The sequence below is a fragment of the Cuculus canorus genome, chromosome 12 (assembly GCF_017976375.1).
Source record: "Cuculus canorus isolate bCucCan1 chromosome 12, bCucCan1.pri, whole genome shotgun sequence".
NCBI lineage: Eukaryota > Metazoa > Chordata > Aves > Cuculiformes > Cuculidae > Cuculus > Cuculus canorus.
The window spans coordinates 12004844-12149022 of NC_071412.1; the positions used below are offsets into that span (position 1 = coordinate 12004844).

A 144179-nucleotide genomic window follows, 5' to 3' on the forward strand; every position below is an offset into this window, starting at 1 on the left:
GTATGCTTGAAATGTGGTCACCAACCTCACTCGGCTGGCCCTCTTGCTGATGTCTTTTTTCCTTTTCTCCTCTCTTCTATTTACTCTGTGCCTCAAATATTTAAAAAAAAAAAACACCAAAAACCAACAAAAAAAACCCCAAAAAACACAAAATGGAAAAGAGCCAAGAGCCAGCTCTGCAGGGCCTGTAAAACCATGTACACTTGGACAAGTCTGGCAATGGACAGTGCTGGAGTAAGGGACGATGTCAGCTGCCTTTTGGTCTGATCTCGCCATGTGTTTGGCACAGCTGGTAATATCCTGTGCTCCTTTCATGCTTTGCAGTCTTCCAGCATGGCGCAGAATGGAGCCCTGCCTTGAGCAAGTCCTGTTTCAAAGGGAAACTCAAATAATAAATATGTGAACGTCAGCGGGAGTGACAGTGTTATGGACTCCTAAATGGCTTGATGAAGCATGTCAACATAGGTACTTTGCATTTTTAGAGTATAAACTGAGTGTAAAAAAAGATGGAGTGAGGGAAAGAAGTGACAAGGAATACAGATGCAAAAGGCAGAAAGTTTTCAAGTCCTAGTCTTGTGCTGCTCACAGATGAGCCATGAGTGGTGGAATGAACTGCATCAGTTTTTCATATTCAGGTTTTCTCCCAAGACCAGCACAGTCTAGAATCAACAAAATTTATAGGAACTCAGAATATTGCAGGGGTATTTCCTTGATAATAAGGTTTGGTTTTCTCTTACTCTCTATAGGAAAGTAAAGACTGCAAACAGAATGGTAGCGGATGAATAGCCAAAGGATCCATTGAAGGATTGATTCCAACATAAGTTACCTCAATGCTCTCTTGTTTAGTAAATATTCTCTTTATACAGTCTTTCTGATGTCCAATCTTTTGTTTGAGTTTATGCAGCTTTAATTTTTACTGAGTTTTTAATGCAAGTCCCTGGAAATTGCTGAGCTGACTTCTTTAATTTTGATAAATTGAAGTACAGGTTCAGGTACTAGATCCCTACTGTACCAGCTGTTTCTGCTCCAGGAGCTTCTTCCTCTCTCGGAAGACACAGCCCTCATTCTTCACTTAGACAAGCTTTGTGGCTTTGCAAAAGTCCAATTTCACTGAGTCTTGTGTGGTTTGACTATATCAAACCAAGAAAAATATACAGTGATGGGTTGTTTTCCTACAAGTCTCCAAAATAATTTGGGGAGTGAGAGCCTTTCTGTTCCTTCTCATTCCGAACATCCTTCTTCCTGCTAGTTCTTTGCAGAAGGAGCTCAGAAATCACTGTGCTTTGCTTGTAAGCCTTCCTTGCAGTGGAGGGAAGAGCTGTTATAAGTCAGTAAGGCAACGAATACATTTCAGTTGCCTGCTCGGTAGGATGGGGGCAAGGAACTGAGGAAACCACCTACAGATGAGGCAGTTGTGTGAGTCATGAGAAGAGAGAAATGTTCAGCACTTCTCAGGAGGTTTTTCCCAGCTGTAGAGAAGAAGTTGAGAGCTTATGTGCAGTTTTAGAGGCTCGTAAGTAAAACTCCAAGAAAATATTAAGCTCAGTTAGTGCACAGACAGCCAGCCATGAGGAAGCCAAGACCCAGTGTTTCCTTCTGAGAGATCCTCATCTTACCCACAGAGCAGGAAAGCTTTCTTGCAATGGATGTTATTGTCCAGAGCTCCTCAGGGCAGGTTTGTTCCCTTACTTTTAATATTCCCGGTTTTCTTTGTGCCAGAAAATGACTCAGGTTTTATTTCATAAAAATAATAAAGCCGGAAAAGGCTAAACTCAGATTTGGCCTTTCTGCTTTCTAAAAGGCAGCAATAGACATTTTCAAAGGACCAATTCCAAGCTTTATTATACTACTACGAGGCCAGCAGGAGGGACTAACGTTATGCCCAACTCGTAATGCAGACAAAGATGGATTTTTAAATTATCTACCTTTGCTTTGCAATGTGAACATTTCAGGGCAATTATCCTGAGATAATGCCTACAAATTGCTGAAGACTTTGGGTTTATAATTGCTCATGTTCATTTAAGGTTCCCAGCAGACTAGACCAGGAAAATCACTGCCAGTCAAGCCAGGGTTGATGGTATACGGTAACTGAGTTTTTCTTAGAAGACAGACAAGCAAATCAGTTTTCTTTAAGAGCAATAATTCTAACTAATTGTTTGGCTTCATTGTGTTTCCATAGCAGGAGCTGTAGTGCTTGGCAAGGCAGAACAGCGACACTTCCCATCCAAGACGCATCCATGTAAATGGGCAAATTGAATTCCCCTGCATGAGGTTATTCTCGTACAGCTGTAAGCAGCGAGCAGCACTCTACAGCATGCCACTACATTTCCTTACTTCCACACCCATAGCCATTCCAGTTACCTTAGAAAGTGAATCAAGAGTTTACAGCGAGATAATGTTATCATGTCAGTGCAGAAATAACTGTATCTGCCTTCCACGTTTGCAATTAAAGAACATTTCTTAATGCAATATTGAGCTGAGGTTTCAAAACAGCAAGAACTTTCCTAATGAAGAAGACCTTTTCAACGCAGGAATGTGTTTGTATATTTAGGTAATTTGACTACATTTATATATACCTATTACCTATTTATATACTTATATGCTTCTTTGTATATACCTATATATTTCGCATGTAGCCTTACTCCCCACCAGCTTCATTTTGAAACTCTGATAACATTCCTATCACAGACATCCTCCACTGGCTCCAAGCATTCATTAGACAACAGAAGATTCATTTCATCATTATTACTTGCTAAGCACAAGCAGCATTGGCCAGTTTAGGTGTCTAAACTCCAGCAGTGTAAAATCTCCCCTTCTGTCCCCCCAACTGTTGCCATTAGAGCAGCTGAATAACTGATTTTTCTCATCTAGGAACTAAGATTAAAGAAAAAAAATCACAGAAAGAGGACTTAGCTGACATTACTGACATTTGGGGGGGGAGAATATATATTTCACAGAAGAATCAATCCTCCTGCACCAAAAGTGCATTGGGTTATCAAAAGTGTTTTGCTTGACCTGTGTCAAAAATCTTGGGTTGTTTTCAAGTTATTTTTTTTAATGCAGTTCAACAATACTTGAACTGAAAATATTTTCTGGAGCGAAATTGTAAAGTATGTGGTTAAAAAATGTTGAAAGTGTGTGCCTAGACTTTTCTGAATATTTTTGCACGGTTTTGGCCTTGTTCATTAGAATTTACGATAGCAGTGGTCAGTTTGAAGGTAGGCTTTTCAGTGAAGAAACTAATTTCCTGAAAAAATGCATCTAGTATTAGGAAGCAAGGAACATGCCCTACCCTAGCACTGAAAATGTCATTAGTACCCTCCTTCTGTACTACAGTAGCAGTTGCTAAATTATTCCATTGTTAGTGGCTTATTGTAACGCTTAGTGGGAAAGTTTTTGGAACTTGTGCCTTTATGAAGTTGACAAGATCATATGCTGTAGTTGGATATCATATTGAAAGCCATCAGGTCAATACTCATCCTCCTAGGCAGGAAAAAAAACTTGTTTTCTTCTGAGTTGCTCCTTCCCAGCTCTTCTTTATTTCTTGCAAAATGTTGTAAAAATTGTTTTCTGGGTAAATACTCACATGGGTGCTTTCTTGTTTGTTTTCTCCTCCAAAACCTCCTGATAGTTTGTTTTTTTCTGTTTAGTTTTGGATATTTATCTGGCCTTTTGCAAATTCTGCTTTTTAAGTTTATTTTGTTATTTAAAGTGTCCTGTTGTATATAAAAAGGGCAGAGCTGAAAAAAAACAGGTCAGGGAGACAACAGCATTTTATGTCACCAAGTTTTTTTTTGTTGTTTGTAAAGCACAGAGATATGAGCCCTCAGAGTTACTGCCAGATTGTTTTACAATTTTATTCATATTTTCTTTCTTATGAAAATAAGTCTGTAAAAAACAGAACTGTTTCCAGTGGTCTATATGGATACCAGTCTATATACTATAGCTGATTTATGTCATAGACAACCAAATCTAGGACTTCTAGTAAATTACTGATGTCAAGATATTGTTCCAGAGAAAGCTAAAGAGCATCTGTTACTGCTGGCAAGCAGTTCTTAGAATGGGGAAAAATCATTTTTTTTTTATCCACAGTTCTCCTCTGCTAAAAAAGTGGTATATTTCCCTAAAATGTATTCAAGACATGACATACACATGACCTAAATTTTTAATTAGCTTTTCAAGATACTAACTTGACTAACTCTTATTTCTGAAAGATTCTTCCGATGTTGTGAAGTCTCCTGTTTATGGGTGTCATCCATTTGTATGGCGAAGTGATGTCTCTTCCCATCTTTCTGGGCCTTAAACAATAATACAAAAGCCTACTTTTAAATCTAAGAACGTGTGCCTGGAATATCAAATCCACTTTGCTGCCCCACAGCCACCATGTTGAGTTATGTTGTAGTATTCATAATCTGATTCAATTATATTTTAAAATTATCTGCATGCATTTCAGTATTTTCGTTTGGGATTTTCCCCTCTGCTACACTCACTGGAAGGTCATTTCAGGAATCTTTACTCCAATCATGAGAAATATCTTGTAAATCCCTAATTATGTGAACTCGAAGCCTGTTTATAGGCATTTTTTCCTGGGTCAGCTCTACGTGTATTTGTCATTATATAGCTGGTATCGACACCCCCTGTTTATGAATTATATCTGTGTCCCTTTAAGACATCATTCAGGTAGACTGAGAATGCAGACTCTGTTTCCTCTCAGAAATTCTCCAGTTCCTTGATCATTGTAATAGTCCTCTTTGCACCCTCTGTTCCAATTTGCATGCATCCTCCTTGGGCATGGGTAACTAGAATTTATGCTGTATTTTAGATAATGTCTCACCAGCACTTTGTGTAGTAGCATTAATATTTTCCTCTCGTTATTAGCACTATTACAGGTGATGAATCCTAGGATTGCATCTGCCTTTTCAGTTGCATTATATTATGGCACATATTTATCCTGTAATCAACTAGCAAACCCAGGTCTTTCTCCCCCTTTGTCATTCCCAACAGCTTCTAGCAGAAATTCTCATTATTAGTCCTTCAGTGCATGACCTTGCATTTTGTACTGTTCAATTTCATCCCATTTCTATTACTTCTGTCCTCAAGGTCATCCAATTCTTCCTGTATGATATTGCGATTTTCGTTTGTGTTGATGGTGCCTCCCAACTTTGTACAATCTGCAAATTTCATTTGAACAATCTTACTTTTTGTGCCAAGTTTATTAACGAACATTAAATGAGATCAGTCCAATGACTGCTCTTGGAGGAGCTCCCCTAATATCTTCCCTCCAGCCCCATATTTCCCCTTGCAGAGTATTACATCTTCACTTCCCCCGTCACCAACCCAGCCCTTGGAATTCTGACTAATTCTCCATTTTCCCCAGTGAACTAAGCAGTTCCCAAGTGGCACCTACAGAAATACTTTAATGGAGACTAGATACATTTTAAGAATTTTAATTTAAAAAAAATATTTTTCATCAAAAAGCCTCTCAGGATAGTTTGGCACAGTCTAGTTTCAGGAAACCCATGGGGTAAATGTCTGCCCTTTATTCCTTTTGATTGTTTCCTCAAATTTGTTCTAAAATCTAGTAAGCTATTAAGGACTGACTGAGTGACAGGTCTTCCCTAAATGCCCTTTATTTTCTCTAAGAAGAAGAAAATTATACTAGAATGTACAAGAAGTACAAAAGGGGTAGGTAGTGTTATTCCTTCCCCATGTTGCAGTCTGTTAGCTACTGACAGTTGCTACTGCATCTACAATTTCATGTGTTCATTCTCAGCCAGAGATCATCCAGTCTCCCAGCCAAAATGCACTGGCATTTTCATTTTGTTTTCTTTGTAGATGTAGGTATACTTATAAATGACGATATCTTTGTCATTTCCTCATGTTTGACATTGTCACTCTTAAGAGAAAATCAAAACGTAGACACGTGAAATTTTCTGCACATTCAACCAGTCCTTTCCTCCATATCTATTTTTATTCCTCCTTTCCTTGTTCTCTTTCCATTCACTTGAATTATGTTGTGACTGGTTAATTTTCTTTCCAAAGTCCAACACATTTTTCTGAAGTCCCCATTTCTCTCGTCTCTCTTTATCAGCATCCTTATGAACTGTGAATCCTCGCTTGAATTCCAGAGTTTTGTGTCACAATCAAAAATCTGGCTCCTCCTGGCCTGTCAGCATAGAAGACATGTACTGCATTAGGCTTTTCAGCAAAAAAAACAACTGCTCAGAGCTCCATAAGGCTTGCCATGGCATTTAATGAAACTCGGTGTGTTCTCAAGTTTCTCTGGCTCTTCCTTTTTTTAACTTTCTCGCTCACAGCTGCTTGAAGAGGTTTTAAGAGCTCTTTAGTTATGTCCACATAGATTTACCTCTCTCTGGAGGAAGGTCAGATCATGGGAGTCAAAACCCTGGTTTTTTCAAAAGCAATGTTGACAAAAGGCGTCCTGTAACGATATTGGAGTAACACTGAAATGTTTTTCACTCATTACAAAAGATGGAGACCGGCAGCATACTGAAAAAAAGAGATCCTTCCATAGGAGACAACATGGTAGGAACTCTTGAACCAAGAAACAACTGTTCCTCCTTCCACCTTGATTTCTAACATTGCCTTTCACCAAGGTGTAGATTTCAAGCTGTGTCAAATTTCCCTCTGTATTTTACCCAGAGCATTTCTAGTATGTGTGGAAGCATGTGGGGTTCAGCAAGCCATGATTTAGATGAAGCAATATACCAAGCAGCATTTACAACACTTGAATATGATAGGCATAAAATGAGCACCTTCCTGACCTGGCTGGATAGTTTAACAGAGTAGGTTGTATCAAAGTTTTATCTCACCTCTTGGGATGTGCATTTGGTTGATGGCAGCAGGCTGTGGTCTTCTGTGGCGTCGTGCACCAAACATCTGAGGTGCACCTTAGAAATCAGTTTCTCATCATTCTCATCTCAAAACCTCCATAATTACGCTGTAAGCAGAGAAGAGAGACCAAGGTTTGCTTTTTATGAGCTAGACTCTCCTGCTGCATATAGTATGTGCTGTTTGTTAATTATCCTTTTTCTCCTGTGCTATCTTTCCTGCTCTTGTTTATCCTCCCCTGTGTTTTTCTTTTCTCATAGTTTGATCTGTTGCACTGCGTCCCCTCGGTCCCCGCATGCTTTTTTGCATATTGGTTTTGATTCTCTTTTGCTTATGGGATTATACACTTATAACAGACCTTTCTGGAGTACGAAAAGAAGGAATGTGTCTTGATAGTCAGAAAACATCCTCTCTAAATAAAGATTCCCTTCTGCTGATTGCTGGGGAAGGAGGAATATTTATAAAGCCTTGCCCTTAAACTCTTCCCTTCCTGTGGCCCGAGTTGCTTCTTTCAATATCAGATTTTCTCCTTTGCTTATGCCACTGCTGCTGGTGTGCTGGGAGCATCGTGTACAGCAGTGTGATACCACAAACTGTGGTGACGTATCAGCCCTGGAATTAATGTTTAGGAAACATTAATTTCCCATCAGGGTACATCTTGAAAGGAGGCCCTGGCCAGGAAATTCCACACACAGGGGCAGTCTTGCTGAAATTACTGGTGCATTTGTGGGCATGGGGTTTGGCCAGCACTCCTCCAAAGAAGCCTCGGGTCCCGTTCCAACACAAAAAAACCAGATCTTGTTTTCTTTAGTAGAGTTCTCTGATGTGCAATGAGTTCTAGGCTTCTCCTGTTTAAACTACCAGAATACCAGACGGGATTGATAGGGTAAAATTAATGAAATGAAGAAGATAGGAAAGTGACTAAGGTACCAGGTGGTGGAGAAAAGGGCTCAATCATCAAAACCTTCCCCGGTGAAAAGACCCAGCAGGATCTAAATGCATTCACCACAGCACTGATAGTTAAAGAAAAGTTATTTTCATTCACCATGGAAAAAGAAATCTAAAAAATTCCTTCTTCTTTTTATTCCCTTAGTTCTTGTCAACAAAGTGAAGTTCTGAATGGCAAGGGGGAATATCGTGTTCCTGCACACCCAACCAGTGCAGATCGCCTGCCATGTTGCTGTACGTGGTGGGGAAATGATCACTCTCCCAAAGAGTGGTTACAACCCAATAAACAAAGTGACACCATCAGCGGAAGGCTGTATTTTGACATTGTGTCTCCTGCATTTCATTTCCTGTGTGAAGCCCGAGGAGAATTTTTTTCTTTTTGTGCATGTGGGGGTTCAAAAGCTAAAATATTCATCAAGGCACTTGAGGAAAGTAGGAAAGGTAAACAAATTGTGATCACTGTCAGAAGATTGTGCTTCTTCCTTAGTGCAGAATCCGGGGTGATTTGTAGGCCTCAGTCCATTCCCTTTTCATGGCAGGCAGTAGGCATCATCGTATTGTTCACTATAAAACTGGGGCAAGGGTCTCTAGTGTGCTCCAAGTTTTGTAAACTCTGGAAACGTTTTTATAGTCACATATCTAAATGGTTATTTGGAGTGATGTAGCAAAATGTCTAATGAAAAGATTCTCTAGAGAACTGCAATAATGTAGCAGCATCCCATCTTCTATAGGTTGCAAGCAGACCCTTATAAATGTTGTACTGGAGGCTCTCGGACCATGACTATCTGACTCTTGGTCCTTGGTTGTGTGAAGATGTCTATTTCTTGCATTACTGTAGGCTATATGAAGGTCCTCATGGCTTGAGAATTTTGCTGTGATCCCCAGGGTGTTTTACCACTGCCAAAACCACCAGACTGTTAGGGTGATTTGTGTTTTATGCACTCTGCTCCCCGAAACATCTCTTTTCGTACGCTTTGCATTGTAATACTTCATGTGACATGCTGCATTGTACTTATCTGTGTCTTATACTAGAGAGCTTCTTCTCATCTTCTTTCATGGATGGGAGCAGAGTGGTTTAAATCAAAGCATTTGACTTTGAACCTCTCTTGAGCTGGCCTTCAGGCAAGTTCTTTCTGATCAAAGACAGAAGCATACCAGGGTCCATGTATTAAGGCTGAATAATTGGTTCAGACTAAAATAAGAATGTCCCAAGCCTCCACAGAAAAAGTTTTTATGAAGTTTAAAAAAAGTGCAGGTAACTTTTTTTTTTTTCCCCTTGATACTGTTTTGCATTTTCTAAGGGAGTTCCACTGCAGACTGCTAATGCGGTAGCTGACCACATTCATACTAGAAATACCAGTCGAATTTACCAGTCAAAGCTTTTCAGATTACTTGAGAAACAACTAGGATTAGGAATCCTGAAGCAGAGTAGTTCTTTGTATGACAAAAGGTGGGATCAAAATCACACTGTATCATTTAAGAGATTTTGAAAGATCCTGATTTCTCCAGCAGTGCAAGATTCCATACTCCTCTGAAGAAATGTGCGTAGCATGTATTTCCACAGCACATATAACTGTGGCTTTTCTGGATATATCACAGACCCTTCAAATTAGGGGGAGAAAAACAAACCAACAACCAGGCAATCACAAGCAATTTACCAGACGGACCAGGATGCCTGTAGCATCCCAAGCAGCCTGAGCCTGTCTGCCTCTGTTTAGGATAAATACTGAAACTGCACCTCTGTGAACTCTTCTGCCTTTGCCCATCAGTAATGTGTGTATAAAAAGTCTATGCCTGGAGATCAGCTAACGGGATTATTCACAGACACAAAATGAAGCTGGCCCGATCCTGACATCTTTTACAGTCCTCACCAGTTTGCTGAGAGGGGCAAAAGCAGGATCAGGCTGCAGGTCTTCATAATTTTGACAGTCTTTGAGGAATGTAGAGGGATTTTGGAAGGGGGGGGGGGGTGAGATTAGCAGTGGAAATAGGCTCACATTTTTGTTGTTGTTGTTGTTTTTCATTTTTAATAGAACAACTTTCAGTCCTAAAGGGAACCCTGGTGAAGTGGTGAGGCTTTTGTCTCTTGCTATAATGCCACTGGGCTTTGGATTGACCTGGGTGATACAGTGACACTGTGTGGTTTGAATTTTTACATACAGCTGCATAAAGCAATTCTCATGTAAATTTTGGAGGTAAATAAGCCTGCTGTTGGTCTGCTGCATGGACACATATGCTCAAACCATTAGGCTTGAAAGGAGATTAGAATTAACTCACCCGTCTCTCACTGGCTCACTCTTCCCCTCCCCACCGTGCAGCTCTTACAAGAAACTAAACTATTTATTTTAACAAATAATTTAACAAATGGCAGCAGAGTTAAGGCTGACAGAAGCGGCAAATTGTTGTCTCCCCTCTGCCTTTCCACACCCACAGAGCCTTTGCTGGAAGTGGTGGGAATTTAGACAAGGCCACGAGGTGATGACTGTGACACAGACAGGTTGGAGCTGATGCACTTTCCTCACTCCCTCAAGCTTTAAATTGCACAGGACTAAGCTGAACCCCTTCAGTTCCCACTGTGGCAATAGGAAGGCTCAGAGCCTGCTGTGTCTGGCCTTGGGTGTGTTTTCTTTCACCCCAGATAGCTCCGTTACCTCCTACTGAGTGAGGAAACCTTTCAGACCCGAAGCAGCTGAAAAGAACTTTCCAGGCACCTAACACTGGGACGTACCCAGGCGCTTCGGCAGGGCTTGAACGGCCAAGGTCTCAGCCAGCAGCCAACAGCGGGCACTGGCCACTGGCTACCATCATACCCAGCCTTGATATCTAAATGGCTTTGCTTTTGAACTGAGGAAGGTTTTTATTGCGTGTTCTTTAAAGGCAAGAGAGAGACAAAGCATGTGCCTGCACACGTGCGCAAAAATGCAGAGCGGGTGAGCGGGCTAAGGGGAACCTGGCATGGGGTTGTTTGTTTATGCGAACTTTAAATAATTCATTTTTGTCCCTATTGAGCTCATCACAGCGTGACAAAAATAAACGTGTCTTCTTAGCCTATTGTTTGGAGCTGAGGATCGTCAAGCGAGAGGAAAATATTACAGTGACTGAGGGAGATACACGCAAGAGTGTGACCTTTAACTGCAGTACCTATAACCAGTCTCATCAAATTAAAGCACTGTATATTTTCCTTAATAATCTCTGATTAGGCTCGGGGTATGAGCGGACACGAACGCCCGCCATTGCTATGCAGCGGGAGGCCTGCTAAGCACCAGCCGAGCGCTTGGGAATAAGTGAGCAAAATGCTTTAATTTGATAGGGTTAGAATCCTGCAGGCTCTGGGGTGAGAAGTCACCAACAGCTCCGCTCGCACTGAATATGCAGAAATAAAAAAGTAAATTGCTTACATCTGCTGCAGGCAGGAGGGAAAATGATCTGATTGGACAGGCCGAGGGCTCTCCATCTCTTTTGGGTTAGAAAGAGGGGTTTGGAGCATCAAAAGCTCGTAATTGGAGTAATTCTGAATTAATGGACATATACACAGGCACACAAGCGCACACACCATTTTGAAGCAGCTGGTCACAGGATGCACATGCTCAGGAATGTTTGGGGATTGCAAAAACGCCGTTAAAAATGTTGTCCCTTATTCCTAATATTATTGACATTCAGATTTCATGACCTGTTAGAAGTGCAGTAAGTACAAAAAGCCCTGCCCATCTGCCAGATAAAATTGCCTGCCTCAGTCTACATCTGTTTATTCACAATACCGTTATTCTATCTCCCTGTCTGTCTCTCTATCTCTATTGTATATCTGTTCTTTCATGTCTGAGGGTCTTCACTGTATGCAGAATCCCAGGCTTTAGCCTTATCATCTGATACTGTATTTAATCTATGTATTTGATCAATAAGAATCAAAGACAAGGCTCAAGGTCTTTTTGGCACAAGGCGTTCAGCTTTGTGTCAGGTGTCAGAGGTTGTCTTCAGTGTCACCTTGATGGTGTCACATTAATTTGTAACCTACTTTGCTTGCCTCTGTGATCACGGTCTGCACCCTTTTTTTTTTTTCTCGCAGTGACTCTTTTTAATGGTTGTTTTTATTAGTTTGGGAGGAAAGAGATGGGGGGAGCTTAGAGGTGGGAGGCTGAAGCCATTAGCTTAGAGATTTAAGGAGCACCGTCTCTGACTCTCCTCCTCCATGTCTCTAGCTTCTCTCTGCGAGTCGCTTATGCCACAGGATAAGGGTGTTACCTTTACCTGACAGGGACCATATCCCAAAGGGGAGGATACTACTGAATAAAAACGACCAAGGGAAAAAATCCTGAAAGGCAAACTTTCAAGAGTGATTTCTCAGCTGCTGACAGGGAAAGGCAGGAGCACCAAACCTAGGACTGAAAGGCCACAGTCCAGGTTTTAGTCCAATTTTGGGTAAATCCGCAGAGTAGGTACATCTCTAAATTTCACTGCTATTTTTCTTGGAGCCAGGGTTCTTTGGATCTTGCGCTGATGCACAAACTTGAACAATTTGTTCTTTTATGGCTGCCTAAGGCTGTACTGCATCATTTCAATGGCCTTTTGTCTTGTGACAAGTATTGCAATGCCTATAATGTACTAAACATTCTAAAAATCCATGTAATTAATTCCCCAAGATATCTAATATAGAACTATTATCTTGAGGACAAATAAAATGCCGTTTATTATCTTTTTTTTTTCTTTGCCTACACCTCTTCGTTTTCTTTTCTGTGCTGTTATTTAACACAGAAAATAATAGCACAGTAAATGTATTATTTAATTCTCTCATTTAGAATTGTGTGCGTGTGAAGGCAGTGCAAAAAATAAGGCTGTGTTTAGACTCAGATCCTTAGATGTAGACTGCACCCTCCACCACAGATTTCTTGAGGTGCTTTGGAAAAATCAATCAAAATTTTCACAAATAAGTGACCAGCATTAAGCATCCATTTTTTAATCTTGTTTTCAAAGGCACCAGCAACCCATAACGGCTGCAAGAATTAATGGAGACTGGAAAGCTTCAGAACTATGCACCTCTAGCCAGTGCACTCAGTTTTTCTGCTTGTAAAAATTCACGTTAGAATATTTAATGAACTGGTGGAAACACTAAGACTTAAGAACAGCAGAAGGTCCACCTACCCTGGGATCCCGTCCCTAATAACTGCTGATGCGCACGCTTAAGAACAAAGTACCTGAGAGAGAGAAAACAACTCCAGGAAAAAAAAAGAAACAGTTTTATTTTTTAAAAACTCAGGCCCTGGGAAAAGGGGAGGACTTAAGCGCATAGGTTTACTCTTTTGATTACGCTGTATGTTACAATTAAGATCTATTTTGAAGTTGCCTAGAAGAAGGGACACACTGAATGGATCCCACAGGCTCTTTGGACAATGATGCTTTTTATGTCTGAGCTAGCTGTCAGCTCCTGGAGGCAGAAAATGGGGTTGATTTTACAGGTTTAACTCCAGAAGCTTCTTTAGGGAAGCCAGCTATTTCCTGGTTAAGGTGCCGTGTCTCTTGAATCCTTTGAGTCTCTGTCATAGAGGAGCCTCTTTTGTCTTCCGGGCCATGCCTGCCACAGTCTATTGGAAGGTATTTGTCAACAATTATATGTCTATTAAGGACAATTCAATCAGGCCATGTGCAAATAGCCAGACCTCCGGGGTCTGCCTATTGATAGGGACCTGTCAATAGCCAATCCAGTCTTTTTTCAACCAGACAAGAAATTAAGCACTCGCCAAAATCATTGCTAGTCTAAGTCCCTATGGCCCATTTTTTATTCTCAGAGTATTGGGCTTTTTTTTTTTTTTTTTTTTTTCTGGGCTAATATTTATTTTGAATAAACAAAAGAGACTAGAAGGCACTTTTTAAAGCACTCTTTTAACTGTAAGAAGAACGTCTCCTCAATGTAATTAAACATATTACCACATGGTTGTGCTTGTAGGTGGCTGCAGTTAATCCCGATGGCAGTGAAACTATAAAAGAATTAATAACAGAAACTTTAAATTAGCCCAACTGTAATTAATATCTACAGTATATAAATATCCACTCTTCTACCAACATAAATTTCAGACATATTTACCTCTATTAGTCTGAGGAAGGTAGTAATATTATGTGATATTTTCATGCATATTCAATTTGTAACCTCAATAGTTGATTTTGTAATTTATATTGCAAATTACTTTGCTATTTCATACACGTGAGCAGGAGAGAGAGTGGGAGAGACAAGACAGTGTGCTGGAAGCATGCTTTAAACAAAAGCCTCTAGTGAAAGCCATGACATGAAAAAGATGCTCCATAGGGCCATCTCCTTTGAACTGGCAGAACTCTGGTATCACAGAATACATTGGTGCTAAACAACAAACGGCTGCATTAAATAACTTTGCACAGAGATCTGAAATGACCACAAATATTGAAAGCAGATGTAATATTTAAAGCAGGAATGATACCTGATCTGCCCTTTTTAGGTACATCACAGCTGGCTTTGTTAGTAATTATCGCAACAAACATTCTCTCCATCAGGGTCTTATTTCTCATCATTTCTACACTTCAGTCAAACTAATACTGAGCTGAGCATTTTTTCCCTAATATTCAAGGACCGCATTAATAACCAGTAAACTGTTTAATATTATAATTCAGCATTTACTCAGTAACATCCTTAACACATCTAGCCTGTGAATTCAGGCAATGCATTTCTACCCTGGAAAATTAGTAGAATGCAAAGATTTATTCTTTGTGGAATACTCTACTGCCATTGGAGGATTGCTAGGTATAGAAAGAGTTTTAATTTGATTACAAACTTCCTTATATTTTTAATTAAACCTTAACCAAAGGAGAGCTTTTAGCTTGATTTTTTTATTGCTGGCTTTTATCTTGGTCTTATTTTAGTTACTTGTTTCATTAAAAAAAATGAGAATTACCTTTTTGGTTTCCCATTTTAAAACCACAAGGTACTTCTTAAAAAGTCTTCCCGGTTGTGGTTGCTTTTTTAATTCCCTACCCTCCAGACATGGACCCTTTAGAAAACAGCTTTGGTTGTTCTTTAATCTGATTTTAGCAGGTGCAGCACGTGGACAAAAGCTTTTCAGCAGATGCTTGGGGAAATGACCATTAAAGGCAGGCGAGTTACTTCACAGTAAATATGAGCTATTTTTGCTAAGGAGGCCTAAAAAAATGCAAGCATGTCGGTACACAGGTTTAGCACATATGCTCCCAGCTTCCCTGAGCATGCTGTGCTGTGACAGTTTTCACATGTAAAATCAGCTCTTGAGATATTATTTATGTAATAAACTAACTTCACAGGAGATGAATTTGTATCATTAAAAAGCCCCATTTAAAACAATCTTTCACGTATATTTGGGCGCAGAACTACTGTGACACTTTCCTCTCAAATAGGTACCAAATAAAAGGTATTTTTCAAGAAGCCTTTAATTTGACTTCAGTTTTACCTCCCTGAACTCAAAGGGACAATGAATTCATAGATTGGAACTGGACCGGCTCCTAATTTCAGAAGTTTGTGATATAGGTTTACAAATTATATTTTTTAAAAATAAGCCTATCCTATCGGCATTGATGTTTCTCTGCCCGTTGAACTTCTTGAAAATAACCAGGGAAGGGTTTGGGGGGGCTTTTCAGTTTTCATTCAAGAGAGAAAGAGCAAATTTTATATTTAAAGGGCTTAAAATGCTGCTGAAGGGTCTGTCTTTAAATTTCCCTAAAGTTTAGGGATTTTAGCAAGGATGGCGTCTCTTCTGCTCTGCATTCATATTTACACAGTAGAACAGCCTTCAAAGAGCATGACTCTCTAAACAGTGTGAAATGGGCTGTAATACCTTACAGTAAAGAGGTGAGGTAAGGACAGAATATTTGCCTTTTAATTTTGAGGGTTCTGTTTTTTTGATACATGTTGGTCAGCTTTAGCTGAGCTACTTGCTGTGAAATATCTTTTCCACTATACCTCCTCAAACCTCATTTCTCTCTCTTACAACTCCCCTAGCCCCATTAACAAGTAATTTTCTTAATCAATATTCATGAAAAAAATATATATATGGAAGAGAAAAGCTCTGTAACTTGGCTAGGACCCTAATTCCGGGCTGCACTGACGGAGCGCATTACTGGTAGAGAGGTAGCCCTGACTCGCCTGTCCCTGTGCTGCTGCTCTGACACAGCTGAAACTGTTTGATACCTGCAAAATTCAAGATTACTTGAGAAAAGAGTTTAAACACTTGATGAGGACTAGCGCATAATAACAAAGACTCAGCTGCTATGTGTATTATTTTCCACTCCTGTTACATTAAAAAGAACGTAATTTTAACAGGCAGGAAGAGGTGATTTGGGGATGATTTTGTGAAAGGAAATGACATATAAAAATAAATTGTGTTCTATGTGAAATACACATAGTATAGGCACTCCAGATTTTACATTGGAGAGTTTAACAGTGTTTTTTCTGTGACGCTGATATTTGTATTCGGTGGTTTCTATTTGAAATACCTGCTTAAAACAGAATGGGGGACAAATCAGCAAACAAAGAACAACCCTGCTCTGAAGCACAGAATTTCATCCCTCCTCAGGGATGGCGAGGCAGTTAAAAGGGAAGGGGTTGTGCGTGTACCTCGAGTGATTCCCTCTTCACCAAATGGAGAAACAGATTCCGTCCAGAGAGGTTGCAAAAGGGTAACAAGTTCTTGCTGTGATTTTAAACTCTGTACGGGCAATGTCTGCCTCTCTTTTGATGAGTTACAGAGATTCGTCTTCATGAAAAGGATTGCTACCCTCTGCCCTAAAGTTGCGGCTTGCTTGGTTCCGTGTCTCGCATGACACAGCTTTCTGCTCAGCGAGGACATGCACCGCATAGATTACTAGCCATGAAGTCTTCTCCTACTCTAAACCCAGGTTCAGTGGATGCAGGTTTGCCACAGATGCAAAATGTTAACATATGTGTGGGAAAGTGGACACAAAGTCACCACTAAAAAACAAATAAAAGCTATGCAACCCCAGCAGTTTGCAACAGATGACATCCTGTTACCATAGTTATAGCTTTCTGTAGGAGACAGGGATGGTGCTTTCCTGTGCCCTTACTGAAACGCATGTACGTACAAAAATACAGAGCGCTATATATTTGCATACGGTGCAGCGCTAGCACACAGAGATACGGCTCCGTGTACTGGAATACAGCTTGGAAACTGCTAAGGAATTTTCCTCATTTTACAATTTGTTAGGCTCGGGGGGTTGCTAAGAATATTCTTTTGAAGCTCGGCTAGTCCTTCGCGAGTGGTCCAATTTATCCTCCTTTTAATGGTATGAGACTGGGTTTCGTTGGGGCTGGGGAGGTGATCTCTTCTGCCCAGTGCGCAAAGGGAGAAGGAAAAAGCCCCTGCTGCAGATGCGTAAGAAGGGAGGAAAGAAGCAGCTTCTGATCCGATGATTTCATGATCAAAATTCCTTGAAATGAACTTTGATCCAGCGGGTATTCAGAGGAAATATAGCAAACAAACAAACCCAATGGAAAAATAACAACAACAAAAAGAGTCCTTAAAGCTTTTATTCCCTCCTTGGTTTCCTTAGGCGTCTTGGCATCAGCTACTGCCCGATTCAGGAAAAACTTCCCAGCGTTCAGACCAGGCCCCTCCGTGGCACCTTCTTAGCAGGAGGGACCGACGGCTCGTGCGAGTGGCTTGTACCGCACGGAGCACCCGGAGCTTAACAACTGCAAATAATTATAATAACTGCCCACTAAACGCATGAATGTTTTAAGTATCTCACCTAAGTGGATAACTTGATTCATAAATAAACTACATTTCAGGAATATTTCATAAACATCCTGCTCTCAGCCGGTGCCTGGGGTAATATAGATTTGCATCCATATTCATTTCTAGGCAGGAATTCCCCGGAGTTGCTGGGGGTTTGCAGCAGCACAATCTTTCATGTTGGTTGCTTTTTTTAATTTTTTTTTTAAATCATGATACAAACCCCGTAAAAAAAAAAAAAAGAAAAAAAAAAAAAGGAAAAAAAACCACCCAAACCCCAAACCTACAGAAATAGGCTTTGATTGCATCACTAAGAAAGTGACCGGGGGAGGCACTCACCCCCCGGATGCTGCAGGTGACCCCGAGCCCTGCGCGCTGGGGCGCGTTGGGAGCGCGCAGCGGGCGCCTCGGCGGTGCGACAGCGCCATCTACCGGCCGCGAGGGGGGCTGCCGCGGGGCGGGGCGGGGGGGGGGGCTCGGCTGGGGGGGGGGGGCTCGGCTGAGGAGGGAGCTCGGCTTGGGCGGGGGGGGGCTCAGCTGGGGGCGCTTCGTTAGGCTTCGCGTCGGAAGAGTGTGTCTGGTCAGCAACTGGTTCTGCATCGCCTGTTTATATCCCTGAGCGCATGGATCAAATGGTTTAAAAATCTCTGGTGTTTTTGGTTGGGTTTTTTTTTTTCTCTAGACTCATAGAATCACCAGGTTGGAAAAGGCCTCTTGGATCATCGAGTCCAACCATTCCTATCTGCCACTAAACCATGTCCCTGAGCACCTCATCCACCTGTCTTTTAAATACCTCCAGCGATGGGGACTCCCCCACCTCCCAGCGCAGCCTCTGCCAGTCCACGATGATCCTTTCTGTGAATTTTTTTTTTCCTGATATCCAGTCTGACCCTCCCCTGGCGCAGCTTCAGGCCATTCCCCCTTGTCCTATCTCCTGCCACTTGGGAGCAGAGCCCAGCACCTCCTCTCTACAACCTCCTTTCAGGTAGTTGTAGAGAGCACTAATGTCTCCCCTCAGCTTCCTCTTCTCCAGGCTAAACAACCCCAGTTCCCTCAGCTGCTCCTCATAAGACTTGTTCTCCAGCCCCTCACCAGCTTCGTTGCTCTTCTCCGGACACGCTCCAGAGCCTCAATCTCATTCTTGTGGTGAGGGGCCCAGAATGGTTTGGGTTGGAGGGGATTTTAAAGCTCATCCAGTTCCAACCCCCCACCATGGGCAGAGACACCTCTCACTGGCTCAGGCTGCTCCGAGCCCCATCCAACCTGGCCTTGAACACCTCCAGAGATGGAGCATCCCAAACTTCCCTGGGCAACCTGTGCCAGAGCCTCACCAACCTCATTGTGAAGAATTTCTTCCTAATGTCTAAATCTTTTCCCCTCTAATTTAAAACTATTCCCCTTTGTCCTATCACTACATGCCTTTGGAAAAAGTCCCTGATATATGTGATCTCCATCCCTTAACGTGAAAAACAAATAGTTTAAAAAACTCACTATTTATGCTACAAAGAATGAGATTCGCTGGAAACAAGAGGATCCATGATCCTGCAGCATTGATGCTGCTCTGGCACCGCCAGAGGATATCCATCCGTGGCCAGAGGAGGCAGAGCCTGGGTGCCCACAGGCACCTGGTCAGCTTCCATGTGTAAGATGATCTGAACAAAGTACTGTACTGATTTCAGTGTAATCATGGCTAACTGATTACACCAACTGATTTGCTACTGGACTAATCCATCAGTGTAGCTGCTATGATATTGGTTTTGCAGTGGACTGGACTGATGGAACAACTAGAAGTCAAGACTATTTTATATATGGTTTTCATTTTGGCTAGCAATGCATTGGGTGTTGGTTTACTCCAGGGCATCCAGTTGCCCAGGATCGAGTTGGACAGTTGATTGAAGTTGTGCTGAGTAGGTGTCCCAGTGTGCCCACCTGTGCACCCTGGGAACAGCAGAAAATCCTCTTGTAGTCCCTCAGACCTGGAGGGTGTCCTCAAACCAATTTGTTCCAGAGCAGCTTCACCAAAACCACTGGAAGCCCCTGTCCTGGTGAGCACATACCACCTGGCTTCTTTACTTCATGCTCTTGCTTAGTAGCTGCAGTGAGAGACATCTGAAGTATCTCCATCTGGAAACTAGTGGTTAAAGCAGCTATCGAGGGCCTTGCTGCTGATTTAATGTGACACCTAGGCTGAGAAACAATATTATTCTAGTGTTTTCCTGCAGCAGTGAAACCCCGATCGGCTGATTGCTATTTAAAATACCACTGCTGAAAGAGTGGTATGTCTTACTCAAAGCTGTACTCTTGCAAGGAATGATGTTAAGGTATTTTCTCTTGAGTATAATCGATCTGTATCTCTGTTTTCAGATGTAACAAAAACTGCACTGAGCTGCTGGAGCTTTGAATGTTGTGATTTGTGCTTTAGGAATTTGCTTTAAGGGAAAGTGTTCCACCAATTTAGTTATTCGATTACCCTGCCTCACCATACTGATACATTTCTTTCTGTATAGGTTGTTTCTGTGCTTCTGCTCTCTGTCCTTAATATACAGAGAGATATCTAAAATATTTTCAGTTTTTAAAGGGAATGTTTGGTACTAAGTGTTTGTAAAATAAAAGCAAAGTATCTTCAGGGAATAGAAAATATGACCAAACTGACACATTTTGGTTTTTTATTTAAAGAGTACCTTTTACTATATTAATTGCATTTCATCATGGATAAGATAACAGCACGGGGTTTTGCGGGGGTAAGGATTGCAGTCTTTGGAGCATTTAAATGAAAGGGTGAGGAACAGAGTCTTGCAGATTCCCACCACTGTTCTACAATTCCATGACTGAAAATTTAAGTTTATAACTAAATCTCTGCCCTGTTTCTAATGTTTTGGAATGAAGCCATTCTGGGGCTGGTACTCCAGTTGCCCTATGGGCATTGGAGACTGGCAGGGAATGCTGCAGAGAAAATTCAACTGTGTATAAGTTTGCTGGTGTTCCTTGCATGGAGACCTGCAGACCCTGGCCTGTGACTGTGTCTTCCTCTCGGAGTAGGAATCATCTGGAATTATTCCTGCTAGAGTAACTTGAGCTGACCAGAGGTGAAGCTTTCTTAAGCCCCAGAGGTTCTCCGGAGAGAACATAAAAGATGTACATTGCCTGAAAGTGGCTGGTGACTCTCAGAAGGCTTTGGCTAGATTTCACATCTGCCTGGCTGTGAACTTGCCTCACCCCACGTAGGTTGAATTTCTTTTATTAAAACTTTGGTTTCCTTTTTTATCCTAAAGGTGAGCTGAATGAGACCTCCTCTTGCAGTGATCCTTTCCATCTTGGCTGAAGGACTAAATCGTGCCCACAGCTCTGCACTATTCAGCACTCAGGCGAGATGCACAGCCCCCTGACTTGAGTGTACAAGAGAAAAGTGAGCACTGAGTGAGGGTTGGAGTCCTCCCAGTCCCATCAGAGTTTTGCCTGGCTAAGGAGGTAGGCATTTGGCTACAAATGAATTCACTTTAATTTTCACCCTGAGAATACTGCAAACTCCCCAGAAAGATAGATTTTTTTTTCCTCACTAACACAATCACAAAATAATACAAACTTCTCCCAACAAAGTGTTGATTGTTCTATAATGAAATCGTAAGTAATTTTGTAGTCGCTTTGGGGGAAAAGCAAAAACTGTTCTTAGCACCTGCTGTACGATATCACAAAGCTACTGCTCATAACGATTCTAATATGTGAAGGCAGTTGCATAATATCATCATATTACAGTTTGGATAAGAAAAAAAAAAATCATGGACAAGAGATTGCCAGTAGAAACTCTTCATGAATGCTATTTTTTTCCTCATTGTTGTTCCTCTGTCTCAAAATATCTTTGCGTTTTCCTTGTCAGAGTCTGTAGGTTCCATTGGTGGAAATGACAGCCAGCAAATAATGAAGAGGGAAGCAAAAAAAAAATCACCATGTTTAAAAAAAAATGCACTTTTCTATAGAAGCTAATGTTCTATAAAGAGATGCAAAAAGAAGAGAAAAAGATACTAGATAGCACAGCTGCATTGAATTGCAAGACAGCTGGAATTTTTCAATGTAACCAGATTTTAGATGAGTTTTCTTTTCATTTCTCTATAATAAGATCTTTGTAAAGCACAGTCCTAAACAAAATCTTCTTGGTGATGATGAAAATAGGCAAGAGCAGTGCTGCTTGTGCTGTGTGTGACAGTCAAAATATGAGCCCAGATCCTTAGCAGCTATAAACCTGTGTCAGCAGAGCCATGCAATTTCCATTGGCTGCAAAGCTGCCTTGTTGCAGGCACTGAGGTATAAGGATTGCAGCATATGAGGGGATATAGTGTAGTGGTCAGGATGCCCTGAGTGCCCTCAGCTGAATGGGTAAGAACGAAGGAAATTTCAGGCAGAGCCTCTAATACGACTTAGAGCTGAATCAGAATTTGCCCTGGAAAATCATGTGCAGCACATACCACAGCAGCTACTCCAGCCTTGGAAGAAATCCAAGATGCTTCTGCCTCACGTCCAGACTCTCAGTCTGACCTCTCAGAGTGATAAATAGTGAGTTCACATTTCACCCTAATCCTTCCTGAACCTGCCCCCTTGCAGAGGGCTCAGTGTAGGAGGGGTCAGGGCCCTTGTGGGCATGCAAAGGTGTGATAAAAGGAGAGAAGTTCTTGTGCACTCTCTCCCTTGCTCCCTTCCTCATTACATTCACACGGGTCAGTGTAGCCTGACTCTTCAGCAGACAGAAGAGCAAGAGGCATTTCCAAGCTATAGTTCCTGTTCTGCCACCTGCCTGCCATGTGGTCTTTAGCAAGTTACCTAATCTCTCTGTCAGTTTACTGATCTATAAAATGCAATATAAATGCCACTTTAAAGAGGAAAAGTAGAAATCCTCTTCCTGTTTAATATCTCCTTGAGAAGCCAGGGTATTCAAATATTTTGGATACCTTAATATGCAGAACTTGCCAAAAATAAATCCTCATAAATATGCTTTTGAGGACGCTTTAAAGCACCTTAGCAGGACAGAAAGAACTACTGGCTGTCTGCAGTTGGAAAAGTAGTCTCTTGACATTTTGTGCTATATCTTAACAACATCTTCCTCTGCGCTAGAAATCACTGCTGTATTCGTTTTTCTGATGTGGTTACTTCAGGTTTTTAGACTAGATCAGAGCCAGTGTTTTTTCTTGTGGTAGCAGGGGGATGATTTAGTTAATGCTGAGATCGGGTGCCAAATCATGAGTTCCAACTTATTCCTATCAGTGGTCATCCATCACCAAAGTTGGGGGAGTGAGGCAGAAATATAAGCACACTGACAATTTGCCAGAATGATTTAAGACCTGGCATTTAAGAGTTCCTGTTGTAGTTGTTCTTTTGACGTGTCTCCTAATTTGCTCCCATCTTGAACACACTCAGTACTTCGAGACTTAAACAATCTTCATCTGGGAATGGAACTCATCAGCAGGAACAGGGGGGCCTTATCCAAGGGTAAGGTTGCACAAAGGGCAGACAAGCCTGCTTACTTTTGGGTCATCAGCAAACATAAATGCGCCTGTAGTAATGCTACGTGCACTGCTCTATTGGCTTTGCCTCTCACATGGGAAGAGAAGCCAAAAAGCAATATGCATTATTGATCAGTATGTACAGGTGAATGAAGATGGACAAGGGTAGGTCACAACTTTATTAACTCCATGTAGCCAGCACTTACACAGATCCAGGGCTCAGTTATCCTGTCTGGATACCCTGAATCACAAAGAATAGCGATCCAGAGATCCACCCATTCCTCCAAATCCTTCACTGCGGGTTGTGGACGTGGTACCAGAGAGTGTGCATACCAAGACATCAAGACTCCCTTGCTGTCATAGGCATAGATGCCAGCAGCTCTGTCCAAGGCTGCCTGTGTTTCGTGAGCTGGTCTCTCTTTCACCAGCTGTAAAGCAAGAGCCACGAGCTGAAGTATTGGGACAAGAGATGTGCAGTTGTCTCTCATGAACATAGTGACAGATTAGCTGCCAGCTCTCACTTACCCTTCTCACACACACAAAAAAGCAGAAGAACCTGCTTGTAACTCACACTGTCCCATTACCATTTTTGGCTGCTGTCTCTTCTTGTGTCCTAAACATCTCTTCTGTACACTCCTGTGACAATCATTCACCATAGTAACAAGAAAGTCAAGAAACACAAAAGCTGCGGAAAAAGCTGAACACATCCAAGATGGAGCAAGTGCTATTTAAGCAGAGTGCACTGTACTACAGTGAAGTCACGTATCTTCTCTCAACATAGTGCTAGATTGGCTGAATAACAGTCTGTGAATCCTCTTGCTGTTATTTAATTGCCTCTGAATAGTTGCAGCTTTCTGAGATTCATTTGCTTTTCACAATGAATCGCTGAAATATTTTCATGGTCACAAATGTTCACAGCAAAACTGTTCAGGGAAGTATTTGATAGTCAGAAACCCAAGCAGTATTTTTTTTCATTCTGACTAGATCCACTGATCATGTTGCAAAAGGTTTTCTCTTCTGTTGCAAAGCACTTCCCTCTCTCACCACAGAAATTACATTAGTCTGTGTTGTTCTTAAACCTTTTGTATTAAGACTGGTATCATTAACAACATCCTTGAAGAGTTATGAAGAAAATCAAGCATGGATACATGGTTAGAGTACAATAGTACTCAAAGGAGATGAGTTTACATCTTGAACTAAAATTTCAACATACTTACATATAATTGATGCATACGCATCTGTGTGCAGGACAGACGCCTTTTAGACTTGAAGTACATGAAGACTGTTTTTTCTGTTTTCCAGTTATTCACCATTTCTCCCACTATATATTTTTTCTTTCATTATTAGGTGAACAAGACAATGAGACTCATTTTTTTAAGTGACAGTACATATGAAATGGCAACTGCTTTACCATCAATACCTTCCTGCATTTTGCTCAGAATAGTGTAGAGCTCTTTTTTCAAGTGTTCCCACTGTTAACTATGTTCAATACGGTAGATATAGGAAGCAAATAAAAAACAGAATGGGAATGCTCTCATGGGAACTGTTGTGCTATATTTTCTTGGCTCTTCTCAGCACTCAGGATTTGAAAATTTCTGCTAAATTTTGAGAAGGATTTGACACAGCATTGTTGCTGCCAAATAAACTGAGAGTAGCGCATCCCACCATGCAAAGATATCAATTGAAGTACTAGATTCAAAGCCTGTGTTCACTCTTTCCAAATAACACATGTACAGCTACATAGAAAAAAAAATGCACTATTTGGATGTGAAGTAAAGGGGAATAGACAGAGAAAGACCACAGCTCAGCTGTGCCTAAGGTGGCCTGGTACCCTGTCTCCAAAGAGCATCGATAATGGCTTAGTAAAAAATAGTGACCCGTGTGTTGGTAAAGCATTCTTCCCGAGCCAGCAGTAACCTTGTCCTAGAAAATGTGAGGATGTGCTACTGTTGTAAAGATCCACTCTTCCTTTGTCATGCATTTTTAAGCGAGGGAAATGCTACTCAAATGCCCTTGAAAATCTTCAAGAAGCACTCTTGGAACATTTTCTTTCTTGGGTTTGATTTTTTTTTTTTTTTAGTTCATTCTTTCTTTCATTCTGTATCTATTCACATAATTCAGTCTGTTAGTCCAAAAGGCTCAATGTGTCAGTAACAGTAGACCACATTTCTTTCAGAATTTCTCCATTAATTTAAGCTATTTTTTCATGGGGAAACAAGAAAGCTATATTCCAATCTCATTTGAAAGGGTAATAAAACTGATAGGGAATTTGTTTGTGTTTATTTTTAAAGCAACCCCTGAATATCACATTTTGTCAAAGCTAAGTGAAACATTGCAAGTGTCAAGTTTCTGTCTGTACAAAGTCATGATGTCTGTGTATGCTTCAAGGTCTCAGTCTGCCAAAGAACTTAACTTTATGCATTCAAATCTTTCATTGACTTTAATGCAGACATCTTCACGGGACCAAGGCCGGTATTTGCACAGATACGCGAGCTGTTTCTTGTGCGTCTCTGTTATGCATAGCCAATTCTGCTCCTGTTGTAGTTGTACTTTAATTGGCTACTAGGGAAGCAGAAGAAGACTCTATTAAGAAAGGATATTGTGTAAAATGTGAGAAGGAGGTGAAGTAAGAGCGAAATAAGAGAAAGGGCACATTTCATCTTGTGGTGGAGACTGAATCCATTGTCAGTGACAGGACGGTTACAGGGGTGGTCTTTCCTCTGAACAAAGTTGACTTACTTCTGACCACATGCCATCAAATTCCTAATAAATATCAATCCTCTTCCTTTACCTGTCTCCTAACTTTTGATAGTCCCATATTATGTCCCATAAAAGTAGACAAAAGCAAACAAACAAAAAACCAAGTCCCAAAGCCAAAGCTGTCTTCGTGCAAGAGGTTCCTCCCTGAACATATCAGTGACAGCTCAGAAGTAGAAGTTTACAGCCGGTTTGAGGTGCTATCAGCATGCCACGGCTAAAAAGGGACCAAATGAGCCACGGTGTGAGGGAGAAGATGTCAGCCCAGACACAGCACACAATATGACTGGGATAAAGAAACAATGCAGAAACCAGCAGTGACTAACAGATGAGGTATTAGGCCTAGTGGGGAGAAGACAAGGGTTTAAATCAAAAAGACATCCTGATGAGACTGAATGTAAGCTGAGCACACAAGCCTCCAATGAGGGATATGTGAGATGCTTAGACGAAAGACTGCAGGAATTCATCCATAGCGAGCAGTGCAGCAGTTGGAGCAACAGTACAGGAGAGGTGGATGCAGAGGGACTTTTCAGCACTGTCAAGAAACTGGGCAAAACACCCCATCCCAGAGGCAGTGTCATCAGGGCAGCATATGGCAAAAGGAAAAAATAAAAGGAAGGAAACTAGCGGAAAAAGGAGACAAGAATATTTAAAAAATCTAGAAGACAGTCCCGTAGCAAGGCAATTACAAAATACACTTACTTAAAAAAAAATCTAGGTATTGGGGGGGAAACTGCTCCTTTTCAACAAGCTTTGTGACAAAGATCTTCCTTTAGTAAAACAAAGATGCAGCAAGGAATAAGCTCAAGTCTTAATGCTTAATTATATCTGTGTAAAGGTACCCATCTGTGCCCAGTGACAGCCACAGCCCAGTGCACCGCTTAAGCTTTGGCCTGGGGTGGGGTTCGTCCAGTGGATGGGATTTTCACATGTGGCCATAGAATGGGTGGGTTAGTGGGAGATGTGCTTCTGGTGATGGGGAGACAGAATCTAAAACAAACACCGCACAAGCAAGGATTTTAAATTTGGTATACATACAGGAACCTCAACAGCAGGTTTAGACATTTAAAAGAAAAGTGGCTGAGGGAAAGTCTTTCAAGAGCAAGTAAATTGCTTATCTCCCTAACTCATTGAAATGCTTTTGGAAGCTTTTGCTAAGTTGCAGAAGGAGTCTGTGGACAATCTGGGATTTCAAGCCTAATCTTCAGAGCTGGTGTAGGCCATAAGCTCATCTCCCACATGCATATTTTTGTAATTTCTTCTGATGGTGTAATATGAAAAGATTTTTTTCATACTTAAAATATTTAAAATATTTATCCTATTAACATGATGCAAAATAGTCAATAATTTACATATATTTACATCTAATGTTCATTTATAGGCAGACAAATATAAATTTATCAGTGTGTGTGCATATGGCTGTAACATATGATTAATACACTGTCAGCATAATCTAACGGCTCAGAACCATCAGTTGTGCAAATAGTCCTTTCTAGCCATGTTTCCTACTGCTATTTAACCTTTCTCCTTCCCTTCCTCCCCCTCTTTCACAGTCTGTCTAACCCACACTCGCTTCAGTAGCCTGCCTTAAAATAGAAGGCAAGGTCTGTGCAATGGCGACTCTTTTTATACATATTTCACAATGCCTAAAAAACTGGGGGATCTGTTCTCTGACACTTTTGGATATAAGAGGAATAGATGTTAACAAAAACGTTCCTTTCTTCCAAATATCTTCATATGCAATTAATATAAAGGAATCCTCCAGAGTAACACTCTTGATTCACTGTCTAGCATTAGTGATTAAATATCTTAACATGCCATTTCCTGGCACGCCAAGAGTCCTTTTCAGTCTAGGACTCTCTCTCATCTTCTTCGTGTCTACCAGAATGAGCAATTGGACTCATCACACAGCATCTATAATGGCCAAAGCATATCACACCATCGCACGTTGATCAAGTGGTGAGACCACATGGGAGCCTGGCCACAGAGAAACAGCAGCTATCCCAAATAACTTTCCAAGTCTCTTAGGTGGAAAGGAGCTGAGCCGTCTAAGTCCAGCCCCAGCTATCTTCCACAGGAGTTCTGTTTTCAATAATCTTTCCCAAGAATGAAAGATTAGGTTTGTTTGTACAGCAGAGATGTCTAGCATATACAAGAGTAATGTCTGTATCATTGCAGTGCTGACTCACGTTTCATGATACAATATATTTTGCATCCTTTATGGCTGAATCCTGAAATTTTTATTTGATGCAAGTGATTCTTCATCCTCAAAATAGTCCTATTGATTTCATGGGACTCTCTGGACTTCCCGTGAAAGAGAAATTTATAGTCTCACTTGTGTTTCCTCTTTATGGCCCAAAGCACCCAGGTGACCTTCAAGGAGGTTCTTTACTGTTGAAGCAAAGCAGTTGCTTTTTCTCTGTTTTTCTCTCATGATACTTGCTTCTTTCCCAGCAGCTCTCTGATGTAGACAAGGCAACATTTATGGTATGCACTAAACACTTACAGACAGCCTTGGTCAGGGACAGACACCTGTCGTAGTTCACTTATTCTGCTTCCTGAAACCCCTGCTTGGATTTACACCTTGGGAAATGGCTTAATTTCCCTTCCATTTTGGAGCCTGTGTTTTGTCCAGTGCATGAGAACTGAAATAATACTGTGGTTTGTTTCTGCCAGCCACTGTTTTGTTGGTGACCGTGTAACAAACCCACCATCAGTGAATGCTTAGACCACGCTTCAGTTCATTCCTGTTAATAAACTACTTGCATATCATCATGGTGGAGGCTTCGTACCTATCTAGATCTGACCCCTCCACCCAAGGATTTAAAATGCTAAACCAAGAATCTGTAATAAGCTTTCTGAGCGATGCCAGATTTCCATCTTCATTTCACTTCCTATCTTTGTTTCTTGGCACTCTCAGTATGGTTTTGTCTTTTCAATCCATAGATAGCTTTGTTCTAGCGACATGTCAAATGATTATCTCCTCAAAAATAAAATCTGTTCTGTCATTAACAAAAGAAACCCCAAACTTAAATGTTTCACATTTTCAGCAGAAAAGTATTTGATGAAAATAAGGTTGTTTTTTTTCTGGAAACAGTTTTTCATCAAGAATGTTTTCATGAGAGTTTTTCTCCCAGCCTTTTATTCGGTATGCAGTCCTGCTAACAGTTACCAAGGTGCAACATCTGTTGACTTCAGTCAAAGTTGCACCTCAGTAATTGAAAGCAGAATTTGGTCTGTTCTTTGTAAGGTGTGTTGAATGGACAAAATCTTGCATTGACTGAAGTGTTAGTCTTAGCTGTGAAGTGATCCTCTAATTTAATCCTCCACTCTATTCATGTCTCAGATCCGAAATGTTTAATAAACTACAACTTAATGGTAAGGGTGAGTTACCCATCAGCGTATTTCTCAGCCAAAATTATTGAGTAAACTACTCTTAATAGTAGGTTTATGTTACCGTTTACATTACTGGGTAAAAACGAAATTGGAGTTATTATGCTTTATGTGTTACTTATATAAGTATATAAGGCTGTATGTCAGTTTATTTTTCTCAGCTTCCTCAATTTTCATATTGGGTATCACTTGATTTTACATATTAGCGGTAGATTGGGAATGTTATTTTTTTTCTTTTATATAGTTCATGTATCCATTCAAATAGATTTTGCACCTGGTGTGTAAGTTTCTGTGATATGAAAAAGAATCCCCCCAAACATGTAATTCAGGGGGGTGGCGGTCTGGTGCGTCTTTGTTTAGGTCCCAGACATACCTGACATTTTATCGTTCCTGGACTCAAATTTGCCTTTCTTATATCTTGTACTACATATAACAGGCTATATACTTCTACATTTTTATGTTGTTTCTTCCCCACCAGTAAGTGGTCTTAAGTGTATATATATTTAACTTATGATTAGTTTCTAAAATGTGAATGTTCTTAATATATATACACAAACTGTTTAATTATACGTTTAAGTTTAAGATACACTTTCATTTGTGCGCTAGTGACTTTATCCTTTCTTGATGTTCTTTTAGTCTTAAATAGTTTTGTGCTTGTTTCAGGAATTCGTAGATCCATACAGTTTCAACTCCTACTCTTATTTTTTGCTCCTAAGAAGCTTCATATTTAAAATATTCATCTATGCTTTAAAGATAAGTTTGTAAGTGCACTTCCTCTGAGAAAAGTGTAATTCTGAAACAAAACTGTTAAGCTCCCTGCTCTGCATTTTAAACCAGCACCTGATACACCAAATGCCTGCAAGTCAAAAAGACCATTGAAATACTTTTTGCAGACTAGTTCATTAAAGTTTGGATAGAGTGGAAAAATGCATTTCCATTTTCCATTTTTATAAAAGTAAATAATTTTAGTTCCTGGTTTTGAATTTTTTTGCATGAATAAAGGAGTTCTCAAGGAGCTGTGATTCTACAGAATATTTGAACAACTTCTGTTTAAGTGAACCTGTTTTATTTTGAAGTGACAAAGATCTTATGTCTTTTAAAAACATTTAAATAGAAGCAAAGTTGAAGTCTCGCTACATGCCTAAAGTATTTATGTCCAATGTATAGGCATACAAGGAGACCTAAATTAGTAGTGTAATTCAGGGGAATTAAGTTTTATAAGTATCTGAAACATGAAGCCTTTGTGTTTTGTACTTAGATTTTTGCCAACAGTGGTTTTGTACTACAGCAGTGAGAGATCTCACCGTTAATGACATATTAAAGGAAGCAAACAAAATATTTATTATCTAATTCATTATAAATTTTAATCACCAGCTGTAATAGCATAGATTTTTCACAGGAGTTTTTAAAAGTCTTGACCTGTTTTAAATCAGTGATGAACACTATTCATGTCATTCTAATGATCTTTGTTTTAAATTCTTCCTTCTAGATAACAAGGTATTCCTGTGAACAGTTGATTTACAAAATCACTATAATACAGTGGTATTGGAACGCAATGTGTTGCCACAGAATTTATTTGGTCTTTTAAAACTTTGCATCAATAGGCAAACACATAAGTCTAATACACAGAATTCATGTTGTGGTGTTAAATACTGGTAGAAGAAAATGTAGGTGGTACAATAGCTTGGAAATGTTCACTAAATTATTTAACGCTGATTAAATTGTGTTGATCAATGATTCTAAATAACAGAGGAGGAACAAACCTGAATATTATGAGGAATGAGGATGGGACATGATTTTTTAGCAAGAAAAAGCTTTCCTGGCTTAACATGAAAATGGAATGTGTTAACAGAGTCTTAAAATCAATATACCATGAATTAGCAGTCAGCAGAGAACAGCCAAATGACAAGAGGAATATGATTCATTTCTTAGACTGACTGAGATCTCAGGCAGCTTGTTGAGCAGAATATTTGGAGACTATGAATAGAGTTAAAAGAAATTCCTTTAATTTGATCTGGAAGTGTGTTTATGACAGACATAAAGCACTTGAATTCTACTGAGGATTTCCTCTTGTGCTGCAGTTTTCCTGACTCTGCTTTTTACAGCTGTTCTTTAAGTACTAGCTACTGAGCCAGACAAGCTAGTCCTCTTACACCTTAATACATGAAAATGAAGTTTCTATCTCTAGCCAAGTAATTAGATAACCCAACACTGACGATATAATGATATTGAAATGAAGAGGAAAGAATCCCTGAATAATCAGATCCTTTTCCAGGCATTTAAGAGAAAATTAATTTTGATATTTTTTCAAAAGATACTCAGCTGCCTTATTCCACCTCTTCCTTTTCTTTCATTTCAGCTTAAAAATTACAGTTTGCTCATCAGAAGAACAACATCCACAGGTGTTCTGCATGCAAACAAATGTGGATTGCCCTAATATGGGAAGTGACAACCCCTGGCATTCATCTGAATATTAATGCTGAATTGGATGGAGAAATCATTATGGCTGATGTTTTTGGTTATTAAGTTTAAAACGTCTGAAGCCTCAGTTTAAGTTTTCATGACAGCAACAAATGTTTTTGTAATTTTTTTGAATGCTTAAGTTTCAATTTAAATTCAAATTTCTACTTCCCCCCACACACACCTCTTTTTGGGGGGCTTCTGGACTGTCCAGGAGCTTTTATTTTTGGTGATCTGGGAGAAATCTGAAACCTACTTCAGAACTGGGGGCAAAATCCTGTTGTCTGTAATTGCAGCTAGCACTTTTTCCTTCTGTGCAATCAGCCTTTCTCATATGGTTATATAGAACAACCTTTTCAGAGGAGCTCATGGCCAGTTCTTTGAGTATTCCCAGTCTGGGCCAGATTTTCAGAGCTGTATCCTGCAGTTCCCTCTGTTGTGTTTACACACAGATGTTCAGCAAAGCCCTCAAGCTGTTGGGCTCTTTTGAAAAACGTAGCTGCATATTTCTGTGCTGTGTCAGCTTCAGAGACAAAAACTGGGCACTAGTGTTTTGTGGTTGAGCTCTTCTGCCATTTCTGACCTAGGAGGATGAGTCTGCAAGCTCCAGTGATGTACATCAGGACTGCAAGACTTTGGAGAGGTCTGGAAGTCTGGACAGTCTCATCTGGCGTGGAACCGGGTCTGGAGGGACGCTAAAGGACTTCAGCATGTGACTGGCCGTAGTCACTGAAAGGTATGCTCTTGTGTCCTATGGTGTTACAACCCCACAGCAGGTCAAATGTAGGGGCGAACACACTCTTTTAAACTCTCGCTCTTCAGTGCCTCTCTCTTCATTTTCCAAGACCTATATTTTCTTTCTTTACTGAAGTGCCACCTGTTAGCTATCTCCTGATCTACCAGTGCAGTGGTGGCCCTAGTTCTTCTATACCTCACTGAGCCCTGCAATGAAAAAGAAGGTCTCAAGGTCAGATTTAGAGGGAAAGTTGGACTTCAGCCCAGAGGGAAGCAGTCCTGATGGAGCAGAGGAGAATGAGCAGCTCCTTGTGCAGATTCTTGAGAGACAAACTTGCTTGGCAGCAGAAGGGAATATAAGGTGAAGCAATCTGCTGAGAACAAGAAGAGAAATTCTTGTACATCACATATTAATAACTCAGTAACCTCGGTGGGAAGCCTGATAAGTGCAACCACGGTAGCAGAAATCTCTCCAGCACACGCACTGTGCTTTTGAGCATTAGACGCTCATTCCTCAGCCTTTCCATGCAGAGCCTTCTGCCTTATGAACTGGACCGGAGTTGCTGTGCTTGGTGTGAGATCCAGTACAGGGAAGTGCTGATTACTTCTGAGGAGCCGCAGACCCTCCTGCATCACCACTTCTTCCTTGGTTGGCTGTGAATAGTAGCAGATCCCCAAAAGGTAAATCCTCTAAGGCAGGGCCCATGCGTGACTGCGCACATGCAAAATGTCACCTACCTACAAAATACCTATGTTTCAGGATAACATATTCAGAAGCACCTAAGTGACTCAGAAGCCCAAGTCCCCAGCAATTTCAGCTTCTGTGCAGTCTCTAAATTGCTTTGACTTTCAGAAAGACCAGGTTTATTCATATGTTTACTCACTTCTGAAAACATTCCCACTGGTGTTTAACAACAGTATATTCCTTTTTCAGGAGACTAGAATGAGTTAACAGCCCACTTCTCTTGAGTAATGTGGTGGAGAACTGAAGTCCTGTCCCCTGTTCATATCATTTATTTTGGTAGAAAACGTGCAAGTTTTTTTCAGGACTTCTGAAGTTCCTTATTCAGGTCCCTGTCCACCCTTTTAATTCTGTTTTTCTCCTCCCCTTTCTAACACTTCAGACTTTTAGTTTGGTTGGAGCGGGGAAGAGGAGTGGCTGTTTCATTCCCATTTATTGTGGGAGAGAATGGGGGATGGAGGCCAGCTTACTTGGACACTTATATTCAAAATATCCATAAATAATTAGTTACAGGAACCTAGCTTCCCCTTCCTTTTAAGGCCTCATTTAAGTTCTTTACCAAAATGATTTAAAATGCCTTTCTCAGTAGGAAACTATATTTCAGAGCTTTATTTATTAGACTTCTCAAAAAGTGTGTTTTTAATGCATATCCTGACTTTCTGCCAAAACTGTCCACTGTAACAGTGGGATTGGAGCAACCCTTTGTATAGGGAGTTATATTTATTGAATTTTTACATATTGACATAGAGCAATTCATCTAAGTAAATCATACACAGAACTGGCACATAAATCTCCCAGTCTTCACTGCTCACTGTACTACATTGCTATCCTGACAACTTTCTCTCAAATATAGAAAAACTTTCCTCTTGGTGTACATTTTTCTAGTCTTCTGAAAGAGTCAATAATTTTCCTGGTGTGCCTGGTTTGTTTGTTGTTGTTGTGAGCTGTAGGAGTTTGGGCTGTGGACTTTGTTTTATTAGTAGGGACAGGAAAACCTAACTGCATTTTTAAGTAAACCGAATAGCCTCAAACTCTGTAAAATGTGTGAGGATCATAAAGCAGTAAAGCAAAGGCAGATTTCATGGTAGATGGTTGAATATCTGAATATTGTAACCTTATGAGCCCGTTATGGAACTGAGAGGAGATTACTTCCTTCTGGTCTAAAAAATACAATATTTATTGTGCTGAATGGCTTGTTTGAGGAGTACAGTTTACTTAACAGTTTCAGGAGTCCTAGACAAAGTGCGCACACGTGCGTGTGTGTGCGTGTGTACAACTGAGGTTATGCACAGGTACGATTCAGCGTAACCCTGTGGCAGTTTGCACCAGCGAAAGCTCTACCTGGCTGTAGTTTGAATACCTCTCATTACAAATCCCAGGGATGTGACAGCCTTCTCTAAAAACTAAAGTTCAGTCTTTCCCAGTGATGGTTTAAGAGCTGTGGCTTTCCAAAGAGATTTTGTAGTACTGGGGACCATCACTCCAGAAAGCTCTGTTGTTTCTGACCAAAGGGCTCTGACATCCAGGCAGTAGTCTTGAAAGTTCAGAGTTTGGAAAGTGGGAGCTCTGTAAGAAATCATTAGAATAAAAGGTAGAACAGATTCTAGCAAGTGTTCAATCACTCAGCATGGTGCCACTTAGAGGCAGAAGACCTTAAAACAACCAGCAAGATGTCTGCAGAATAAACCTCTGCTGCCAGCTCTCTATCCTGTCATTTGACGCCTTTCATCTTGGGTAAGTTCAGCAGATGGCTTGCAGTAAAGGCTGGGTCAGCAATCAGAGCCTGGGCACTGCTGCTGAGGCTCAGTTCAGATGTTGCGTGCGAAAGGGCTTGTGCAGTGCGCTGAATAAAGTCAGGCCTCGGGAAACACTGGGGGCTAATAGCTTGCACTGAACCCTGCTGCACAACCAACTGCTTTGCATGTGGTTTTGGCTCTAAGGAAGATGGGGGTGACTGGTGCAGAAAGGTCCATTCAGCTCTTCTCCTTCAGGGGATCGGGTTTTGGAAGCCAGGATCTGTGGACGTGATTTCCAGTCGTATTGCTCAGGGAGACCGCTATCATAGGGATACTGGGTCCCACCTCCTGCAATACAGCAGCCGTGGAGGGTGGATGGACCAGTCATAAGAGCAGGGATGAAATGACCAGCAGGACATCTCTTTATAGAGCCCCCTGCTGTCTGTGAAGCTCAAAATGCCTCCAAGCTAAACATTTTCTTCCTCTAGTTAAACTATTTGAATTAACAATGCCAACAGCCCTTCCTTTAGAGGATCAGTTCAGAGGTCTTACTGGGCAATGTCTCCCACCCAAATGCTTTCTCTAATATGTGAAATGGAGGTGAGCCTTTCTTTTAACTATGTGAGGCCACAGCCATCCTTTTATTCAGTGGAAGAAGATACTTAGTTAAATACTGACATAATTTTCCTGATTGAAAAAACTGGTATCTTGTATGAGAACGGAAATAGGGAAACTGAGGCACAAAGATGCAGTGACCTGCAGAAGGCCATTGGTTACACTGCTGTCAGCATTCACCACTGACTGGTGTCCAGCTGTTACCACCTCCAAGATTTGTCCCTGGGAGCATGTTTGGGGAAGAAAACAAGGAGACTCTCCTCCTGCAAAAAGCCCTTCCTACAGGGCCCTCCCAGTGCAAACTTTTCCTTTGGGAGACAGGGATACTCCACCCCTCCTTGCTATCAGTGTCTTGTGTTGTATCAGCAGCTCATGGTTTTATGAGTAACTCTGTCAGACTTTCCTCTGGCCAACTCTGTTTGTAAAAGGGTGATGGGAGGGAATTGAAAGTTCAGCTCTAAGTGCACTTGAGCAAGGAGAATTTAAGTCTGTTTATTACTCTTTGTGTTAAGTAGGTTTATTCATAAAGGGAATAAACACGTACAGCTAAAGAGCAATATGCGCTGCCAGTAATTTTAATGAATGATGACTATGACATTTTTCCTATTAAACATTCAGATTATAGTGTTTACATTCTGCCTTAAAAAAAATGTCATAAAATGATAGAATTCTTTAAAATACATGTACTTTGCCTCAGGAGAACAAATTTGTTTTGATGGTAAACAAAATTTCTGGGTTTGTTTTGATTTTTTTTTTTTTTTCTTGAGATACATGTGAATGTCATAAAATATTTCCATACTTTCAAGAATAATTGAAGCATATGTACCCAAAGTGCAATACTTTTCATAATGGTTTCAGACTAAATTATCCATTATATGGGACTAACACATAAAAGCCTTCCTCTACATCAAGTGATAGATCAAAGGGAGGAACGATGGCTTGTCCACATGCATAAACCACACCTCTCAAATTCTGAGAACAAGGATATGCAGTCTGCATTTTAACTACATCTCCATGACATGAAACGGTATTCCTGTGTCTCCTACTGTGGGAGAGTCAGGTAGTCCTGGCTACAAAGATTTCCTTTTACATATCTCCCCTCTTTTTTTTTCATACCATCTTACAGATGACATTTCGTTGTCTAGTGCTGGGTGAGTCTAATTTGAAAACCAGACTTCACTCAGTTGCTCCCAGGGCGGTGGGGTAACCTGTCAGGGAGAAGTGCCATCCTCAGTCATTTTGTGGTAACTCTGTGAACCTAAAGCCAAGTCCTGCAGCCTGGAGGATGGATGCTGGTGGAGATATGCTCCTACGCAAAGCTCCAGCAGCTTCAGCAGGCACATCTCAGGGATTGCCTATCCCATGGTTGCCTGTCCTTCTGTTAGTGGTTAGAGCCCAGGATTGTGAGTCAGGCCATCTCTTCTCTACTGGTTGGTTTGTTGAGCTCAGATGAGTTAAAAAAATTCTGTGCTTCATTTTCCTATCTGCCAAATTAATCTGGTAATATCTCCACCCTTATAGGGATTTTTAAATTACTTTGTCTACTAAAATGCTTTTCTTTGGGTGGATGCTGTGAAGGAGACAAATCTGTGTTACAGCTGGTACACACTAACAGATCACTTTAAGATAGGGAGCCAACAGACTCAGCTTTTGGAGTGAAATGAGTTTTTCTCACCACCTCTTTAATATCAATAAGAAATGCAAACTTACTGGTTTAGTGGCATAATTAAAGATGTTTGTGTTTGAAATTTGACTGCAGTAGGAGACGGAAGTTGTATAGTTTCATTTAAGTGTATGCTTAGATCTAGTCTCCCAGCCAGGAGACTGGATGTTAGCCCAATTATTCCCATTAGCGTCTGGTTTCCGAGTATTGATGTACTACCATGATCAGAGAATAAAGTTACTTAAAATAGCCTATCCTTGCTGAAATGTAAACGTACCTTTTATTATTGTCGTGGCTGCTAAAAAATGTGAAGTGCACCAGGGAAGTGTGGAGTTGAGGCACCAGAAGAAGAGGCTGTGATCATGGAAAGGCTGAAACTTCTCCTCTGATCATTTCTGACAGCTCAGAGTGGTTCTTCCACAATTGGAACCACTTGTGCTGCTTATTAATATAATGAAACTTATCCTCCAGCAAAAACAGAACCAAAGGTTGACACAAGAGCGGAGGGAGAAGCTGAAACCTGATCTGGTTAGGGATCTCTTAAAGATGATGGAAGACTAATAAAATCCAGTCTGCTTCCTACCTTCATTACAACTCCCACTCCCAGTCTGTCTTCACAAGCTAAAGTCAAATAATGGCTCCTTCCAGAGCCAAGCCAAATCCACTGTTCTGCTTCAGTACTGATATAGCCTAAATGCATCTCACGGTCTTTGGCACCACCAGGGCCTGTTCTGGTACCTTCCCTAATCTATGAAATTCTTTATTTTGATTCCAGTGGGTTGCTGGGTGAGGCCTCTGAAATGCTTTTTATTTCTTAAGGAGCAGACACTTTTTTTTTGTTGTTGTTCTTCATTATTTTGGGGGCTTAAAAATGTTTCCACAGCACTTCAGAAAAGGCCAGTGTTTGGTACATCTTCCTCATGGAGATAAACATCAGTTAAAAACAGAAAAAAACATACATTTTTCCTTTAGCCATGGCTTAAAGAGATAGTCTAAACTCTGTATTTAGTAGGATTCCTCAACACCAGGAGGGTGATCATGAGATGTGGAGTGAAATAAATACCCTAATGACTAAAAAACCCACAACCATGAAGTCTTCAAACTCTTAGGTACAAAAGCAGCTAAACAGAGCTGTAAGGGTAAGCAGGGCAAAATGTCAGAATTGATTTAACTCATTACACTTAAGTGGAAAATAAGGGATGAAAGTTCAGTTTAAGAAAATTAAGGAAATACCCAAGAATGAGTTTACAAAGTGCAATATTTTCTCTCAAAGCCATAGGGTTAGCAGGTTGGTATCCAGCATCTGTGGCTGATTAGGGGCATTTGAGATGGCAGGTGGCTTTAGGAAATGGAAACCTTACAGGGCTTTACAAATACTTTCGGTAGTTAGGCAAAGTTATTTGATTTATTCTCAGTGGTTCTCACTCTATAGCCTGGCTTAAAATCTATCAACTTGTCTTAATCCATGTTAATATTTTCTTATAGACACAGTGTTGTGAAAATTCTCCAATCAGGTTCTTTAGAGTTGCCATGGAGAATAATAGAGTTACCGGGTTTACACCACTGAGGGCCATGTTAAGGTGAAGAACGTAAATCATGGCATTTAAAAATGCCAGCCAAATCTTTTAGACAGTAATGAGATCAAGAACCAGAACTGATCGTATTTGCTCCTGACAATTTTAAAGAGATCGGTAATTCTGCGTACTTCCACTATGTGTGGTCATGTTGAAATCACATGCCTGTATGAAGAAGGCAAACCGAAAAACTACTAGGTAGGCTTTAAGGGTGCGGCCGGGTTGGTAGACACCACCACACATAGCAGTGTCACACATTTGGAGAATAAGAAGGGATAGGCAGACCTGCATCTGTTCTTTGCTCTGGCCAGCAGGCCACAAGCTCCTCTGAGGCTGTGCAAGGTGCAGAACTGCAGAAGAGCTTATGATATTCCTCTGTTGGCTTGGATGGGAACCAAAGCTTATCTCTGGGAAGAAATATTTGGAAGAAAGGCTCAAGACAGGAAAGTAAACCCCAAGGGAAATGGCTGAAGCTTCTTTTCAAGTCAAGCCAATATAGAACTGGCTCCTTAAAAAATTATAACAATACATAAAGTAGAATTTGCAGCTGCAAGTACTACAGCTACAAGAGGAGTTAAAAATCTCCATTAACATACATAAATAGCATTCCTGGGGAACAACTCAAGGAGAAAGTACCATGGAAGCCCCAGCATAGGTTTGTTATTACTAGAAAAGAAAAGTCAGCATTCAGCCAAACCTTTCTGTTATCTGATATTGTAAAACCAGTCCTGCAATGCTATCCAAGATGTTCGAACCTCAGCACTTGTCCAGGTCCATTTCCAGCTATGGACTGTATGTATGTCTGTGTGTATCTGTCTGTGTGTGTGTTCTTCTGCAGATTTATTTTAAATTGCCCTTCCTGATGCTGTTCAGCATTTTGATTTATAGGATTTTACTAAGCTTCACATAGCCTTTTCTTTTCTTTACTAAGTACATTTTACTACTTTGTATTTTTTTCCTGAAGAAGTAGATTTTATTGGACAGGGGTTCACACATACCTGCATAATGTTTGTCTTATGGATTTTGTATTAAACCACTTTAACACTTCTGTAGACCCAAGGAACTCAGCAAATACTGAGAGTGAAATGCCCTGAGCTTCATCTTGCATGCTTTGAACTGAGCACGGTGAACTTTGCCTAGTTACTGAGCTGACACGTGAACAATCCATTTGCAATTTGGAGGCGGGGGAGAGGCTGATCCTGCTCTTACCAAAGCCAAAGGAAATCCTGGTGCTGAGTGCAGCAAGACCAGCAGCAAAATCGTAATGAGTATTTAAGATGATATTTCACAAGTACAGTAATGTGACAATCATGATGATGTGGTGGTTTTTCCAGAGGCAGTGTCTGAATTAATAGGGTTTTTCCAACTCGCTTTCCTTGAAATGGGTTGCAAGAGGTAAAATAAATAAATAAAAAGTCCCTAGGCTACTTTCCTGTTGTCAGGATTTTTATTCATTTAATAAATAGCTGTTGTATTTTGAAGCCTTTTTTTTCATCATTGTCATCTTCTCCTTCTTTATTGTAGCATGAGTAATCTAATTTTTCTGCATAGCATGTTGCAGTTTGATAGACAGGTCTCTGAGGGATGCCTTACGTGTCAGCATCAGTGAAAATGACTTCTAAGGTTGGCTTACACCCCCGCGCGAGCGTGGAATCCAAATCACCCCAAGAGTTACGCATCCGCTTGCCCCACGCCTCGCTGCTGGGTAATGTATTCCGTTGCCTCTGGCGAAAAAAAAAGCAAGATCCTCCATTGCATACTGATGTCATGTGGAAGAAGCCATAATTGGGACTGGTCACATGTTAAAGGAACTGTAAGCTGCCTTTTGCTGTCTGTGTAGATAAAGTTCATCTCTCTTGATCTATACCTATAGACATCACGTACTCTGAGTACATGCAGGGTTTGGAGACCCAGCCATTCAAACACATATTTCACAACAAAAGAAGGAAAATGCAAATAGACTGGAGGCTCCCAGGTCTGTCTTTTCCAGAATCCAATTGTAGTGGCAGGAGATTTTTATTTGGGTCCATCACTACTTTGGTTTATCAGTAATAATTAATGACTTGTGTAATTGCATTCCACACTTTAGTCAAGGATAGAGATTTCAAATCCACAGTTCTAGCAAGAAAGCATTCACAAATCATCTGCCCTTTCTTTTCCTTTTTACAGGGAGAGACAGACAGGGAAAGAGATATTTTTTTCTTCAGGTGCACGTAAAGCTTTAAAGCTTGGCTTCCAAGAGGAGTCTTTGGGACTGAGCTTCCCAAGTTTCATGCCTTATTTCCTCCTCCCAGGAATGCACTCTAAATAATTTGAGCCCCAGGTATTTTAGATCCTCATGTGAAGCCCACTGAACAGACAGGAAGATTTCCAACAGCTCATCTGTTTCAACTTATACCCCTAAGAGCACTCCTGCCCTTGCTTCCTGCTTGTAAAAGCTGGAGGAGTTATTAGGACTGCTGGGTGTAGCTAGGGGCTCTGGATGATCTGCCACTGATTTCTGTGGACTCAGATCATTGCTCTTTGACTCAGTTTCCCTGCCTGTAAATGGAACCTCTAATAAGGGTATAGTCTCTCCAAGCGATGGAAGAGATGCTGGGCATCTGAGATGCGTGCTGCTACCTGATAATATTGTAATTGCTGGGAGCAAGACTAGAACTGAATCTGCAGATATGAAATAAGGCTGTAATTTCTGATTTCACTGTTGCTCCACTTCCTGGTAGGGAAATGGATCTGGGTTTGGACCCACCACATTAAGTCTTTTCAACCTTCGGTCTGGGTAGCTGCAAAGATGAACAGAAGATTTTTATGCCTAACCTTTTAAACTCAGGTTGATATACTTCACAGTAATATATAAATAAACTGCCTTCTTCGGAGCTCTCTATTCCTGACATATAAGCCATTTCTCATGTAGCAGATTTAATTTTGCAGGCCATGCACATTTGTTACATGATGATGAAGATGCAAGGAAGCATGTCTTTATCATAGAAAGCCACCAACAACAGAAATTCCTAGAAAAGTCCATCATTGCTGCTGTTTTACAGTAGGAGCCTGAGACAATTCTAGTGTGGACTTAGTCATATATGACATTAGGCATTGCTTTACTAGCAAACATTATAATTCTTAATCAATGCTGTATTTCCTGGCAACTCTTGAGTAATAGTCTTGTGGATATCAAATCTTAAGTACATAAAACTCAATTATGATCTTGCAGAACACAGAGGCTGCTCAAATCCAGTGCACACTGTGAACTCACAATCTCCTATTTACTTAAAGTGCATAGAAAGCACTTGACCTCTTCTCAGTGGAAACACATCCATGTGGAAACACTCAACAATAGAGGCCTTCCTTAGTTTTCTTAGGAATCATGTTTCGACATTTTTATCTCCTCTAATTAAGGTCAGTGGTCATATACTTCCACTTTTTTCTTCACCCCACTCTTCCACCAAAATTGCAGGCACTTATACAGCTCCAGTTACCCTGTATGCAACATACTGGGCCCAGTTTGTGCATATGCCGTTCCAGGGGATGGAACACAGTCATGGAGATCTGGGGCTTCACTCAACCAAATGCTCTGTCTCAGCTTTTGTGTTCATGTGCTCCTGTACCACAATGAGCAGCAGAGTCTAATAGTCAGAAGAAAACAGGAGGCAGGGGTTAGGATTGCTGAAAATGTAATTCTACTAAAAGAATATTTACTGATCCACAGCGCATGTTTCCACCCAGTGGGGAACGTGCAAGGGATTTCAGAGGGAGGATAGCAGAGAGTGAATCTCATCTCCATTTGCAACACTGTAAGTGCTAATTGCAGGCAGGAAGGAAGGGGCTAACTGGTAGATGCCTAAGAGAAAGCCTGCGGAATATGGCACAAGGACTCATTTTATCATTGTTCAAGCAACCCAAGAGCACTTCACAACCCAGCATCCCTGGAAAGATTGACTTCAGTGCTGTTGTGCTTTGACTCAAGCCCTGGCTGCATCTTCATGAAAACCCTCATCACATTCAGTGGGGCACCTCTGAGAAATGCTAATGCCCCAGCCAAGGCTCTTGTGCCAGGATAGCTACAGACACCTTGCAGCCTACCACCCAGGCTGAACACATCCCACTGAGTGAGGGTCATGTGGAGCCTAGAAATATCATTAGAAAGCCCCAACAGCTTTTCAGAGCAGTATGCATCCTGTTTAGTAGTGATCTCCTTTCTACTAAAAAGATTATTTGTTTTTATTATTTTTGAGTAGGCAGTGGCTATGAATGGTAAACAACAAAAAGGAGAGGTTTGTGAAATAAAATTGTCTTGGTAGAAGTCACCTTACATATGTAAAACCAAAATTGGGCCAGGCAGCTGCAGACCTTGGTATTTATTTAGGCTTATAGGTGACGCATTGCACTCTTTCCCTTTCAACTGACCTGTTCTCATTTCTCACACACAGCAGAAAACCATTTCCAGAAAAGAGCCAACACTGTCCTTTTATTTCATTTGGGGAAAAAAAAAATCAAACCAAAAAAACCAAAAACCAAAGCCAGAACAAAACTAACAGAGTTGTGCCCTACATGAGGTTGTCTTGACCCTTTTCAAAGGCAGGTCTCTGAGACGCATCCTCAGCACCTCCATCAGCAACATTCTCCCAGCCTAAGTCCTTGGCTTGCGCTGAGCTCAGCCTTGGGTGCAGGATCAGGCTACCTGTTTTCTGTGGAGAATAATTCCAAAACACGATTCCCCCACCCACACCCCATGCTGGTTTTGCAAGTGTTTGGAAATGTCTGTTTGTTTCTAAGGGCAGAGTGAAGAAGCCTGTGCTTTTGTGGGGCACCATGGGTTCCAGACCCCAGCAGCATGGGGACTGTGTCGGTCCTTTCCTGGGACTAGAGATGCATGTGAGAGTGATCTGACAACCTGGAGAGATGGATTTGTCTCATGTAAAAGTAGAAAGTTATTAGCTCCCAAAGTGTTCTCTTGGTAGTGGCAGGTAATGGGCCAGCCTGGGCCAGCACAAAGTTTTGTGTTATCACTCACGGGGGAATAGTACATTGAAAATCAAGGGTGTTCAGCATGAAAGAGCTCAGTCATTTATGCCACAAGGAAGACTGTTTAATTAAATATTGAACCCTTTCATATATGTGTGCCAGGCTCTGAATCACACTCCCTTTCCTTACAACCAGAGGATATTCCCACATCTTCAAAGATTTTTACAAATTCAGCTAGTTTAGAGTTTTGTTTCCCCTGGAACTGAGACTAAGCTACTTTGGAGCTGGAAATCAGCGACTCTTGAAAATCATTCTGCTGGCAGAATAGACCAGGAAGAGACAAAAATACAGTATCCCAGAAGTGAACTACAGGGTGACATTTTGGTAGCAGACAAATAATATCATTACTTAGCACCTGATATGCAGGAAAGCTGCGTTGCATATCTTCCATTTAGCTCTGTAATTGACCATTGCATTTCAGTTACTCCTTGTCATCTCTGCAGCACTTTCCTGACTCCTTTTTGAGGAAACCTTCATATTCCTGCCAAAATGTAGTCACTGGAGACTGCTTAGACATCTTCAGCGCCCCCCTCTCCCTGCCCCCCCTCGCTTTGGATTTAAACTCGTCTCTTTTGCAATCATGCTGTGAGTTTTCTTCATTGCTGGGATATGTGTTAGCTCATTCAATTGCATTTAATTTTGCATCAATTTGCACATTCTCGTCCTGGGCTGAATCCGTCAAGATTTTCTCATGACACATTTTGCCTCTGCTGTTCCCATGACACATGTTCCTTCTGCTGTGGCAAGATCTACTTTGTGGATTCATCTTTTTGGAGAAAAGTGAGGCTGTTTTTCCCAAGTTCAGGTTCTCGCCGCTTGGATTTTGTGTGCCTTCCCAAATTTGTATTCATGTCAGTTTAGACATGTTTGTCTCCAGTTCCTTAGGGATGAAACTTGAAATCCTTTTTCACTTGAATCTCTTAGTTGGCTTAAGCAAAAGGTTGTGGTTTGTGTCGTGTCATGTGGGTCGCTATTGGGTGTTTTATACTTTCTTTGAGACTGTTTCTACATTCACTAGGCTAAATTTTAAATACCATTCAAAGACAGGTCATGTATGTGCAGCACCCTTTTCAAAGACAACCTTTGGGCGAGTCACTTGACCTCTGTGTGCCTCAATTCCTTGCGTATAATAGAATAAAATAATATTAATGCCAGTCTGACTTTCTTCAGATACTGTGAGGATCAGCGCATGAACAGAGATGATATTCTTTGGTATTACAGTAAGAGAGGTCACAGGAGCTAGAGATAGAAAAATAAAGGAGAAGCTAGTTAATGCTTTCTCAGCTGCTAAGGATTAGTGTTCATTTTAAAATCTCTGGCTCTTGACGAACTGGGAGAGTTACTAACATGTACTTTAAAAAAAAAAACAAACAAACAAACAAAAACCAAACCCAAACCAGCAGCCCAGCTGAAACGAAGGTGTTAGCAAGTCTAACAGCACAGCATAGCATACCTGTCTCTGTCTCGGTGGAAAATCAAAGGCACATTTCCAGCTGTGCTGTGAGCACTATTTGGTCATTGAACAAAGCAACTGGCACCTCGTATCCAACCTACCGAATGATCACAGCCTGATTCAGGTGCACAAACAAGTGCAAAAATGAGCTCCATGCACAGAACTCATTGTTATTCAATCAAGCCTTTAATTGTAAATGTTTTAAGCAAGGAATTGCCCTGTTTTATGAAAGTGCACTCAGCGTTACTCCACCACGGACATCTGTCATTCAGCAGGCGCCACCCAATAAAAGTACTTAAAATGTTCTGTTCCTCAATTAAAATTTAAAACAGAGCTGTTTAGGGGCTTTTACGAGGTGATTGCTATTTACATGACAGATTTCCACACTGGTGGAGCACGAAGCAGGATTTCAGTTTCTGATCAGAAACGACAGCTCCTCAAAATAGTAAAGCTTGAATTGCTTTAATTTCTTTCTTTTTGTTTAAGTTCAGGAATAGTAAAAATCCATAAAGGAGAAAGAAATCCATATGTCAAAGAGAAGCTCAAAACTAGAAAGGGTTGTTGCTGATCATGCACACTTTATGCCATGAAAGGAGCCAGATCTCTTTGGCCCTGGGCTTAGAGGTTGAAGGAACATGAGAACCAGACAAACTTCTGGAGTTTGTGTCAGCACCTGCTAGCCTCTTCTTCCAAACTTCATCTGGCAAAAGCCAGGAAAAAGCCTGCTCTGCTGTGGTCTGAAAGATCCTCTTATAGAAAGGAAAGAAACTATTGCTAGGCAAAATCTCCCATTTTCCCCTGATGAAACACTGCATGAGTGCACACGGATATCTCATCTCCTGCTCTGCCTTACTGTGACAAACAAAGACCTTTCTTTTTAACTCCTGCTACTCAAGCAGGAGTGGACCTTACACTGAAAACAAGTACTTTGGCGAAAAAAAAAAAGCCCTCTACTTCTCTTTGTTCCTGAGCCTCAGAAACTCATCTTCACTGGCAACATCCAACCTTAAATCCACTTTTGCTGATTAACAATGACTTTTGGGACCACATTACATTACCATCAAGCCATTGTGTTACTCTTCATCACTAGTCTCCAGCAGTGTGGGCAAGCAGGAGTTGGATAGAGCCCATGGGGCTGCACCCAGGAAAGCGAGGGTGGGTGGGTTTGCCCCACTCTTCATAGCTACATCCCACCCCGCACATCCCTGCAGCTGCATTCGGGTGCTTGTGGCTCCACGGCAATGCCACATCATGTAATGACCCTCATAGCCATCCAAACTGGGGTCCCACATCACATTGGCTGGCCCTGGAAAATGCAGCCTTCTCTTAGGAGCTTCAAGTATCCTGTGTTCATCTTGCAGGGCCTCACCAAAGAAACGATACTGCCTGCACAGAGGGAAAAATAAGTTCTGGTACTAAGCCCCGAGCTGGTGAGTCTCAGCTGAGCTGCGTTGTTACAGTCTTCCAGGAGAAATGTTAATTTCTTTTTAAAATTAAGGAGAGGAAAAGCAAATGACAACTAAACCCAAGAACAGGTAAAGAACTAGCTGCAGGATTTTGCACAACAGGTACTCAGTGGAGCCTTTCTGCCTTGAACCACACTGCTCAGAAAATGCTAGGAAATCTTATATTAGTCCTCAACTGAGTCTGTTGTGTGGGTTTTTTTTCCTCTGCAGTAGCAGTGTGAGTTAAGGATGAGGGATTAGCCCTATCCACGATATGCCCACTGTCAGTTCAAGTCAGATTCTTCATGTTATTTATATGTACCCTTTTGTAAGCGTATCGATTACACAAGTGAGTTCTCAAGTGCTCAGGCACTCAATACAGCCACACAATGGAGGAAAGTGTTCAGGTTAACATGGATTTACACGTGTGCTGAACATACCAGGGGACAAGAATAAATGGTGACATGCACAATTCAAAGCCATGTCTTAAGAGCTTTCTATTTTCTTGCAAGGCAGTGCGTCATGCTATTAAAAGTAACACCTGCATTTTAATTTCCAACATGTGGCAACCACAGTCTGTCAGAGTTATTCCTACCCATGGCAGAATTGCCATCTTCAGGCCACTTTTGAACACACCAGATTATTCCACAACAATCCAAAATCCAGTGCAAGCTCCTCCCTTCCCTCTGTTCGTTTTACCCTTTGCATTATGAATGCTGTGGGTAAGGAGTGCCTGTTTCACAGGGGGCTCAGTATCACAGAAAGCTGGTTGTTGATCTCTGGATGCCTGCAGGCCAGCAATCTGTGCTACAAGTTACCCCTCTTAAAAAAAAATTAAAAAAAGACAAGTGGATAAAACTGATACAAGCATCTGTAACAAGCTAATTGGACCCTTGTGGGCAACACAGCAGATACAAAATTAAAACAAACAAAACATCTCCTTGTACAACTGCACTTTCAGGACAGTTATCACAAAGGGGTCTGTCTGGATTTTTATTTTAGTTTTGTTTTTTTTTAAAAAAGACCTAATTACGGCCAGAGCTGGAGTATCACAAGTCTGTTTTCATCTATAAAGAAAGGATATTTTGCCTCTGAACCTGAGAAATTGTTAGAAGTTGGTAATTAGTATGACTTGTTAATAGAGTTTGGCTGTGATTAAGCTGTGATTGAGTGTGAGTTTGGTTCTTGTCAATGTGAATGCCTGTAAGGTTGAGAGATGTTTAATGAGACACCTGTTGTCAGCAGCACCCGGTGGGCTTTGTCGCGCCTGATTGGAATTTGTACCACAGTGCAGGAGCGGCAGCACGCCGAAACGCAGCAGCGTGAGTGAAAGGCACAACCCCGGCTGGCAGCAGCAGGAAAGAGTCCGAGTGTCAAGGAGGGCCAGACCTGCTGGGTGCATCTGCTCAGCTTCACAGGCCTCGCCCTGGGTGGGCTTACACCCTTTGGCATGGCCAAGAGCCCACTCTAAAGGCACCAGGACAGGCTGTGTCCAACCGGTTACAGTGTTAAGTATGATGCATCATCCCCATCCACAGCTCTGTAATTATGTCTGACTTGTGGAAGGCAAAAAATGTCATCATCTTAACTTAGTCACTAAGACATTGGTCTGTGGCACAGTGTGATAGTGGGTCTTTGGGAGAAGGTCTGGGAGGTCTAAGCCTCTTCTCCCAAAAGGTCAAGCCCTTGGGTAGCTGGCAATACTGGGGTTCTTTAATATGTGACATTGATGCACAAAAGGTCTGCACGGTCCAGCCCTTGTTCTTCTTCTCCCTTGGGCATCATCCTCAAAGAAAAATATCCCACTGAGTGACCTCAGTATCTCTTGAGCTTGGGACAGAGAGAAAGTTTCATTCAGAAATGGCATAATTTGCCATGTGACTCCATGTAAGCACTCTCCATGCCAAAATTCAGACCTGATGATAATTTGGGCTGCACACGGAAAATACTGTTTTCCCCAAAATGTCTATTAAACATTTTAAAGTAACTGTTACTTAAAATATACCTGGGTTTTACATGCAAAAAGTCAAAGAAGCTGGAAGCAATCATGCTGTTCACTGTCACAGTCTTTTAATATCTGTAAAATTCTTTAGCTGGGAACAAGAGCAGAAACGTTTCTGCTCATCTAATGTCCCTCAGGAAGGAGCCATTGGATTTGTGATGAATCTGAGCAACCACTGGATGGCATTGCTCTACACGAATGTACCTGTAAACACAAGAGGCTGAGTAAGAGCAGTCTGCTGTGCCAAGGAGATTAATTCAGACCCGAGAGGCTCAGGCCACCGTGACCTTAGCAATCCTTTAAATAATATTCAGACTTCTCTTAGCTGTCTGGCTGTGAGCTCCAGGCAGAGAATTTGGTTAGAGTGAACAAAGCTGGCATCCTGAAGCAAACTTATTACTAGGCTGAGTGCATTTTTCTTTCATTTTATGTTAGATCACATATTCAGCCAGTTTTTGATGGTTTTCCTTCTCATGAGATGGGAAAAAGAATTGTGTGTAATTTATGAACACATGAAACTATCACAAGGCAAGCGCGCTCAGCCGGTAAGTGATGTCTTGAGTGAAGCCCTGAGCCTGCAGACGTGCTGGCCAGCCAGCTCAGCTCCCTGGGGCCCATGCGGTGGGAGTCGGCTAAGCCTGTTTAGATGTGCAGGCTATTCATGTGTAGTGTGAAAAGCAAAACTAAAGAAAAAAGAAAAAAAATGGGTGTCAGACATGTTCTGTTTCGATGTGGGCTCCAGAATACAGAGTTATTATCCCAAGTGTGGTGCCTCTCCATGTGACAGTGCCTTCTCAGCATGTGTTAATACAACTTTGCCTCCTGCTACATCACTTATTGATAAGAAATCAGCTGGTGGCCAAATACCTGATGTTCATATTTTCCCCTGGGGTCTGTGTTACTTTCATTAATGACACACCATGTTGCTCTAGTTCTTTTAACCATTACATCTGGCCAAGCCTATCTGAGAAATCATTGGCCCAGTTCATGTCCAAAAGAAACCCACTGATGGCTCTGGAGATACAGCAGGTTATTTAAAATTGCAGCCCCACAGAGGGTGTGTCTGAAGTGGAATACCTTATTCGTGAGGGTCAAATTTGAAGTCAGTTGACAGTCATAGCACAAGTATCTTCAAATTAGGATATCACCTATCCTATCAGGTGAGTACTTGTACATGGGCTTTTAGGTAAAGCTCTTCTGGGCAGATATTGGCTATTAGTCTTGCCCCAGCTTTGTCTGGTCTAATAAATTTAATAATCGTAGTCAATTAGACAACTCAAATTACACTGGGAGTAAAATTTGATGGTCAGTTCAAGTCCTGCAAAAGCCCCTGTCTTCCCAGTTCTCAGTTCTGTACTCAAACCCTTGTTGCATTCAACCAGCTTTTTAAAGAACTGGAGAGGTAGGATGAGTAAATTGCTTTATAAAATAAACATTACATTTCTTTTATGACCCCATTTGTCTCCTTTTTCGGGATGTACCTCCTAAACAGAGTAACAAGAGAACTGTATCCATCTTGATCTGCTCAGCAGTCCACTGGTAAATGCTTTCTATTGTCAGAAATGCTTAGGCTTGGTGGGAAATTAAGGTTTTATCAGCAGTGGGCTGTTTAGGTCCCTCTTCAGGTGGCCACCATTCTGCTACAATGAGTCCAAGAGGAGGCCAGGACAGCTGGCAGTGATTAACTGCTTAAGTCTCCTATAAGGAACTCCTCATCAAAGTTTCTTGTATCACCCATGGGGAGACCTCCACAAAGCACCACCAGCCTTAAGTGGGCTCAACTGGTTTCGGTCTCTCCATTCACTTCAGAAGAGAAGGCAGCTTGAGGCTCTGCTTGAACAAAGGTAGGATAAATCTGAATATCTGCATCTATTTAAAAGTGAAGGCGCGTACAGGCTTGAAAGAAGGGTGCTGCTTATTGTTCTTCCATTGTATAACAGGCTGTTTCTGGAAAACATTCCCTTGGAGCCAGTGTTCCTGAGGGATGGCAGAAATCCCAGGCAGGGTGCTCACTGCTGTGTTGGCTGTTCTAAGGCAAACCTGTACAGGCAACCAGCTCAGTACACCAATTTGCCCTGGATCTTTCTAGAGTCAGAGCAACCCTCTGGACTTCCAGAAAATCAGTGGCCTTGGAAACTGCAGGACAGTTCAAAACACCAGCAGGCAAAGGGAATTCAGAAAAATGAAATTCTAGACTAATTCCAACCCATTACAAAGCTCTCAGCAAAAAGATGAACTCTATCTGCTGAAGTGCCTCATTCTGTTCAGTGGCACAATGTAGTGGGGGATCTGTCACTGTCAGCGCTGCTCTTGTCTCGCTGAAAACCACCGTGCCTTTCACAACCACTAAATAAAAATTCAAGCCAGCTGTCCCACCTGCCAGAGCAGTTTCTATTCTAGGCTCTGGTGTGCCGCAGGTATTGTACTTATTGATTAGCTGTGGCTTATTGTCCCTTGACATTCTTAGGGAATATTCTCCTGGTTATAATTGCTAGAACTGATATAGGCAGAGCATTTCAAACCTGGCTGCAGCAGCCCGGGAGGGGCTGTCCCAGGCTGTGGCTACATCTCCAGGTCAGGCTATGGCAGGGTTGGTACAAAATGAAAAGGAAGATACAAAAGGAATGTTTTGAGAAGTCACCCAAGTCAGAAAAGACTGGGGGCCTCCCTGACTCTAGCTGTCAATAAGGTGTTAGATAGGGGAAGATTAACACCCTTTAGCAATGACACAGCTGTTCCATTGAAGGTGATAACATGCAATCAGGGGAGGGAAGAGTCTAGCACGGAATAATGAACAGAGCAAGTGAATATTAGCAAAAAGGAAGGTTTTAGCCCAAGAAGCTGAAAAAGCCTCTTCAATCTGATTATTTTTTGTGGATATAAGTAAGTATTAAAAAGAACCTTAGGTCTGCAAAACAAGCTGAAATATTCACTCCTGTTTTTAAAGTCAGACTGGCTCCTAGGAAGGAGAAAATAATGATAATATTGAGAATATCTGCCTCAGCAGTAAGCGTGCAGATAAACACAAATATCCTTACCCTAAAGGAAGCCTGTAGCACTGAATCTCCTCCTCTGAAAGCACACTAAGTCATAATAGGAGTAGGATTGGGAAAACAATAGATTTAATAGTGGAAAGAAAGAACCTTGTATTTTGTCCACTCTAGTCTCTCATGGTGCAAATCCAAGTAAAAGTAATGGAGATCCCATTATTCCTCAATACCTCCATACTCTTTACATTAACAATTCATTGACGCAACAATCAGAACAATTAATTTCTCCTTCTACTGCTAATGGCTAAAGGTAGAAATCAGCATTGGGATATACCTTCAGCTTTTCTGCTGATCTAACTGAACTTGTCCAATGCATTGGGAAGCCCTAGATCAGTACAACAGCAAAGATTTCCACCAGGGTCTGTAAGACATCAGAGTTAAATGTGGGAACTGGGTGATGCCAGTCAAGAGTGCATTTTCACAATCATTTTAAACAGATACGAGGCCAGGTTGCCATCATCGTTACATTCTTGCTCACCCTGCGTATGCACGGTTTTAGTTCATGGCCCATTCCATGATTAGATTTTTGGCTGGACTCAAGCAAGATGAGAGTGTCTAGGTGAGAGATGGAGCAGAAAATGGGATCGCCTCTTTAAAATGCAGCATAGACTTAAGACAGTCATGAAACATACTGTGAAGAAAACAGTTTTTATGGGCGGTGTTTGGGGGTCTCATCTAACGCCCATTCTCTGCCTTTGTGCACAGGGAAGCCAAATACTATAGCACTCACTGAGGGGGAATATTTTAGTTGATCTCTACCAAACATTTCAGAGCCCTGAATTCCTGCTGGGTAGGAGCTGAGAGCTGCTTATCTATACCAAACAGCAGCCAGGGACCCGCTCCCAGCTCCCCATCTCATTGATAGCGCGCAATCCATCAAAAAAAAAAAATATTACTGTTAGCCTCTGCAGCCCCAAAGGTGGCGGGTCCCGTTACTCCCTGCTGGACATGGGCCACTCACCCACCTCTGCTTGGACCTGCCCTCTGGGAGCATCCCTGCTCCCTCCATGTGTCCCCTGTCACTCTGAACCACTCGACAGCCACCCTGCATGAGCCATTTCTGGGAATAAAGTGAGACAGGCCATGCCACTACCTTGCAGAGAAGCGACAACAGCTACATCTGTTCACTCTCCTCGGTGCTCAGGAGCTGTGACATTGCTGTTGGTACAGCCTGAAACAGAACAAGCAGGAGCTCTGGGGAAGAGGAGAGGGTCTGGATGGAAACAATAACAACCACAGGGACACCACTGGCACCAGCAGGAGGAAAAATGTTGCTTTACCACTTCTGAGTGCAGCAGAACATATGGACAGTCTGGGACTGTTGTCAGCAGCCCAGAATGGGGTAGCTCTGTTCTGGCAAACTCCATTTTTTGCCTTTATGACCAAAGAATACTTGCATGTTGGAAGCTCTGTAGTTGCTAGGGGAAGAGCCATTAATATGTTGGTGACTGAGAAGTCAGCCAAAGCAAATGCTGAGATAAAATTACTTTTTCCCACTTCTGTTTCACTCTGAGTATGTAATCCAGTGTGTTTTCTCTGCTCAGGGTACCTCTAGCACACTGTGCTGTGCTAACTTCTTTGTCCTCTTTGATTTTATTTTTCACCTTTCCCCGCCATGACTCCAAAGAATAGTATAAATCTGACAGCGTAGAAAGACTTCTTACATGATAAATCCCTGGTTAGTGACAGAGTAAGTCTGCAGACTGTTTTTCTCCTGTAAAAAGAACTCTTTTCTAATAGCTTCAAAAGTAAGAATAGCAAATGAAATAATAGTGACGGTAACGGTGAGATTGTGCTGCTAAATGGAATCATGAGAATGGGAATACACCCACTGGAGAGAGTCCTACACAATGATCAATAATTTAGTGATGAGGCTCAAGGGTTCTACCTGGTTCCCGGCACACAAGAGATTAACGTGTTTCTCCCTGCCCAGCTCTTGGGGTAACTGTGCATAATTCATTCCAAGATAGCAATGCTTTTTTTCCCCACCTAGTTCCACCCTGCTGGAGCAGGCGCTGTCTTCCTGTGTAAGGCTCTCTCCTAAGCTTACAGCCTGTTTCTCCACGCTGGTCAGTGCCCGCACAGGTGACAAGCCCCATTCTGGAGAGATTTAATCCAAACTAGAACTAAATATTCTTATTCCAAAATAAATATGTCTGTAAATCTCCTGATTATAGAACACAGTTCTCAAAGCAATGGAGAGAATACAAGGTTAGTGCATCTTGAACACCTCTCCCTCCCTTCAGCTCAGTCCCCATCCATAAATAAAAGTGCAGCTATACAGAGAACATGAGATTTTCTTTTTTCAAAGCCCTCAGTTTTAAAGCAACTGTTCCCAATTCCCTCTAGTAATTCCCTAGACATGTCCCCTTTACCCCGCTACACAGGATTACGGCTGCAAACCATTCTTGAATGAAGTCAGTTCTGCTTTGCCTGGTTGTTTGCTCTAACCCACACCACTTACAGCTATTTTCAAAACTGGGAAACAATACAAAGCCGTATTTTGTATGATCATGCAATACCCTGCAAGCATAAGTATTCATTAAAAAAACAGTCCAGGTGCTACAACTGCCAGCTTCTGACTCCACTGTGACACAGGCACTTTTTTTTTCCACCAGAGGATTTTTTTCATCATGAGACACTGAACAAAAGTCATGAGCAGTTCCTCTGATCAAAAGAAATCTCTGCTAGAGTCTGCGGCTTGTTCACCCTGTCCCTTCATGCCAGCCACCGTTCATTTCATTGAACGTTCGCTCTGCTCTGCAGCTGGCTCTTGAGAAAGTCAGAGCAAATTCTGCACTGTACAGCAATACGTTGAGAACAAATGTGTTGTTTCTATCCATGAAAGAGAAATTTAGCTATTCCTGGGACCTGGAAACCTTTCAAACAGTGGTTAGCAATGCTGAGATCTCTTAATACTTTTCCTATACCCTCATTATGGGTTTACCTGGCCTTGTTCTGGAGCTAATCAGTGTTGTAAATAGAAATGGTATTAAATTTAAAAATACTCTGATTTTATTTAATAGATCAATTAAAGTCTGAAAAAATAATAATAACCACCAATATGTTAAAACCAGATTGAAAGCCTTCTCAATCCCAAACTCATTATCTCTACAGCTCTTGTGACTATTCCTTGAAACACAGGGTCAGGGTAGGACTTGAGTTAGTGCTGCATCACCTGTATCTGGTCCCTGACACACTCAGCATCTATGAACACATCTAGCGACTTCAGTCTGCTCTGTGTGCAAATACTGTGCAATAATTAACTACCCACTTAATCATAGGTAAAGTCTTAAATCAGTCTACTTTGAAAGCATCTAAAAGCGTAGGAGGTGAGTTTTGTGAGGAAAGAACAGCATTTGTTGAATGTAATTTGGATAACTTCAGTCAAACAATGAACTACAGTTCTTCACGTTGAGAGATGTACAGAAAAATGCATCTCTGTTTTGCATGAGACTTGGCTATTTTTTCATTGGCTTTATGCTAATTTTGAGCAAAACCACAAACATTTTTAAATTTTTCATTAAAGAAAATGAGAGCATTACTCTGAAGCAGTGGAAACCATGAACTCAGGAGCCAGAATACAGCATTGTGGCTTCTTTTTAGAAAACTGAAGAGGAGCTGGGAGGCTTGAAGCCCCAGAACAGCCAGGAATCTAACCTTACAGCTTGATGGCTTCTATCATATGGATGTATGAAAGCAAAAGCTCTGCTGCATCAGCCCACAATGAGTGTGAAAGTCTCATGTTGTAGGCTCACAGCTCACCATATACAGCTCCTGAACAGAAGCCATAACTCTCGTAAAACCAAATGTCTGCTTGAGTCTTTCCACTACAGGAAAAAGAAAAGGCAGCTTGGGATCGAATGCTCCCAAAGCCCCTCAATCCTGGCTTCTCCCTGGCTTGGCAGATGCATTGCAAAGGAAACAGGAGCCAACAAGGCTGGTGGCTCCCAGCACCTCCCCGAGCAGCTGTGGTGAAGTCAGCTAATTGGTAGGAAAAGGCAGATTCTCTTGTAGCTTGGTCAGCATCTGACCCATCAATTTTCTTTAATGGAAAACTGTTCCATGAGGGAATTGCATCGGCTCCAGTCAGTAGTGTCATGATAACCACAAGAGTAACTGTGAGCTTTATATCATGTTTGGGCATAAAACTTGATGTCCTTCACTAAGGAAGAAATAGATCTTTATCCAAACTTAACACACGGTGAAACTGGGGCACTGAGAGGTGACGTTTCCTAACCAGTGTTACTCACAAATTCACCGATCCAGCTGGGTCTGGCTGTCGGCTCTCCTGACCTGCTGTGTTAGCACAGGCTGTGTTTCCATCTCGCCATCGCACACAGGCAGCCCCAGTGCTAAAATATAGTGGCCTGGTCTTTCTCATCTCCTGAATACTCAGTATCAATGCTCAAATATGGCTTCAAATGCTTTAAATGTTCTGAACTTTTTGCTTAAATGAAAGAGTGTTTTCCAAGGTGAGAGAAGAGTGAGACCCTTATGCTTTGTCTGGAAAAAAAAAGTGTCATTGTTTGAAGAAAATAGCTCTCCTCACTGATTCAAACGGAATAATTGAAGCCGTGTTAATAGCTATTAGTTCGGTGATGAGAAGGCCTTAGGATTCAAGAGAGAGGCTAAAGGATTCAAGAGGAAACAATTTGAATTCCTCAAGACAAGCTCCCTCTCTCACAGTATAGCCCCTCCAAAACCTCCTCCTCAACTCAACGGCTGCCCAGCTGACTTTAAACTGCCAACAATGACAAAAAGGGGATGTTGCATCTTTTATAAACAGCCTTTTGTTTGCCGCTCTGACACCTGCAAAAAGCAAAATTGTTATTTTCTTGCTGCTTGTTGCTAGTTTGATGCCCGCTCTGGGGCCCTACATCAGAGACACTGTTCAAAACAGGTTGCAGGGGTCCGTTTCCGTGCTGTCTGCCGATGGTGCTGCCTGAAGGAAAACCATGGAAACGGAGTTTGACAGGCTCACGGGGACCCGCGGCTGCCAGAGCCGCTGCCTTTGAGCGCCTGATGAAGACATCACAGAGCAAACACAACATTAAAACACTGCTGGCTGCTTTGCATCATTTAGAATGCAAATCTCTTTGTTCTGCTCGGCCCTTGCGTTTGGTAGCCGAGGAATCTGTGCTGTCATCTAATACAGATTTGACGACCTTTTTTCCCTCTCTGCAACCTCTTCTCTCCCGAAAAATTAAAACCATTTGCTATGAGAGGGAGGTTTGTGTGGGGGATGTACGTGTGAAATGGCCCTGTTTTTTTCACTTCCTGGGATTTCTATGTACAAATGAAATGCCCCTTTGCAGAGCAGAGCAGGCTGGGTCGCTTTGTTGCTCTCTGTGTGTTATTTGATTTGGATTCATTTACATGGCAGGTTGCAGGAGTAAATTTTATGTCATCTTCATGTGGCAGATTAAAAGGTAAAAGTAATCCTTTATTTGAACAGCACGGTCCTTCCAACCCTTAAGCTGTACAGATGAAAACAGAGGGGAAAACCTGCAGATCCACCAACCCCCATAATTTCAGTTTTATAATTTGTTATGCTAACTTTGAGCTGTGTGGTTATTAATTCCCCCCTCTGTAAGCAGCCTGTATTTTTATTGCAGCTTCTGATTGCCTTGGTCAAGGGCAAAACTTCAAAATGGCCCGTGCTTTGGTGCTCCAATGAGCCATTTCGGTAGTTCCTGACAAGCTGTGCTAAACATGGAGCAGTCGGGAAGGCTTTTGTACTGATTGGAGAACCTTGATGAACGTCTGCAGAAGGAAGGAGCTCGTGGGGGACAGCAAACGAACTGAGTGTCCTCTCAGAAGTGGTAATTTATCATTTCATTCTTCCTACGCTGCCTAACTTGCACATTACTCATGCTGGGAGAGGGCTATCATTGCTAAACTGACAGCAATACCCAACTGAGGGCTACAGCTTGCAATCAGGAAGTTATTTAAGCATATGTTTAAATCCCTTGCTACCAAGATTCAGTAAGACTTAAATGGGCGTTTAGGTTAAGACCATTTCAAATGCTTTCCTAAAAATACAGCTTATCTAATAGCTTCTTGGTAAGCTTTGGAAAGCTTGTGCTGCGGGGCCTTGGAATGCAGCCTGTGAGTGGTTCCTGCCCGCACTGATGGACGTGGCAGTGGATGAGCCATCTTCATGGATATACCTGGAGCTTACACCAAAATGATGCTATTGCCTCCTGCACATATTTTTTGCTAATAAAGCTGGTGACCATCAGGAATAATCCATAGAAAGGACACAGTGTTGCCACTCTAATTTTTACAGGGATCAATTCTACAGCTGGGAACATAGGACAAACCCAAGGCTAAAGACATTTTCAAGTCATGACCAAGTCCTTTTTCTTTCCTCGCCATTGCCACAGTGGATGTCACTCTATGCCATCCATGGGTCCATTAAAATCAGGCATCTTTGTACAAAGCCAGAGAAGAATGGTCCACGTAGACAAGGTTTTCTAGTGAAAAATTGTTTTCTGCTTCCAGTACTGGTCCTGAGCTGCTTTAAGTCTCTTCAAACTACAGCCTGGGAAAAGACATGCTTTGCAGCATGGGTTAGCTGTGTCTGCAGAAACTATTATTTGTGGGTGAAAAGAGTGTGCAGTTATTGAAAAATACAGCTATAAATCTCCATGCAAGTATTGAGGCAATGTCGCACAGTATTTTGGCAGTCGCCAAGGAGATCCAGGTGTTCTTGTTTCTCTCTGCTTCCAAAGCTCCTTTGGGTTATGCAAGTCTTTCTCCTTTTACAGTCTTTTCCACCCTTTTTCTTTCTTTTTAGGCTGACTCTTGGAAAGACCTTCCATTTTCTTATGGACTCAGTCACTCTAGTTTCCTGACCCAAATCCCTCTGCAAGACCTTGCAGAAGTGACATAAAAAAAAAATAGAAAGTCACCGTTTTGAGGCCACATTTTTTCCTGCCCATTGATGTCCTCTGAGTTTGATTTGCAGTGTTTAGTTTTGACTGTGAGGCAAAGTTGACAGTTTCCTGACTAACCCAAAGTCAGGTCAGAAAAGAACAATGAAAACCAGAAAGGTGCCCCAGAAAGTCTAAGCAGAATACAATCAAATTTCTGTGTCAAAAAAAGGGCAAAACTAAGGATGTGGGACTTGCATGAAAAATCTTGTAGACAGTTATTTTTTTTTCCTCTTCCTTTCTCTCACAGTGGGACAAATTCCACTTTTATTTCAGTTCATCTGTAAAACATGAGGAGCCAGCTGAGCGTAGCATTGGTTCAGAATGAGGGCAGCTGACAAGGGAAAGGTAAAAGGAACTTGTAACTGCTGCAGTTCTCTCCAAGAAATTATTTCAACAGGAACAAAACCTCAAACTGACTTCCAAAGGATACAGGAAGGCACTATGACATCATCTAACATTCCTGACATAGTGGACTTCAAGGTGTAAGTAATGCATTAGTTGTTTCAATATAGCCCACCACCTCCTGTCTCAGGTTTTCTAGAGGTACATGATCGTGTTGTCCTTTGGTGCTTGCTGATGAAGGACTGCAAAAAAAAGAAGGAGGCAGCTCTATGGGTCTGAGAGCAGAGTTAATGGTCAGAACTTGAGTGCAGTTGGAAGAGCAGGACATCAAAGAGCAGCTTGGCTAAGAAAACATCGGGAGCAACTGCTTTAGCCCATACATAAGATATCTGGTGTATTTATTGAGTGAATTCTTGCTCCTGTACTTGTTGGAGACTACTGTCTGTTACCATGATTCAGGGACCATTCTACCCAAAGAGTAAAGCTTGCATTTTGTACACAAGGTACTTTCCAAATGTTCCTTCATTCTCAAAGACTTTGGAAATTAATCTTCAAGGCAAGCTGTAGAAGACTAGTTCATCAACAGTGTGTGACAATTCCCATGGAGCACCTTGTTCCTCTCCTGAAACCCTAGATCTGTTTCTCCATCTCCATAACACAGAGAGGTGCAATGGCACAAGGCATTTCCTAGGGAACTGTTCCCACTAATAGTGACACTACTCAAGTGGAGCCTGAATCCTGTCAGCAGGAAAGACCCCTCCCCTCCAGACAGCAGCACTGATTGGAGAGTTTGGGACTCCCCGTATGTTACAATTTGCAAGTCTACAGCAACTAGACATAGAGGGATATTCAGAACCAGCCTAATTAGTTGCATTTTCTTTTCTAACCTCAGTCAAAAAAAGTCAGACTGTACTTTAGATTTTGACATCCTATTAAATGCAGAACACAGGCCAATAGCTTTCATTTTCCCTTGTGATGCTACAGACCCTTGTTTTTATAGCTTGACAGAAAGACATAATTAGGCCTCAAAAAGGACAAGTCTAGACTATTAGTTCCCCACAGAGGCTCCCTGGAAAATCAGAACCCACAATTATTCTCTACTTTCCCATTGAGGCAAATGTGCAGATATCTGCTTTCCTGCCACAGATATCCCATTCACAACCTTTAAGCCTGTGACCTTACAGTCCTTTCACTTGAAGAGCACAAGAGAAGAGACAGGGAAGTATGATGCTAGTGTCGGACTTTCCAAAGGGACAAGAGCAAGTTAAGGACAATATATGGCATCACTAATGCTATAGATGTGAGCGTTTTCCAGTGCTGCGCCCAAAATAGAAAATAAATTTATTGCCATATTTCTGCCCCCTTCATTGCTGCCCAACAGAGTTGAGCTTTTTAAAAAAATTACAACTTTTTATCTCCATCATGTGTAAAATGAACCACACAAATTAGCAGACTGAGCTTGATTCCTTTCCAGGGCAAGGCATTCAGTGACACTTGATCACTGGGGTCTTTATCCATTCTCCTCCTCTGCTCCAAGTTATCTGCAGCTTCACTTTTTGATTGCCCACACCAGGACACGCACACAGCCTGTAGCTACTACAGTCCCTTACAGGCAGTTCCTTACTCTTTCTTTGCCAAGCAGTACGCACCAGCTCCCTCTCACTCTTCATTTCCAAGTGCTCAGATGGTTTCTGTACCTCTCCTGTTGAGCTGCAACCTTGGACACACCTGATTCAAATGAGCTCTCAGCCTCACTATGAGCACAGAGCACTGGTCTTTTGTTTGATTTTGCAATAGCATCATATTTCAGATGCATCTTCAGTTCATAATCCCCAGTAATCCTCAGATCCTGCTGTGTCTTGCCAACAGCCCCTAATTCTATGTAAACCATTCTACAGCTGTCTTTATTATATCATGTTACTGTTTTCAAGTCATTTCCCCAATCTATCAGCATTGTATTGAATTTTAATCCTATCTTCCAAAGTGTTACTCAACACATTGCCTAGGAATTTGTCTCACAAGGAGCACCATCTCCTGTTCCCTCTTGTCCCCTGCTTCCCTTTGCTAACCTCGGTGCACAACCTGTTTCCATACCAGTGATGAGCAGTGCAGAATACACTGTTGGTGCCTTGTTATTTGTTACAGCATTATCCTTTGGTGTGTGGGATGTCAAACCTGCTCAAGGCTATTTTGTCCCATGGAAAACCCTGGACACTTGATACCACAGAAATGAGTAGAGCGTATTTGCTCCTCAACAAATGCAAGAAGATTATTTCCATCTCTAATAATTAAGGGTTATCACATTCCTACCAGGCTACCACAGAAACTGAACCACTCCATCACCCAGGGCTGTGCAGTTGTTAAATGTCCCCTTCGCTGACACTGGCACCTTTTCCAGGCTGAAAGGGTCAGCCTTTTCCAGGTCAAGGAGAGATGCGAGATGCTGACTAGAGCACAGCACCCTGTAACTGCTCAATTAGACTGGTTGCTTGCACTTAGTCTTTCAAGCACTTGGTGGAAGTAAAATGCTTACATGATCCTTCTGCTACACAGCCTTGAAATCTTTAGGGGACCTGGCTTTGCTGCCTGCTTTTCCATTGACAGGCTTATAGAGACATCACAAATCTCTCCAAAGGCCAGTCACTAGGCTTCTTTCAACATCAAAGGGTGTCAATGTTCTCTCTGCCTTGGAGCCTGGGGCAATATAAATCACACATGAATAGGTGAACTGAGTGTTTGAGGTTAACTTCTCCCTGTATATAAAAATATTTCTCCTTGGGTAACTGATATTATTGTGTTGTCTCTCTATCAACATCAAATATTTTCTATAAATCATAATATTTGAATGGAAAGCAAAGCTTTATAGCTGAAAAAAAATAAAAAGGATGAACTAAAGTGTTGTGGGAAAAAAATTAACTCATTTTAAATATACGATGTCACTTTCTTAGGAAAAAAAATCAGTAAACTGATGGGGTTTTGTTGGGCTTTTTTGGTGTCCATAATTACGTTCATGTTCTCTTGGTCTGAATTGAGTCTCTGATTACATAGATATGAGCCACCTTCCCTGGAGCAGATCCGGTTTGTTTCTTCCCAGAAGCGCTTGACCCCCAGCCAGGCTCGCAACTGCCCATGCAGCACCTGCTCCCCATGCTGCTCCTCCCTCCGCACAGCTCTTGCAGCCGGTTGGCACGCGGAGTGAGCCGGGCTGCACAGATGCCGTCTCCTGGCTCCGGTCATCAGCTGGAGAAGGCGAAAGGCCTGGGTGGTGGCTGTTTGGAGAGTCTGATTCACCCTGACTGGCACAGTTGTGGCACCTCTGTGGGGGGCCTCTACCACCTCCAAACAGGAGACAGGACAGCTGGGGCTGTCAGGAAATTACATTGCACAAAGATAGCTCTCGTGTCTGCCTAGCCTTCTGCAGGCAGGGCCCTGGCAGGAGTTCCCATGTCAGTGCTACATCAGCACATTTGCACGACGCCTGCGCCGCTGCCAGCTGGCCCTGCCTGCTCCCAGCAGCAGTTGCAAGCACCTGATGCTGCTGCTGAGAGGATTTGGTCCAGCATCTTGCAGAGTATTCAACAGATCATCCCGTGGGACAGAGTGCCAAGTCCCCAGGGGTTTTGCTGTTCCCAGGAATGAAACAGCAATTAAATTCAGGCTGTTGGCTACTCAATAGACTTGCTCAGCTCCAAGCCTCCTTGCATCTCACCCGCACTCTCAGCAGCCGGCTAAATCCCTCCGGTTCATCAGGGCAGGGAGCAAAGCAGACGGCAGCTCGGCAGCCTCTTCATCCTCCTGTGCAGAACACAGCTCACCCTCTGCAACTGCTGTTATTCACACCAGAGAAGGATTTTTCCCTTGGGCAGTCACCCAGCCAGCCTCCAAGGCTTCAAACCAAACAGAAATGGGAGCTGGGAAACTACCTGATCTTAAATGGTGTGGTTTAATGAGATTTTTTTTTTTTTTATGACCTGTACAGTAAATTGCCTGTGCTCAGTATTGTGCTGGAGTAAGTAAGACCCAGCAGAAATTGTAGTGAGGCAATAATTGCAGAGTAGCTGTCTAAGATCTCCGTGCCATCAGGCAGGGATTTTCATTTCATACATTAGTCACAATTTGCTGTCATACTTGCATATAATCAGTACAACCCTTTGAATGTGGAGAAGGAAAAGAGGAAGAAAACTGCCTACCACTGGGGAAATGCATGGAGTTGCTGTGGGTTTTGTGGATCTCTCCATCACCCCTCCAGCCAGCCAGAGGCTGCATTGTTACCCAAGAGACATACCCCTTAACACAAAGCTGGGATTAAGACTGGAGAAAAGTGCTTGCTTGCCCATTTCTGGAAGGTTTTATTGAGAATTGGGTGGATTATATACCTGATTTTCCATTATTGCCACTGTCCAAACTACAACAAAGGCAGATTCCAAACTATCCTAAGTATCTTTTTTACTGGAAGGCTGTTCCTTCAAAATACTGACTCCTAGAAAGGATGGGGAAGATCATCTCTGCTTTGCTCAGTGTTGCATATAAAACACATGCATCTACAGCATTACAGGTATGTCAGTCCTTTTTGTATCATGCTGCACTGGCCTCCCTCCTCACACCAACATGTTCTCTTGCCCCTTAGGACCATGTTCATATTCTGATTACTGTCAAACGTACCAAGCAGTTTCCCTACCTTCAGATCTCTGAGCTTTTGCAAGTTGGTTTTGGTTCCCGATCCCTCCCGCTGCACTCATCGTTGCAGCCATCACAGTGCGAGTGAGGACGTGAGCCTGTGCCATGTGATCTTCTGAGAGGTTATCAGGATGCCCTGGCAGAAGAGACAGACACGTCAGAGACAGACATGCAACCATAAAGGGCAATTGCTTGTGGCATGTGTTGTTCAAACAGCCTGTGCTTTTGGTGAGCAGGGGACAGGCTGGTGTCGTTAGACAGAAAGCAGCTTGAAAAGTGGGAACCGATGGTCAGAAAAATTCCCACATCACCTTATTTAGTGCAGGAGATACTCATCACCTCAGTCCTTCAAAGCTAGCATGGGCAGCTAGAGAATTACACTCCGGCACGTGTAATCTTAATCCTTTTTGGCACAACAGTGTGAGAGCCAGAGTTTCACGCTGTTAGTATGGGGTTAACTGTGCTTCACCAACAGCCAAAGTATATATACCTTTCTGGTCTGTACTCTTAGATGTTTACAGCGAGTCTATCACTTTGGTACGTCCACATCTCAGTCTCATCTCTAGCTTTACACACGGCAAAAGAGAATGACTTTCACTGAGATTTTAAACAGCTTTAAAAGGACCATCATGGGGTTTTTCACTCATTGGCATCCACTATTGTGAACTCATGATGTGAAAATCTTCCTGTTTCCGAATAACTTTTGACTCTTTCTGTGTTTTTTTTTGACATGCAGTCTGCTCGGCTGCAGCCAGGGACTGATTGCTTTGCAGAAATCGTACCTCGTCCATTGACTTCCTGGGCCCATCTCACGTCTAGCTTAAAATCTGCATAATGAGAAGAAAGCCATTTTCCTTGCAATCGATTCTCCTGTTCAAAGCTTCTCCTGTGCCAGGTTGTTGTTTTTTTAATCACACAAAATGGTATATATTAATGAGCTCTGAAGTTACATAAAGATAGATCTAAAGCATAAAAACACTAATATGCCCTGTAGCATTCAGTGCTTTGAACACGGAATGGCATCTGTGTGAGAGTGTGATTGCATGCAGCTATGGAAACCAGTGCCAGAAAATGAGGAAATGCTGAACAAGTGGTGCAAGATTGGAAAAAAAAAAACCTGGGAACAAAGATATTCCATTTGCATAAAAAGGCCTAGTTCGCTAGCAGCCCAAATTGTGCAACTTTTTGCTTTTAAATGATTATTTTCTGGTTCTGCTGGCAATGTGTAGATTGCCTTTTTCCTGAAAGAAAATTTCCCTCTCCCTCCAGTCTCCAGCAGAAATAAAGGGCAAGCCGGTTCCCGGGTCAATTGTGGTTATTCCAAATGGGACAAGTTTTGCAACTGTGGAAAAGTGCAAGACCTTACCTCGTCTTTGCGTTCATCCTGAGCAATTTCCTCCTCATTTCCAGATGGTGTCAATTAAGAGTAAGAACCCCTGCCCTAACAGTTGTTAACAAAACAAGCACAATCTGAGACTTTAATGAGTAAAACTACAGTCACACAATATGCCCAAGAGAAGCCAAAATTAAAAGAACGTTTGCAGTTGGCAAATACTTAGGTTCCTTGGTCTTAAAATTGTAAAATACTGGAGTTGGAGCTTTTATTTTTAATAGTGAGGGCTGCCTTCTACTGCCAAGTTCAGTGGGATTATTTTGAGGCTTAAAGATAAGCACTTGGATAAACCATTCCAATCAGTGCCTGAGGTGGGAACTTAAACATTAAAGCTGGTCCATATGTTATTCATATTAGAAAGTATTTTTCCAATATATTATCGAGTTCATTTTATTAATCAGTAGTTGGTAATTAGGATAGCATCCATGCTTTCAAAAAAAAAAATAAAAATCAGATAGTCCTGGTTAGAAGAGCTCACTGCCAAGGTTTAACAAAAAACACTGGCTAGAAATGGAAGCTACATGAACTCAGTCTACAAACCGGTTTCACATGTTTGATGTCACAGGGATGCAATTAACCATCTTCACAGATTACCCGGGGATGGCATGGATGATCTGTCACTTAAGAACCTCACCCAGATGGTGAGCACCTACCTAGAGAGCATTCTCTGACACAGCTGTGTACAACTTCCCTCAGATCTCTGAAAACATTGCTGTCGATATTTAAGCTCTTGTGTAGCAAACCCTAAGCTTGCCCTGTTTGTACTAGTTACCTTTTCTTGACTCTGCACAAATAAGTCATGAATCCTGGGGTTTGTGGACCACAGTCTGAAAAACTGACATTTTGTTCAACCCGAAGTTCTGAACTTGATGGAAGACTTACTCGAAAAAAAATCCTCTTGTGTGGTGGAAGGGGTCCTTCTGACCATACTGTCTATATATCCCAAAAGATATGTTGGAAGCACAGTTGAGAGGAGATAAACCAAGAAAATGTTGGATAACCTTTTCGAGTACTGATTGTATTTTGTGTTAGGAAATATACTGTGGTATTTTTATATTTGAAAATGCTTGATTTTTTTGGTACAATAGTATTCAAAGCCTGAGCATGCACCAGCTGGCAGGATTCTACATCAAAACCCATACCATGCCCAACACAGCATAAGCCTGTTAAAAAACAAAGGAAGAAATAGAAAATATTTCAGGCTATTCTTCTATGCCAATTTACAATATTTACTTCCTTTCTTCCATGAAACACCAGCATGGAGCAGAGCAGGTTTAGCATGTTTACGTCACATGAGATGCTCCAATCTTCATATGAAACCTAATAGTCTGCTGGCCAAGAGGTGGCACTAAAGAAACACGCTGTGCTGTAATGAAGAGAGGAGTGGGCTTTTTCTCCCTCATCTTCAGATCTGATCTGCACAAATGTTGCTGCTCTGAGTACACGACAATAAGTAAAACCCAGTTCAAATTTCTCAACACACTGTACTGTTTGGGCATATGCTGCATTGTGCTTGGGCTTTGTTAAAGAACTGGAGGTTCCACTTGCAAGGGGAACAGTAATCCTGACATGCAAACCTCATGTTGCTTCTCCATAACTCAGAAGTACTCTTATCTGTATTTCTCTTGTACTGCCAACTGAGGAGCCTGTGAACACCTAGGGTCAGGTCCTCACTCGGGAATGAGGACCTGACTCAGGCACTTCTGGCCAGTGCAAATGATAAACACTTGGAGCAGTCCCTTATAGTGTGAGCTGATAAATTCTCTGGTTGTTTTTATTTTGCATCAAAATTTCAGATGACTCAAGCACTTTGTAACTCAGCATATATTCCAAGCTCAGTAGAAGAGGCAGATGCTTATGGTGAGGGTTGCAAAAGCTCTGCGGGCAGCTACCTCATCTGCCAGCTTCATGCAGTACTTGTAGAGGTGTAACTTTGGGACCAGGAATAAACATGTATATAGGTACAACTTCACAACAGAGCAGGGACAGAGACATGCAGTTGCCCTCTGTGATACCGTGCCCTGCCACAGCAGTGGAAACAATGCAGTGGATCAGAAGAGGTGGGAATTAATGAAGAACATGGGAGAGTAGAGCAGTGACATAGGAGCAGACCAAAGGTCCTTCTAGATCAGTGATTTCAGATGTCCAACAAGTACGGGGAAAGAGGAGGTATCCTAGGAGACTATTTGTGAGACAATAGCAGAGTTTTCCTGAACATCCTGAAGGGATGCAAGCAGCTCAAGGGCAACATTCACCTGTTTCCAGCTGGAGTTTCCTTCATAAATCTCCTGTTCTCCCCAACCTGAAACCACCAAGCTCATAATGTGGCTTGGAAAGCAAAGCAGACATGCTTCCAGCCTGTCCTGCAGAGGACAAGCCTCTGCCATGGCATGAGGAAATCCATGGTAAAACTTTAAACTTAAAACTCCCTTTGAGGAGTTTTTTGAGAAATTCAGAAAGGTCACTTCACAGCAAGGTGACTCCCTCGAGCTCAGAGTCAACTACCACTTCCCAAATTCCGGGAAGATAAAACTGGGTATTTCTCATCATTCGCTATAGTTTGTGCAGCCTTCCAATTTCTTCATTGCCATTGTATTTGATTTGTTATTTATCACCAAGGTGAGACAAGGAACACAATAAAGATTCAGCAGATCACAAAGGAGCAAATAGAAAGGAATCTAAGAAGGTAGATGGGAAAGAACCTTCAGTTTCAGAGAAAACCCTGTCTTTTTGTCCAGATACAAGGATGCAATTTAGAAAGCAGATTAATACTGTACATAGGCGTTTCTGAGCCAGCAAGCTGAGCTGTGCTTCATGCTGTAATCAAAAAAATTAGAGGCAGCAAAAGGTTACATCATCCAGGTCTTAATCCAGAGATACACGTACTAAAAAGTGTAGCACATGGTTAAATGCTTTGCTAGGTCAGAGACCTAATTTGCTCCCTGTCAGTAGGGCTGCTCTCTATCACAGACGTTGTTTGGGCTAATTAGACTCTGCTCCTGGCCACTGTAAGAGCAAAACTCAAGGCATGAATCCTCTGGCACTTCTAAGTGCTGTCAGTGCTTTACAGATAACAACAAATAATAATAACAACCTTTGTGTTTGAGGTCTGTGCTCAGGGTGGTTTCAGGGGTGATCAGATGTGGCAGAGAGATTTCCAAGCCCATCAGGACAGCCCCAGCCTGGTGCAAAAGATGCCCCAGATACAAACCTGGATGCAGTGTTATTTTTGTGCGCTTTTTTACCTCCCTCCATCTCCAATTTCTAAGCGTTCTTTTGGATCACAACTCTCTGATTCTTGCACTTTAGATGCTAATCTGTCTCTTTGCTGGGTCTGATTTTAGGCTTGTGAAGTTTATTAGCTGTTGCACGACTTATTTGCATGCACAATTAACTTGCATGCACCTACTCACAGTAAATGACGGTCATTAAGGTGCTTTCCTGTTGTTGGATTCACCTACTCATTGCAGCTGACGTGCAGACTTGTGAACAAGGTACCACCTTACACCGCTCCATGTCTGTGGTGCCCAATTCCACTTCCCTTGTGAGCACCCAGCCTCTACAACACAAACAACATTAATAATGCCATGATCCTCTCTGCACAGGCAAATTTGACACATCGTTAGGCATATACTTTCTGCATGAAATTCCACAATTGCTTTCCTGACAACATGCTCCTTCAGCGTGGTCTCCGCTTTGTTTTCTGAGGTCCAGGTTAATTTTTGAGGCCAGTTGAAACATCTTTGTATCCTGTCACATAATAAAGACGCTTCATTTGCCTAAGTTACTACTTTCATGTATTAAAGACCAATAACATCTGGTCATCAACAATTAAGGTTTGTTTGCTTGTCTGCCTTAGTTTTAGTCTTTTTAAGCTGCTTGCAGCCTGAACTACAACTTGTGGCTGCCCAGGGGCCGGCAGGCATGGCTGCGAACACTAGATGGCACTTTGCAGCAAGAAAGGTTAGGAGTTTATGCAACTAAATTAAAACCTCGTTTATTGGCCTCATTCACAGGCCTTTTGCCTACTACCTCGTTGGGCCTAATTCAGTGTTTAGTCTACAGAGAAAAGAGCTGATCAGTTCCCAGACAAATTCTTGCCTTCACCAAAAGATAAATCTCTGCTGATGTGATTATTTCATTATAAGCTCTAGCTTATATTAATATTAACTGCTTTGTGTTTTGCCTCAAGTTGGAGCATATGCAAGGAGCATCTGTATGATAATTGCTAGGCCTGATTCTCCAAAAGCTGTAAATCTTCCTCCTGATTAAATGACAAAAATGGACCCAGCAATGACCTTGTTGACATTTACCAAACTGCAGCATCAGAAAATGAGGGTGCAGCTTTGGGTTTATAGATTCCTCCTGTCTCTCACAATAGGCTGTGTCTGGTACTTCTTGGATCATTTTGAAGGGCCAGATGTTGCCCTCGGTTCGTGTCTGGAATACGCGGGTGCAGGGGGAGCTGAGTGATGCTGTGTTACCCACAGCCATGCCGTGACAGAGCAGAGAACAAATGGCCCAGGACGGCAGAATGGACTCCTCCTCGAAACAGTGACAGGGAAACCTGCAGGTGCCTCAGACTCCTCTCTGGGTTGGCTGAGGACAGGGAGCTGCTGTACACCTGGAGCTGGTACGAGGGCCAGCATTCATGGGAACACGGCTCTTTCTATTTATCCCTGAAGCTACACTGGAATAGTATCCCACAGCCAGCCTCAGCCTGCCTCGCAGAGCAGGTACGTGAGCATGGGCTGAAGCATTCTCCTACTCTCCTGGAAGCTGAGGTTTCACCCCATCATCCTCCAAGTCAGGCCTCCAGGCAGCACCCAGCCCAGTGCAAGCAGGGCAGGAAAGCAGGCTAAGGCCACAGTAAACAATTTGCTGCTCTCTATTTAGGTGCAAGGGTAAACGGCCACCAATTATGTGGAAAACACGATGTGCAGAAGGCTTGAGATTGCCCTCAAGACTCAGGTTATCCGTGGGGAGCTGCAGCTGCCCACTGTCCCAGCACATGGGCCCCTCTGCGGAGAGCTCAGCCCCTACAGCATCTTCCTAGGGTCCCCTGCACAGGCTGTGGTGCCACACTGATGGTGGGGCATCGCTTACAGGGCAGAAAAGGCAGAGCCGGCAAGCACCAGCTCTACACCCGAAAGAGCAGAAAGGTTGTGTCCTGCTGTGCACTGCGCAAACAGCCATGCTGCAGGCTTTCCTGAGCTGATGCCCTTCTTCACCCCTTCCTCCAGACATCTCTCAGATAACATCCAGGGCAAATCTCCCACTAGTGCTACTTCACCTGCTTTGGAAACCTTCTTCATTCCTTTTATAGCCATTATTCCTTCATCCTTTTGATAAGACATTCTCCTTGGCTGACTGTCAACTGTTGCTACTCCCTTAGAGCTGCAGCGGTTCTGCCCAGCCTGATCTTTCCCAAGGTCTTTCTTAGCTATTCTCAAAACAGACAGTGCACTTCTCACCTTTTGTAGCTTCATGTCTCTCTTGCTTTCTTTTAAATAAAAGATTTCTACATTTTTTTAAGTCATCACCTGGATTATTTTTTGTCTTCTCATCCTTTCCTACCTCCTCACCAAGGGCAGTGTTTCAATGCTTTGAAGTATTTTTAATCCCTTCCTCCACCAAATCACTCTACCAGATACTATTCTTCTCTCAGCCACTCCACTGCCTGCTGTCCCTGTCTCCCTTCCAACAACTCGCTTCCCCCCAAAGTCTTTACTATGCAGTTTCTGAATTAGTCAAGCTATTAGAAGAGCTGATTGCACATCTGCACAGGTTCTCCTTACTCCAGGAAAAGCTGGTAGATTCTCAAAACCAACACCTCCAGTTTCTGATGCTACCACAAATACTATCCTAGTCTAACTTTGTAGTTAGAGTTCGCATTACCCTCTCTCACTTTGTTCTACATTAATATTGTTTCCTAGCTCCTCAGACAAATTCAGGGCAAATTCAAGAGGAGTTTTGCCTAGGATTGAATCGACATCTTTAAACAGTATGCCAGCCTCGCACCTGTGGCTAAACAGCACCAGTAACTAAAGCACACGGTTGCTGACCTCCACCACTGGTGGTGGCTTCCTCTGCAATGGCAGAGACAGTGAAACAGAGGGAAATGACAACAGAAAGGCACTGGCCTGGAGCCTGGATGGTGCCACAAAATTTTGTGCCACCAGTCCAGCACGGGACCAGCCTGGCCCACCGACGGGAGGGCAAGGGAAACCTCCTGGTGTCGGTCCTCCCCGAGGAGCCTGATGCAGGGGTTGGAGGTTGGCTGGTCAAGCAGCTTCTCACTGCCAGTGCCGACACTGAATTCTCACTGCCTCATGTACAACACCCACTGCAGGGCCTCAGCCAGCTCTGCCTGTGCTTAAAAAAATCCCTCCAAACCAACTGCTTGTAGCATATTCTCCCATTCTTTCTCATTGCAAGCTCCAGCCCTATTAACCTAATAAAGACGCTTCAATCTCCTTTCAGTTCAGGAGAATTCTCCCCACTGCATCCCCAGAAATCTCTCCATTTGTACTGCCAAGAGCGTGCCTTTGCTGTCACTTTCCAAGTTGCTTGAAATAACAAAGAATTATCCTTACAATTAAGATCGGGCTGTACAATTTAGATACATGCCTTAAAAGAGTTATTATTCTCTGCTAGAGATGTATTGTTCTTCTCCATTTAATTTTATTTACTTTTTTTAGTAGACGCAACAGTTATGCTGTCATTTATTGGAGAAGAAGGGAACAGCAGCTGCAGAGCTGTATATATAAAATAAACACAATGTGAATGAAGCTATCAGAAGCTCAGATTTCAAGGAGGAGAGGGGGAGGATTGCTTTTAATAAGATCTTCTGTCAGTAAAGTTGTGAGATGGAACGGCAAGGTCTTACCCTATTAAAAATAAGAGTGGGAACAAATTCTTTTATTTAATGGAACAGCAGCGTTAGCTGCGTGCGTACAGACAGAGGGCTTAATTTAAAAAGTAAAAAGCAATTTGGTCATTCATGTTCAGACTTTGGGTGCTCTGCAGAGCATGACAAATGCACTCATTTCTTTTTAACCCTTTGCCTGCAATACTTGTATGGTACAGAAGAGGCAATGCCAGGGTGTATTTATGCTGTTGAACGGGACTTTTTTCCTTCCTCACAGTGCTGATACTCAGGAAAGGAAAGTGGGAGGCAAGCATCCCTCTCTGAGCTCTGATGCTGCTTTGTTTTGTTAGCTTGGGTGAATCGTTTAACTTGCCACCAGTATAAACACAGATGCTGATGCTATCAATGGCTGTTACTTGTTTGTTTATTCATCTGTATCAAGCCGGTGACTGAGAATCCCCAAGCATGAGAGCACCCAGCCAAGAGGGCTGTACAAGACCCAGGTGCAATTGCACTCTCCAGCAGGACATCGCAAGCTGTGACACAGATTTGCCCCATCCCTCACACGTTCACACGACGGCAGATAGCACGAGCCTGGCAGGATGCCTGCAGTGCTCCAAGGCCACGTAGGCACTGTGAAAGGGCTGTCCTTAACCCAGCAGAGGCAAGCATGGACTGGGGCTCACTGGCCCAGCCCCATGGCCATAAGGAAGACAGCGGCTCTGGGGTGTCCGTTTGGGCAGCAGCTCCCGCATGCACCTCCCCATCACACATCATAACCAAAGGGGACAGGGAGCTGAGCCAGCCAAGCGTGAAACCAGGTTGGATGAACATCCTTATTGCAGGTGTTTTATAATGAAGCTGAAATTATGTTGTAATAGAGCTAGATTCACCCACAGGTGATAACCGCAATAACCCACGCTCTCCTGAGGTAGAGTACCGTCTGCTCAAGCAGAACACCTCACTCCAGATGGAGCTGCACCAGCTCGGACAGCTCTGAAACAACCTGCCATACCTTTAATCTCTGCTCTCAACACGTGCATACACACACATTCTATTGTGGGCATTATTTCAGTAATAGCATAACTGTCCAAAACACACAAGTATTTTCTATAATGGCATAATCAGCATGTAATTATATAAAGTAGAAAATAGAAACATATATTAAACAGGTGAACGCATTTATTATTCAAATATAAATTTCAGTGGTAACTGAAATCACACCAGTCTGTACATGTGAGTGTAATTAATAAGTGATTGGAATAAAACATGTTGCCTTTGTATAAACACCTGATAAAGCCAAGGCCACCTTAGAACTGAAACTAAGAGATCACAGTGGCACTGCACAGAAAGACAGCAGAAGTGCATATGCATTAGAGGCCTTCTCCCAGGCTAAGGAATGTCTCTTTGGGTCTACTCTGCTGAAAATTAATAAGCGCTAACAAAAGGAAACAGAGCTTCAGTTGTGTGGCTGCAAGGAGTCTGATGACCACAATGTCTGACACTAGAGATTATGAAATCACTGTCTAGACCTCTTAGACCCAACAGCCAGACCTGATAAAAAGTAGTATAGAAATTTTGAAGGAAAAGGCAGTTAGATCTTTGACATACTTTCACTCCTGCTTCTCCTGATGTCAGCTGTAGTCAGCCACAAGTCAAGATTAGGCCTCTAGGTTTTTATGTCTGATCTAGAAAAGCCATATTCCAGAAAAACAAACCCATTAGCCCAAATGTTTTCCAAGAGAAATATTTTATCATATGGAACATCTCAGGGATTCAGCCTTCAACGAGGACTGCGCTTCGATCACAGATGGGATCTTAGGAACTGCACTAAATCACAGATGGTATATTTTTTCCTATAATTCACAAAATGGGCTATTTCCACTGCTTGCTGGTTTTTTTCCCTTTTCTGATTTTTATATTTTGCACATGGCAATTGCAAACACGGATACAATTTTTTAAAAGGGCTCTTAAAAACATTTTCTTTTAATGATGCATGTAATCTTTTCCTGTTCAGTAAATCTAACACCAAAATATCATTCTTTTCAGAAATTAAAACATACTTAATTTTAATAGGATCGAGTTTATGGTTTATACATTTTGCTTATTTATCTTCTATGACATTTCTGTTTTCTTGGATAAGCTCAACATTCCCTTGTTATCTCTTGAAATATTGCGTCAGCCACGAGCTACTGCCTAGATTGAGACACGACAGCTTCTGCTTCTGCCCACTCGTGAGCCACGGACAACAACCAATGGATCGCACATTCCTACTCCTTACAGTCTGTGTTTTCTTAATTCTGAACTATGACCAGCTGCAGACAGCAGCACCGTCCAAATTCACCTCATCCGACTCTGGGCCTTGACTGGCACCCTATGAAATCCCTGTGTAGTCAGGGAAAGAAGGTTAAAAGAGGGAGAGAAAGGAGAATCCCTTGGCACATCACATTCTCTGGAGAAGCCTCTCTCCCTCTGTCTCTCTCTGTTGTCTATGTAGGGAGCCTTAGGCAGGCAGGTACTGCACCCAAGTCGGGGAACAAAAAGGAATTTGGACATCCTCCAAACATCTTAGTCTTAAAACAACAGATGGAAACAGAGAGATATGGGGGTCCACAAACAGTCAATGAGATTGTGATATGAGTTTGCATAATATGCACCCATCTCTGCACATCAGTGCATCTCCTCTTTCTAGCTGCTAAGTGACAGCAAAAAAAAGCCAAAATTACATCTAATACTTTCCTGAAATTGCTTCATTGCTTTTCCATGTAAACTGCTGCTATAGTTGGCACAGAGTTGTTATTTGTTTGCTAGTAGGAGAGGACAGCCTATACAATACAAATAAGAGAAAAGGCAGCTATGAGCAAATCTTTCTGTTCAGCTACGATCGAAAAAGATTTAGAGCTCCACATGTTGATATCAGTATGGTAACAAACAGGCTCCTACCAGCGTCATGCTGCAATCCAACCTCTGGGGATCCTCTTCTATATCCACTTAACTTTTCCACCTCATTTGCTATCACAAAATGCTCAAACGCTGTTGTCATTTTATTTCTGTTTTCTATTTACTGATGTTATCAAATATTACACTTCACCGAAGGGTAATCTAGACAGCATGTCATGCCCTCTCCAATACAGAGCTGCTCAAACATTCATGTGTCAGCCCCACAGCCAAACAGCAAATCAACCTATGACTCCATGCAAGGCAATGGTAATCTTTCCACTGGACTTTGAATCAGCCTTATTAAGAGTATTTCTAATACACGTTAAATTAGGATTGAATAATCCTTCAACGCTGATGAGAACTCAATACTCTGATAACACTCATGTTTATGGTGAGTTTGTGGGTGTATTTGTCACCTACAGATATTCAGGCTTTGAGTGTCTTGTGCTGATATTTGTGAGCATTGGGAAAGGTCCACTGCAGTCCCCTGGGGTCACAGTGCAAGAAGGCCCACCTAAGGCAAGGTCTGAGAACAAGAGCAGCTGCGTTTGCCACCTCAGATCATGCAGCTCTCATCCATACAAAGTCACATCATGACAAAAAAACTCGAAACATGGTTCCTCCATAACAGACCAGAGCAAAACCCCAGTGTCTTTCATTGGTCCAGTGCTGCTGGTCAGGTAAATTGACACCCTGATCATTAGATGGGTTTCCTGCTCTCTGGCTATCAGAAGTTAGGGGCTTCTTGGACTAGGGCTGCTTCCAGAGCACTATGTTTCGGGGCTAGGAAAGTGCCTTTACCTCATTCATTTATCTCCTCATTTAACCCATTTCTGTTGGTGGCCTCAGTTTTTCCACAGCCTCCCATGCTTGCTCCACTATTTAAATACGCACCATGTGAAATAACATTTCTTTGTGAGAGGGGTTTTTTTTTTACCCTTCTTCTATCCTGCTAACATGTCCTTCTCCCAGGTTTCCCTCCTGTAGAAATGGTGCTGTAGTACCAATCTGGTTGCCTTTTTGGCTATCGAGGTGAGAAATGCCAAGAAAGTGTCCAGGCATCTGTATTTTTCACAGATCCAGGATGCTAAGTAGCCAGTGAAAAAGGGTGTGTGAAGGATAGTCCTCTGACTGCATCTCTAAAATCTCCCCGTGAGGGAGCTCCACAGCTGGACTGGATACTGCTCTTGATTTTAATGCTCGTGGACCCTCTCCCATACAGCCTGACTATTCAGCTTTTATGAGGGTGAAGTGGATATGAGCCTAAACGTTTTAGATGCAGTGAGTTTGTAGTCATGCCACACATGATTTAGTGAATAACTGATGCAAGGCAAAAAGATGGCAGAGCTCTGTGATCTAACAGCTGTGCAAACAGGCTAGAAAATTTAAAATTCAGGAAGCTGTATCTCCAGGAAAGCATTTAAAAAAAAAAAAAATCCCTAGTGCCACATCTGGTGGCATCAAATTGTCATTATGACATGGTATTTAAGATGATTTAACGGGTTTATAGCCGAGTAAGAACCTTGGAGTTTGCTTAAACTACTGTGCATTAAAAGGATGTAACTCTCTAAATGATATTCTGACAAAGTACTGCCTAAACAGTTCATTATCTTTCAGGAATGCACACATATGCACTTCAGCACGTGTGTATATGGAAATAAATAGATCAAAAGACAAAGATGAATAGAGCTGTACATCTACATGCACGTTTACTTTAACTATACACTATAGCATACTCACATGTACCGTGAGAGCTATCTTTTGGGAAAATTCATTCACTCACCTTTCTCCCCCTCTCTTCTACACTTCATATATCCATACAGCAAGCGAGATTTCTGTCCACCTTAATTACTTCTCACATAGGGCATTGAATCGATGGGTGGTTTTGAAACAAAGGATTCAGCTACTGAAAACAGCCTGGGAAAGGTTACTGATTATAGACGGCTTCTAAGAAAAGGTGTCCAGAAAAAGAAAAGGTGTCTCTTTTCTGGTTGAATATTTTTAATGTGACTTAGTGCTTCTCCCACCTTTAGTTCCCAGAACAGTTCTCATTTCCTCTGAATGTTCTGACTTCTTATCTCAGGCCCTTTCAGCTTGTTGATTTTAAATTCAATCTGGCTAATTCAAATTCAAGGCACGCTGCCCCTGAAGTCTTTCACTGTCTTCTGATTCCACAGAATGAGGCTGTTAATGGTATGGGGTTTTGTCAGCAAGGAATGGTGCAAATTTCCTTTTACACTTATTCCTTTCATACTAGATTGACATGACACATTGCAAGCCAGTCAGACAATCTTGCTTTGGGTGTCTAACTCGGATGGCTCTCTCTCCACTGACTGCATACAGAAGGGAAGTTTCCAACCGAAGGTGCCCTGATGTGCATCTTGGGTAGATGCTTTAAGTGAACTATAAGGATCACCACCTGCAAAATCATATGATGGAGCAGATTTGTCCAACTGGACATATTCCCAAACAATCTCATCAAGTCACCAGGAGCTTTTCCATAATCTATGGCAATTTTCCATCATAAATGCGGTTGTCTTTTAGCATTCAAGTAAACTGTCAAAGCGTAGCCTGCTTCTGCTACTCGAACCTTGTATGCATATAACAGGAAAGCAAAACTAGGCAGTTTCTCTCTGACCCAGCCTGAATTACCAGTTTATATACCAGAAGCAGCCTGGACAGAGCAGCACTGCGCAATGCACATCCCATATGAACCACCGACCTCTGCAGTTACACGCCTACACTGTTTACGAGGAGATGTGTATACCTGCCCTTTGAGATGGGTCTCTGCTACTGATGATGATCCCCCCTCCATGTGGTGCAGCCAAGCAGCTCAGGGCTAGCTCTTACTGCCAGTCTGCCCTGTGACACTTTGCTACCTGTTTACATAGAAATTAAAAGTCTGAAGTGTATCTATAACAAATTCTATTTATTTTTCATTTATGTTTTCCCTTGCAAAATCCCACTCTTACAACGAAGGAAGGAAGCAGGAGTTCCTTCTGAAAGCAAGTCATCTTTGTTTTCATCTGAAAGCAAGACCCTTCGGAAAGGGTCTTCAACAGCCAAAGTGTCGTTTTTTCTCTCTCTTTTTTTTTTTTTTCCCCAGTAAGGGTTTGATAGTGAACAATTGGAAGAGGGGAAAAAAATAACCTCAGGTTGTATATTGCCACTTCCTCTTGCACTGCAGTTAATGCAAACCTTTGATTAGCCTGCTGAAGAGACCACACTTTCAATAATTTGAAGCAAAAGGTTAATGGTGTTATTACAACTATTATCCCTTTTAAAATCATTATCCTCTTGTTTTTTATGTCTATATTACCTTCACCTTTCTGTGAACCCACTTTACCAGCTGTTTCCCTCTGTCATAAAGTTTGCTGAACATCATCCTAGGAATAGGATAAATGCCATGTTTTATCAATCAAGCCTAAGGGAATTCTCAGCTTCTCATAACCCAAACTGTAAAGGGAGATTATTACAAAGTTTCTATTTTTATTTTTAAATTGGCCATAAGTGAAATATATACTTAATGTCAAGGTGCAAAATGTTGTGATTATGACACCATTTTACTCAGGAAGTTTTACAGATTAGCAAAGTATGAAAACTGAAGACTTAGAAGAGATGAAACAATTATAATTCATTCTAAATCAGTTACTTATTACAACGATAAGTTTGTCCCAAGCAAAAATGGACAGAATGACCAAAACAAAGGTAAAGAATGTGTGCTAAATCAAGGTGATAACCAGCCTTACTTCTAAAGCATTTTCCCAACTTAGGAACCTAAATCCTACTGACTGTCAGGAAGCTTTATGCTCCGTTTCCTCATATTGGAAAATGTGAATTAAGTTCCTAAAATTTCTGTGTGATATTGGCCTCTAAATCCATGGCAGTGTCTGAGACATACTTGAAAATGTTTCTTTCTCTCCAGAGACACTAAGAGGATCCAGATTGCCTAACCTCAATCACCTCAAGTTAGTTCCTCCAGCCACATTTAAACTAAATCTTTGCTCTTTATAAGTTAACTTCCTGGTACAGTTTTACAGTTGGCATCTTCTGTAATCCATTTCTATGTTTTTCAGATCCTGTGGACACCTGTCTTCATCAGGTACACACCAAACCCAAAATATAACACTTAGCCTAGAAAAGCTTGTCTATGTGAAAGAAATTTCCAATTAAGTACAGAAATAAAGCGTGGAGGAAATTAAAGGCCTTAAACCAATCCAATTTTGTAAGTGCTCAGACTTCATTATGCCAAATAAAAATATCACACTCTTCCTGGAATTTGAAAAGAATCTGTTAATGATAATGCTTCTACATGAAAATACCTTCTTTGCAGAATAGCAACAGTGCAGAATTTACTGAGCTCTTAGTTAAATAAATGAAGTGCTCTGTGATTCCTTCCTTTGAACATGGAAAAATACAGGTAGTGCATACTAATGTTTCCCAACAATAGCGTCTATCAGGGAAAAGCTGTGATCTGTACAGATATTTAAGCAGAACAAAATGAAGGCTCTGCCTGTGCCATGTCTGTAACCGTGGATGCACAGGAGAAGTTAATGCCTGTATGAAAGAGTATTGGTTGCAGCAGAAGTGAGACATTGTCTTTTTTTTAAATTCTGAACATTTTGCTGCCAACTTCTGAGCGGTAATGCAAGAACGAAAAAGAGGAAAATTTGCCACATGAAAGATGTAATAAGCAAATTCCCACTACAAATGTCCTTTGATTGACATGGTCTTGTCATTATCATTGAAAATAATCTTCTGGTGTGTTATAATGACAAGAGGATGTGTAATGTTATTCTGATACAGGAAAAGACTGCGTACGTTCATTGATCCAAAGAATTCTAATTCACCCCATAGAGGAAGATAAGAATCACAACAGCAGGCAGTTAAAAGTCAATCTAGCCCTGTATCCTGGCTCTGACTATGCCTAATACTTCATATTTCAGAAGAAAGTGCCAAAATAGCTGCTTCATTGTGCACACTTCTAAAAATGAACAGTATTAATAGTACGTCTGTTCTTATCTCCCATGCTTTTCATGGCTAGCTGGCCGTGATTGGCTTCCCCAACAATGCTAACTGTAGCAAGTGAGTTTTATGAGAGTCTCTTTTTCTTTTATACTTATATATTTACACATATGTACAAATGCATGTCTATAACACACACGATACATGTGCAAATAATACTGAAATGATAGAGAATTCTAACCTTTTCTTGCACTTAAGAATATTTTTATTTTAAAATGGAAATACAGGCTTCATTTTAAATGGAAATACAGGCTTAACCAACTATTGCTACCTCAGCTTTTTCATTTTGGTTTCGGTCACAGCTTGAACTGGTTGCCAACAAATTTCTCCAATAATTATTTAAATGTTTTTAAATGTGGTTAACCCACTAACGGTTTTTAAAAGCCACCAGTTTAAAAACAGACTCTCAGGGTTGGGGAAATGGGCCTTGTGAGACGAGGCATAAAAGATTCAACTTCTTCAGCTTATCAAAGGAAAGGTTTGGAAGGGTGACAACTCTTGATAGGTATCTAGAAAAATGCAGTAATAGGAATGATTCAATCCTATATAAAGTAGCAAAACTGTGACCTACTATTTAGAAACTAATAATTTCTGCTTTAAATTAAGATGCAATTTCCTTGATGCAAGATGACTAAAAATGAGAGCTAACTAGAAAGAATAATGGTGTTGGCATGTCCTGGCACCTTTATGGCAAGGTTCAGTATCTTTCTAGACTGATAAAGTGTCTGTGAGAATCTTTGCTTGTATACACATGAAGGGAGATAATGACGCGACCCAAAACGTCCTGGTCTCCCCAGGGCCCATGAACTGATTTGAGAGAGATTCAGATTCACTTCCATAATGGGACACGCTCATAAACGGTGCAGCTCTACCCTAAGACAGTAATTGCAATCAGATTTCATGCCTTGCAGCATCAGCTGCTTACCAGTAATTGTAAGAGGATTTTTTTCACCTAGATTTGTCGGTCAGCTTCCATCGCTGGGGGTGTTTTACTTCCCTCCAGAGCACTGGAGGCAGGAGCTCAATGTCCGTTCTTCGACGCCAAGAATATCCTTAGTTTATGTGATGAGCTACCTTGCTTACAGTTCCAAGGTTATTCCGGTCACCAGATTTTAAGGAACGGTTGATAAGGAGCTGGGTTGTTTTGGTGTATGCTTGCTTTTCTGCCTTCTGCCACCCAGCATTTATTTCTTGATGGGAGCATTTGGGGAGACTCCACCTCGACACACCTTCCCAGTGATGATGTCTTGCTTTCACTCATTCCCTTCCTGTGCTAGGCACTGCAATTATATGGTGATTTAAATACTGGCTTGGACTTTAACCTTGAGAACAAGCATGCAAGGAAAATTTAGTAGCTTGTGATATTGGGTTAGCTCGACTAGATTGACTTAACTCTAGGCAGTTACTATGAAACTACACACCCTCCCTCGGTGTTTTGAGGAAGGAGGTTCCACATCATGGAGCAACTTCTGCTTCTCTAGGCACAGGAGGCTGAGTAGCTGAATGCATTTGTACAACTCACCTAACATCATCCCTTCTCCTATAGCATCCAATAATCTGACTTCAAGCATAAGCACCTTACAACACACACATCTTTAAGGGCAGAATCATACAGTGTCTAAATTGCAAACCATGCTTAAGTAGCGGCAAAAGCCAAATAACACTGTTCTAAGTTAAAGCATGCGTTCCCATCAGCAGAGCTTGACTGCGATCCCGGGCTGCTTCCTGCCGATCACTCGGGTTATCTCAGGCTGCTGACTGCACTTTCCACTCACTGTACTTCTTACACTACCTTCCCTTTTGACATAAAGCATTCCATTATCTCTGTTTTCTGCTGAAATAATATCTTTCCTATGCCTGGGTGACAACAGCAGCCATCAGAAATGGAGTTGTGAAAAAAAAAATCACTTCACGTGGAGCACCTCTACATCAGTTAATTGTTTTGTTGATGGAGCACACGGAGAGCCACACACAGCCATGAGGGCAACTGCTTCAACCAAACACTGTCCGGCAAAGAGCACACTTGGAACTATCTTTACAAAGATTTTGAATATGCCATCTGTGTTTCCTCTGAGATATGATCCCACATCATTCCTTGCTGTGAACTGGTAAGGCTGGAGAGGCACCACACGGTACACATTCCTGTTTACAGGAACTCATCTACCAAAAGATGAGTTCAGATCCAGGCACACACTTCCCTTCAGTGTGCTTTTTTCTGGTAAGAGATTCAGGTTCATCCCAAGTTTAAATTTTTTTTTAAAAGACACTTTACAAAGCCCTCAAAACCCTCAAATTATAGCCCATAGTAGAAACCAGCTAAAGCAGCACATAACTAAGAACCCAAATGAGTTTGTTAATTCCCCTTTCCCTTTCTGGCTATTCATTCCCTTGAGCTGGAACACCAAACCACGATCCACACATGAATAATGCAGCTGCTGTTTCAGAGTTGATTCAACAACAGAAATCTGTATCCTCCCTCTGTATCAGATATTTATAGGAATATTCCTGACCACCTTGCTTTGAAGTCAGAGTCACTGAAATGCAGAGGGGTATACGTTACAATTGTAGGAAGCTCTTCCTCCAGAGGAGCACTTCCAGAAAGCCACTTTAATTGTGCAAGTGCTACTAACCCAAATAAATCTTTCTGTCCTCAGGGGACACCAGGATGAAGGGATGTTCTAACCACATCCATTTTGCTCTACTCATGCTCCTTGCAAAGCCTGTAGTAGTTGTAAACATCCAAAGCCACCTTGAAGCAGTCCCTGCTGCCCAGCTGAGTGCTGGATTTAGACCACTTTTATGTAAGAGAACAAGCTGTAACAGCTCCTGCAATCTGATTCACTATATAAATATTGAAGCAAACAACAGATCACTCAAATGTTTGCTTTACCACTGTATGAAACAACATGATGGTCCATCACATGCTGGGACGCAATGCCAATGTGTTGGCCTAGGAACTAAGTATGGGGACCCTTGTCCTATGGGCAGGCCTGCTGCTGTCACCTCATGAGACAATGTTCATCTGGAGGCAAGAGGAATGTCCTGGCACTGTGCTGCCACTTGAAGTGGAAAGGATACCTTATACTTTGCACCACAACCGGTTCCTCCAAACAGGCCTCTAGACCCAGGGATGAGACAGACCTCTCCACCCCTGCAAAGGTAAGGATAGGGTAGGAGGCATCTGTATGAACCATGCACTCAGCACATCAGGCCTTACAGTTTGGTTCTCAGTCACCAGCCTAATCCAACCTACACTGTCTCTCCTCTGCCTCAGATTTCCTACCTCAGCTGTTCTATCGTCATTTGTGGTCTTCCATTTCCAGACATAAGCTTGTATTGAAATGAGTCTTTTGGCCTTCAAGATGACTGTGCTTTTCTGACAGCTTGTGTGAACAAATCCCTGCTGAGATAAAACATGCACCTTGTGATTTCTGGGCCAGTATCTCAGGATTTGCTTTTCTCAATGCAACACATCCGGCATGATTCTTAAAAATATGCTCACTGTTGATTTGTAGATTGGCAGTGGTGACACACCAGACTAGCCGGGCGCTGTGTTTGCAGCAGCATTTGGAAAAGCATCTCCGGCTCCTTGAATCTCCAATCTGTAAATGTCACTTAATTGTGTAAGAAAAATTTGGCTGACCTTTCAATTACTGGTAATAGAATAAAAGCAATAAAAAACTGTACGTGACAGCATCACCAACACCTATTAGTTGCCTTCTAGTGCTGATTGGGAGCACCAGGGAGAATTCACACTCTGCTCCAGGGCTGCATTTTTGTCACAGTACTGGTAAAGGAACTCACTGGTAAAAGGCCAGGCAGAAACTAGGGAAAGAAAGGAATGGCATCCCATCTCGCCCTGTCCTGACTCCATGAACAAATCCAGAGAGAGAATTTCTGAATATCTGGCAACAAGTCCCTACATTCTGAGAGCTTCTGTGGGACTTAAAAAGGAGTTCATAATACCTGCTTCCAGGGGCAAACATTGCTCTCACTCAATTACTTTCTAACACCTGTCAGACCCGCTGAGATATTTGAGAGTATTTGCAGAAAAAAATGTTGAGGTATATGGGCAAATCCTCCCCAGCACGCAGAAAGAAGGTCAGTATGGGGTTTACATACTTCCCACCAACTTTGTGAGCATATCTCATGGCTCTTCCATCACAAAGAACTGCAGTTCAGTCACCAGGGGTTTTTTTGTCCGTTGTGTTTTGTACCAGATAAGAAAGACACATGAATGGATGTTATAGTACAGCAATCTCAAATAAGAAATCCACAGTGTGTAAATCAGCTGTTAGCAGCCCTTATAAACACTTTTCAAAGTCCTCCTCCAGTAGCAGAAATAGCTGTTTAGTCCCTAAACTGTCAGGCTATTAAGATCAGAAAGGCTTAGTTGGCAAACTCCTAGCGCTGAAGCCTGACTCATGGTTAAGAGCTCAGTCTCAATTCCCTTCTAGCAGGAAGAGGACAACAGATACTGATCAAGCTTTTCACTTCCTTTTTAGTAATAGCTTGGATTCCTGAAAAACAGAGACCTTCTTGGCAGAGGTCGCTGCTGCTAAGACCACTTCTTACCTTGTATCTTCCACAAAAACAGTTATTTATATATCAGGTGTCCTTCCCTTTGTGGAGACTTGGAATCTACACAATACTTTTAAAAACTCTTTCAGCAGGTTAAAGTCCTGATAACTTATTTTCAATATGTGCACTGAGATGAGTTAAAAATAATTACTACATCTAGAGACTGTCAAAGCCATCTAAATTCAGTGATCTGACTACAGCAGTCCTTTCCAAACTAATCAGCAGAGCTAGTATATTACCAGCTGCTGCAGGAAGATGTTCTCCTGGTTCCTGCATCTTCATGTCTGAGATTATCGATAGAGCTGTTCCCTGCTTTATGGATACCCTCAAATAAGACTTTTCTTTGTGTATTCTTTACTCTTATAGGCTAATCTTGTGCATTAATTAACTTGTTCAGGCAGCTCTTTCTTACATAGTCCTTCATAAAGTGGCAAAATAAGTGAAATGAAAATATAATCAAGCGTGTTAATATATCTCTTGCTCTTTCACACATACACCCACCCACAAATATCCAGTCACACATACACCCACACTGTCTGAGCATTCATCTTCTGTTCCTTCCTTCTGGCTTATCAGAGACTAAAATAGCAGTGCAGTGGTTTACACTACTCACGCTACAATATGATTGGGTTGGTCAGTTAAACTGCCTCATGCACGAGAAAGTATTCTCAGGCTGGTTGGGTGAGAAAACACATTGCTCCACGGTAATTTCAACAAGTTCTGGTCTTGGAATCCTGATGAAAACGTAAGTATAGTGAAGGGCAAACAAACATCTGTATAATCTGACTGCAACAGACCATTTCTATTAATTGTGTCCTTTATGGGCTAATTGTTCAAGCTATTCCAGCTTCTTTACTCTCACTAATTCTGTATAATGCTTTGTTTCATATGCAATTGTCTGTGTTTATTCATTTCCCTATCTAGCTCATTTGCACTTGCAAAGAATAAAGAGAAAGCAACGTTTGAATGGATACATAATATCCATATGAGAATTAATTACTTTTATGTAGGATCTAATTCATACAAGGAAAAAAGGGAGGTGTGAGATTTGAGGGTTTGTTGTTTTTTTTCTCCTTTCTAAGTATCATACTTTCAAAATCAGTTGCAGGAAATTGCATACACACATTGCACCTAAACAAACTTGGCAAATAAGCAAATATTCAGTACGCACATCCAAACATGTTCTGTTGGTTAGCTACAAAACTAACCTGATACTTGTTAATGCAAAAAACGGATATAAGAAAAAGATTTATGCAAAATTAGACATTCAAACCATATTAGTTCAAGTGAACTAAAAATATAACAAAGCACGATTTTACACACAATTCCCAACTATAATGCAACATTTGAAATTTCTATACAAAACATTTCAAAAAGCACAAAGGGAGATGAATATCGAAAAATTCTTTAAATACTCAGCCAAGCATCATTGCTTTATTTTCTTTAGCTATGTAGTTCATCATGAGCTGGGGAACCCACAGCCAAGAGCCCAAATGAAGCCTGTGATTTCACCCCATCTATAAACACCTTACATTTACCCACCTTATTATCAATTAACAGAGAGATGAGCATTACCTTGTTACCAACAAAGGGTGGCAAGGACAAGCTCCATCGCAGAAGTAACTCTGAATATGAGCCTATGTTTCTTGGGACAGGACCTCACAAAGGTATGCCAGGGATACTGAGGAACTTGACCTTATCTTGTCAGTTATTTAAAAGCCAAGGCTCTGAGCCTGGAAGAAATTTTTGGCTAATTTCAGTAATTAACTGAGTCAGCTGAGAAGCAGCAGGCTGGTGCGTTCCAGAGCTCCAGGGGGTGGAGGAATGCAGGAAGATGCAGGTGTCAGAAGCTTCAAGCAGGCAGGTGACTTGGGCCAGGTAATGACTCCTTAGTTACCAATGGACATTCTGGCATATCACTCACTGCACACACCTTCAGGAAAGTGAACGACTGTCAGCTTGGGCAATCATAAAATATGATACTTCCTAGAACTGAACTTATTTTAGTATCCATCCAGTACATGCATTTTGTTTTGTAACATGACCATTGCTGTGTCTGGGACATGGGGCTGTAGCAGCCTCAGCCCTCTCGGGCAGCTGGATCCGCCCATACTCATGTATCAACACAGTCACAATTTTCTGCTCTTCCTACAGGTTCTGTGTGTTCTCCTAAACTCATAGTTTTAAAAACTGGAAATAACAGCAAAATGTGCTTTTATACTAGCAGATGAATCTTCCAAGTATTTCCTATAGAATCTTCATACGGGAACATTTATGTCGCTCTTGAATCAGGGTGTTGGTAAAAGCCCATGATACTTTTAAGTATCTTAAAAATATCTTAGGATAATCAGAGAGGAGACTTACCCAAGATGGGTCCCAGGTAATTACTATCTTTTGGATTTTTGTATGATGGGAACATGTACTTCTAGATAAAGTTTGTTCAGCTGTGAGGGAACTAAGTGTTTGGAAATAATAACGCAAATTATGAGCATGGCTTTTGGATTGGGAACTGGAAATATCAACAAACCAGGAAGTTCCAAGCCAGTGATTTATGTACCGAGTCAAAATTTGGAAGGATGTTGACCGGTAGATGAAGCTGGCAGGTAATTTTTGGGGTGGTGACCCCCAGATGCCCCTAGAGACCCCCCTTGGAGCACCTGCAGATGCTGCAAGGAATGGCATTTGTTAGTTACATGTAAATATGTGATCAGTTGCTTGATGAATAACGTATTGCTTTCTGTATAATTCAAGGTGACAAATTCCTTACAGTGTGCTTGATTTGAGGAAGACCTCCATGCTCCCACACAAGGACAGGCTGAGAGAGTCGGGGTTGTTCAGCCTGGAGAAGAGAGGGCTCCGGGCAGACCTTATAGCGACCTTCCAGTACCCGAAGGGGGTACAGGAAAGCTGAGGAGAGACTGTTCACAAAGGCCTGTGGTGATAGGACTACAGGCAATGGGTATAAACTGGAGACGAGTGGATTTAGACTGGACGTTAGGAAGAATTTCTTCATGATGAGAGCGGTGAGGCACAGGCTGCCCAGGGAAGCTGTGGCTGCCCCATCCCTGGAGGCGTTCAAGGCCAGGCTGGATGCGGCCTTGGGCAGCCTGAGCCGGTGGGAGGTGGAACTAGAGGGGGTATGGAGCTAGATGAGCTTTAAGGTCCCTTCAACCCAAACTATTCCATCAATCACGAAAACTTGAATAGAGCCCCCTCCCTGCCCAGCCCCCGCGCCGGCGCTGCGATCCCCGTTCAGTCCACAGACTGACGGAGAACCCTCCCCCTTCGCCGCCGCCGGGGCAGAGCCCACAGCCTCGTACCGGGCCAGGCTGGGAGCGCCGCCCCCGCCCCGCCTGTTTATGCACGGGCTGCGCACGTGGCGGCCGCGCGGCGCCATTGGCGCTCGCTCTCGGGGGCCGCGGCCGCCCGGCCAATCGCGGTGCTGTCCACGCGCGGCCGCTCGCCTGCGATTGGCTCCGGCGCAGCGATCACGCACCGTGACGTAACAGACGCGTGCGCCCCCCCCTTGGCTGCCAATCCGGAGGCGGTGCGGTGCACGGCGAATCGCGGGGCGCAGAGCTCGGAGGCGCCCAACGAGCGGCGAGCCGGGGCGGGACTTTCCTCTGCGGGCGCCGGCGGAGACGGGCGGGTTTTAAAGCGACCGTCGACGGCGGGCGCGGGGCTTCCCCCCCCCCCCCCGCCCCGCAGCCGGGGAGCTATGGCGGCCGCCGGGCCGGGCCCGGGCCCCGGCGCCGTGAAGACGCTGGCCCTGGTGCTGGAGGACGAGGCGCAGCGCGGCGGCGGCTACTGCAGCGGGGACGCGGTGTCCGGGAGGGTCCTGCTGGAGCTGGCGGGGCCGCTGCCGCTGCGCGGGCTGCGCCTCGAGGCCGTGGGGCGGGCGCGCGTCGCCTGGAGCGACAGCTCGGGAGCCGTGTCCGGGGCGGCGGGCAGGGCGCTGGGGCCGCGGCGGGAGGCCGAGGTGCCGTACCTGGACATCCGGCAGAACCTCCTGCGGGACCCGCCCGGAGGTGAGCGGGGGCGGCACCGGGGACGGGGGGACGGGACACGAGGGCCGAGTCCCATCCCGGCTCCCCTGGGGATGGGGAGGGGGGAGACGCGGGCTCAGTGCCCTCCTGGCTCCCCCAGGGTGGGAGATGGACGAGACACCGGGGATGGTGACGGACGGGGGCTGAGCCTTCCCCCGGGGATGGGGAATGGATCGGACACGGGGGGCTGAGACCCCTCCCGTATCCCGTGGGGATGGAGGGGGGGACACGGGGGCCGAGTCCCCTCCCGGCTCTCCCGAAGCTGGGGGCTGGATGGGCCACCGGCGATAGGGAACACGGGGGCCCAGTCCCTTCCTGGCTGCCCCGGGGATGGGGGGGACACACCGGGGATGGTGGATGGACAGGACACGGGGGCTGAGTCCCTTCCCACCTTCCCCGGGGCGGGGGATGGGGAGGGGGGACGCGGGGGCCGAGTCCCTTGGAGACGGAGGACACACGGGGGCTGAGCCCTCCCCCGGGGCTGGACGGGACATGGGGGCCGAATCCCTTCCCGGCTACCCGGGGGATGGATGGGACCCCGGGGGTGTGGGGGGACGCACCGGGGCCGAGTCCCCCCCCGCGGGAAGGCGCCCACGCCCGCCCCAGAGATGGGAGCGGCTGAAACCTCCGAGGAGGAGGATCGGGTGCGGAGCCCGGGGGTGCCCGTGAGCAGGGAGAGCCCTCCCCTGTGCCAGCCGCAGCCCCCACGCGTGTGTCCGGGGGAGGCTTCGTCTCGGCTGGGAAATGCGGGCAGAGCCCGCGGGGGAGACCGCAGCTCTGTTCCTTGTGCTGTGTCGGTGCCCCCTCAGCCTCCCCTGGGAAACTGGAAGCAGGCGGCCTCCCTTCGCCATGGCTTAAGGAACCAGGAGGATTTTGTTGTGTGGGTCTGGGTGGCACTTCTGTCACTCGGCTGCCGCAGCAGGACTGGAAAAGTGAAGGGAAATGGCATTTCTAAGTCACGGGTTATCTGTAGGAGAAAGTAAACTGAGGCCTTCAAAATTGTACTACAGTAGATCCTCTATTTAGATATTGATAATATTTCATAATACTGATCTTAAGTTGCAGCTTTTTAGCACAAAAAAAATCACTTTAATTGAAAAAGTAGATTAATCGTTGTCCTTTATGCTTTCCAAAAGTCATTTTGGATTAGAAATTGGCCAGAGTCCTGAACTGAAACTGAAGGTCCCCATGTTTCCTTGCTTTTTCATTGAAATTACATCGCAGCATAAATAAAGCATGGGCTCCAATCCAGAACCCACTGGGATCAATAAAAACTTCTCCTAGTCCTTTGCATCTGGGTGCTTTTATACATAAATAACTTATAAAAGAGTCTGCTTTGTTCTTCTATTTATGGAATAACTAAAACATACTATTCATTTTTATGCTACAGGTGAGGAAAACTTAATTCTTCTAGATGGAAGACATGAATTTCCGTTCAGCTTTCAACTCCCTCAAGAGTAAGTTAAATAATCCAACCTGAAGGGATTGTGCTGGGCATTGCTCGTTGTGGGATGTGAACTTAATGTAATTTGACTTGTATTTTTTTTAATACCAAACTGATAGGTCAGCTTTATATGTTTGTCTTAATCAACCACCACACAGACTGCCTTGTTTGCTTCAGTTTCCCTGAAGCCCTACAAGCACAAGCTGTAAATTAGTAAACATTTATGTACACAGGAAGTGTTCATGTTTGGAACTGAGTTATAAACCTATGGTAATGCTTTCATAACTGCTTGTTTCAGACCTTTGGTGACCTCTTTTACTGGGAAGTATGGCAGTATTCAGTACTATGTGAAAGCTGTTCTGGAGAGGCCCACGATGCCTGATCAAAGCGTTCAGACAGAGCTTCAGGTCATTAGCCATATCGACATCAGCTCACCAGCTCTATTGGTAAGAGGATCCTCCACTCCTCCTCCCTCCTTTAAAGCCAGCTGCAAAAAAATCATTTCCAAGAAGCATTCACATCCAGCCATAACCATTTCCATGTTATTCTGGAGTGTCATTTTCTGACTTCTGAAAGCATATAAGCTGTCTAAGCTTTTATCTATAAATAGATGATCTTAGGTTGTGTGAATAGCAAACAGAGTGGCTTTTTTTAATACCATTGATTACATCCCTGCTGGCAGAGATGCTCTTGCCAAAAAGTTATGCAGGCTTCAGATGCATAAATAAGGCTTAATAATAATAATGCACAAGCATAAAGTAGTTACTCTTACCAGAGCAACTACATTCACAGGGCTGCCGTGTCCTAAACTCTACAATAATAGTAGGTTGAGGAACAGTAATTATAGAAGAGTATTAATCATGCCCAGCCTGTCATTTATGCTCTAACCATTATGTTACGTATCCTTGCATTTTGCATGTCGTTTTCTAACATTAAGTATGTGCATGCAGCTGCTTCAGAGATCTTTTCAGTTATTTTCTTATGACAGATTTGGCCACATTAAAGCATTGAGTTTCTGATAATCACTAGAAATACTGTAGAGTAATAAGAAAGATCAGGCATTAAGTAATGAGAAAATAGGCAAGATGGAAGCTAATGAGCTGGATTCTTTTATCACAACCCATATTATGAAAATAATATAAAATTATACCTTGCACTTTCATGATAGCAACTGGATCTAAATGGTTATTCATTTAAATATGAATGAGTAATTTCTATTTTATTTAAAAAAATGAGTAATTTCTATTTTATTTTACTAGGATAATTTTAACATTTCATCATGATGCGAACGTAGCTAAGAGATGTTTTGAGCAGGGTTTTCTTCTTCTTTATATGCTTACATTTTAATCTTTCTAGAGAGACCTTAGAGAAGTATTTGGCAGTGACATCTGTAGGCAGAATATAATCTTTATATTTGATGGTGTACGTTAGGAGTACAAAGACATCTATCCAGATTCTGCAAGGATAGAGAATGCCAAAGATATTGTGAAGGAGAGGACTGTAGGGCACGTAAAGCAGACGGTGCCTGTCTTGATGGATTCCAAAGCTACCACCAAAAAAGTGCAGAACATGACAAATTTTAGACTTGATAATTGCATTGACTGGATAACAGTGCCCAGTAAGTCATTTTAAGTAGCTTGAATCCTAGCTTGGACTCTTGGCCTGTACTTGTAGGTTGTAAGTTTATTCTAATGAAAATTCTACAGTCAATGTGACAGTCATCTAATGTGACAGTGCTCCATTAAAAATTACAATGGTTTTTGTCATGAGTCAAAATTTCTGGGGGCTTCTGGGGCTTGCATTTATGAAGATGCATCACTGTAGCTCAGTGTGTATACATTTGTCTTTTCTTAAGATTACAAAGGGGAAAACAGTTTACCTATTTAACTATTAGTTGCTTGCAGATGAAATTAATTCTGCATTCTTCCATGCTGAGGAACATGAATACACAAATACTGTAGTACTCCATTAGACATTTGAAAAGTCACACCTGTAATACTTGCTAAGTCAATCTTGTTGAAGACTTATTACATTCAAATGCACATTGGTTGCACTGTTACGTGGTTGATAGGATCTAAATGCAGACTGGGATTTTAGAACAGTCTTAGGTTCAGATAGCCAAGCTTTGGTTCCATTTGATACAGTGGCAAAACTCCAGTTACTTAGTGAAGTACAGTGATTCACATCAGGTGGACTTTAGAGCTAGATTGCAATGACCGATATGTATAACATTAAACTGCAAGTGATTGATAGATCTATGCCATAAAATGAAAAACACTATATTTTGTAGACACCGGTTCAAAGAAGTCAAGAGAAGATGATTGGCTGTTGGTTTTTCACCTCTGGGCCAGTGTCTCTCAGTGCCAAAATCGAGAGGAAGGGATACTGTAATGGTAAGAGTAGTTATCTTAAAAAATGTGACTATTAAACAGCTAATAGGGTTGCTTTTTTTATCTCTGTGAAACTATATTCTTTATAGTTGAAAGAATAGCTCTGCTTAGTAGGTAGTATATTGAGATCTGCACGAACTTGTCTTAATAAAAATGATCTTGCCTTGCCTCTCGCTTCCCCCTTGGGAATATAAATTGAAAAGAAGTCTTGTTAGTCAGTAATCTTACCAAAAAGCCATGTAAAGAACAAAATGTTTTTATTTGGGATAAAATAACTAATTGGGAATGTAATTAGGTTTTTATGTCCTCTTTGTGTAAGCTTACACTTCTGTACGAATGAGCTTTAGCAACTTCTTTGTTGTCTCGGTAACCTCAGATAAATTGAGGAAATAAAACATTCTGAAATTCAGTTAGTACTAAATCAAAGGAAGATTGGTGTGTAATTTGCAAATAAAGCTTTTATAGCTTGTTCATATTATGCTTAATGTTTCAAAATGAATCATTGTTTATACATAAAATGCAGTAGGTGGCTATAATTCTGCCTGGATACCACTCTGCCAAAAAAAAAAAAAAACCCTAGCTTGAGGAAACTGCAAGTATTGTTCTCATAACATTGCAGATGATGTACGTGCTGCATTACATGCTTTGACACTCCCAAAGGAAAGTTGATAAATACAAATTATTCATTGAACTTTTTCTGTCTTTAAGGGGAGGCCATACCAATCTATGCAGAAATTGAGAACTGCTCGTCTCGTCTGATTGTTCCAAAAGCTGCCATTTTCCAAACACAAACTTACCTGGCCAATGGGAAGACAAAAACTTTCCGTCAGATGGTTGCCAATGTCCGAGGAAACCATATTGCCTCTGGGAGTACAGATACCTGGAATGGGAAAACTCTGAAAATCCCACCTGTATCCCCGTCTATACTTGACTGCTGTATTATTAGGATAGAATATTCATTAGCTGTAAGTATGGATTTTCATTACAGATGATGTACTTTTGAATGCTCCATTGAGTTGGGAACAGAATAAATATAAATAAATATCCTATATCATACAGGTTAAAGATGATTAAAAGATTTTGAAGTGGAAAGATAGGAATAATGGGGAAAATGCAAAAATGGTTTCTGATGAAGAAGGAGCTTAGTTTTAGACCTGCAGAGGTTATTGTGGGAAAGTAGTTGAAGGTGAACAGGTTCCTCTAGTGATTCTTTAAAAAATTGGGAAGATGGAACTGAAAGTCAAGTGTATAATTAGTTTTGTCAGCCTGGTTTGTATTTTTTTTTTTTAAATGTCATCTAGAGACAAGGCACAGAAAGAAGGAAATTAAGGAAAATAAGGGACGTTGACAGGATATTAGCTATACGTATCTGGGATGAGAAAAATTCTAATTTTTAAACAATCTGCAGTATAGCGAGTAGGGTAGCTTCTAGGACCAGCATGGGGTCTCATGATGTTTTTTTTCTTTCATTCGTGGATTGTCACATAGGTGTATGTCCATATTCCTGGTGCTAAGAAATTGATGGTTGAAATGCCGCTGGTGATTGGCACTATTCCATGTATTGGATTTTCAAGCAGAAATTCCAGCATTACCAGCCAGTTTAGTATGGATATGAGTTGGCTGGCACTGACCATGCCAGAACACCCTGAAGGTAATACATATTGAACTCTTTTATTATACAGCACAGTACTGCCTGCAACCGAACGGGGTAGCAGTGGCAGTTTAAGGGTACTACTGGGAATGTGAGCCATTAAAGGATGACTTATGAGAAGTGAGGCACACAAATCTAAGTCAAGACCCAAAAGGATTGTGTGGGGATACCATAATTACAGCATTTCTCAAGTCTCCCTACCCATATCTGACTACTTTCAGCTGAATCTTGAAATAACTAACTTCTGATAGTGGGAATTCTATTTCAGATGTAGACACCAGAAGGTTAATCACAACTGAGTATATCTTGGTACAACACAGGCTTGCTGCTGGAGTAGCCCTAAAAGCATCTCTAGAGTACCTGCTCAATCACCTAAGCTTACTAAAAACATAGTGCTAGTTACAGTATTTATGAGTATAGTGCACTTATTACAATTTGTTAATAGTGTGATGTTTAATAAATGCAATCTTCATGGTGTTGGATACTGTAATACTTAACGTTGCCTTGTTGTGAGTGAGTATTTGGTATTTGACAGTAACGTTAATCTTCTGTGTTTCAGCACCACCAAATTATGCTGATGTAGTGTCTGAGGAAGAGTCCTCCAGACATGTTCCTGCTTATCCACCACCAATTGACTGTGAGGAACAATTGTGTTGTCCTGTGTTTGCTTACATACAAGAGTTCCGGTTTCAGCCTCCGCCTCTTTATTCAGAGGTAAAAAAATAAACAGCAGGTGGTGTTTTTATTGTCAGATGGCAAAAAAATAACACACAAAAATGTAAGAGTTACAGGCAGTAATTGTTGCTGTTCTTATCTCTGTAGATTGATCCACATCCAACTGATGTAGAAGAAGTTCAGCCTGTTTCATTCATGCTCTGAAGATGATTTGTAATGAGCATCATTGTGATGAATGTCTTAATCTTTCTGCTGCTTAAGCTGGTAGTGCAGCTACAAAGAAAACAGTTTTCTTTTCTTTTTCAAAACTTGAGTTTATGTACAAGAAGAGGGAGGTATGAGCATGTTTGGTGACGGAAGAGGATCTGCCAGTCTTGTCTGCACAGAGGATACTGCGGGAGCAGCTGCACTTGGGATACTTGAAGTAGCTGAAAATACTGAATGCTTTCTGGAAAGTGGATATACTACATAAAGTACGAGGAGGAGACGTGAGGATCTTCTGAAGAGAAGAATTTTTATTTTGCTTGGAACACTCTGGAAGAAATCACATACTGATTTTGAGGACTTCTGTTGTAGAACTTGGGTAGTGGAACAGAATGTGGGGTAAGAAAACATTTCCAAAAGTTTACGGTGTTCAAGGGGCTTCCGTTAGGCCCTGTCTGCATTCAAGAAAGGAACACTACAAAAATGGGGAGTGAAATCTCCACTCTAGCTTAACTTTGTATTCCATGAGAACCTGCCCTTCTAACAACTGCCAAGTGGTACTATTTCATCATTCATAATGATCTTAAAGACATCATGGATGACAGAATAGCTATTATGCAATATTATGAAGGCAACCATTTACTGAATGAAAGACACAAGTATGTAAAAGGAGAACTGAACTTTAAGAGCTTATGCACTATGCTTTCTTTCAAGGGATTTTTTAAGGGAATTATTCTAGCCTCTTCTACTGTGAGTTCTGCATCTTAAGCCTATGGATAGCATGATATGGGGAAGCATGGCAAGGGAGAATCCTTTTGCCAGCAGCAGGTATACTTAGCAAAATGGACAATACTTATTTATTCAGAAGCCTTTATAAGCCTACCTCTGTTTTGGATATTTACTTACGGTCAGATTTGAGACCAAAAAAGTCTTGTTAAAAGCTCCAGTACACTTCAAGATTCTAAAAGGGACCCTAAATGGTTTCTGTGGTTAGTGAATGAGATAGAAGGCATAAGGAGAGGTGTAAATATACCCAGAATAGACTTAGCTTATAAGTGAAGTGAAAGCAGGCATCAGGGGAACAAAATCCTCTGGAAATGGCACAAAGCTTTTCATTACTCCTGCATTTTTGTCTAGAGATCTACTGTCAGGGGCTGCACTGGTCATTTGCTATCCGTACTATTTTTTTGTTCATGTTTCTTTGTTTGTCTTGTTTGTTTCTACTGTTTAATTTTGGTTTGGTGCAATATTTTAATGTTTTCTTCCTCAGGTCATTTAGAACAGTGAGAGTTTGTTGCTGCTAAGAGTGAAGGCACAGCATTTTACTTGGCCCTTGTGCTGCCTTCCTTTAAAGTAGAATGTTTGCTTCCTGCCAAGTATCAATTGGAATAAGTAAGCCACTATCAACAGGTCACTTAAAGGAGCAGAAACACAGCATTCTCAGTACTCACGTTTACAGTCGAATCTAACCTGCAGGGGATTTCGAACTGCTAGAACTACTCCATATGTCTTACAGAAGGGTTTAGGCTTAAAACCCGGTGCTTCGTGTGGTAAAACATTGTACTTTCTAATAACTACAAGACTAATTGAGTTTCCTTCATTTCACCAATAACTGCAGTTTTAAGAAGTTTAAATGTTTTTTTATGAAATCTGTCTTCATGTAAGAAGCAGGGATTTTTCTACAGGCAGACATGGACATATATTTTTAGTAGTCTTCTAGAATGACTTCCTTACATTGTCTAATTTCTAGCACTTTGCCTCACGTTACTTTTCCATCTGTGTAAAGGACTGACTGATATTTCCAAACTGCAGTTATTTATTTTTTTTTTCATTCACAACTTAAGTATTGTCTTCTCTAGCAAATGCAGCTTTAACCAAAATTTGAGTGCATGTCTTAGAAAGGACATTCTGAAAATTAGTATTAAGTCTCAAGATGTAGCTCTGATGCCTTTTTAAGTGATGGCATGCCCATACAATCAGTGCAGGATTTTCATTCACATCACATGGAAAGGGAACAAGCATATTTTCCGCCATTATAGTTACTTGAAAAGTAATGTGGCTGTGTATTAACTTGCATGTTAACAATTCAGAATACTAGCTTAAAGAATATCAGGTGCTTTTTTGGACTATAATACCTGATAGGTGATGTGTGCTACCTGGAATAAACATGGTCAAGCAAATGAGCATGAAGGGTAAAGATGTGCTTTTTTTTTTTTTTTCCTAAAATATTTGAGTAATTTTTTTATTTGCAGATAAACTGTGGCCTTAGATTGTTTGCTGCAAAAAAGACCAACAACTAGAGTGTGTTTCTTAGGAAGCACACATGGCCCCTCAAAGGAGGGGTGAAAACAAGATTAAATTCTGCTCTTTGACACTCGGCTTAGTGCAGAAATTTATCCTTAAAATAATTACTGTTTGCACAATAATAAGTTCAATATGCAGGGGCTTTGTTTTGATAACTGTGAAACAGTTGAAAAGAGACAAAATAAATAAAAAAATCTGTTTAACATAAAGGAACATGATTGTATTTTGTACTAATAAATGAGCCCTATGGGTTCTTTGTTAATAAAAGTGTCAAACCTACGTTGTGCTGTTGATCTCTGTTTTGGCATTTGTAAAACAAATGGTTGCAGTGTCAAGAAACACCTGTATTTTGCCAACTTCGAACACAGACCTGTCTGATGATTTTCTGGTCTGGGAACTTTGCCTTCATCTGTCACTGCTTTTGAAGTAGTCATAGCCAAGAACTGGAACAAGTTTATCAAACGTGGCCTGTTCCTGCCTATAGTTCTTGGGTAATGTACAGGGCCTACTCATAGGTATTGGCCCTGCCATGATTGAAGTGGCAGGACGTGCGCTCTAATGAGATTTCTCATTTCATGTATTAATCTTGCAGGCTATTTTATTGTGTTTCCTTAAGATGAGATTATCTTTGCTGTGTAGTTCACCAATCTGAATACATCAGAAATCCTGTATAACCATAATAGAGAATGGTGAAAGCAGGGCACCTCCTGTCATAGGGAAACATGACAGACTATCTACCGCATACCTTACCTAAGCCATAGAGGAGGTGATGAAAACTGTGAGGGTCCTGACTCCCAAAGACAGAAACAGTTGATGTCTTCTTTCTGACTCTTCTTTCAAGGGAAGACAGCAAGCAGCTCTTTGGAAAATCCAGGTGAAGATGCCATTCAGCATCACATGTTCAAGCACTGGAGCTTGCAGCAGGGGTCGTGACTCCTAGAAAGGAAAATGCAAAACCTCAACTTCTGGACTTGGGTTTCTAAAAGGTCTCTTACTAAATGATCCTAAAATATCCTAAATTCACAGTAGCAATTCCACTTCACTGCTGTTAAATTTTATAGGGGACTATTTCTCCTGACAAACTATAATTCCCTATAAAATTTGCTTAACAGGTAGTAAACGATTGCTCTGCACGCAGGGCCAGAGCAGGTACTGCAGGCTTACATTTGCAGTTCTGACACTTGTGATGTTTGCACTGAAACACAATTCACATAAAGAGAGCATTTAATGAACACCTGGGGCACGTTCCATTACTTTACCACCCAATTTGAACAGCAGAAGGGAACATCTAACTCATTTTGCAAAATCTCTACAGTGTATACCAATAAAGAAGCGTTTGGAGAGCACAGCTTGCAGACAAAGTCAATTTGAAGATAATAAATCGCTGTACTAACCCCCAAAAAAAATCCCACAGCAGAAATGCCTACTTTCCCCTAAAATCCTGTGGATTTTCAGTACTCAGGGTAGTGAGTGAGCACAGGGACATGGGAACAGGCTTTCAGACTACTGCATTTTCTAAAGCTGGTTATATAATATGTTAACATCAATACAGATACTGCAGGCACAACATGGATTCTCTGAAGAAATAATTGGGTCTATGATAAACCCAGTCATTCACTTATAATATTAAAATTCTATATGTAGCAGAGATAAGGTGACGAAATAATGTAGTCGTCATCATTTCCAAAGGATTAATTTGAAACACTAGTACACAAGAGCTCTACTACAACATCACATTATTGATGTTCTAGGACACTTGACTAATAATGATAAGTGAAAAAAACCCCCACAAAGCACAGTTCTACATGGAACGCAAAATAGCTTCTCAAGTGGGACTTCCCTAGAGTAGCTGCTTATGCCAGCAACACGCTGTGGGCCGCCTTAGTTACACAGGACAGGCTCTATCTGATTAAGTACAACTGTATTACTGATAAACCTCTGAGCACCCATCCCTTCAGAAAAAAAAAAGGAAATCCTTCTTAGTTTTGGCTTATATTCAACCATCTGGCTGCCTGTAAGGTGAAGAGAACGTGGAACACAAGGTAAAAGCAGGAGAAAGTGCTGGTGCTTGACGGATGCCTGCAAAGAGATTGCCTCAAATAATTTGAAGAATGCAGAGCAGTCCAAAACATTTTTATATAAATGCACAAGATATTTGTTGTGTCAATGAATGGCAGAGTTTCTTCTTAATACTCATGGTCTCAAATAACAAGTGACTGTGGTCAGGTGCAGGATACCCAAATAAGTATCATGCCAGGCCTAATTTTACTTTGGCTGTCAGTCGCTGAGTGCTAACAAAAAGCATCACGAAGCATCAGACCAGCCCGTCTGCTACGTTTCCATCTGTACTTAAGTGTCCAAGATCTCTGTGGAGACCCTTGCCCTTCTTTCCCCTCTACAGCTCATTGATACACTGCTTGCTGGAAGGAAGCTGGAAGGATCTGTAGGCTCACGTGGGCAGGAAGAGCAGCGTAAAGACATCAAACAGAAGGAGAACAGAGCTGAAAGTGGTGGGCAGTCATTGGTGTAGGGGTTGTGGGATGGATGCTGGACAAGTGGGGCAGGAAAGGAGAAGTACTCGGTCTTAGAGGACTCAGACAAAGCAGCGAGAACTCCTCTGGGAGGGAACTTAATCTGAACACTAAAACCAACCACTTGCCCCCAGCTCCTGGTGATTTACTGGCAGGACTTGCTCTCAGATGTGGTGACACATCATTTGCACAGACAGAATCCAGATATGTAGGATGAAAACAGCCAAATATTTTTGGCTATGAAAAACTCTCATTATTTTACAGCACCTTGGTACAGCATTATCTTCCCTGTAAATTAGATGTTGGGCACAGAGCAGTGGCTCACCACTGTTGCAGGCAACAGAAGGTGATTGCACCTGTATTTCAGTACTGAGTTGTGTGATATATATATATATATACACACACACACAAAGGGTTTTAAAAAATAGGGAGCACATATTCCATATAAGGAGTATAACAGCAACTTCTTACCAATCAACCTCAGCTGATCAGTCCAAAATTGCTACCAGACTTCCTGTCATACAAGTCTTCAGGTCAAAGCTCGCAGAGCCTGTGTGTTGTGAAGAGCGGTGCCTCAGTTTTGGGGAACTAAAACAGAGACTTTCCTCAGCCCCTCTTCAAGGAAAATGAAAGGCTCGGTGTAAGAGTTGGTGGTGGGAACTGAAGCAGAGTCAATAGGGTAGTATTTTGAGTGCAAGGTCCTAAACAGGATTGTTGTACATCCAGAAAGACCCTACGTTTATTTATAGGCCAGTCCTAGTTGATGTCACATCTAGAATCACATTGTGGGTCACAATGGATCAGATCATGGCATGAGAAGAAAGTGATTCTTATCGCTGAACTAATTAGATTAATCAATGCGCATAACAGAGAACAAGTGACAAAAAGTTAAATTTTAATTTAAATAATTTAAGCCCTGAAGTGCTTTTATCCTTTTATATCTTAATGGGATATAACCAATGCATTAGCCTTAACAGATCAGAAGAACACTAAGATGGAAAATATTCTGCTGTCCTGAGTGTAAAATGAGGGCAGAAAGGAAAAAGCATTAAGTGGTGTGACAGATTCTAATACTGCAGTGTCCTGAAGGAGGAGAGAAGTGTCTGAGAGGGTTTAGTGTCCAGACAGACCCATCATGTTTCGCACACTGTGTGCAAGGCTGGTACCTCTTGCCCCAACAGCAGCATTTTAGTGTCCGCACATCCCTTCCTGAGTCTGAGATCTCAAGACAAGTGAGATCACAAGACAGCAGTGAGACCAAGGGCTGGTTGACCTGATCCAGTACCTGCAGTGCAGCAATCAGATCTGCTTAGTGCAACGGGGCAAGATCAAAAAGAAAACCCACAACACGAAGGGGCCTTCCTGAGCTGCAGACAGTCCCTCTTCCATCGCATGGCCCAGAGCAGCTGTGCTGTTGTCTGCAGGGATGTGAGCTTACACGCGAGCAGCACAACCTGTTCCTCCGACCCCACGCAGGAGTCTCACACTTCAGGGGCAAGGAATTGGAGAGGTCTGTTTGCAGGAGGTGTTAAATAGAAAGATCCTCAGGAAGGGCAGCTTTGCAGACTTTTTCTCATGTGATCCCACCTGCCATCTCTGGGAGAGGACTTTACACTCCTCCAAACAAATTAACAATTCACTTCGAACCCTGACATGAAGATTAACCCTGCCAATTAAATCCTTAATCTCTTGCTGCCGACGAGGCTCACAGTTGCCATGTGGATGCTCGTCCACTGGGACCTGAAGCAGGGCCATTCTGCTTAATTAATGCTGCATCCAGGATACGGTGTAGCTGATATTCAAACATATTCCAACTATACAAACCAGAGCTGTTATCTCACACCTCACTGATGCGCCAGACAGTGTTTGATGGATACCTTGAAAAGGGCATGGATTGTCTCAATGCTCGTGGCAGCCTTTGCTGCACAAAGGAGATACATGAGCCGATACAGAGTCATACAGCCACCACGTAGTTGTACAGTTGTAGAAAATGCTTCCTGGTCATTTTCACAACAGAAATGGAATTACAAGTTCAACAGGACTAAAAGGTTTTTTTAAGAGGATTGTAGGAAATAGCTGAACTTTATGATGAGATAGTGCTGTGACAACAGCAGCCTCCAGCTGAAACACAAGCACAGGCTGCTGCAGCAGGAGAGGTGTCCACCCTTGTTTCTGGTAGAGTTTCTCTTGTATTTCACAGGTTTGCGTGACAGAGAGACAAAGAAAAGCAGAGAAACAAGACAGCAGTGAGACCAAGCAATGGGTCTGTAGCCTCAAGAGGAGTGCCAGGGAAGTGCTTTCAGGGAAGGCACTGCGTGCAAAGTGTTTGGAGCTCGCAGTAAGTGGCAGCGCTCAGAATGACAGTATTTTGCACGTTAGCAATACACAGCAGGAAAAGAAAAATCAACAAGACTCTGCCAGTCGTCTTCCTCCTGTCTGAAATACCTGAGAAGACATTGGGTTTTGGCTCAGGGCTGGAGTGAGAAGGGGCAGCACGGGAGGGCTGCTTCAGGAAAGAGAAGTTAAGTGTGATCTGAACTGACAGGAGCAGGGAAATGTGTGAAATACAATAAAGAGGAAAAGTGATGCTCAGTCACCTCAGGGGCTCTCGGTAAACCAGCTATAACAAATTGGGTCAATTTTCCTTTGTTTCTATAGGTTTTGCCATATATAATTAAAAAGACGCTGCCCATTAAAGTGCTTTACAAAGTTAACTAATACTCAATAAAATCTATGAATAATATTAAATTAAAGACTACAGAATCTCTCTGGACATCTAAACCAGGAAATTGCTGGTGTATAAAGTAAGCAAGCAACAAAAAAGCCATAATTTCGTACCTGTTACAACTAGTGGTCCAGCGAGTGGAACCAGTGAAGGTATTGCAGAACTGCAAGGAGTGTTTGAATTGTATAAACACACAACATAAATGGTGTCAGAGGTTATACTAGAGAGGTATTTTCTTCTTTAACAGATCCTTCATTTAAGAGGTGCAGCAAACCCAAGAGAAGTTTGAGGACTGGAAGAGATTGAAGAACCGATCACTATTTACATAGTGGAGGCATCTTCAAAGACACTGTACCATGTCACTGGAGAATCGAGTCTTCATGTCCTCAGGGTTTGTTTCAACAGGATTTGTCACAAGAACAAAAAGCTCACATGACCTTTTGCATGGGCTGTTGCCTGTGATGAAACATTTCATGCAGGACTCTAAAGCTTCCTTGTCGATTCCCAGTGGTGTTGCCTTCATTAAGTCATTTGGTACCAATTCTCACTAGGATTTGGGGCTGGGACAAGGGGAGCAATTTGCTGCTCTCTACAGAATTATTTGGCAATTTGTTTTTTCCTGAAGCTGTCACACTTTCTTCTAGGAACTCCTGCTAGAAATAGCTCTTGGGTGGGTGCCGGATACATAGCTTTTCCAGGCAGAAGCCCAAACCAAGCTGCAAAGCACTTGACTATCAAACACAACACACGGCATGTACTGGTGTGTGGACATGCTGAAAAGCAGGTAATCTGTTGGTTATGCACCATGGGAGTCGATAGGAAAGTCCAGGCAGTGCTAAGGGCACCATCCTTCCCTTTTGCACTCAATTTGTGCTTAAAATTTTTTATCAAATGCAAGTTTGTCAGATCCACAACAAACACTATTGGGGCTCAGAGTCCTGCTCAAGACATATCTGTATATTTTGCTCCCTGGGCTCAGCAGAGTCATAGTGTGACCCCCAACATGCATTAGTGCACATCACAGGCTGACCTGCCCCAGCCCCACTCCAACCGCTACCTCTACCAGCAGTTGCACGAAACCTCAACCTCCCACTTCTGCTCAGATCGCCTTCAACCAGTAATCAGTTGCATCTCCTGTCATTATGCCTTCTGTTTGATCACAGCCAAGCAGCCCTTATGGGGATCTGGCACACACTTACAGTCCAAAGATGTTAGGAAAATGACTTCAAGGCTATTTAGAGAGGATTTCTGTGCCTACAACAGTTCACAGTTCAAGGGAATCACCATCTCTGCCTGCAACACAACTGTTGAACACATGCTGCGAGAAAAATTTTGCTTTGGGAGGAGAAAAGCAGAATAGAGAATGGCCTGACAAGAAGTTCAACATCATCAGTCTAGGGCTGGGATGTTTTAACGTAATGCAGGATGGCAGTCCAGGATGAACCAGGCTTGCTTCTTCACTGTCCTCGTTTTTTCTCTCCCACACATACTCTCCATCCATTTACAGTAGTGCAGCTCTTCCGAAGTGTAAGCCATCACCCACAGGCTCGAGCAGGCACCAATCCCTCCCACTCATTCAACGGCACCTTAAATACTCCCTTCTTTCCAGACAACACCACACCAATCGCTGTTATCTTGGCTACCTTGAAACTACAAACCCTGAGCAAAGACTGGCCATTCTATTCCAGCCCTCAATTGTTCAGCCCTTCCCTTCCCCCTTACACCTAAATTGCATTGATCTTAAAATCCCTGCACGGAGCAGGGGGTGGCAAAGGAGCAGGAGGAAGGCAGGGAACAAGGCTTCCTGTGCTCGCAACACAAGCATTTGCTGTCATAGCTCTCCTTGCCAGCTCAATTCACTTGAGCCAACAACTGAATGAAATTAATAAAGCTCTGTCCCAGTCTCTGCTACGCTAAGTAAGAAGCAATCTTGCCATTGCTGGCATACGTTCTTGGCTCTCTGGCAGACAGAGCTGGCAGGAGGCATCATGAGATGCCAAAAGATGCCCCTTCCTAGGTTACATACGACTCTGTCAGCAGCAGGGCAGCCCTTCTGCCTGGGGTCTGGCACCAGGACACGCAGCTCACACCACAGCGACTGCTCCTGTGCCAACACTCGTTGGAATAATGATATTTTCAAGCTGACGCCTGCAGAGATATTTGTATTTTGCTTCCATGCACCTCAGGAGTGTTTTCTTTTAATTGATCTCACAGACTGGGATTTGCCTAAAATACTTAATGGTTTAATGGCCTTGCTTCCAGGAAGATTTTTGTTCCCTTTGAACAAGCTTCACTGCAGAGTAATGTGTCGTGTGTTTTCTTAAAGATCTTGGGCTTTCTGGCTCTAGAAATCCAGATGCTGCTTTTCCGGCTCTCATCCCTTGGCATCCCTTTCCTGCTCTTGTCTCTTGGCAATGAAATGAAACCAATTTGCAAGAAAATCTACTGCAGACATTGTCTTCAGCTGAGTGGAAACCTCCCAGTTCCTTTTGCTGTTGCTGGCTTAGGAACATTTGTGGTTTCTGGCATGTCCCCAACAGGTATGAAACTTGTACAACTGCTAAATCACACGCCGTGCAGGGACTGACGCAACACAGCGCGTTGTCAATTTTCAGAGGTGGCCTTTGGCTGAAAATTCACTGGGAGGAGGGAGAGGTGAACAACGAAGACTTCTGTTGGGATGTGGGGGTGGAGATGTGGGCCACAGGCCAGCAGCAGCCGGGAAGAGGTAGCCCCAACCAGAAAGGGGTGTGTGGCTCGTGCAGCTCAGCCCTCGGAGGAATGAGCAGAGCTCCTGGGAAGGATGGCTCATTTGTAACGCTGAGCTTTCCCAGTGTGATGGCTGCAAATAGGGGAAACGGCATCACACCTGTCTGACAGCCAACAGGAAAGACAACACCACTCCTACTTACCCAAATACACACGTAACATCCTATTCTATCACTCCATGAATCCTAAGTCACTTCTCGCAAATTATTAAGGAATATAATTAGAAACACTCTCCATGAAGGAAAAAGGGTAAGCAAAGACACACTTTGAGGGAATTTGGTTTTCTGAATCAGTTCACTAATAGCTGAAAGGACCCACTCTGTGGAAAGCATCTGAAATCAACAGCTGAAAGCCTGAACTGCTTCTATCTCTAGAAAGGAAGAAATTGCTCCAGACAGACCCTGCCATTGCTGGGCAGTAAGGAAACACACTGGGCAGCTCCTGTTTGGAGGCACACGCAGAGATACTCTATTCAATGAGCAAGGCTGCTGTCCTTTGAAAGGACAGAGGTGTAATATGAAACGATCGGCACCATAAGAACTTCCTGGCCACAGTGATCTGTTGGTAATGGACCGCAAGTATGTGGTGGAGTTTGCATTAGTATAAACAGGCAGCCTAGTAAATTAATGCTATGTTAGTCATGACAATAGCAGTCATGGCCTATTGTAACACAACCAGAATTCATTAGGTCTTCCCTGTCATACATATGAGTAATAAGAATAACAACAATTAATACTTCAAACATGAACAAGTTTGTCCTGCTCTTTTAAAAGCAAAAATATTGCTGCCCTTATTTTAAAGATGGGAACCTGAGATAAGCAAGGAAGGTGACCTAATCATTGTTATTCTCTGGAGTACACGATCACTTATGGTGTTTTGGCACCTGGTTCATTTAGGTAATTATTTTTGTGATCCACCCCTAAGTAGAACAACAAAGATTTTGAAATGGAGAACAGACGTAAGACTGTGCTGCTTTGTGCGATACCGAATACTCCTCCCATTACATCTGACTGGAGGCAACAGCTATAGGAGTTTTGGGAAAGAAAGGTAGCATATGATGGCTGAATGCATCCTGCTTAGATCTTGGGTCCAGACCTAATGACCAGCCACAAGATTCATGCACATTTTCATTCTGCTATAAAGCTCTTAGTGTAAGGGACAGACACAAAAAGGAGACAAAGAGTTTAACACCTGTCTCAAATTCAGTCTCTTCGGTCCAGAACCAGAGCTAATGTCACTATAGCTGGACTCAACATGATCTGGAAAGGACAGAGGGCCACTCACCTCTATTTCCACAGCCAGCACAAAAAAACCCGCATCTCACCAGGCAGAGCCAGGGTGACAGTTACCAATCACTCCGTATTTCTAGTAGGCCTGCCCTGGAAAACTCTCCAGATATTGCTTACCAATCAGTCTTTACTACATCCTGTGCTGAATTCACCAAGAACACAAGTATGCCTCCACTTTTGCCTACCTCACAGTTGTTTATTTTAGAAAGTAGAAACTTCTGCTTTTAGCTTCAGATACCCAAGCTCAATCCGCTTATAAGAATAAAAGTTTAAGCTTTTATAACACTACCTCCAAATGCTTGATAAGCACTACAGTAATTGTTATAATACATATCCTTCAGTCCTAGTGTCAGTCTGCAATCTGCGCATATCAGATGAATCATTTTTCAGGGGGATGTAGAAGTCAGTGGATTAAATCCATTTCTTGCTCTCTAGCTCCAGAGTAGGACAGGGGACACATCAGGAGCTGCACTACATTCTGTGTAGTGAATAAATCATTTCACCCTGTGCCTACATTGGTCACGTTTCAGTAATGCTGGAGGGTGCCAAGCTAGAGAAAACCACATTGAAGGAGGTACTCAGAAAGCTCCTGCCTTAAACCAACTTATCCATGACTGTGCTGGAAATGCAATCACCCTTCATGACACCCGGACCGAAGTCACGATCCTGCCAGAGTGACAGGATGCAGTTTCTAGGGATATGTCTCACGCAGACAGTTTCGTCCTCGTGCTAAGCTCAGTCATCCTCTAAAGTCACAGCTGAGACCTTTGATGCTGGTGTATGACAAAGAGAAACAAGCAACAGTTCACGAGAAGATCCACCCTCTCCCAGTCTGCAACATCTCCCATTCACGCCTATGCTCTTACTTCAGCCTTGGGCTTGGCAGGCAGGCAGATAGGTAGCTGCTTTATTATCTAAACAGGTGGCACAGGCAGCAGAGTGAGTGACTTCGGCACATGCCACTCCAGGATTTGTGTAATCATATCCAGGAGCTGTCAAAGCTCTTGGATTTTGCAAGAGTCTGCAAAGCTGCAGGAGGCCTTTGAGACCACAGCCCTTGAAAAATCAGCTCAACCACGTCTCTGTTTCTTGCTGACAAAAATAAACATCACCACTGCCAGCCACGTACGTGTTGAACTGTGGAAGAAATGGGCTATTTTCTTCATCTTCCTGGCCTGTTAACCAAACTGACAAATGTTGAGGAGGATCAAGTGCATTCCTGAGGTAGACAGACGAAAGGGAGGACAGTGGAATTTCAGGTGTCAGTTCGGACATGCAGTTTAGCAAAGCCAAGTAAAGAAGTCTTATTGGCTTTGAGCAATGAACACATCTGACAGGGAGCCATGAAAAAGGGAAACCCCAAAGGGGGCTGGGAATACATCCAAACTTCATCAGATTCAGCAGATCTTTTCCAGAATTCAACAAGTCAAATCACTCATTACATTGTCAGTGCTGTGTTTTGTCCTGTTGTGCCTTTCCTGAGCCAGCTGCTCTGAAGCAAAGGTGGGTGGTAGTGACTGCCTGACTGCAATGCTCTTCCAGGCTTAGTAGCCCATGAGTCTGGCACATCCCCCAACCTCACCCAACTGCCAGGAAGGATCTTATGATGGAATGACAGATGCAGCATCTTTCCACCACATTCGCTTCTCTCAATTCAGGAAAAGATGACTGTACCTCCCTGCTCTTTGTCTTCTCTCTTTCCAGCAATTCACCAGTAAGGGTTTGGACAGCAGGGAGAAGCATAACACTTCATAAAGCAGAATGTAATGATCTTCCATCCCAAACACATGCCAAACCCCATCCTGACACTCTGTTCACCTTGTTCTCAGTTATGTCTGATAACTGAGTTAACTGTAACTTCCATCAGACGCGTTAGAAATCCCCTTTCTGGGGGATTTCTATTTCAAGTTGCACAGTCCATTATTTGCAGCACTGATATTTGCAGATGATAAAAGGGTTGAGTGAATCCTGCCAATATCCAGATGACAAAGTATTAATGTAATGCATAAACAGATATTGTTGCATTGCATCACATGCCCTATTCACAGGCTGCAGGAGCTCCTTTTCTCCCCAGCAGCTCTGGCCAACAGCAGACTCCTTTTTCTAGTGCCTGCACTACGTTTGGTACAATGGGAAGCTGCTAATCGTCTCTGCTCTGCACGCACATGACCTGGTTGGCCTTGCCTTGGAAACTAGCTGAATCAAGCCATGATTTTCCCACGTAAGTGATATAAAAGAGCAGCCCTGTGCAGCAGACGACTCTGATGGATCAGATTGAAATAGCAAACTAATGCTGGTCTATCCAGGCCACTAAGAATCAGAAATCAGATTAGGAAAAAGTCACTTACTGCACTGTCCTCCAAGTAGGTATTGCTCAGGGGATATAATGGAAGGACTATTAGAAATGAAATGACCGAACTACACTAAAACACAGGGTGAAGTCTGCACTAAGGTACGTTGTGCAAAGGGTACATTGTTCAAAGAGTACGTTGTTGGGTGAGGACAGAGAGCAGCAGCCTTTAATTACCTCCAAATGTGACACCTCCATTGCTCACTTCAACTACTGCAGCAGGCAAGGGTTTGATGCTGAGCCACATAATGATGGAGCAGTGGAAGGGTGGACAGGAAGGAGAGGAAATGAGGCTTTCTTGAAAATGCAGTATCCCTCGTAAACGAAAAGGATTTTTCTTCCAAGATAAGGATGACAGACATTTTCCTCTGCAGGGTACGAGATCGTTGTGATCCTCATTTGAAGATGATCCTAATCTGCCTAATGAAGAACAGGAACACTCTACAAAGAATGCTGTGCTAACATGGAAAATGGGTTGTGAGGCTTAGATTGCACTGTCCATGAGTCAGGAGCTACCTGTATTTCTTATTTTTGTACAGCACCTTGCACGTGATGTCCTGACCCCCCAGCAAATAATCCTGAGGTACTGAATATAGTGGCAGAATCTGGTCCTACATGGAAATGTGAACACTCAGACAAAACCAACCCAACTGCACACAGGAGAAGGGCTAAAGTTTGCTGCAAGGGCAAGCAGGCTAGAGAGTGCGTGTGAGAGAGAGAGAGAGAGGGAGAGAGAGAGAGAAAGTGTCTGAGGCAGCTGTCTGGGTGTCGAAAGCAGTGACCAGAACCATAAATTGGATGGCAACCTCCAAGAGCAGGAGTTAATCTGCAAAGTAGCACATGAACAAGAGAAAAGGGGATGACCACAGGGCCCCAGCTCAGCCTTTCTGCCCCAGGCATCCCACTGAAGGGAGAGCATTAGGTGACTTTCTGGAGGGACAGACCCTGTAAGTGCCTCTGGCAATGTCCCAGAGGTTAATATGAAGTGATGGGACACTGTTATTGTGTATATCACTGTGGAGACGGTATGCTCCAGTGGGCTCATGTTTCTGTTATTTTGAGCCTGGTAAACATCTATGAAACTTTTTTTCTTAGAAACATGTATGAAGAGCATTTTGTGCTATGTAAGATTACATGCACATCCACTGCCACTGCTCTGTAAAGAAGAGTTTTTAATTTCTGAATCATGATAGAAATAATTTCCTAACATCTCTGAGATGGCTGGAAAAGTTATTAGTCTATATGAGCATATATATATATACACATCTGTGGCTGTATAACTGTGGGTTCCAAGGAACATGGAAACCTACCCAAGCAGTGAGGCCTCTCATATTATGCAAGCTCCAACCTGCTTTCCTATTCTAAAAGAAGATGTTCATCATAAAGAAAAAAAGGAAGTTGTTTTTGGTGGTTGGGGTTGTTTTTGCCCCCCCCAGCCCTAACTGCCCAAAACTGTTCAAACAGTCGCTTAGCAAAATAATGTCAAAACGTCAGAAAGGTTCAGAAGATATTGATTTTAAGTAGTCAAGAACCATATTCCCAACCCTCGAAATTCTGCCATTCGAGATCACACTCCTGCAAGTTCAGCCCACAGCTAATGCAACTCTGCTCCCAGTCCTACCTGCCAGGAGACCCCTCTCCATGGCTCACAAGCAGCCTCAGACTGGAAAGCATCAGGAGAAACAGACCAAGATCCAGTCAAAGACAACAGTGCTAAATGTGTATAAATAGCTGGACTCCAAAAAAATAGAAAACCCAAACCATCAAAGCTCTCCTCCCTTTACTATCAGCTATACTTTGTGCTGGGGTACAGGAGACCACAAAGCTCATGACTAGAGGGAATAAAACAGAGTTCTTGATAAAAATCCAATCCTATTATTTTCCAGCTTGTGGAACAGAGACAAAGCAACATTTAAGTGTCTGTCATTTACCACTGACCTTTGAACAGAAATTTTCTGACAGCCCTTGTTTGCGTTTCCATCAGCAATGGGCTGTTTCACAGATTGCTGGCTGTGGGCTGCAAACGTGGTGAAGCATATGTGAGCCCACAGAGGTTTCGTTTATTGCAGTCATCTGAATCCTAAAGTAATTTAAATATCGTTTAACTTTCTGCCATGTTAATGCTTTGAGAATCACAGACCAGCTGAGAAGACAAATATTTCGCAGCCTGAAGTAGTCAGGGTTCTTTACAAAGCAAACCAGTCCAGTCCCTTTTGGTCCCATTGAGCTTGAAGTATGAACCCAGCAGGATTAATCCCCCACCTCGTGAGAGATTAGAGAGCCAATAGTGCTTTCTGCAAGTGTCAAACCCACCTTTGAAAAGCAAGAAATGTACCCCAAGTAACTAAAACCAAATATTATCATTATTAATTGCAGTCAGCTGAAATCATGAGAACCTGACGGAGCAGTGGAACAACAGCAAGACTTGCAGATTTGACAGTGTTCAATGCTAAGTATCTTCTAACTGGCTGAAAATACTGAGATGAATTTTTTTAAAAGATGTGAAATTGATGAGAATGTTGTTTGGAATTTAGATACAATTTACAGAATAAAATTTGGAGAACATTTTTTTAAATAGAATAAGGTTTACCAAATATCATTCCAGAGATGTCCTTGATTAGGTCTTAAATTCTACTTAGAATGTTTTAATTATTCTGTTAATAAAAACCACAAGACTTTCTATGCTACATAAAGTGACAAAATAAAATGAGCAGCTGATTTTGAGCAATTTTACTAAATTCTCCTGGAAGAACAACGCTAACCTCTGTTCCTACGTCACTTTGTACCATAACTTTTCTTAATGGTCTTGTTTGTGAGGCTGCAGTTAACGCGAGACTTTGTGGAAAAAAGAGTGCATATAAAAAGGAAAAAGAACCTCACCAAAACCCACACTGAAACTCAAAGATGAAGAAACACACAAGCGCTTACATCAGCCTCACATGTCAAGGATGCCCTGCTCGTTCATATCTCCCGTGAGGGGCTGTGCCCCAGCTATGCTCTCAGCCACGGCCACGTGGCCAGTGCTCACTGCTGGGTCAGCCCCAGACACGTCGGTTGCCATCCCCCATGGTCACACAGCTTCTGAGAGCCTGGGAAATTCATGGATTTCATACAAGCTCGTACATCACCTACAGCCGCAGTGACTTAGCACTGCGGACACTCAAAGCGAAAGGGGAACCGGAGATGGGTTTTGGAGAAAAGCATTTCCTTCTTGCAAAGCACATCTATGAGGGTTTGGTTACCTCACGGAAAAGATTTTCTGTCGATATCTCAACAACCCCATCAAGACAACTATCTCGGTGCTCTGTAAATAAAAGCCTGACTTCCAAGAAATTCAAAGTTTTCAGTTCTGGAAAGAGCTAGGATAAATAAGACACATCTGCAGCAGCACAGTGTGAATCCCTTTCCAAACCCACTGGCCGCTTTGAGATACAGACATCTGAGCTATGGCTTCCCAGAAACACAAATATGGGTAAGTACTGGCTTTTTATTTTCTCATAGATGTGGACGAAACTCTCCCTGGGAAACCAGCAGGTCCAACCCCACCAACTGCCCAGCCATGCTCAGCTCCTTCTGGAGCTCCTGCTTCCTGCAGGAATGGCAATGGCCCCTTCACAGACTGCCCGTCTCATCCTTCTGAAACAGCTTTTGAAGCCACAGCTCTTTTCTGTCCTCTTTATCCCATCCATGTAAGAAACTCACAAAGCCTTCAGGCTTCCCTCAGAAGCACAGTGGAAACAAGGCGCCTGCTCCAAACACAGAGCTTTCTCGTCCACCGAGATGCATACCAGGTTCATTGCAACGCTGAAGTCACAAAACTGCAGTTATGAAAAACTATCTTTGACTACTTTTTCTAAGCTGGAAGCTTGACACCAGCCCTGTAGCTGTTACATGGGGTATCTTCTAGTGTTTTTTAACTTCATCTCCTCTCCCCCATCTCTGAATTATTTTCTTCAACATTCCAAGACATTTGCCCAGCATTAAAGAATGAACTGTACTTCTGACGGACTATGGGTCATTTCTCATCATATTCAGTGTGATGATGCAGCGCATATGCTTAGCGATTTGAGTTGTGGTTCAGACATACAAATCAGTCTGATCTGTGAAGAAACTCCTGGTCTTTCAAAACATTCACATGGTTTCCACCAGCAGATTGTTTTGCAACAGGAGGATGTGTTTTTGTATTTCTTCATACTCTGACACTGGTGGAAAAAAACATTTCAAGACCTCAGGATAAAGGGGAGGGAGGGAATTAAAAAAAATTAAAATAAACAAATGACACTCCCCTCTCCATATGGTTTACAATTCTTCTTTCCCTTCTCACTTTTCATATTCAGTATTTGCACTTCGATGTGCTCATTTCTCTGGTGAGCTCAGAGGTCACTGCACCAGGCAAGCAGCCTGGTAAAGTTTCATTTGCAGCCTGAATACGAATCCAGCTCTTGGCAGACACGAAGACCATTGCCTAGGAGGACCAATGACCCTGGTAACAGGCTGTTTTACAAACGCTGAAATAAAAAAAGGTGACCACTTCTATTACTGCAAAGTATCTACAAAGCCAGAAGCCAGTCTTCCTCCTCCTGTTTACTGGCACCAAATTACATATTAAATATAGGTATATATTATATAGGTATATATATAGGTATATATTATATAGGTATATTAAATGTGGCTTTTTTTTTCAGAGAGAACACTCTGCCTAGCAGAAGCAGAAACTTCTTAGCAGAGAAGTTCTCAAGGGCTCTCATCCAGGCTGCATTGCTTTGACCACATTTTGCCAAGACTGCTGAGAAGCCCTGAGCCATACATGAGTTTTGACAAAGCAGTGCACAAGTCCAGATAGCTCCAGCTTTCATTCATCCACCAGGCAGAGTCCTCAAACATACTGGAACTAAACTGAACTGAACTGGTAGGAAGAGAAGCAGAGGCAATCAGTGCATGGAGCACACGGTATTTGAGCTGGAAATGTGACCCAGCAGGCAGGTATGATAGGTGCAGGAAAAAGTAGACTGCGATAAGGAGAGAAAACTCACAAAGATGATCCTTGCCTGACTGAGAAAAGGACTCAATCTCACAAACCATGTCAGGATTAGAAGTAGGCTTCCAAGCTTTCCTTTACATAGAGTCATTAATGTGTAGCATTATTTTCTACTGTGTACTGGGACTGTTATGCATTCTCCCAAAGCCCTCAGGATTATCAATAAAACTTTGGATTCGAAAGCATGGAAACAATTCACTTTGGTTTTCCTTTCCATGCCCAGTGCTCTGATCCTAGCAAATGACCTAGATTCCTTGGAGAAGAAATTTAATCTCTCTTGCAGGGAGCCCATACTGAACAGATCACAATATTTGTTCTCTGATCCAGTCACAAAGACGTCATCAAGCTTACAGCACACTGACTTCTCATGACTAATCTGCACAGAAATATCATCCAGGAAGCTCTTTACAGAGAACAGCAAAATGCAAATACTACGCTCAGGTTTTCAGCTAAATGGGCATGTGACGCTGTGTTTTAATTTTATGTTAAATGTCCTAGCCAGAAATCTCATGTGGCAGCTGGTCCTGAGAATTCTGTAATATGATAATTAAATGTCTGCCTATAAACAAAAGTGTTTGTATTAAAAGTGCTTTCCCATGGCATTTAACTACACAGCATGAATCAGAGGCAGGCACAGAAGCAGTTTTTCTTGGATCTAAGAAAGTCTCCCATTTCATCCCAAGAGACATAGGACGGTAATGTGTGATCTTTCCTGAGTGCTCTTGCTCAGCACAGACCTAGCAATAAAGTGAATTAGATATCTTACATTTACAAAGCATATGTACCTTTTATTCCAAAGAAGTCTCAAAGCTATTTACTAACTACATATCTATCTCAGCATTTGAGACTGCTGCTGTATCATGGGTTGACTGCAACAACAAAGTCTCACGTGGACTTTGCAGAGTCTCTGGCTCTTCTTTTGGAAAGGAGTGCAAAGACTGCTACCAAAACCTCTGGCAAGAGGAAAAAAAAATCCCATGCCATTAAATCCAGCCACTTCTGAAAGACAGCTGTGTACAGAAACACCGGAGTCCAGGAGAGATCATGAGAAAAAGTGCCACAGCCAGCTAGAAACATGTGTTGAAATCAGGTGGCTGGGATATCACCTCCAAGGAGGCATCCATGCTAGAGACTTGATCCAAGAAGTGTTCCCCACTTTCCTAATACACACCAGGCAAAGGAATCTACCAGCAATTTTTCATTATGTAGGTATTGAAAGGCTGGGATAAACCTATGGCAAAAAGCAATAATACAGGGACTCTGGCTGCTAGCTCTGACAGCGTCTTTGCTCAATTATTCCCACAGACTTTCTCATTTGGGTGCAGCACGCAGCCACTGGGTTGGACATTACCCCCAGGCTAATAAACCCTCCTCAAAACAGCAGAGCAGTGTAGAGGTTCCAAACAGCTTCTTGCGATTCCCCCCTCCTAGCTGGCTGATCCGGTATTGAGCCCAAGCTGACCCAGACGAGCGCTGTACTTGCGCTCACATAACCTCGCGTGTAAGCTAACAAATTCTGACAGATAGCAGCGTACTGACTGTGTATAAATAACCGTAGGCCTGACTCTGCTCTATCAACACCAATCTTACCCTAGCGCAGTGCCACTGATTTCTGTTGAAATACTGCCAAGGTTAGACCAATTCAGAGAGTTCAGATGTAATTTTGCCTATTGAAGGCAGGACTGCGTTTTAAGTGAGAACAGATTTAATTAGTATTATTTTAACATGATGAGTTGAAGAATTAGGAAAGGGGGTAAATAAAGAAAGACAGAGCTCCAAAAACTATAAACTTTAATCTCCCCATTGCGAGCTTAAAAAAAATGGTGGTAGAATTGAGGAAGGGAAGAGAAATTACCAAAGGGAAATAATGTCTCTCCTAACAAGATGATGCAGGGTTTGGGAAATAAAACCAAATAGAAAAAGCCTGGAGTTAAGAACCCTGCTGCTTAAAAGCAGCACTGAATTCCCATCACTGCAGGTAATAATGGAGTGGTTCTGCTTTGCTTTGTATTTAACATTCTACATTTTACTCCTGTTTACAGAACTCTGTGGAAAGCCAAGTTTTGATGTGGGATTACGGAGCAATGGCTGATGACCATATTAGCCATCTGCTCTCTTGCAGGTCCGAGCACAAGTCCAGGTCTTTCTCAGCCAACAGTCATTGACTAAATGAAGTGACATTTCTGATTTGTGTGTGTCAAACTGTTTCCACTACTGCATGCACATGAGCGTAGACACAGTTTGCTCTTTAGCACGGCTGAAACTCATTGAAGATCCGTAGGAAGACGACTTCCAGCCGAGACCAGCCACTAATGGCTCACCTGGCAGAGCTGCCACCCATGGCCTAGGGAGCACTTGCCAAGTTCAGACATTGGTTGTGATGAATGAAGAACACATGCAGTAAGTCTAGCCACAGCTAAACAAGCTCAAACACCTGGCCAGGAGCCAGCAGATGCAGCACCACACATTTTACAACACACAGGGAGAGGGAGCGAGATCGTCTATCTCCAGCAACAGACTAGGGTCAGCATCTTTGCTTTCTTATTTATGGGAAACCTGGTCTGCCAAAGGTTCATGCTCCAAAGAACTAAATATCTGCTGACATAGACTCCAAACGATACCTGAAATTAGACTGAAGCACGTTCTAGTAATTGGCAACAGGAAAAAACTTTTATCTGCTTTAAATCAGAACTGAGGGGAATGAAGCAGTTCCAGGCAGATCTGCTATGTAACAGAAATGCCTTGAATGCCCAGAGGAGCACAGCATAAAAATGGAAACAGGCAGATATGAAGGTCTGACGTCAGAGGGACTGTTTCCTCCAGCTTCAGCCAGCCCTAATAAAAATCCACTGAGAAATTCCAGAAGCAGCAATTATGTTGGAGTCCAAAAGACTTATTCAGTGTCCGCTATAAAAACAATTTTGAGTACTTATTTATTGGGGCTTTTGGTAGCTGCCTCATACCTCCTGCCGACAGACGCACAGCCAGCGGATGGCTGCCCAGCCGGTAACCAGCCATGAGCTGTGCACTCGCTCCTCTGTTTGCGGATAAGAAGTGGTAACAAAAATTAATGAGATGCACTTCCTGGAGGCTGCAGCAATCATTCCTTTCTCACAACTGTAGTAGGTAAATGTCATGCAAAAGGGCTACTTGGCCTTGTATCGCATCACCCTGCAGAGCTTCACGGGCACTCATGCATTTCTCTCCCATGCAGATTCAGTGACGTGAGGACTGTTAGGTCTTACAGCTCTCCATAACTGTTAGTCACAATTCTGGATATTTCCCTCACCTTCACATCCCCAATCCTTCTCCAAAAGACTCAGCTTGCTTACACCTGACCCAGGTCTACACATTTTCCCTCCTGCCTGAGGGAAGAACACTCAGTGGGGGACAGACGAGTTATTTAATGGCCTCTTGATATTTTTGTAAGGTATGTGAAAGGTGAAAAAGTAACTAACGACATTCTGCCTGGGGGAGCTGCCTGTTTCTCTCTGTGGTGTTTTCCACCCTCTCTTTAGGAAAGGAGACTGGCTGACTGCAGGCGCTGTACCAGGCGAGGAGTTCCCTGCAGAGCACATGTGTACACACAGTCACCCTGCACTGTGCCCACAGTCCTCACAAGAAATCAGGCCAACTTCCAGAGTATTTATAGATCTTGAAGAAGTGCCAGAACCCTATCTCTCCGAGAGGATGCACAATTTAACATTGTGCAAAGTCATTAAGCCTCACAACACCGACTGTTCAGCCCTGATCTGGTAATGGGGCACACGAGCAGCCCACCAGACTTCATTAGATGAGCTCACATTCTTACAGGCACACTAAAATACGGCTGCAACCATACTGCAGTCAGGAATACAAAATAAAACAATTGCTGACAATGCTACAGACATAAATGGACTCCTAAAAGTTTAGCATAGGTCTTTGCTGATGGCAAAGAAGTCTGACGAATTTGCATTTTGCATTGCACAACAGTTCTTCTTTGCTCCCTCTTTTATTTATCAGAAGGACATATTTTATGGGTTCTAATTTTTATTTGATATCTTCACTCCATTCTGAAGGAACCTCAGGTTTCAGCCCTCTGAGACACCCTTTCCCACATACAGAAGGCCTTAGCAAACAGCCCAAGCCGTTAATTTGGATGAGATTGGTGGTATAAATTAAAATAGTTCTCTTGTACCCTTGGCTTTCTTTATCCTGTCTGATGGAGGAGATTAAGGCAATGCAAGAGGAAGTAAAAGTTCACAAACGGATGATTTGTCAAGGGATTTCCACAGGTTAGCTTTTATTTAAAGCTTTCTCAATCACCTTATCTTACTGGGCTTTAAAACTGGAACAGTCACCTTGGCACCTACATCTATTCCCTGAACTGTAGTTATAAAAATGGCTGGAGAGGCCACTTGAGTTACCAGGACACTGCCAGCCATCTGCTGTGTTAGCACAAGCAGATAATCAGCAGGCAGTTGAGGCAGCCATCGCAAGCAGCCTGAAATAAGGTCTATGCACTACAGCCCTTCTACCAGGAATCACAGGCACTAGAATCCAGCAGATCTCAAATTTTCAGCTTCTCAAAAGAGGTTTTATTGAACTCTAGACTGTCATATAACCTTGAAGCACGGACTAAGTATAACAGACAATAAATACATAGTGGTCTTTGCCAAGAGCTTGAGTTACAAGCTCCGAACCCTGAATTCCCTTAAGCCCCTTCTCAGCAGAGCTGCATCTTGTCACATGAGACTGCACATGCAGCAAGATGGATGGGTTTTAAAATTTGACCAAAGATGTCAGTGCCCAGAGTTATTTACACTGTTTCTCCACTCCATTCCAGGCACATGTTTCTACAGAGTTAGAATGAAAAGTATTACTTCAGTTCCAAGGACTATTACTCTTGGTAAGGTTAGTTAGGTTAACGGTCTAGGAGAGTTTCACTGAACTCATTGGAACTCTACCAGAGAAGGACCTGACCTTAAATCTCCCATCTGGACTTGTGAGTGGAGTCATTAATATAGCTTCATTCTACCAGACCATGGACATCTCACTTCAGGGCCTCTATTGCACCGTAAGGCCTAGAAGGACCTTTGTAAACAACTGACAATAAGCCATGCCAAAACCTGCCCGCCCGAGAAGGCTGACTGGGAGCAACTTCTATGAGGGCCACGTTAGCACCGTAAGAAATGGTATTTGTTCTTTCCCCTTAACATCTTTACAGCAGTCTGAGCAAACTGCATTTCATTGCTGCTCACTACTGCTTTAACAAAACCAAGTTCTTTTAATTAAAAAGTGGACATAAAGCCTGAAACCCCAAGTGATGGATAGATGGATAGATAAATTGACTGGAAGCTCCTCAGCTGTTTTGGTGCTATGCCACTTTCTGAGTCTATAGCAAAGATCTGCCTCCTGAGTGGCAACTAGTGAAATGTATTTGATGTCTGTAGTTATCTGCTGCTCAGATTCAAGTCATTCCCAGTACCACACTATGGAGATCTTTCACTGCCACAAGGGGCTACGTGCATCCAATCTCCATACTTTTACAGTTTGTAACTGTAGCTGTCTAGTCGTGCTCTACATATGGGCTTGAAAGAACATTATTGACAGCATATTGCTTAAACTGGGTGAGAAACTACTTCTCAACCTGTTTTCAACCTCATAATTCAGCAGTGTCCAAATTAATTTTATGATAATCTCATGCATCAATAAATTCAACTCACAGGTGGCTGGCAGAACCCAAGATTTTGAAAATTGTGTACGTTCCCCTTCAGGGAACAGACACAAGCAGAAGCAATGGCTTGATTGCAGCCTGTGTATTTTTAGATACGTTAATTAAATCTGCCACATCATTTTAGATAGATGGCTCTGCAACTTTAATCCCAAGGTGCTGCCTTTCAGAGGGATTCCTGCGGGAGTCAATTATATTTTGTTTGCATAGTGTTAACAGGTGGTACCTGCAACTCTAAACTCTGGGTATGGAAATAAAAATCCAAAGAGCAAATTCTATTCACTTCGTTAAAACAACTGTAATTGCAAGCAAATATCAAAAAGCCCCCATGGGATAAATCATCTTCCTCGAACTCCTCATAAGTATAGTTTGTCCATCTATCCAAGGTCAACTGCTGGTCAAGACTGGCTCCTTGCCAAAAAAATCCCTAGAATAGGCTCCCTCTTTTCTCCCCAAACCTCACTGCTTCTGTTTTCTTCCTCAGCCATAGTCTGCCAACACCCCTCACAGTTATAGGGAACAGGTGAATTAACTCTTTCAGCAAGACCTCAGTGAGGCTGAGGATAAAGTAAAATAGAGAGGAAACATCTCAGGCACGACATTTTACACATATGATTGAAAGTCCGAATCTGCTAAGTTAGAATATAGGCAGTGGACTTAGATCATATTCACTAATCACTTGGTTAGTAACCTTTAATTTCAAAGACTCCGTGGCAGTGATGAAATTACATTGCTACCGAGGACAACAGATGATTATTAGAGGCTATGTACACAGTAGCCACAATGAGAGTCAGTAGGATTAATTACGATTGTCAGGATAATGGTGGATTGGGCTCAAGTACTTTCAAAATAACTTGACATGGTTTCTGCTGCTGGTCAGAGAGATTTTAGGCTGACTTGAACAATGAATATCCCACAGTTCTTTCCTTTGGTTTTGAGATTTCCTTCCTTGCCCAGTTTTTCCACAGATTTCCCGTGTTGAATCAGGTCAAGCCCATGTCCCATTTAGCTGAAGAAGGACCTCTTTATCATACGGACACACAGCAGCAGCTATATAGTATAATAATGAGCCTACATTTTGGCTGTTTCTAAATTGTGATGGAGAAAGATTCTCCCCTTGCTTTGCCAGAGTTTGCCATTTCTATATTCTATGAACATATTGCTTACTTCTGAGACCTGGCTTTATTGTTAATGCATACTACGCTTGTGGTCTCTCCTTCAATCGGTCAGTGAGTGCTCCATCTAAGCTTTTCAACACTATTATTAGCCTTAATTTATAAGGTGCGTATCTTCCAAGACCACACATCATCTTCAGTATTCTTAATCTCTGTTAAAAGTGATAAGTTTTTATTCTAAATTCACTGCCAAAGAAGTTTGCTTGGATGCAGGAGCCTGACTTTAGCCAGGTTCTAGAGATAATTTTTTCCATGTAGATGGTACATAGGTGTGATGTAAAAGCAGGTAGAAGTTAATAGTACAGCCCTATCTCTCCAAATCTTAATGACTCAGAAGACCTGACAGGCAGGACCGAGCTGTTCTCTGATAAGGGAACTGTCAAAACAGGCCACACACTATCACAGAAATGAGCATGAAAAAGACCAATGAGGATACAGAATTCATCCCTTGGAGGAAGGACAATATTCCTACTCACCGCTGTACATTTCTTAGTGAACAGAAGTTCAGCCTTGCATTATTACACGTGACTCAGACAGTGAGGTATCCACCACATCCTCTGGGACAACATTCCAGCATTTGTTGAAAAGTTCAGCCTAAGTTCAACTTTTTACTAATTACATCCTTTTATCTTTTTTATATGCTCTTTAGGTCACCTTAAGAAACGTTCCCCTTCTCTTACTAAGACAGAATGTTTAATACACCTTCTGCATTTTCTTCTCAATCCTAAAATAAATCTCCCCAAAACTTTATTTAACATTTACCTTTGTTACTTGCACATAAACACTCATTTTTTGCTCACAAGATCAAGCTCAAAGAACGCAATATAACATACTTCATAAAAGGATGATTCTTGTGATATTTTCAACATAGCTAAACATGGGAACATTGCTGCCTTTATAGAGCCTCATCTTGCAATCAGAAAGATTCAATCACATTGTCTGGTGACCTTGGAAAATAACTCAGCTTACAAGAAATCAGTGGGAGTTTCATTACAGATTTCAATGGAAGCAGGATTTTTCCAATGGGCATTTCAGTAAACAGACTTTCTTTGATTCTCCAACCTCTAGAGCTAAGCTGGACTTGGAGCACATGGACAGAGTTGAGTTGATCCCAATGAACAAAAGCATGACAAAAATATGCAATTTAAACAGTAAAAAACAGATCTCTGAAAACTATGATAGGTGAGGGGTTGGTGCACGATTGCAAGGAATATCCTGTTCTGATGTCAGGTAAGATGCACTTCCCTCCCACTTTGTACCTAAGCATGCGCAAAAGGACAGATCTCTGTGGCCAGTTCTCTGCCAGAACAATTCTCTATGGAGACAAATCTCTGCAGGGAGCCATTAGATTTAGGATTAGGGTCAGGATTAGAGTCATCCTCACAGAAAGTTTTCTCCATGGAGAGTTGTCCTAGACCCCTAAGCACATGGCACCTGTTCACAGTTTCTCATGTGGGAGTTGGGTACCTTCTGGTTCTTCAGACATAATCCTCCATATAGGTTCACCGAAGGTCACAACACCCCTCATAACCATGGACTACCCCAGGTACCATACAGTGCTTTTATGGATATTGCATTGCCCTCCTCACCCAGGCTTTACACAGTTTCCATGTTGCCTGCCCACTGCCACAAGAAGCAAAGTGGCAGCATCACCAACCCAGACATGCCTCTTCCTCCTCAGGGCTCTGTATCATCCATCCAAAAGTTTTTTAGCATATCAGGTCTATCAGAAAGCCATCCAGGGATCATTAATATCAGCAAGTCATCTGGGCCGATTTGAAAATGGTGCCAAGCACCCTTTCAGACCCAGAATCCTAATATCCCAAAAGGCTGTTTCAGGAAAGGAAGGAATAGTTCCCAGCACAGACATCATTATCTTATCGGCTCTATTGCAATTCTGTCAAAGGTTCCCTCCTTAGCGTTTCTTTTACTAAAGGTTCCTCCATATTTAGACCTCAGTTCTGCACCACTTTGCTTGCATATCAAAGGCCGAGTTAAAAGCCTCATCAAGTGGGAATGCAGATGCTCACAGGCAAACACAACAGTACTTCATTGACTTAGAGATCTAAGGGGCATGAAAACGCAGAAAAAAAAAAACAGGGGAATTAAGCATTCAGCCAAATTACATCTGTATTCACACTAAGATTCCCACAGAGGTACCTGAAAACCCCAGCAAAAATGTCATTCCAACACATTTCATTGTTAAAAATAAGAATGAGAATGAACCCACAAGTCTATTTCACCCATAGCATGATTTCAGCCCAGTTCCTGGCTTACATTTATCAACGCTGAAGAATGAATTGAGATTCATTTAATTGAATCTGCATTTTCATTCCGATTCCCACTGCATACAGCACCTGGAGCTGGGATTTGGGTTTGATTCATTACAGAAGGAGACTTTGGGTGATGACCTAGACTTCAAGGACTAAGACACTTGTCTATTCTGCACATTAACTGAAACAAGAGCATGCTCTGAACGATGCTCCCTTTGACTTGCTTTCTCTGTCTCCAGTGGAAGGGCACACACGCTATTAACAGATGGACCTTATTTAATTTAATAAAGGCTGATTTTAATCAATCTTAGATAAGTCCATAGCAATTAACAATGAAGTCTTCGGTTTCTGCAGAGGTCATCAGTCGTTTCTCTCCCAGGCAGCTGGAAGAGACGTGGTAAGGTGTACAGAGGTGACAGCCAACACATGCTGTCCTGTGTGCCTGGATGAGGGAACAACAACACACTCCCCGTGTGCTGTTCAAGGAGAACAAGCCTCAGTCATAGTCAATCCAGCGAAAAGTACTGCCTTCACCCAAAAACACTCTGCATCAAGATGAGGTGTTCTCCTGAGCATGATAAAAATCTTCACACACACCTGAAAACCCACACAGGAAACTAATGCAGAGAGGCTCTGCTGTAAAGACAGAACTTCCCAAGTATTGATGAGCTTTAGTTATTTGTATGCCTATACACAGCACCCTGCATGCAGGCTTATGCTTGAGGGACAGCAGATGCCCAAGGCCAGGCTTGCAAACCTTCTAGAGGTACCCGCTTCAACAATGTGGCACCAACGGACAGCTGTTAGAGGCAGGATGAAACCTGGTCATCAAACAGAGGAAACATGAAAGCCACATTTCTGCACTGAAAAACCACAGCCTGCTTTCCAGAACTGCTAAAAAAGAACCCCAAGCTGTTTTGAGAAGCTGAACAACTCAAACCCTCAGGTCATTTGAGAGATGACTTAGCAGGGGCATCTAAACTTGCAAAGTGACCTGCCTAAGTCAAACCAGCAGTTATTATCCTGTCTGCTCCCTTAGCATTCACTCTTCTCTGCTTTGAATAACTTTCCTTCCCAATAATTCCACTGTTACAATCAATGAAAAAAAAAAAATCACCAATATTCAAGACTAAGAAGGTAGATTTTGAAATAACAAATGAGAGAACTTAGTGTCCCAAAGAGAATATGAAGTAAAAAAAAAAAAATACCAAGAGAAAACCGTAAGTACTATAAATTTGCTCCCTGTTTTCCCACTACAATAATAATGCTAGGATTAATGTCCACAAATCTGTGTATTTCAAATGTCTGAGAAGGAGGGGGTGTAAATCTGACCTGTTCCTTTGCCAAGTCTTTGATTTCTGCATTAAGCTTCCCATAGCTTATGAAAAATGTAATATAAAGCTGTAGATGGTAAACTGAATTCTATTTTTTTCCAGCATTCAACACAATTCAAAGCACAAAAACAAAGCACAAGGCGGCATTTCCCCATTTTGTAAGGGGGCATGTTTTTCCCTCTAAAACAACAGCAAAAGAAAACCTTTTATTTCTGCTGCCTTGCTCCCATTCTGGGAAGAAAAGGAGAGGTGCTGTTGTCCTATTAAAGAGCATGTCCACCAGCTCAGATAAGGCAGGCTTGCCTCTTGAATTTGCATGTGAAAATTACCCTGCTTCAGCTCTGGAAATTATGCTTGTAAGTGTAAAGAGAGCAGCTTTTCTGCTTTGAAGTTTGTAAGGCAGCAACGATGAAGGCAGGAATTAACTCAATACTGATTACCAGCTCTTGGTCTCCTCCACATCAGACTTTTGAACACAGAACAGAAGCACACTGAACAGCCAGGTTACGTTTCTTTTTGCGATCCAAAGCCCTCAAAGAGAGGAGACGAAAGCTTTATTTGTTCCTGGAGCCCAGCCTTTCCTCTGAGCTGTCTGTTACTGACTCAGGCTCGTGTTGGAAAAATACATCTTCAGAGAAGCGCCAACATCAAACACGCAGGAGATTTTACAGGTACTCGTATTGAGGCCTCTCTGTGAAGTGTCATTTCCCAATGAAAGCATGACCGAGGAATGCACTGGAATATTTTAATAGTGAGAGGGACACTCACATTTTTCTCTGGGCTGCTGTCAAATATGGGCTAACCTTTCTCTTGTGTCTAATGGCCCCTTAATTATTACCACAAAGTTCTATCTTGGATCTTGCACCAGGAAATCACTTAAGCATGCACTTAACTCCATCTTCATTTAAACAAGCAAGCAAACAAACAAGCTTTTTCTTGACATACTGTGAGCACTACACATACTGGAATAACTAGTTAGGAACTTCCCTGAAAAGGGAAAGGGGATGCAGTGCTAAAACCAATCCCAAAATCCACCATCTCTGGAATAAAAGGCATCTGTTAACAAAGGCACCACAGCTCTGCTAACAGTGAGCAGCGGGAAGCACATCCCAAGACAGCCAGCTAGGTACATTCTCATGGTGGACAGCTGTAAGGTGGAGCTTCAGAAGTTTACACAGTCCTTATTGGTCTCCTCTCCCAACCTACACTAATCTGAAGTGCTAAGAAACTTCGTATGAAGAGCCCTGGCCAGGATCTGCCTTGCTCTCTGTAGTTCCTGTCCTAAATTCTTAAGGATTTATGTATTGCTCTATAATGGATATCAGTCTTCCTGGTGATCTCTGTACTTGATAAATGCCACTTAAATGAAGATCACCTAGCCAGTAGCTGAGAAAGGCTTGGGTCCACTTCGACATTCTCCTCCTCCAGTCCTCGAATGCTCAGTGCATTCTTCAGCTGTGACTTACATATATACGAACAATTATGTCTCAAACAGTCAGAAGAAAAAATAAAACCATGCAGAGGGAAGACTAAATTATTCCTTGATATTTTAATAATGATCCCTGAAAGACAACTTATTGGATCAGTGCCTCCATATCCCTCTCAGTTTATGAAATTAAAACCTTCGCAGGATTTAATAACTACAGAAAGAAGAGGTTTTGGGAAAGATATGCCTCCAGCCTATAAGTTTGCTCCTTTTTATAATTTCCTCAAGCTAAAGAGGAGAAATATAATAAAGCAGATAATTCTGTAGCTTGAACAGTATGCTCGGGAGTTCAGTGTCATCAATAGGCAGTGTATTTCCTGACAATATAGATCACATACATTTGGAAAATGTAGAAATTAGAGTCAGACAAGCCAATCAAATAAGAAACGTGCTGAAACACTGCCCCAAATCTAGAATAAACTGCCATAAACTGACCACCTGATGCCTTCTACCATGCTCGCTGTTTGCTCTCACCCATCCCAACATTGTCTCTGAAGGCTGTTACTGAATATCATTCCCTGAAGATTAGATGGCCTCTCTCTGGCAGCCCACCTTTCTTCTTGGCCATTATTTCCCTGTTTGTTCTCGTGTTTACCTTTGATGTACTCTTGACAGCAATTCGAGTTAGGCCCAAATGTTGATGGCTGAATGAGATGAGCTCTTTTGATCTTCCCATGCAGGCTTAGCAATTCCTGCCAGAAAAGGATGTTGAAGGTCACTTCACAATGCATGTGAGGTATCTGCTCCTGTGTCTCAGCCAGATGTGCAGTTGTGCTACAGTCCCCAGCTACACAGGCAGGATGTTTGGGTCATGGTGTTGTGCAGACTTATGACCACAGAGTAAAAGACATCTCTTCGTCCTAGCTCTGTTATCTAAGTTAGTGACTATCCATCACCAGCAATCTTTGATAAGGGTGTGGAAACAGGAGGTTAAATTGAACCAAGGGCAGATAACTGAGAACAGGACTGTGATAAATCTGCAAAGAAAAGAACCTAAATAATCATCCAGCTTAAAATCCACACTGACACCTACTGAAATTCTGTCAGCAGACAGCCTTTCCCTTTGCTTTCAGAATGGCATGTGTTCAGAGAGCTCTCGAGGCCAAAATTCACTTCTTCAGATTGGCTAATTTGAGTTGGCCCATTAAGCATTCCTGAAACAGTCTTAGATAGTCAATTGTAATCTAGAAATGTTCTCAAGATAGGGCTCCAGCAGGAATGCTTCAAATAAACTGCAGTAAAAAGAGAAAATGATAGTCCATAATAGAATCACTCCATTCAACATAATAGAAAATAAAGCATAATCAGTGATTTGAAGAGCGACGCACTGTACTAAGCACTGTGCATTACTCATTCTCTTCAAATGATCAAAATTGCTGGGATTTTCTCATGTCTAGAGACCAAACAACCCCATAAAGAAACTGCTGAATATCAAGAGGAAGATTTTCCTCTACCAAGAAAAGCCCTTTGGCAGCATTAAAGTCTTGCAGTCTGCATCTTAAAGGCTGCAGACAATATTCAAAGGAACAATTTTAGATTTAACGATAGCCATGAGTGAGTCCCATTATACCTCTAAGCCAGCTTCCCAGCCTCCAGACCTCACCGAAGGATCATTTCTAGAACATAAGAGAATGAAGAACATTAAGCTCAAAGTGAGAGTAAATCTACCTGATGTATTGTTAAACTTGTCAAGCCTTTGTGATAAATTACCAGCATCTAACCTAGAGCGAGAGCTGCCATTGTCAGAGAACAGCATTTGTTGCACAGTATGGTCTCGCTGCCTCTAGCACAGCACACACATAAATCTTGTTAGTGAACTAAGCATAACTAATGCTTTATGTAAGCAGTTGTGTGTATGATTGGAGTATTTAGGAATTTAACCTTCCGAAACAAACTGGCTTTCACATGTACCAAGGGTAGATACTTAGTCAAGCCTGTAGTCACTGAGCAGTCTTGTGATGCCAGTTTTTAAGCAGAATTCCCCTGATGTCATGATGTGATCCCACATAAAGAAATACCAAAAAAAGAGGTCTTATTATTCCTAAATGCTTCATGGTCCAAACTCTGGAGGTTTACAATTATTGTGGAGAACATTCGTACCTTGATGAATTCACCTGAGAGAAAGCATACAGAGGTCTGATGCACTCAAGAAGCTATTTAAAGATAGGTATGAAACAAGAATGCCATCTTCCCTCCTGACAAATCCTCCTCTCCTCCTGAGAGCAAATCAAACATCTAGTTGAGAGAGCATCCCAGAGCAACTGGCTCCTTTCATTGCTGGCCAAGAGCCTATTCTAGCATCAAAGTCACTCTGACAGAGCCAAAAATCGATGTTCCTGTACCATAAGTTCCTGTAAGCTGTAAGGAACAGGGGATATAAGAAGGTCTACCGGACCTCAGATATTAGCAAGAGAATCTGCAGTGTCGGTGTTTATTGTCAGAGCTAACATAGTGCCTAATTTTCCCACTGCATGGATGCTTTCAGGAGCTTAAGCCATGAGCACAGCTGCACAGTTTCTTCGTAGTCCAATAAACATTTCTGCAGCACATGTGAAAACCTGCACTGGAGGCGCTTTATCGTGTTATTAGAAAAAAACTTGAAAGATTTCAAGGTCCTGCCAAAACTGAGGAGAACAGACAGATCTGCAAGCCAAATATGTATTTCTACCAGAACTTTGATGTTTACATTCCCAACCGCCTAATGTCCACCTAATAATCTTTTAATCAAATGTGCCTGGTTCTTCTTCTCTAATGCACTGCAAAGCACTCTATCTTTGTCATCTGTATGAATCGCCCCCAAATATGAGCATCTCACAATGTTTAATGTATGAATTGTCAAGACACTCCTGTAAGGTAGGCAAATAATGTTTTGCAAACAAGAAAAGGAGGCCCAGAGATTTTTCTGTGCCAGACTTGCATCAAAATCAAAGTTTACCTATGCAGACTTGCAAATGGGCAAGGAGAGGTTTAAAAAGTGAAGTTCTGTTAATTTCCTCTAGTAGTCCCCAGGCAAGGGACCATTCTCACTCCCATCTAGAAAATAGGATGGATTATTTTGTTTCATCTAGGTGAAGTTGCATTTCTTTGTCATGAGGTCAGAAGCTGGCAATGAAAGAAAGATAAAAAAGCCTAAAGTTGTTCCTCCACGGCTCTTTGCATCCCTCTCAGTGCTGTGGAGTCCCCAGCTCTGCCTGCACTGTGACTCCTGACAGGTCCAGAACCCCTCTTTGTGGTTTAGCTCAAGGAGGGGATGTTCATGTTTTACATCAAATTGTCAAAATTAATCCACGCCTTCTCATCCTTCTAATGCACCACACGGCTCTTCAATCGATTCGCTCCTCCCTGGGAGGGAGCAGGTACATGTTCCAAGTTCCGCTTCGCTGTGTACCATTGTGCGGTGAAACTGGAGTCTGTCACCCTCTTGTCATGTTAAGAGAATAATATAATTTAATCTTCTCTAGCAGTTTAAATGAAGCTGCTCTACCCTGAAATAGATACACAGTTGTACAACATGCAAAAGACAGATCCTTTCAATAAACACACTACCCATGATACAGCCAGGGATGTTAAAGATGTCCATAGTCATGTCCCCTCCCAGCACAGAAAGCTGACACCACACATGAAAGGGATGAAACTACTATTTCATTGTGCTACCTCCAAAGGTCAAACAGACTGAGCTGTAGGTTTCCCTTTCAAAAGCCTTTACTACAGCAGAGGCACAGGGTAGCTTCACTGTGTAAGACAACCCTCACACCAGCCACGCACACAGGGGTGCTCATGCCACCAAACATGACTCCCCTCTCACTTCATCACGCAGGAGAGATTATTGCCCTCTGCTCCATGCTCTCATACAAGGTATTTTCAACCCTCATACTTCTTCCTGCACGTGATAGGAGCCATTCCCAACTCTTGCTATTCAAGTACTTCCACTCATTTAACCACAAGAGAAATTTTCTGGTCTGCTTTCAACACATGGAAACTCCTCATCCCAATTCTGTATGATCATACGTTCTCACCCTGACTCTCGAGTGTTTTGCTGTGCTGGGAACCAGGAGCACAGCTTCATCACAGGGCATGAATACTCACAATATCCCATCATTTGTACTAGAGAAATAAAAGGCATAAAATATTACTTAACAGGAATTTGGAGCACCAAATAACAGAAAGATTAGATTCATACTCAGTATATAGCCCTTCACATACATAAAATGAGCTGAGCAATCCACATTTTGCAACCCTGCACCTGCTACACACGTTTAATTTCTGTTGTTATATGCACTCACACCTCCCACACAAAAATCAGCTGGTGTGGCATGTCCTGCACACCAGGCAGTGGCTCTGGGTTCCCAGCAGGGAAGTGACATTTTGCAGAGCCAACATGCCCTGACCATCCCTTGCAGTGATGTATTTGCTGCCTGTCTGAGGGCTTTCTAAAGGCGTTGCTCAAATAACATCAAAAAACCCTTACTCCAATTTCCTTCCACTTCACTTTACAGCCAGACAACACATTTGTTCCTCTCCAGAGAAAGAGCTGCAATCATCTTGAAAAACCTTACACATTTCCAGGTTGGAAGGTGCAATCCCTCTTTAAACAAATACATATTTTCTACTCCTCTAACACACTCTTGGTAACAGCACTTGGATTTGGAAACAAACTCCCCCTGCCACCCAAGAGACATAGTTTGTGTGTTTGGTTACAAAAGACCAACAAATGGCAGGCTTCCAATGTCAGAGAGACCCTTCGAGCAATCAGTACCTTGTAAAAGAGAGTTTATGCCTGGTGCTCAGTGGTTTGGGGGCTTTTTACATTTGTAAGTGATTTTTGCATTTGTGGTCTTGTGGGACAAATAACATTGCTGGAATCAAGCACCATGACTAAGTATAACACAAACTTCTTTGCAAGCTTCTTATGGCACAGCTGAAAATTCCCCTGCAACAAGGCAGCTGTTACAGCAAGCGCTTGGGCAGCTCTGAAACGAAGGCCAGGCACAGGCTTAGCTGTAAGAGCTGAGGTATGAGAATAAATAATCTCTCTAGGGATTAGAGCAGGTTGCTAACTGCAGAAAGCCTCCTGAGGCAGTTTTAGGGACAAGCAACCAGGGCAACTGCAAACCATAGACCAGGCAACGTGGTCTCTAAAACAGTGTGGCTAAGCCACATTAAGCACTAGTCATTCAGGAGTGGTACGGGCCTTTAACCACAGCTCAGCATCATTTCAAGCCTACAGGCAACTCCATCTAATCAAGACCCATTCCTTGTTTTCTTCTAATGGAAGTCTCCCAGCCACAGGCAGGACAAAGCCCCCTCTCTTGGTAAGCTGTGGATCCTACTGGAGAAATGACACTTGCACTCCCTTCTCTCTTTGTGGAGTTTATGCAATTCAAGCCCTAAACAGACCATTACAGCATTTGCTCTGACATCCTGTATATCTCTACCTCTTAAAAATCACCCATAAATTTGCATGGAGGCCAAAGCTCATGTGGAGAACAGCTCGTCTGCAAGAGCAGCCCCAAGTGTCATAATTCCCATTCACGTTGCTGACATCCATCAGGCTTGAAAGTGACTCGTGAAGTTGATTGTTGAGTGAGAAGGGTCTGCTAAAGCGGTTTCTGATCTCACTCCTTTGAAGAATGAAATGTGACAGCAAAACTGAATAAACAGCTGAACAAGTGTCTTAGGTTCTGTGCTGCAAAGCCTGAGACCTGCAGATGTGGAGCACGCGGAGCCCTGGGACCCACATTTCTAAATGGATGTCTGCTGTCTGAAGGACACAGAAATCCGTACGCATGTCTCTGCCCCATGCAGTAAATGACAATCCAGAGAGGAAAGAAAAGCAAAGAATGAAAGAATAAGTGCTGCCCTGGAGCTGCCAGTCCTCTGGGGGTTCCAAGAGACTGGAGCAAATGTTTCAGGTGCAAACAGTGCATGGAGATACACAACCTTAATGGCTGGAGCATGGCCCTGTGGGGTAGTATTACACGATCTGTATAATACTCATAGTCGTGTTCAAACATGCTTTCTCTGCTCAACCATCACACAGTCTTTACAAACAATAGAGCAAGTACATTGCAAGAATACATCTTGTTGCACAGTGGAAGGGGACTGTAAGCCAGCCCAGTGCTCAAGACATGGTCATGCAGTCAAGGGCAAATGAATTGCAGTTCTGTGCTTCTCCATCCATCAGTAGAGCTGCCACTACTCAGCTGGGGCTCTTAGCCTGCCCTGGTCACACAGTGAACTCTGTCTGCTAAATCTCAAAAAAAAAAAGAGATTCTCAGAAAATACAGCAAAGGCTGTTCTGGTTCCTGAGCACTATGAGAACAGTGAGCTCCCAACACAGAAGATGCTCCAGGACTTTCTGGTATTCACTGAATTGTTCCCCACATCCCAAAGCAGTCAGTGCAGAACTGGCCAGAAATTTTCAGGCAACATACCATTTCAGTGAAAGGTGTTCCTTTGCTGAATCCAAAACATTTTGTCAGAAATGTCCCACAAACTTCCAGCACACCATAGTGAGTGCCGGGGCATGGGTTCCAAGATGCTACTGGATGTGAATCTTGTTTTCTTCAGGCTGCGCTAGCAAAGCTGGGCTTATAGGCTCTGTGTCAGGAAGCTGAGCATCTGGGAAAGCAGGCAGTGCTGGTGCCACAGCAGCACACGGGAGCACACAGGAGCTGAGAACACTCCAAATGCGACTGCAGTGAGGGACTGCAGCTGTGGAGCCATGCGGAGCACAGGCTGCTGCAACCTGGGCACCCCTACTACTTTTTCTCTTAGAAATATCATGTGCCAGGAGTTCTGTGTTTTGTTTTATCCTTAATCCTAAAATTTCTGTTTGAGGCATTTGCAATGTTTTGGCTTCATTTTATGACAAAACCAACTTTCAGAAAAAGGGAGTGAATGCATCACCACCAAAAACATTTAGGAGGATTGGACTTTTTTCACAACAGGACATTTGCAAGATTTTGGACTTTGGAGCGAGCGCTGGTGCTAGACTTCTCAAACTACTCAAAGAAAAGGGAATTCTGTGTTTCAGTCAGTCCTAGCCAGAGGACTTGACCCCAAAAGACTTTGTAGGTACTAAAGAAGTGAGTGAGAAGTTAATGACGGGTAGAGCCACTGAGATATTGATTTTCAGAAGGAAAAAATATTTCCAATTCTCTAGCCCCATCCTGCTGACATATAAGAAGCTGCATTAATTCTCAATAAAATTAAGAAAAGAATGAGGTGCCTTTTATATGAGAAAGCCTGTAACTACAATAGATACTGACCATGAATACAAATGGGAACATATACAAAATTAGGCCAGTCAAATTAGCTGGTGCTAAAAGCCTAGATATAGCCCGCACATGCCAAATGTTACTCTGGAGAAATCTTGTAATTGCTTTAAGGATAGGCTTAAGATACTGTAAGTAAAAGCCATTCAATAACCAAGCAGATAGCAGGGAGCCACCAGGAATATCATCATAAAAAAACCGCTTCTTTCCATCTCCATCTAGTGGGACAAACAAGCTATTGCTTTATCCCGCAATGCTTTTCTGGCATTGCATGCAGAGATTTACCCTCTTTACATAACAAGTCTTTCAGTCCCCTAATTCTTTCCCCATGGCTTTCTGCTATTCCCCTAGCTCCATCTCTCTCCCTGTCTCTTTTTTCCATACCAAGAGCGATGCTGTAAGTTTCTCCATTTTGCCTGATAGTATTCATTGCACATTAGGGCCATTTTACAATGAGATTTACAGCGATGACACGAATAGAGAAAATTGTTGTAAAATAACCATGGACAACATTATAAAATAGCAATAAAATCAGCAATAATGCACAGCTGTGTATTTATGTCTGCCACCTGTTCACTTCACTCGTTTTTTTTTAAGCCACCTCTAATCAGATCAACCAGTTCAGCAAGGAATGATCTGATAATGTTTTGCATGAAAGCAAAGGTCCAAATTTCATGCAGCTCCCCTTACCCTTATATACAGACACAAAGAAAGAGCATCCACTGTGTACGCCTGTACGTGTGCATCAGGCACAGGAACAGAGAAGACACATCCCCCATATCGCTCACATGTGACAGCTATCAAATAACCTTCTCTACATGCAACACATGCACAAAATCATACACACGCGAAGAGACACACACAATAAATATACATCTTATCACATGCTCTAGGGACATATATCCATCGTCTTTAGCATTCAGAGGCCTAATTCCCTGCTCCCAGGCTTCAATCTATGGGTCACATGTGGTACAAGAATTTCTTGGCTGTGGCTTGCAGAGAGGATATTCTGGTCATTGGGATAATTCCTCTATGTAAGAAGAAACAAGATGTCATCTTGATATTACATTAGTCAGTGACAGTGGCGTCAGTTTATCCCAACCACTGGATAATAAGCAGTGGCCAAAAAAGGTGGTGACAAGGGCTGAATAACACACAAACAGTGAGGCTGGAAGAGATTAGTTTTGTCCTTTAATCCACCTTCCAATCTGGACCATCCATAATGGGCTGCACTTAATGTTTCAGCTCCAAATATGCTTTCTGCCTTGCGCTGGGATGGTTCACCAAGAACATCCTTCCCCTTCAGCAAGTGTGAGTGGACTGAGACCAGCCACAACTTGCAGAGAGTAGACTTAATAAAATTTGCAACTTGCTTTCCACCTCTGGCAAACGTTTCCACATCCAACACTCTGAAATAATTGCTGTGGGATCTGTGAACAGCCTGGTGCATTTAGATATCCCAATTTGCTTTATGGATCGTTTTGTGATGAACAAGGGCAGAACAGCCGCCTTGGGTAACATCCAACCAACAGTGATAAAATGCAGCCCTGTGTGCTGTACCACCTAAGAGGAACGTGTGAAAGGGCCTGTCAAAAAACATTTGGATAAACTATCAATAACCTTTCTTGTGCAAACCACAAAACTCTCTGGAATGGAAAGCGCATGGGCTGAATCTTAAATGTCCTATCCTACCACAATCAGAGCTGTTGCAAACCATTAATGGTTACACTTAAGGCAGTTTTGTTAGGATGCTACAGCTCTGCCTGTAAATGATGCTGCCTGATTAACACACATTTTTAACAGTCACCTCTGAATTAGGGGGCATTTTTCATTGCATAGAGCCCCAGTGGGTGAAACATTAGGAGAAACTACAAATGAAAGCAAATGTAGAGCTCATGAGAAGTTTCAACTGAAATGCAGTTTTAACTGATCAGCATTTCTCACAATAAGGGCCTGCTTTCTGTGAAAGGAGATGCCTCAGCAAGGATGCATTGAGCAGGTCTCATGCTCTCTCCCTTTTCCTCCTGCCAGGTTTTCCAATCCCAGTTCCATCTTCCACGATCCATCAGAAGCAGGTACTCACCGTGTGACTGCAGCGTGTCATGCAAAAACAGGTCCCCTCAGAGCAGGAAATGGGAGAATACAGAGCCTAAATCACAGCTCTTCTAAATTTCAGTCTTAATCATCTAAGTACCCAAACTTTTGGGGTTTTCTCCTATATATTTAGTATATTTCCATTTTTGTCAGAAACTCCAGGAGTCCTCGTTCACTAAAACTCAGCCTCTTCCAGCCAAGAGGCACGGAACAATTCTGTCTTAGTTAAGCAATCAGTAAATTATATTATCACACAGCAAAACATCATACAAAAGAACTGCTTGAAGCCATATTAGCCTTGATTTTATTCATTACTGAGTCACACACTGAGTGAGTGAGGCACCAGTTAGGCTCCAGGACCATTAGCAAACACTTTCCTTTCTCTGCTGCTCAATTCACTCACCCCTGCCCTGGGCATAATGAAGTTTTCTCTAACTCACAAGCTTCCAGGCTAAATACATTAATAATGGTAAAACACTCTTCCCTCAGTAGCTAGATGAAAAGGATATAGAAATTAAAACAATGTATATAAGATTATTGTAATAGGGATGATATAAAAGCCCTTGTGGAATTGCCTGAAGGCCATTGGATAAAGTCATTCAGTGATGACCCTAAAGCTATAATGAGCTTCTCATCTGGTACAGCTTCTCCAACTAATATAATGTAATGGTGAAAAAAAGGAATATCGGGCTTTTGTGGACTGAAGCCTGAAGGCAAATCTTTCCGTATCAGAAGTTCTGCAGGTCAAAACAGGATCAAGAATCTTCGTCACTCGCAAGCAAATAATTACCCCAAAGGTGAAAGACAAGTAACTGAGGACCCATCCAAATTACACAGAGCCAGCCCAGCACAAAGCAAAAGATTTCTAATGTGATGATCTTTCTCATGGTTATTTGTCACAAGTATTCCTTTATCTGATGGTTTCTGAGGAAAAAAGAAGGATCAATTCTGGCAAAGAAATCTCTGTGCTGCAGTTGAATTTTCAAAGCTCCGATAGATCATATGGACATTGTATAGAAATGAAAGGAAGGTCAGGAAACACTTGCAGCCTAGCAGTAAGTGTTGCATTTGAGATGCTTGAAGGATCAAGCGATGATAAGTTGAATACTGTGTTGAAGTTAATAGGACAGTACACAAAGCAGTAATGACACATATACTTCAAAAGCATGACCCCACTGCTGTCCACAAAGGCAAACAAATTAAAACTGAAGTTTGCAGTAGAGCAGTAGAGTGTACACGTGCAAGAAGGGGTGGGGGGGAAATGTAAAAATTAAACCCCACAATTTTCTATTATTTAAATGTCACCATTCACAAATCCGTAGGTGAAAAGAATCAAACCATCTCACTGCACCTAACAAAAACTTCTTAATCCAAAAGTATTTGATTTGTGTTTTTTTTTTTTTAATTCTAAACTTCTTACAGCATCTTAAAAGTTTCAGACAGCTCTTTTCTGCACAAAATTAGCTCACTGGGGCTGGGGGCAGATCAAGGCATATTAAAAAAAAAAAAAATCACTGAAATTAATTTTGCCATAGCTCCTAGACTTTAAAGACCATTCCTTAGGCAGACAGCAAGTGACCTAACCAATTTCAGCCACCTAATATACATGACTCCTGTTCTTTGCTAGTATCTCTCGTGCACAACAGATCACAGATGTGTGCCACTGGGCTGGTATGAAGATGGCTCAAATGTCCACAAATAAGGAAACTTAATGCTGAGTTACATAGTCTGCGAACACCACTGATAAAGTACAGCTTGCGACAACATGCTGCTCTGAGTTAGCAAATCACTGGTTTATTGCTATTTTATTTGGCTGCTGCAGAGGGAGGCGTTTAAAAGCTTAGGTTAATATCAACCATTTTTAGAAACGACAGACATCCTCAGTTAAGAGGAGCTTCAGCTGCAAACTCAGCTCTTTGGAGTCAGGCCACAAATGTGGTTCTCCAGACAGGCAGCCAAAAGCAGAGGCAGTCAAACCCAAGAGCTACAGCTGGAATCATTGGCCCAGGTGTTTATTTCTCCCTGACTCTCCCAATTTTTTTTACCGAGACCAGAAGATGCACTGGCCAAGAACAGACAACTAAATATAGCACTCAGGGCATTTTGTCGTACCAATCATTTTCTCAATGAGCATGACATCATTCCTTAGCATGGCAGGTGAGACCCCGAGGGAAGGAAAAAACTAACAACTTTGATACATGCCAAGGACCTGTTTCACCCTTGCTTTACACCAGCTTTCTATGTCACTGCAGTTCAGTCAAAAACTGTGTGAATTAGACCTGTGATTTTTACAAAGGATCTAGCTGGCTGGTTATTTCTAAAACAAAATAAAATAAAGAGTTCACAGTTATGCTCCTGCCACCATGGAAGAAATCTCAGAATGTTGTTTTCACCAGGTCTGAGAGGGTTAGATCTTTCCCTGGTCCAAAGTCACCACACTGCTGAAGGCAATGGAGTCTGCATCAGCTCTAAGGACTGCAGAGATTACTTAAATCAGTCCACCTTCATCACACTGCTTAGTTCTTTCTTCTCTGCATTTTTCCGCTCTTTGTAGAAACCTACAGTTTTTTTTTAGCAAGCACAAGCCAAAGGTCAGAGGTCTTTCTATGGGAATGGTTCAGCTCTTGGGAAAAAAAAGTGGCTTTTTTCCCCATTTTTTCCAACTGGTAACTTCTCATCACACATTGGGTTGTAGCCAAGGTCCTCATGTGTCCTGCAGGGCTGGCTATCATTTGAATCCATGTCAGAAACACAAGAAATACCTGCAACTGTGCTGAGGCAGCAAGGAGTGAACCTGGCAGATGTCAATGAACCTGATATATCCCCATCATCAGGATTGTGACAGGGAGGCAGAATCTCAAGGCCACTAAAACCTAAGGTAACTCAGAGTAACCTGCATATAAAAAAAGAAATGAAAAAAAAAAGAAAAGAAAAAGAAAAAAAGGAAGTGGAAGGGAGAGGACCACTCAGCAAAGAGGGGGAAGTATATTTATCTGAGAGCCATTATCAAAAGCCGCCACACACCCTGCAATCTACCACATGCACCAAGGTGTCACTAGTAGCACAGACTTGCTGCTGTTTTCCGCCTAGATGTAACGGGGGTTCTGACTCTCAAAAAGTCCAATTCCTCCTTTTCCCCTTAATCAGGAACCTTAACACATGGAGTAAACCATGGTCTTGGCCTAATTTGCAATGCTTGGCTGAAATCGATCTGTATATAAGTGCTGTGTCGGTGTATTTACTGCAGGTTTTAAGACAGTTAGTCATCTCTGCTGCTGAGCCTACAGCAATGTTTCTACAACTTCAAAGGCCCTTACCCAGAATAATATCTTTTAGCTAATTAAATCAGGATATAATGTAACAAAGTTTTTTTTTTCTTCTTCTCTTCCTTGAGTTTCTGCTTTCATAACCTAATCATGCATTTTACTGGGTAAAACATCTCTATTAAGTCTCTCATTTCTCAACCACACGATACAAAAACAGGATGATAATTGAGGCTGCATAATTGATGTGTGCAATGACAGAATATAGAAAAGGGCTCCATTAGCCAGGTCATATCATTAGCATACATTACGTTCAACAAGATTGCTCTCTTCACCTCCTATTTATTAATGGGTTAATCCAGTCCCATCAGCCTGAATACATCATTGTTTAGGTACTTTCCTGTAAGATACAGTAGCTCAGTTTTACATTAGGAAAGAACTGCTGCCAAGGGCAATAAAATCCCGTAAGTGTCAGAGTTGCAGTGGTGCTGTTTGCAGAAGCCCTCAGTTCCTCTAAAAGCCAAGGCTGCAATAAAGTTTGCAGCACCAACCAGTCCTTCGCAGCACAGAGAGGTAACTCTCCTGCGAGGACACATGAGAGCTGTTGCCAGATGAGACCACATGCAGACTCCTCCAAAGATTCCAGCCTCTAGTCTGTCTTCAATTTCCTGTCTTGGTTAGCAGGTTTCTCAGCAAGAAAAGGGACTTTATTTCCTCTCCCACTGTCATTGACATAGAGAGATATTAGCTTCTGTGTCAAAAAAATTCCAATGCTAATGTGATGTTTCAGTGTTATGCGTGCTCTGTGGCCCTACGACCGTGAGGATACCTGGTCTGCACTGACCACCTCTTTGGCTGAACCAGCCTGAAGAATTTGCCGTGGGCTCAAATACAGCCACCAATCACTCCAAAAGCTCTGGAAAAGCTCACATCTGCTAGCACCGATGCAAAGGCAAAATCCTACTCTCCCACAGCACTCTGGTAGCTGCTGGAGAAATAAGCTCTTCCTGGAGACAAACCAATAAAAAGACATCAGAGCTGCAGGGGAACTTTCTAGTTTAGTTGTATCATGATGCTAGAGAAACTGGCCTTATAGTTTTGGTATTTAATTAGGTCCCTTAAGTTAACCTGTATGAATACTGATGATTAATTCACTGAGCATGGGTCTCCAAAGACTAGATGGTGTTAGTGGAATAATTCAATTCTCACAAGAAAAAAATAATAAAAAAAAATTAAATGGGATCCTTAATCCAAGACTGCCTGCCATGTCCTCCTTGTCTGAAGCCTGGCACCTGGATTACAAAGTCATTAGGACTTCAAACCTGACAATTCAGAGTCAAATCTTGGCTAACTGAAATGTTTCTTCTCTTTTTGGACAAACTTATGCATGATGTCCCAAACTGCTATTATTACTGTACCCTTTTCAGGTTATTGGTTTAGCACATGGACAGATCAATGAAGCTCAGAGCTGCCTTGTGCCAGACATGATAAGGGGAGCAAGGTAAAGGACAGAATAAAGAAGGCACAATTATTCCCGTTTACATGTAAGTTGAAATAAAAACACGTGACTTGTCTAGATACATAGAAAATCTGTAAAAGGAAGGAAGTAAAGTCAGATATTTTTTACTGTAGCCATGCTCCTTACCTGTGGTAATTAACCAGCCTCAAGGCAATAATTATCCACTTCCATTCCTGGCCTATTATACTGCTCTCCAACAGAAACAGAACAGAACCAGAAGGCAAATCTCTCAGCTTAGGCACCACTCACTTATTATTCCTTCAGGAAGAAAACAATCTCTGTAAATTGGCTTTTTCTTATTCTGAGAATCTGCAGATCAAGCTATTGCATTGCCTGTCTGAGTGACATCTCCCCAATACAGAGACCACCGAGACCATGCAGTTACAGGTGCACTTCTGACTACCAGTACAAACTTCTCAACTTAGGGACTTGAGTAGAGCAGAAGCGCAAACCATTCTCATTTTCATATCTTATTTAGAAAATGTCACAGAAAAACTTCTGCACTTGAAGCTTGTGATGCATTGATATACTTACTAGTGTATCATCATCAGTACTGTGGCTGAGACACAAATATAATCAATTTGCTATGGTGGATCTCTCTGATATGTTAGAGTTGTGTTAATAAGACAGCAAGTTGTCAGCTTTTCTAGTGAAGTATCAGTGTTTTTTGAGCACCTAATAGTAGCAACTCAGAATTCAGAAACTCTGGAATAAAATAAATGCTTGTATCTCTTAACTAGCCTTTCACTTATACTTCTTTTCTGAGAGATGGTATGGGATACAGCACAAAATAATTACTCTGAAGACCTCCACTAGAACAGAATTCTCGTAACAACAAGCAAATGTAGTTTTCCAACTATCCAAGATGCTGAATTAAACCATATATGGCCCACAAAAGTCTTCAAGTGCCATTGTTAAAGTAAAAAGGAATTCATATAGCCTTGTTTTAAATGAAGCAAGCATTGTCCCTCCAGCCGGTACAAATAGGAAAGAAGAATCAGACATCCCCCTTTGCTGCTGGACCCTCTCCCCCAGTCCTTCATCACAAAATTGATATAGCTTTTTTGCTACAAAAGCACTCTCCCACATTCAGCCAGCATAAACTATTTGTCTATTTTATATTTATTTAATTCAAATAATTTTCATTCTTGTTTTGATCAAAAATAGTTCATACTCAAAGCCAAATAAAACCTGACTGAAAGAGTTCACTATGAAATCTCACTGATAATCAGACCTGAATTTGCAATCAAAATGAAATGGCACTGCCTGATTTCACTCTTCAACTCACGCATCTTGATTTCTTGATTCAGCTGAGGCCAGCTGATGGCAAGGGAATTGCCCCAGGGCTACCCAGCACCATGCATGTCTGAATCTCTCCAACACTGCACTGACTGAGCACTCTGCTGGCACTCAAACCGCAGACCCTGCTCTCTTTTTGATGGAATTTAGTCAGCAAATTCTGGCCAATTTGCATAGCAGGTGGCCTAGGAACTGACTGTGAAAAAATTCCGAATCTCTAGATTTGGCTTGTCCTAGAAAGGGTAGATTGGGGTGCTAACTGCCAGTCCTGACTAAATTTGCAAGAGGAAACAATCATATCACTGACAGAGCTGTATGCAGCAGAAAATAAGGGAGGCTGGATGCACAACTCCATCTGCATTCTCTCCTCTTCTGAAGAGAGTAAGCAACCAAGATTATTTCTTTTCCTATGTGCACGAGAACCCATGTATTGACATCCTGGAGAGAGCTATAAGGAGCTGGGATTTCTTACTCCCACGTTGAATCATATTTTAGTCCTGAGGAGAGTAATTTTAATCTCTGGTAAGGTCAGAATAGCTTACCCAGAAAAAGAGAGAGAAAGGAAAGGGCTCTTTTAATTGCATTAATTATGATACATTCTCTTTTGTTTCTGATGACTGTTGCATTTTAGGATCCAGGAAGGGTATCACTGAATTTTAATCAGAGATCTGAACAAGCTACTGAAATATGATTAGTTTTTCTATCTGACACTGTGATTATTGCTTAGGAGACATCTGCTGTTGCATAAAATCAAATTTTCCTTTTCTGTCAACGCAGGAGCTTTTTTCTTTTTTTTTTAAAGTAGGTGGAGGCAATCTCAAGAAACACCCCAGCAAGGAAGCACAGCTCAGCTCAAGCACTGTGTGCTGAGCAAGAACACTGATGCACCCCTCTGATGGTTTTTGCCCTTTGCAAGACCTCTAAGCTGACAGATTGCCCACTTTTACAGTGGGGAAGAAGGTTTTACGGCTGTGCGTGCATTTGCACACACAGGATGTGGCCCTCGTCTGTATTGCAGTGGGGCTGCCAACTCTTCCTGTTCTCAAAGCTTGACTCTTCTCATTGTCCTCGTGACACCTGGTTGCGGGTATCACTTGAACAGCCTACAGCTGGGGCTCCATTCCTGCTAGCACGCGCGGCTGAAATGCTCCTTCAAAACAAAATATGTCACTCTCATCTATGCAGGTGAAAAGGCCTTTTTCAAGATGACTTCATCAGAGGGCAGATGGTGGCTTTAGGCGATGCACTAAGAGCCTGATCTTGTGAGGTGCTGATCTCAACCAGGGTTGAGGGCAGCACTTAGCACCTTGCAAAGACAGGATCCAGAAACTAAAGGTAGCGGCAGAGGGGGAAGAGAGGGAGAGGAGAAAAAAAAAAAGAAGAAGAAAGAAAGAAAGGAATGAAAAAGGTAATATTTTTCACATCTGACCTCAAAGCTGCTGGGACTGCTGTGAGGTATTTTTCCCACTCAGGTTAGTCTGTTCTAAAAGGCTGTGGGCATCAAAGGCAAAACATTATAAAATATCTGTCTTCCACTCGCCTGCATTTTGCCTGTAATAGGTCTCCCACTTACACTGTTATTTTTCCCCCCCTCATCTCACCACAGAACAGAGGACGGCTTCTCACAAGGCTCATTAATATGCATAAAGTGCAGTATAATTAGTTGCCACAGGTAACCCTTCTATAACTGTGTGAATTGAGCTAATGTGCAAATATATGAAGCACTGCAAGTAGGACGGTGTAAGTAAAAGTCCCCCATTTCATAAAAGGAAATATTTGAATAATATGCAAATGCACTGGATGTTATTAACAGGATGTCAAGGTTTGACAGTCCATGTTATTGTGGAAATAAATGAGTTTTGACACAAATAACTTAGATATGCATTGATTTTTTGAGCAAACGTTGTAATGAGATGTTATGTATTGTAATGCAGGTTTATACAGATTTTGATGACTATTAGGGAAAACATAACAGTGGATTAATTATTAATGTATTCATTAATATGCTCCAATGTGTAACTATAATTATTTTCTTTCTTTTCTCCCACCCTCCTTCAAAATACAGTTCCTCTTGCATTTTTAATATACCTGCTTTAAAGTATCCAGAGCAGAGTCAATATAGCATTCAAATCATAGATGCCAGGAAAAATGAAATTGTTCCAAAAATAAAAGAGACTGTCTCTAACAACCACTGACAAACACTACACAGAATGTTCCTTATACTATGAATTCCTTCATTATAACTCCCTGGAGGAGGCATTAGCTTCTGTTCTTTCAAGGAACCCAGTTTATACGCTGAAGCCCATCATCAGGTCAAGAATTCCTAATGCTGGTCAGTGAGCTTATGTGAATTTCCATTGTGTCTGGCATTTGCTCCTGAGAGGCAGAGGAAAGATGCATCCAGAAAGCATTCAATGCCTAAGGACAAACAGCTGCTTAAATAGCTTCCTGGCCAAGTTCACCAACTGGGGAATCTGCAGTTGATCCATTCTGTTGAACCTGCCAGATGTCCCTGTTTTCTGCCATCCCATCCTGATTTCAAAAAGGATTGTCATAGAGTCCCAGTAGGTGTTTTGGAGTCCTGCTTGAAGGACTGTCACATTCCTCCTCACTGTGCCACATTTCAAAGAGTGCTCCAAAGGGCATTAGTGTGTGGAAGGGGACAGGCACATCAGCATGTGCAGTCCAGCAGCAAGAAGTTCTGAGCTGATGAAAGATGGTACAGATTTAGCTTGGCTCATTTTGGCTTTCCATAACGCTAGTTCCAGGGACCCACATTGTCATTTGCACTGGTGCAAAGACGATGCAGTAGGTGTTGAAATACTCCTTCACTACAATTACCACAGGAAGGTGTCCCAAAAGGCCAATTCATTTTTAA

At 42.3% G+C, this 144179-nt stretch overlaps 1 protein-coding gene and 2 long non-coding RNA genes across 3 annotated transcripts; 1 reads left to right on the forward strand and 2 right to left on the reverse strand.

Annotated features, from left to right (window-relative positions):
* Nucleotides 1-42988: 42988 nt before the first annotated feature.
* On the reverse strand, nt 42989-87827 carry LOC128853357 (uncharacterized). The gene is made up of 5 exons (XR_008451849.1): nt 86028-87827; nt 68449-68594; nt 63644-63778; nt 51534-51591; nt 42989-44971 (listed from the first exon to the last, which is right to left on the reverse strand). It is a non-coding gene; the product is annotated as an uncharacterized LOC128853357 (long non-coding RNA).
* ARRDC4 (arrestin domain containing 4) lies at nt 87790-94946 on the forward strand. Its single transcript, XM_054077583.1, has 8 exons — nt 87790-88480; nt 89889-89955; nt 90241-90388; nt 92233-92335; nt 93041-93297; nt 93821-93983; nt 94543-94697; nt 94806-94946. The coding sequence occupies exons 1-8, from the start codon at nt 88171-88173 to the stop codon at nt 94860-94862; spliced, it is 1260 nt and encodes a 419-aa protein (XP_053933558.1). The 5' UTR covers nt 87790-88170; the 3' UTR covers nt 94863-94946.
* Nucleotides 90303-103009, reverse strand: LOC128853356 (uncharacterized). The gene is made up of 4 exons (XR_008451848.1): nt 102536-103009; nt 97917-98102; nt 93130-93212; nt 90303-90429 (listed from the first exon to the last, which is right to left on the reverse strand). It is a non-coding gene; the product is annotated as an uncharacterized LOC128853356 (long non-coding RNA).
* Nucleotides 103010-144179: the final 41170 nt, after the last annotated feature.

What these genes read in the sequence shown, in the direction of transcription:
- ARRDC4 (XM_054077583.1), top strand. Translation starts at nt 88,171, where the DNA reads ATGGCGGCCGCCGGGCCGGGCCCGGGCCCCGGCGCCGTGAAGACGCTG. An exon ending in AGCTTTCAACTCCCTCAAGA is followed by an intron (nt 89,956 to 90,240) that starts GTAAGTTAAATA and finishes TGCTTGTTTCAG; the next exon opens with ACCTTTGGTGACCTCTTTTA. An exon ending in TCAGCTCACCAGCTCTATTG is followed by an intron (nt 90,389 to 92,232) that starts GTAAGAGGATCC and finishes TATATTTTGTAG; the next exon opens with ACACCGGTTCAAAGAAGTCA.